We start from the raw sequence: 116,134 nt of genomic DNA, 5'->3' as shown, positions 1-116,134 counted from the left end.
GGTGTGTGGAGACTGTAGAAAGTGCACCGATAACCTGAATGGCATTGTTAAGTTTTCCATTTTAAAACAGTGAAATAAATAAAAGTTTTGTTCTTTCTATGTTTTATACAATTATAGAGATATCCATTATGTATATTGCTTTTTGCATAGTCAGCTTTTAATTTTTGTCTTGTTACAAAAGAGAAGTCTCAAAACAGTCACTAGGAGACCAATATGGAATCAATAGTACAGGCATAGGAAATTCATATGTGTGAGTGTTCACTACGCAAGATACACATATTACTTGAGATGGGAAAACGGAGAGGTCCAGCAGCTCGCCTATGGTAACAGAGCAGAAAGTGTTAGATTTGGAGTTTGAATCCATGTATGCTGGACTCCGAAGTTTGTCTCAAGGTAATACTAGAATGAATTTGCGTGGTTGAAACCTAAACTCGTCATTATGAGCACACGTTGGCATGAAAAATTTGTCAGGGTTGCAGTGTCCAGTGTGTCCCAATTTGGGGAACCGTCATCCTTTGAGGACCTCCCCCCCACCCCATTCCTCACTTTAGCAAGTTCTATCTTTCTTATTTTCAATGACTCCTTTCCGACTCACTCCTTCCAACTTTGGCCTCGTCTCTTCCTTTATCTCATCCGTAGTAGGGCAGGGGCTTCCTCAGAGCACAGAGCACAGCAGAGATGAGAAACCTGTTTGGGGAGGAGAGTCCACAAGTGGGCAGCAGTATGAGGGGCTCCTTCTGGGAAAGGCCAGTGGACATAGGACAGGGAAGCTTTGGGTCGGGAGGCATGAGGAGGCTCAGAGCAGACAACACTTCACAGTCAGGGGTGCCACCTAGAAATAGCAGAGACGTTGACAACGCTCACCACAGGATGCCAAGGGGCACTTTAGTGTTCAGGCCCCTTAAGGCTGAACAATTTCCATTAGTAGCAGGGTACCTACTAGCTGGATAATTCAGACCACAGAGGAGAAAGCCAAGAGAGGGACTGAGCCTTCCCCCTGCCCCCCGCAGTCACGAATGGATCCATTATTTAGATATACCACTTCCTTTCGGTAAATGAGATATCCACAAACTCACACTTATAAGACATAGGTTACGGGATGCTTAATCACACTACCGAAGTGTTCGTCCCAGAATTTCTGTAACTAGGCGGTTCCTCTTGCGTGGCTCAGTCATTGAGTTGTGTCTCGACTCTGTGGCACCATGGACTCAGCCTTCTTTATGGTCCAACTCTCACTTCCATACATAACTACTGGAAAAACCATAGCTTTGACTATACAGACCTTTGTTGGCAAAGTGATGTTTCTACTTTTTAATACACTGTCTAAGTTTGTTGTAGCTTTCCTACTAAGGAGCGAGAGTCTTTTAATTTCATGGATGCAATCACCATTCACAATGAAAACAGTAGAAGACTTTATTTTCTTGGGCTCCAAAATCACTGCAGATGGTGACTGCAGCCATGAAATTAAAAGATGCTTGCTCCTTGGAAGAAAAGCTATGACCACCCTAGACAGCATATTAAAAAGCAGAGACATTACTTTGCTGACAAAGGTCCATCTAATCCTAGCTATAATTTTTCCAGTAGTCATGCATGGAAGTGAGAGTTGGACCATAAAGAAGGCTGAGTGCCAAAGAATTGATGCTTTGGAACTGTGGTGTTGGAGAAGATTCTTGAGAGTCCCTTGGACAGCAAGGAGATCAAACCAGTCAATCCTAAAAGAAATTAATCCTGAATATTCATTAGAAGGACTGATGCTGAAACTGAAGCTCCAATACTTTGGCCACCTGATGCAAACAGCTAACTTATTGGAAAAGACCGTGATGCTGGGAAAGATTGAAACCAGTAGGAGAAGGGGATGACAGAGGGTGAGATGTTTGGATGGCATCACTGATTCAATGGACATGAGTTTGAGCCAACTCTGGGAGATGGTGAAGGACAGGGAAGCCTGGCGTGCTGCAGTCCAGGGGTTCGCAAAGAGTCGGACATGACTGAGCCACTGAATGACAACAATCACCATCCTCAATGATTTTGGAGCCCAAGAAAATAAATCTGTCACTAGTACTTTTTTTTTTTTTTAATTAGGACCTTCCTAACTGGTCCAATGGACAGAAATTCTATTAACACCCAATGTACTGCAGTAGGAGGGAGGTAACAGGGAATACACGAACAACCAGGGACCAGGAGCCAGGCAGCCCAGATCTCAGTCCTGTCTATTCTCTTGGGACCCATCTCTTACCTGTAAAGTGAGGACTAATTCTGGACTACCTCTAAATGCCTTGCCTTTTAAATCCTGGTCTACTTCCAGCCAGTCCTATAAAGCAAGATAGACCTGTGTATGAGAAGGCTCTGATCCTCTTGCTCTCCTGAACTCAGCCAGAGGACAGCAAAGCCCTCAGCTTCAGAAGCCTGCTGGGGCTCCGTGTGCCTGGATCTGTGCTCCACTTCTCCCCACTGCATCCTAATCTCCAGCCACATGCACTCCGGCAAACATAAGCTCCCTCTCCTCTGAATTTTCTAGGGCCTCATCTCCCTTGAATCTATAGAAATTGTTATGATCTATCTGATTGGCTTCCTTGCTCCATTAAGCTCAGATCCTCAACCATCTCCTGACTCCATCATGCTTCTTCTCCCACTTCCAGCCTTTTACCCAAGAAGTTTCATGATATTGCTCAAGGAAACCTTCCCAGATTGGTTGATCCCAAGGCTGCCACATACAGTTGCATGGTTTGTGGACTGCACAAAGGCACCTGCTGAGGGGGCAACCCGAGGACTGCCGTTCAGTTTGTCTTTTGTTGCACCATAGCTCAGAGCAGTGTTTACTGGAGGGACTCCCGTTTTTACTTTTTTAACCCCAAAGTACCACTTGCTACATGCCGTAAGGAGTACATCTGCCCAGAGAGGGTTCCTTTTTGCTATTTTGTACTAAGTTTCTTTATAGACCAGCCATGTGGCCCCAGCCGTGACCCTCCTGCCCTCAACATTTTCCAGTTCCAAACCCAATCTCCCATCATCACACCGTACTGACATATTTAATTGGTTCCTTGTAAAGGTGTTTTCTTTATCCTATAATACTGACAGCTGGGATCTTGCCTATGTTTCTGTCTCCTGGTATCTAAGAAAATGTTTTTTTCCCTCGCTCTGTTCCAGTTCGATGATAAACAAAGAGTTGAGGTTAGATACCAGGTAAAATCCAGGACCAGAAGGATCTGCAAAGCAGGGCAGGGGGTTGTGGGCTTCTTCTTTGTCAGCAAGGCTATGCTCAAGGCAGCCTAGACTGAGGCAGGGGGCTGGCTGATACAGCTTCCGGGGGGCCCTGTCAGCCCTGCCATCTCCCCCTCCAGGAAATGGGGCCAGTCCTATGCAAATACGTTCTTGCCCAGGAGTTTGGTTTCTTCTCCCCGGGCTCCTGGCACAGTGGCACCAACGTGAGTGGCTGCTTGGCAGGACAGAGAAGGGCGGGCTAGCAGTCCCGAGGCTCAGGTGACAGGGCTGGGCCCAGAAGACAGGGATGCTGACGGGGCTCTAGTTGCCCTCCTGATGCCAATCTCAGGCTGAAAACTCGATATTTCCACTTAGAACAAGAAACACAGGCAAGAAGGCTAGGAGAGGAGGGCAGTGTACCAGGAGTGCCCCCTGCAGGTCTCACTTGGTGGCACTAGAACAGGAGAAGGTGGCACTGGGTGGGCAGGGATTTCAGGAGATGCCTGGGCGGAGGATAATGAGAAGGAAGACCATAGCTAGCATCTCCAGGTGGCGCTAGTGGTAAAGAACCCGCCTGCCAATGCAGGAGACATAAAGGGCACAGGTTTTTCCCTGGGTCAGGAAGATTCCCTGGAGGAGGGCATGGCAACCAACTCCAGTATTCTTGCCTGGAGAATCCCACGGACAGAGGAGCCTGGTGGGCTACAGCCCATGGGGTGGCAAAGAGTCAGACACGACTGAGGCCACCTAGCACACACACATGCACACGTGCTTACAACACGCCAGTCCCTGCCTCATGTAATCCTCACGACAACATCCCCAAAGATGAACAACACAGGTGTTCTCAGTTCTTAGATGAAGAAACTGTTCACAGAGGTTAAGTAACTTGCTCAGAGTGACCCAGCTCCTAAGGGACAGCATTGGGACCTGAACCCAGGACTCTGCCTCCTGAAACTACATTACTCAGCGCTCCCTTTTCCACCTTGCCAAGCCATTTCAGGAACTTCTAACTGGCCAGTATCCATTTCTACATCTTCCCACTCCTTTAGCTCACTGTTCCAACTTTAACGCAGCTGGAGAATTGATCAACACATAGGCTATAATAATACTGATGTCGTCCACCACTCTGTGCTTTTAATTATTTCCCTGGGGAAAGTGAACATTCAAGTATTTCCATTCCTCCAATTGTTTTTCTTGATTTTTTTTTTTATCAGTGCTCCTAAAGCTATGTCTTTACAGTTATGATCAGTGAATAAGAATACTTTGGGGATTCCCTGGTGGTCCAGTGGTTAGGAGTCCACACTTCCATTGCCCAGGGCACTGATCTGATCCCTAGTTGGGCTTCCCTGGTGGTTCAGACGATAAACAATCTGCCTGCAATGCGGGAGACCTGGGTTCAATCCCTGGGTTGGGAAGATCTGGAGGAGGGCATGGCAACCCACTCCAGTATTCTTGCCTGGAGAATCCCCATGAACAGAGAAGCCTGGCGGGCTACAGTCCATGGGGTCGCAAACAGTCAGACACGACTGACCAGCTAAGCACAGCACAGGGCACTACGATCCTACAAGCTCAGTTGGTGGCCAAAAAAAAAAGAGAATACTTCCATGTTCTGGCTTTTATGTACCAGTGTGCCAACATGCGTGTTTGCATATACAAACATCATAACTGCTTATGCTGCTTTGCCATAGATGTTGCATTGCCAAGGGAGTGGGGCATTGGGATGTGAGTGGGCCCGCTTCTCTGCCAATACCCAACTCTGTGACATTCAGTAAGCCATTTAACCTTTCTCAGCTTTAGTTTTCTCATCCATAAATAGAGAAAATAGTACTTATCTCATAGGGTATCACCCAGGGTTTTTAAATGAGGTGTGTCTAGCTCAGAGCTGATACTCAAAGAATCCTTAATAGTAGCGTCAGTATTTGGAGAAGGCAATGGCACCCCACTCCAGTACTCTTGCCTGGAAAATCCCATGGATGGAGGAGCCTGGTGGGCTGCAGACCATGGGGTCGCTAAGAGTCGGACACGACTGAGCGACTTCCCTTTCACTTTTCTCTTTCCTGCATTGGAGAAGGAAATGGCAACCCACTCCAGTGCTCTTGCCTGGAGAATCCCAGGGATGGCGGAGCCTGGTAGGCTGCCGTCTATGGGGTCGCACAGACTTGGACATGACTGAAGCGACTCAGCAGCAGCAGCAGTGTCAGAATTCTGTGCTAATGTGTGTTTCTCCCGAGCAACCATGTGCTTCTGGTGGGCAGGGACTTATTTCTGTAACTGCTTCCACCCAGCACATTACCCGGCACTTGGGCTCCACGAGAGTTTGTTGAATGAAGAGTTATAAGCCCTAACCTAGCCTTTTCTGTTGGACATCTGGGCTGTTTCTAGACCTTTCACTGTTAACAAACTAGACTCCAAAGCCCTTCTATTCACATTGCTTCATTCAGTCTGCACACCCTGTGAAGTAGGTGGCAAGAGGCTATTTGCACATATCCACATCCTGGGAAAGATGGAGCAACTGTGGCTGACTGAAATGGGTCACCTCGCAAATCAGTGACAAAGGTTAGAACCCCTGACCCTACCTCCCTTCCTTGGGTGGATCTCTTTTCTCTCTGACTACCTTCTTCTGGATCAGAGTGGCCTCTCCAAAATGAAGACTGTGATGGCGGGCCTGACCAAGAGCCTGACTTGAACCCAGGAAACTGCCTCATGAGATCGTATTACTCAGCACCGCCTTTTCCATCTTGCCAGGCCATTCCAGGAACTTCAAACCTTCCAGCACCCAGAAGCCCGACTGGAGGTGAATCCCCGGGAAACCAAATGCCTAATTCCCAAACACATCAGGGCTTGTATTTTCTCAGAGCAAGGAGCTTCTTAGGAAAGAGCCAGCATGCCAGCTTTTCTTCTTTTTTTTTTTTTTTTCCTGAGGGGGTGAGGAGGCGAGCATTGAGTTGTCCAGGAGGAGGGACTTTGGCTAAAAATAGCCATGGCGTGTGGATCAGCCTCTAGTGGTACCCAGGACTGGGGAGGGGAGGGGGATGCTCTAGAGCTGTCGCCAGACCGGTTGCTGTGGAAACAAGAGAGGAGCAGGGGAGCCTGGGAAGTGGGGATGACACAGATAGCGAGTCCTAGTCAGAGCTGCCGCTACATTTAGGGGAAACAGCAGTGCTCGCGGCTCCCACCCTCCAGGGGTGCTTGGGGTGAGGGGGAGGCGGTGTCAGGGGCATGGACGCTACCCCCCAGGGGTCTCTGCTGCCGGCTACTCTCCTCTCCACACGCTGTGAGTTGAGTTGCGGGGGACTTGGGTTTGGGCCCCTATTTCCAAAGCAAGTGGGGATTTGGGAAGAGCTGGTTCCTGAGGGAGTTTTCATCAGATCGCCTTCCAACAAATAAGCCCGCTTGCAGGCCAGCACTCTCAAGTGGGAGAAAGGGAGATTCAGCAGAACGCAGCACTGGGGTCTTCTGAAAAGGGGCACAGCATGCACATGAAATAAGGAGGAACAGGCTGGAGGAACAGGACTCTTTGGAGGGAAGCTGCAGAAATTGAGTCTTTGCTCCTGGGATGGAGGCAACCATTTCACACCTTTCCTGCCCCACTGAGGAAAATGCAGCCCCCACTTAAGGAAGATGGGAGACAGAACACAGTCAAAGTGAGGCTCACCTAGATCCCCAGGGCAATGGAGGGTGAGAGAGTTCTGGGGACTCTGACTCTGGGGTTTCTTCCTCACACATGGCAGAGAAATCTGCCTAAGCCGACAGACTGGGGGTCAGATGACCTAAGACCTCGAGAGAACATCTGAAAGCCCACCTGAACGGAAGCTGGAATATGTGGGCTCAGGCACTTTTCTGCAGGACCTGTGATCTCTAAGCCGATCAGTGCTTGGAGATCACTTCTTAAGGATATCCTGGGCTGCGGGGAGAGAAAGGGATGCTCACCACTGGGGGAGGGGAAGACCTTAACCTGCCGTTGCACTGGGACTCGTGGACGTGTCCCCAGTTCCTCCTGAAAAATAAATATAGGGGTGCCCCCAAGCTCCAAGCCCTCTTGTTTTGGTTTTTCCTCCTGCCCTCTACCCCAGCAACACACACAAACCACACATACACCCACACCCACACCCATACAACCTCCAAAGATCTACAGAACACCTCACTCCAGAACTTAAATTCAAGAGTGCTGGGTTTGGAGTTACATATCCAGGCAGTGTCTCCCCAGGACCTGGTCAAATGTCCAGACCATCTGTGGTCCTTATGTCACATCTTCCCATCCACCACTCTACTACAACCAGTCCAGGATTCCTTGGAGTGGGAGAAGAGGATGATTCTCAGGAAGAAGGGAAGGTTGAAAAGCCTTGAATCTTTATTCTTAATGTTTCCTTGTATGGGCCATACCTCCTAGGGGTCCCTAGATGCCTACGGAAGGACTCTGGGTCTCTCTCTCTCAGGGCAGATTGCAGTCCAGAGAGCTGCTCACAGGGAAGAATTTAAAGCAAAATCGGGTAGGCTTCTCTTGGAATGTGAGATCTGGGACATATGGAGGGGGGGCTGTTGTGAGGATAGTCAAGGGAGGTGGGAGGCTGGGGCGGGGAGAGAGCTGAAGGGAGGAGAGAGGTAAATGCGGGTGCTTCGATCACTTATCTGAGTTAAAGGCTCATTAACTCAGGCTCCTACTCTGAGTTAAAGAGTAGGTTGCTAGAAGGTTACAAGCCTAATCCTGATGACCTTTGTGCTTCTTTTACCCTGGCTGTCCGTGTTGATCTCACATCCTCCGACCCTCCTGCCCATTTGCAGGCTGTCTCCACTGTGGAAATAACCCAGGGAAAATGGGGCTAACACTACAGCTGCAATGACCAGCGTCAGTCCTCAGGGAGAATTCTCAGTGGGAATTTCCTAAGGTGGGAATGTTCAACCTTTGCCCACTGGAGATTTTTCACTCACTTTCCACCACTTTCACTTCTCCTTTGTAAGCTTCTTGAGAGGAAGAAGGTGTGCGGGGAGGGGAGGTGGGGATAGAGTAAGCAAGGTCCAAAAAGGGAGAAATGGGAAAGACTTTCTGTGTCAGTCTCCTGGTGAATGGTAAAACAGCCTGGTTAGCCGGCAGGCTGAAGGCGGAGATCAGGGATAAGGGGACTGCCTGACTTTAGCCTGGGTGGGGTGGAAGCGGGAGACCTTTGGGCAGGGAGGGCTCTGCACTGGCGAGATAGATGAACCACCACCTGCTTTCAAGAAGCTCACAGTGCACAGATCTCAGGAAACTCCCTTCTTGCCCAGGGCCTTCTGCCTGGGGGTGGCCGTGAGGTGCTGCACAGCCCAGTTAGAGGCAGTGGGACCGAGATCTCTGTTACCACGCCCCGCCCTTTCCTTCTAAAATAATCAGTCGTGCAGAGTGCGATCCAGTTCATACACCCTATCCCACTGGATCCTCATGATTTTGTGAGCTGCGGGTGGGGCCAGCTAGGGCTGTGTGTATCGTTCCCATTCTACCGATGCGGCAAGCCGTGGCAGCAGGGGACTCGCACAGGGCCACCCGGCCCCTGCGCGCAGGCCCGGACGTCTCGGCCTCTCCAGCGGGTCGGCTAATACAGCCCACCTCTCAGCCCCTCCAGGCCCCGCGCCGCCGCCCGGGCAGTGACCTCGCCGCCCGCGGCCACGGCCATGGCCATGGCGCAGGAGAACGCCGCCTTCTCGCCCGGCCCGGAGGAGCCGCCGCGGCGCCGCGGCCGCCAGCGCTACGTGGAAAAGGACGGGCGCTGCAACGTGCAGCAGGGCAACGTGCGCGAGACGTACCGCTACCTGACCGACCTGTTCACCACGCTCGTGGACCTGCAGTGGCGCCTGAGCCTGCTCTTCTTCGTGCTGGCCTACGCGCTCACCTGGCTCTTCTTCGGCGCCATCTGGTGGCTGATCGCCTACGGCCGCGGCGACCTGGAGCACCTGGAGGACACGGCGTGGACCCCGTGCGTCAACAACCTCAACGGCTTCGTGGCCGCCTTCCTCTTCTCCATCGAGACGGAGACCACCATCGGCTACGGGCACCGCGTCATCACCGACCAGTGCCCCGAGGGCATCGTGCTGCTGCTGCTGCAGGCCATCCTGGGCTCCATGGTGAACGCCTTCATGGTGGGCTGCATGTTCGTCAAGATCTCGCAGCCCAACAAGCGCGCCGCCACGCTCGTCTTCTCCTCGCACGCCGTGGTGTCGCTGCGCGACGGGCGCCTCTGCCTCATGTTCCGGGTGGGCGACCTGCGATCTTCGCACATCGTCGAGGCCTCCATCCGCGCCAAGCTCATCCGCTCGCGCCAGACGCTGGAGGGCGAGTTCATCCCGCTGCACCAGACCGACCTCAGCGTGGGCTTCGACACGGGCGACGACCGCCTCTTCCTCGTCTCGCCCCTGGTCATCAGCCACGAGATCGACGCCGCCAGTCCCTTCTGGGAGGCGTCGCGCCGCGCCCTCGAGAGGGACGACTTCGAGATCGTGGTCATCCTCGAGGGCATGGTGGAAGCCACGGGTGCGGGCAGACCCGAGGAGGAGGAGCAGGGGAGGCGAGCGGGCGCGCGGGGAACCGGACCTAGAGGAGCCAGGGCGGGCGAAGCGGGGGGGGTGAGGCGGGATGGAGGGGCTGGCAGAGGATGAGAGAGGCTGAGGTGAGACTCGGGACCTGGGTTGGGAGAGGTGTGTGAACAGAGTGATTCCCCAGAGGGCCGAGAAAAAGCAGGAATCCTGCGAAGTAGCCTGGCCGGGTCCCTGGCTCAGAAGTGGAAATAGGGCAGAGTAAGGACAGTAGCCAACCCAGTGCTTACTCCGTGCCCTGCACGGTTCCAAAGCACTTTACCCCTCTGAGCTCATTTAATCCAGGCCCCATGAAGGACACCGCTGAGGTTATTTCTCATTTGGGGGCTCATTTTTCAGGGAGCAGAATGCCCCAGTGAGAAGTTAAGTTGTCCACAGTCATAGGCTAAATAAGCAGTGGACACAGGCCGTCTGGCTTCAGTGTTTAGGGTGCAGAGTAGGAGGAAAGGTTTAGGTTTACAGTCTTTCTCAGTACTGAGATGTCCAGGCTTCTGGAATTTGATGGTGAGGGTTTTTCCATGACCTGAATTATTCCTAGCCTGGACCTTAAGGAGAGGTTGATAGCTGCTCGCAGCTCTACCTAGGTTTCCCAATCCATCAAAAGGCTCAGTTTCCATTGACAAAGGAAACAGATGACCTGAACATTTCGAGCCCCTTTCCAGAAGGAATTGGCAATGTACCTGTAATGTCAGAACTTCCAACTCAGGCCCCCACAGTGAAAGGTTTGGGAGCAAGTAGGACAAGACCAGCGTAGCAGGACCAGCAAATGAGTCCTTTGATACTTGACATCCAGAAGAGGGAGAGAGTACTTCCCTGGCAGTTCAGCGGTTGAGACTCAGCTGCCAGTGCAGGAGGTGGGGCTGGATCCCTGGTCCAGGGACTAAGATCCTGTGTGCTTTGGCGGGGCCCAAAACATTTTTTTTTTTTTTAATGAGGATAGAAATGGGAGAAGATTGCAAGTGGATAACCAAAGGCCCACCAGGTGGCCCTGTGGCTCCTGCCTGTGTTGTCCCCTGCTGGCTTATCCTAGGTTGGTGCCAGCAAACACGCTTCACTCTGAGGCTGTACCACTGTCTGCCTCAGTGTTCCTCACTCCTTCCCCCACATCGTACCCCCCCCTCCCCGTTCCCTTCGCTTCCCCCACTCACCCTGTTTCCTTTCCTCTCATCTCACCAGCTGGCACTCTTCCTGGTACCTGGGAAATCGCTGCCCAATCCTCTTCTCATGTACCGCCAGCCCCTCACCCTCTTCCTCGAGCCCCCTCTCTCCAGGGTCACTTTTGCTTCCTCTGCCCCTCCTCTCATGGACATTCCCTCTGCCAGCCAAAGGAACAGAGAATGCCAACGTCCCCACACTGGCTCGAGGTGGGGCTTTCAGTGCTAAGAGCCGATCTCTGATCAGCTAGTGTTCCTGCTTCTGTTCCCCTTTGTTCAAAGGTAGATATGAGCTGAGGGGGATGTGAGAGACCCCAAGTAGAGGAGAAGCATTTGCCGCAGTGGCTGTGGCCACCCCACAGGGGAAACAGGACACACGGCCATGGCAAGGAGTACGGGGGAAGGGTAGGTGAAGGAGAGAGGGAGGGGAGCTTGTCGGATTTTTCTAGAGAGACAAAGTTGGAAAGCATGGTATTTTGGGTGAGAGAGTCAGTATCCAAAATGCTTCTGAAAAGCAAGTATAATGAGCCAAAAACCCAACAAGATGACATTTAAAAGGAATAAATATAAAGTTCTAGATTTAGGCTTTAAAAAAATCACTTATGTAAGCACAGCATGGAAGAGCTCTGGTGAAAAAAGAACTGGGGGTTTTAGTTGGCCACAGGCAATGTGATGCCGCTTCCCAAAATGTTTATATAATGTGATCTTGGGCCCTATTAGCTAAAGAATCATGGGCAGTAGGAGAGGCAGAGAGCCCTCTCTTATGCATGTATCAGGCCACGGTTGGAGTATTTATCACATCCAAAGTGCTTAAAGCATCCTTTGGCCATTCTGGTTTGCAGTCAAGAAAGTAAAATTTTTGGAAGCCAGGTCACAGGAATGGTGAAGGGAGACAGATATTCAGTCTGAAAGAGAGAAGACATGATGAAACCAGAGACTCCTGCTTCCAGTTACTTAAAGGGGTATCATAAAGCAGAGGAATGAGACTAAGGGAAGCAGATTTTGGCTCTGTATAAAGAACAACTCAAATAGTAGCGCTATTACACAAAAGAGGGGATTCCTTGTGAGGTGGTGAGTTCTTAATCCTAGGAGGTAATCAAGTGCACGCTAAATGCACATTATTGGGAATGCTCCAGTGGGGTACCCTGTATGGAGAGGCAAGTTGGACTAGATCCCCAAGGTCAGTCTCAAGGTTAAACTTGTCTGATTGGCATCTCCAATGGAGGGGAAGGGAGAATGTGGGCCAGAGAGGAAGAGTTGGGATAAATGGAGGAGAGGAGGGGTACAAAAATTGGGAAGGAAGAGAAACTGGACCAAAGGGGGTTGCGGGCCCTTGAGGAGGGCTACAGGCAAGAGTTTTAGGAATAGGGTTGTGGAATGACACAGGAGAGGTAAGGCTCTGCTGGGATCCCCTTGACCTATGCCCCTCCCCCCAGGAATGACATGCCAAGCTCGGAGCTCCTACCTGGTGGATGAGGTGCTATGGGGCCACCGCTTCACCTCAGTGCTGACCCTGGAGGATGGCTTCTATGAAGTAGACTATGCCAGCTTCCACGAGACCTTTGAGGTGCCCACACCTTCATGCAGCGCCCGGGAGCTGGCCGAGGCCGCGGCCCGACTGGACGCCCATCTCTACTGGTCCATCCCCAGCCGGCTGGACGAGAAGGTGGAGGAGGAGGGGGCTGGAGAGGGAGCTGGAGAGGAGGCGGGAGACGAGGCGGGAGAGGGGGCGGGCGAAGGGGCTGGGGTTGACAAAGAGCAGAATGGCTGCCTGCCACCCCCAGAGAGTGAGTCCAAGGTATGACCAGATTCCTCCAGACCCCTGTGGCAGGGCCAGACACCGGTACCTGGGCAGCTGAATGTCGTAGGTGGAGAAGGAGTCCGGCAAAGTCCCTATGAATGCACCAAAGCTGGAGAGCCCCCTCAGAATCTCGGGTCTGGGATCCAACTTGGACAGGAGAGATCGTGATTTCAGGAGAATGGAGGGTGGGGATGGGTGAACTTACCCAGCCTGTCTGTGTTTGACCTTCCTGTCTGTTCATGGGTGGATATGTGGACAGAAGGATGGGCCTGTGTGAGCCGGATGAGAAGATGGAAGCAGAGAGAGACAGCCAGTAGATAGATAAATGGGCTGACAAGCTGGTGGAGCGCTCAGGCTGCCGCTAACTCACAGAGAATCTTTGTGCAAATTCTAAAAAGGCACCCTTTTCCTCTAGACTGACACCACCCTAAACCAGGGTGCACGGCTTGGGGAGCAGATGTGGGCTGCATTTTAGTCTCCACTCTCCTCCTCAGCCAGCCTCCCCGAGTATGGCCCATCTGTCTCACTGGACGCAGCAGCCCGAGCTAGCCCAGGGCAGAGAAAGCTGGAAGGAGGCAGGCAAAGAGGGAGAGGCTGTCCTCCCACCTCCACCCCCACCACCGTGACAGGCTGGGGGCAGGCTGAGAGGCTGTGGGGGCAGCTCAGTAGGGTGTGAAGGACCTCGTCCATGATGCAGGGAAACCAGCTGTAGGGGAGATGCCAGAGCTGGGCCCTAGGGCCCTGGGGCTGGGCCTGGGCAAGGCAAGCTGAGGACGACCATCTTCTAACAGAGGAGAGAGACCTCAGAAGTGCCACTGCAGAGGCGGGAGGAGAGAGCAGGGTTGTGAAGAGAGGAACCAGGGGAGACACGGAGCTCGTGAGTTCACTAGAGCTGGGACACGGGGCCCTTGGGAAACAAGACTCAGTCTTGGGGTACAGTGAGAGGGAGTCATTCACGTGGCTCACTGGGTGCCAGCTGGGTCCGGAGCGCTGACCCGGGCATGTGTGCGGAAGATGGCCAGAGATCCGATTCCTATTCCAGGAATACAGCACACGCATGTGGGAAAGACAGGGACATATGCCTTTGGCAACTGTTTCAAACCAAGAACCTGGGCAATCTCTCTGAGTAGGGGTGGGAGTGCTCGGTGATCAGAAAGCCGAGGACTGAGTCAGACCTAGAGAGAGAGTGACTTGAGCCAGCAGTTGTGAACTGGGGTGGGCATCAGGGTCAACCTGGAGGGCTCGGGGACACAGATGGTTGAACAGCTCTCCCAGAGTTTTGGACACAGTAGGGCTGGGGCAGAGACCAAAACTCTGCATTTCTAACGCGTCAGGTCCTGATGCCAGAACAGGGACCACGCTTTGAGAAGCCCTCCCCGAAGCAGACTGGGGGTTCTGTCAGGAAATGGGCATCAAGCTGAGGAGGCGCTGAGGATCCTTGGGAAGGAGACTGAAATATAACGGGTGGAGAATTGTGGTGGGGGGAAAGGGGACCCTGAAACCCAGGCTGAACTCAGGGACTCACCTCTCAGTGAAAATAGGGTGGCGACAAGCTAGAGATGGGGTTTGGTGAAGATGAGTAGGCATAATAGATAGAGCAAAGCAGCTGGGAGGGCTTCGGTGGGGGTGGGGTCCTGGAGAAGCAATGGGAGCTGGAGGAGGAAGGGCATCAGTGACAGAGGATGGACTCCCACGTGGGACTTGATGTAGGCTCAAACGTGGGAGAAGGCTGAGAGAGAAGCGAGAGTCCAAATATCTGGATGTGGCTGTGCCCTGCCGTTTGCCCAGCTGGGACAGGAGCCCCTGGAGACATGTTCCCATGCCACGTGCATCCCCTTCCTGGCCTCATCCCAGTCACCAGCGAGGCCCTCCATCCCAGGATGATGAAGGGAGAGCACCAGCGAGTCAAGGAGGGGCAGAGACGGGGGAGCCTGGGGCTGGGAGAGACGTGTACACACGCACAAGCACACCGTCCCCAGCGGCGACCTCCAGCCCTTGGCCCTGGCCACATCCTACTCCCGAACTTTTAATAAAAGTCTGAACTCCTTGGGGGGGAGCACCCCACTGTGCTGCATTCCAGGCTGCGCAGCTGGGGTCCTATGAGACGCTGTAGCTCCTGGAAGCAGGAAGGAGCCATGCCAGCTCAGAGAGGACGTCTTTGCCTCAGATCAGGGTCATCTGGGCACCATCAGTCAAAGATGAGGTCCCTGCACCCTGGCATCAGTTGTTTGCAAAAAAAAAAAAAAATGTTTGGGGGTGGGATGGGGTGTGCTTTTGGTTCAATTTGCTGAGACGGCTGGAATTGGATAGACTCCTGTGGTAGTTCACCCACTGCAGAGAACTGAGGCTGGACGGGAGGCCTGAGACCCTGCCGCCCCTCTCCTCACGCTCAGCCACCTCTCAGGGCCCCGCTGTGTGCGGCGCAGGGAGTCTGGAGACCCGGGTTCGAGTCCTGACACTGCCACTACTTAGTTCTATGACTCTGGGCAAGTCGCGTCACTTCTCTGAGCCTCGGTTGCCCCATCTGTAAAAACAACACTTGGCAAACTGGTAATGCTCAATAAATGTTTAAATCACTGAGCTGAAAGAGATCAGAGAATCCTTAGGCAGAGACAAATTCCGGGAGCCCCAAGGGCACGGGAGGGGATGGGGGGCAGCCAGGAGGAGCAGGGGCTTTGTAGGGGCTCCTCTGAGTGCTGTCCGCCCGCCACCCGGGTGACTGTGTTCTGGGGCTTCCATTCTGCTGCTGTCAGACCGAATAATGAAGATCAGGAGGAAAAGGCTGAGGCCCCAGGGCCTGGGGGGAGGAGTCAGGTCCAAGATCAGCCTGATCAAGAGGCTGAGATTGTAGAGTAGCGCGGGAACTCAGAAAGGGGGCCGCTGGGCCCTGGAAGCCACTGCCCCGCAACCTGGGAGAAGTCTTGAGGCGAAGGCTTGCTCAGCTGGAACTCACCCCCCTTCCTCCCTTCCCGCCCCAAGCAAGAATCCCTACAGGAATCAGCTCTGCACTGACAGCTCGGACAGCAGATGGGACCCAGGTGTCCCTCCTGGGGTGGGTGGCATGGCCCACGGAGGCCAGATGGTGTTTGTAGGGGGAAGAGCGACCCAGGTTGTCCAGAAGAGGCCGTCAGCCCCCAGCAGCCTCCCTGCCACCTGTCCCAGCCCCCACGGCAGGGAAGACACAGCCAGCCCGGATTTTATAAAACAAGTTTATTCACATTTTAGAAAAACTGATTCTAGGACAGGGAACTGCCTCCCTTTGGGCTGGGTATGAGATCATGAACAGAAGGCCAGAGGGAGGAGCTTGGGAAGGAAGGCGTGGGGGATGGGGGGCCACGTCTCCCACTCTGGGTGGGAGTCGGTCAAATAAATTAAAGGAAGGGCAGGCAGAGGGAGAGGGTATTCAGACACCAGAGGCAGGCTTGCGGCTGGGCTGGAAGACAGTCACATCTGCAGGAACAGGAGAGCAGGCGGTGAGGGGGTTAGAGAGAGCGTGACTCCCTCCTGGCCCTTGCCAGGGTTCCGCAGAGCTGAGAGCGGCTGGGTAGGGCCAGGGAGGGAGCCGTTCATCTCGGGACTGGGGAAGACAGGGCTGGGGGTTCTCACCCCTCACCTGGGGTGCGAGGAATCACCGTTTCCGCAGCCTCTTCATGAAACAGCAGGTGATGGAGCCGAGGATGGTGGCTCCGATGACTAGCGCAACCCCCGCGCCCACCAGCAGGGGCACAAACAGAGTGTCCAGGGCTGGGCGAGAGAAGATGGCTCTGCTCAGCCTGGGGTGTCCCTGCTCTCCACCCACAGTCCCACCCGTCTGCCAGCACCTTCTGTCAAGCTGTCCACACCACTTCCCCCCCACACAGTCTTCTCCTGGCTCCCTGCCTTCTCTGCACTCAAGCCAGTACCCACCACCAGGACACTGGAGCAGCTGGGTGGCGAACGGCCGAAAGCTGGACTTTTGGAGGAGAAAGAGGGACCAGAGGGACAGCCAGTGGGAGGATCAGATGCAAAGAAGAGAACAAGAGCGGGGGATGGGGGGAGGCCTGAGCAAGGAGGAGAGGGTGGGCGTCACTCACCATGCGTGTATGGGTAGACTGTGACAGGCCCCGAGCGGGCACTGCCCGCCTGGTACCAGCTGTAGTCAGCGTGCTGCACCCAGGCGCTGGGGGCACAGTGGTACACGCCTTCGTCCTCAGGCCCCAAGCTGTGCAGTCTCAGCCGATGGCTTCGGGGCCCCACCAGCTCCACGCTGACGGGGCCTCCTCCAGGCCGGACCCCCAGCTCCGCCACACCGTCCTGGCCCACCCCGCCCACCAGTCGGGCAGGGGCAGAGCTCAGCTCCCCCTCCTCCGGCCGCTCCACCCACCAGCTGGCAGCGAGCCGCAGCCCAGGGGGGCCGCCCCGCACGGAGACGTTGCAGAGCAGGTTGGCAGTCTCCCCGCGGTACACTGCGCCTCCCGCCAGCCAGGCCACGGCCTCCAGCACCACACCTGCACAACGAAGGTCAGAGGTGAAAGGTCAGGGCACATGGGGTTAGGACCACTGTCCAAGCGAACCCCCAGAAATTCAGTGTTCCCACCACAATCTTAGAAGAGGAGTGTGAGGCTGAGACATGGAGGCAGCTGATGGAGAGGGAGAGGGGCCCAGAAATGGAAGGGAAAGGTTCTACAGACCCCGAAACCTGTCCAGGGTCCAGCCTGCCCCGCTCACCTTCTTCTCGGACGTGCACGGGGAGGGGCCGGGAGCGAGCACTGGCGGCTTCGCGAAGCCGGGCCCCAGACCCTCGGACGTAGGCCTTGGCTAGGCAGCGGTAGGTGCCCGCATCCCCAGGCCGGGCAGCCTCCAGCCGTAGCCGGTAAGTTCGGGAGGCCACCTTCTCCATGGCAATGTGCCGGCCCTCATAGCCAGGGCCCAGGCTGCCCACTCCCTCCGTGTCCAACTGGGCCACCAGGCGGCCGGGCCCAGGTGCCCCTGCGGGTGCCATCTCCCAGCCCACGGAGTACGCGGCATGACGGCCCGGCGGGGGCAAGGCCCCCGACACATTGCACAGCAGCTCCAAGGGCTCCCCTGGGCCGACCCGACGCTCACCAGGCCCTACTGTCACTGCCAGCTGGCTGGCTGAAACACAGGCAGGAAAGAGGTGTCAAGGAGCCAGGAGAGGGCACGGAGCACCTGTCCCCCCTTGACAAGAGGAAACTGCCCCCCATCTCTCCCACGCGGGGGCCCAACTCTCACCCTCAGCCACGGCCCTCCCATCTGCACACCCATATCTGAGCAGAGAAAACCCATCACGGGGACAGATGCTAACGGGAAGCAATGCTAACGAGACTGCTCACTCGAGGTCTCGGACCATGGTCCTCTAGTGTCCCTGAGATACTATGGCTCCCAGCTGGCACTGGGGGACCCCGGGCACTCACACAGTGTCTGAACATCCACGTGCGCCAGCACAGCCCTCTTCTCTGCTATCTGGGCCCAGCTGCCATCCGGATCCTGAATCCACTCAGTGGCAGTGCAGTGGTAGGTGCCTGCATCGTCCGCTTGGGCACCGCCCAGCACCATGCGGTACCGCTCGGACCCCTCCTTGCCCAGCCGCAGCTCCCCGGCTGCCAGTCGTGCGGCATAGGGAGCTCCAGCGTCCACTGCCAGGTCGGGCCGGAGCCCCACCACTTCCTGCAGAGTCGCTCGCCCCACAGGCACCTCGGGCACAGCCCGCCCAAAGGACACGGCCAGGTGTGTGTGCTTCTGCGTGCTCGTCCTCGCCAGGCAGCCCAGTGCCAGCTCCTGCCCCTCGTGCACTGTGAGGCGAGGGGGTGAAGTCGGGGCCTGGCGGCCTCGGGGCCCCGGGGGGCTAGCAGACACCTGCAGCGTGTCTGGAAGAACTAGAGAGAGCAGGTGGAGTGAGGGGGCGCTGTTGACCTGTGTGAGCTGTTTTCCACCTACAACTTATTTCCCTAAATAGACCGTGAGATCCTAGAAGGCAGAGACTTCGTGTTGTATCATTCCTTCTGTAACCCAGTGGTGCCAAGCACAGTGCTGGCACACAGCAGGCACTCGGTAAATACTTGCTGAGTTTCATAGAACCAGCTCATCGCCTACTCACCCTTGTTTGAGAGTGACCCCTGTTTGAAATACTCAGCTAAGTGGCTCTGTCTTCCTTCCCGGAAGACAAAGAACCTTAAGAGAGCAAGAATGTCACATGGTCTCCCTCTTCCTACCCTGCCTCTACTTTCCCCACTCCTCCCCCAGATCTGGATCCTGAAATCTCCAGGCATGGAGTCTGTTCACCCTAGGGGGCTCCCCTACCCTCCAGGGAATGGAAAGCTTCAGGACACTTCCCCGTCTCCCAGGAAGCCGCTTGATAGAGTAAGAGCTGTGCTGTGCTTAGTCATTCAGCTGTGTCTGACCCTGTGTGACCCCATGGACTGTAGCCTGCCAGGCTCCTCTGTCCATGAGGATTCTCCAGGCAAGAAGACTGGAGTCGGTTGCCATGCTCTCCTCAATAAGAGCTGTGGACTGGAATGAAGAGTTCTGGGTTAGAGTCCCAGGCCAGTCACTAATTTGCACAAAGTCAAATTAGGGGACCTCCTTGGACCTCAAGTCCCTCTTGAGTTGCAGCTGGCCCTGACTTCCTGCCTTTGGGAGAGAGTGGCCCCACCCGCTCAGGGCCCAGTACCTCTCAGTTCCACTTTGCCGCTGTAGCTGCCCAGGTAGCGGGCATCAGTGGAGGGTGTGTAGCATTCGTAAATGCCAGCATCCTGGGCCTGCAGGCGGGAGATCCTGAGCACCGCGGCATCGCCCTGCAGACGCTGCACCTGAACCTCGCCAGCTGCCACTCGGGGCCCAAAGATGGCGTAGGAGAACCGGGTGTCCCTGGTGCTGACAATGCCCAGGGCGGCCTCTGGGGCCTCGGGCCTGTACAGGAACCACTCGAAGTCCTGCTGGGCAGAGCCCTCGTAGCCACTGACATTGCAGGAGATGGAGATAGCAGTGCCAGCCACGCGGTACAGGGGCCCCTGAGGGACCAGCACTTCCCGGGCACAGCACCCAATTCCTACGGGGAAGGACGAAGTTAGGCACGCCTGGGTCCTCACTGCATTCCCCCGGCACCCGCATCATCCTTGCTGCCTGCTTGTGAAAGGAAAGGAAACCCGAGGGCACTCGGTGTACAGCTTGGGCCCCGTTCTGAGAACCAGGAAAGGATGCTGGGAGGCAAGACACCTGGGTCTCAAGGAGGTGGTGGGAGAGAGCCCGGTTAGCCTCGGAACGCAGAATCATCCCTGTTCCTGGCAGGCCAGAAGCAGAGCAGCTAAGTGCAGGAAGGGGTGTATCTGCTTTCTGATTTAACCATTCCTTGATTCCAGCTGCATCTCCCCTTGTTACCCCACTCTCCTGTCTGTGGACCAGGTGAGCCTTCTAGCTAAGGGATCCTGAGACCACATGTCCCCCTCCTTTATTTAAAAGGAGCTGGAAAAACTCTGATCAGAAGGGCTGGTTGGCCCAGCTGTGTCACCTGGGCCAGGGGACGCCAGACAATGGAGCCACTGGCCCGGGCAGGAGAGGGTACAGGCCCAGTCAGTTCTCACCACAGCATCCCTCCCCCCTCTCCAGCTGTGTCATGAGCTCACTGCTCCTCCGCCCCCTGGGGCTGCCGAGGCAGCTGAGGCTCATGGGGCAAGAACCAGCCTCTGCCCTGGGCTCTGGGGGCAGAGGCTCCCCTCCCCCACCAGTGCCTGCCAACCTTCCCCGAAGGCCCAGCTGACACACAATCCTCCCCCCACCCCCTAAACAAAAGCCTTAATTTGCATATAGTGTGCATTCATTTACATACCGCTCCCTTTCTGTAGGGAGGCTGTAACCACCACCACCCAGCCCCCTACCCGCCCTCACGGTTGTCCCCTCCCATCTTTCTCCCCTCAGAAAGGCCAAAACTCTTCTTCACCCCACCCTCACCCCTAGCCTGTCCTCAAAGGGTAGCCTTGTGGCCTTGGAGGGCTCAGCTTCTTCTTCTGTCTTTCCACAGCCCCAAATCACAGAATCTCAGGACGCAAGGAGGGCTGGGTCAACTCTCTACCTACATCTTACAGATGAGAAAGGTAAGGTATGAGAAGTAGAATGTCTTGGCCAAGTTCCTACTATCCTTGGCTGGCCTCCCCGTGCCCCGTAGAGGGACAAAGAGAGGCAATGGGAACACATAAGGGGAGGCCTGAGGGCAATGGCCTCACCAAGCAGAGCATCACTCCAGGAACAGACCCCAGCCTTTCTGCAGGGGCGGGAGGAAAACACCTAGTCTGTAGTCAGACTGTCCTCCAGAAGCCCTCCCCATAGCTCCGTCTTCTCCCTGCGGCTGAGTCATGGGGAGACCTCGTGGTTGCTCAGTTAGAGCACAGGCTAGGAGTCTGGAAGCCGAAGCTGAGTTCCAGCTCCATGCCCAACCCCAGCTGTACCGTGTGGACTAGCCCCATTCACACTACACTGGAGGAGAGCTAGGAGCTTCCACTTTGACAGGGAGACAGCCTGTGACTCAGAAGGGCCCTGCCTCAGGGCATTTCATAATCAGCGTGACGGAGCTGGCCTAGGGGCAGACTCTGCTCAGGAGGGCCCCCTCCCATCTTCCTGGCTCCACAACTGCTGATGCTTGGAGATCCCCATGGGAAAGTCACCCTCACCGCCTTGCGAAACCAGCTGCCAGGCAGCTCTCTCCAGTGCCCCTCCTGTGGGTTAGCAGAGAAGGAAAGGAGAGCAAAGAGACCTGCTTCGGGTCTCTGGTGTGGGTTCAAATCCAAGCCCCAACACTCACTCAGTGTGTTCTCTGGGGCAAGTTATTTCATTTTCCTCACCTTCAAAGTAACAGTAAGTGCCCACATCCAGGACACTCAGATCCCACAGACTCTCTTATCTCTCTGCGCCACACTTACCCTGGGCTCCTCTCTGCGCCACGCTGCCCACTGGGGAAAAGAGGCCCAGTGCTAGGTAACCAGGGCCCACAGCTCCCTGCTCTGTATGGCCCCGCCTAGGGCCCCAAGGAGAGGACTCATTCTAGTCCCACAGGGCCCCGGGACCTATGCAGTACAGGGAGGCCGCTTGGCTCTGAGATGGAGCGCTGGTCTAGAAACAGGCGGCTAGGGCTACGTCAGCCTCTGCCTTAACTATGGCAGCTCCGAATCCGGGCACCAAAGCCACCCCCTCGCCGCCCTCTGTTCTGATTTCAAGGGTTGCAGTCTCCTGAGTCTGTGTAGGCAGCCACCGTCCCATCCTCATCCCCAGGCCAGCCCTACAGGGAGCCCTCCAGTCCACACCCAGAACATTCCCACTGTCACTGCCCTCATGCAGCCTTGCAGCAATGGCTCAGACGGCCCACCGTGAACACCCACCACAACAGACACGGGGTGCTTGGGGATCTCAGCATCAGTCTCCAGGGAGCCTGGTTTCTCCTGAGGCAGGGAGGCAGGGACTAAGGGGGTGTGACAGCTGGTGGGAGGCTACAGAGACAAGTGCTATCTGAGAGACCCAACCCAGGATGAGGCTGACGCGTCAGATAATGAAGTTGGAGAGGGGGATGCAATTAGGGGAGACTTACTTCCAAAGATGTGGGCAGAACGGGCCCCTGGGCCTCCAGCCAACTCGGGCGATTATGAAGATGGCCAGGCACTGCCCACGCAGGGCAAGTACCTAAGGCCCGGCCTGAAGCTGAGTGTGAGGCAGACAGGAGTCGCAGCGCCCCCGGGACCTGAGTGTGTCAGCAGGGAAGCAGGACCCGGCCCCCGGAGGCCTGGCGGTCCCTGGGGATCGCACTTTGGTGGGTCCAAACTGTGTCCCAGCCTAGGGCCTAGAACTGGGGCGCCTCATCCCCCCCGCAAGACTGGCTAGGCCGGCGGCCACAGAGGGAAGCTGGACGCCAGGCCCGGGAAGGCTGGAGGCGCCGCTGAGGGAGAAGGGGCTACCAGGGGCTCCGAAATGCTGGGGAGACGACAGGGCTGAACGGATAGCAGGCACCTGCCGGGCGGGGCTGGGAGCCGGGGCGGGGGGCCGGGCTTACCCAGCATTAACAGCAGCAGCGGCGGCGGCGGCAACTTGGGACCGAGGGCGCCCATCCTGCACAGCCGGCTCTAGGAAGGCTCTGGGGGACGGCGCGGGCTCTGGGTGACCAGGGGTTCGGGGGGCGCATGCCCGGGTGGGGGTCACGAAGCGGAGCTGCGAGGCGTGGGTGCGCGGAGCGGAGCTGAGCTAAGCGGGAGCTGCCAAGTCCCCGCCCTCTTCCCTCCTCCCTCTTCCCTCCTCCTCGCCACCTCCTGCTGCTTTCCCTCCCGCCTAGGCTACTAGGAAGACCGTTCCCGCCCCGCGTTGCCCCGACGCCTCCCAGCCTTGCCCAGGCCCCGCCCCGGCCCTGGGCTGCTGGCCCCAGTCTGGCCCCGCCCCGGTCCCCAACTCCGCCCCAACCCCTTCCGACCCTGGCCCCGCTCAGGTCCCCGGGTTTGTCCCGACAGGGTCCTGGACCTCGGCCCCGGCTCTGCCTGCCCCAGTCTCCGCCCCGACCTCAGCCTAGGCCCAGCCCGGGTGCGGCTCGGGTACTCGGCTCCGCCCAGACCCCGGCCCAGGCCCGCCCCCCTCAGCCCTAGCTCCGCCCCGACCCCGGTCCGCGGGCTGGAGGCACAGGAGCTTGGCCAAGTCCCCACAAGCTCCGCAGAGTGCACAGGTGCCCTGCACAGTCTTGTTTTTCTCCGAGAGTTAGATGCTAGGGCCCTGGGATGGGCGAAGTGACTGTGCCTTCGCATTTAGAACCTGGCTATTTGCTCTGGACCTCTAGGCCTCGCCGCAAATCCTGCTGAAACGGGAAAGGGCGGATCTAGACGTTGCGGAACTAGGAGGATCTGAGCTGAAGGGCTTTACCCGGCTCCACAGGGTCACTGAAGACCTGTTTGCCACCCCCTCGGGGCAGAACAAGAGGAAGAGAGTTAGGAGGCTGGGCCGTCTGGGTGCCGTCGCTTCCTGGCTGGCAATCCTGGTCAAGTTGCTTAACATCCTTCCACTTTTCTTGTTGGCAAATTGAAATGAATGACATCCACCCCAGAGGATTTTTGTGACAATTGAGATAATGTACAGAACGTGTCTGGCACAGAATACACTGCATAGGAGCTGCTGCTGCTGCTGCTGCTAAGTCGCTTCAGTCGTGTCCGACTCTGCGACCCCATGGACGGCACCCCACCAGGCTTCCCCGTCCCTGTGATTTTGCAGGCAAGAACACTGGAGTGGGTTGCCATTTCCTTCTCCAATGGATGAAAGTGAAAAGTGAAAGTGAAGTCGCTCAGTCGTGTCCGACTCTTCGCAACCCCCGTGGACTGCAGCCTACCAGGCTCCTGTGTCCATGGGATTTTCCAGGCAAAAGTACTGGAGTGGGGTGCCATTGCCTTCTCCGAAACAGGAGATGGGGGAGGGGTAAATTATTACAAACGTCTGCTGAGATTTAGTTCAGACCTAAAGAGGGGGTGATCCTGGGATTTAGGTGAAGGAGTCTCTAGTTCCAGTGAGAGACCAGGGTGGGGCCAGACCAGGAAAAGGGACAACCAGGCCTGCTAAGCTAAGGCTGTCAGAGTGGCCGTCCATGGGGGGGGTGACCCCAAAGCTCATCTAGCGCCTTCATCCTCAGAATTTCATCTGTTCCCACTCATTGCCCCCAACCCTTCCTTTCACTCCTTACTCCCTTTTACAGAGGAGGAAATGGAGGCCCAGAAAGAGGAAGTGGCACAGGCCAGACAACCTTCCTTGATTCTGTCTTCTCAGAGTCTGGCATAGAGTCTAGATCAGAAGAGGTGCTCAGCTGAAGCCACATTAGGAACCCTAGAGAGACTGGAGAAATTCTGAGACAGAATCCTGGGGACCACTGCGGGAACCAGAGGTCCAGCCCTCCCTCTCAATACTTCCAGTTCTGCCCCAAGAATAGGGCAGCAGGGTGCCTTTTCCTTCACACTTTATCATATCTACAGCCTGAGGTCTCCAGACTCATTTTATCTAAATGCATCCACAGGCCAGGCTGAATTATGTGAAAACTGAAATGTGTCGGAAAGCTTTTGGAGAAAAGCCACACTCCCTTTATTAGGGAGTGGAATGGACATGACGCCTTTCTGATGCTTGAGAGATGAGAGATGTTGCCAAACATCATTATCATCACAGATGCAATTTATGGGACGTGTTGATCTTAAAGATAACAAGGTCTTAAGCTACAAAAATGAGTTTATCCAGGAATAGCAGAGGAATTACAATTCAAGAGACACAAACTATGCCGAACCATAGGCATGTTGGAGAAGACAAAGAGAAGCTCAGCTTTCATAAGGAAGAGCTTTCATCTTAAGGAGGAAACGAGAGGGCAGATTTCTTTTTCATTTTCTGCAAGCGGTGAACAGCTTGTCATTGCTGAGTCAGAAGGAAACCATTTCTCCTGTTTGGGTGGGATCTGTAAGCTATAGTTATGTGCGTAAGAGCCGTCTCTTCATGGCTTCCTGACTCCATTTGGACTTAGGTGTCCCTTGTTCATTTTCACATTTTCCCCTTTTGATCAAAATATTTCCCTGAAAGTGTCTCATTGAGTCAACATTCTATTTGGTGCTTTGTTTTCTGCAGAGGTTGGACAGGCAACAGTTGCAAAATTTTTAAATTATACAAAGCAGAATTGAAAGTGGCTTTGTTTGTATGATGCTTTTAAATCATGACCCTAAAGTAGTCAACTGACAAATAGCAAGTATACTTCTTCCCAGTCTTGTATAGTTGAGTTTCTCCTTCTCCGGAGGCATTTATCCATGGGCAACAGGTGGTGTCTGCTAATGCCACCTTGTTTGGAGTCAAGGCTATTGACTGTCTACAACTACTTTAGCCAGGAATTCAAGTGATCATTGTTAGGTTGCAGAATCAGCTAGCTCTCTTAACATTAGGGAGAGATTTATATTCATATGCTCAATGGCATTTTGACCCAAGAGGGATAGGCTCTTGCTAAGGAGGTGGGCCCAGAGTCATGTATGGGCCACGTAGCTTCCACTTGAGATGCTTATGAAAGTTTAATGGGGAAAATCAGTAGGAAGCTTCAGATTTATTATAGATATTAAGAGGGGTGATTAAATATCCCCATAAACTCTGGCCTCCCATTTGCCAGCTGTGCAAATATTCACAGACTCATTGAGAGTTTCATTTACCACAGACAAAGCTAAAGGCCGGTGGTGCACATAAACTTATTAATAGTGCCACTAACTGGAATCTGTCAATTGGTCTTTTAGAGCCAAGCGTCAGTGTGTTTGGGGGATATTTAGGGAGAAACCATTCTGTTCTGTAGATTTCATCACTAAAGGCTGCAAAAAAAAGGGGGTTTATTTTGTTACAGCAATCAGACTTAAGATAATACTAGAGGGTCACCACTGTCATGGACATATTGAGGTTTCTGGTACAAATCTGACAATTAGAAAGTTTTTCCTCTTTGGCAATGAATTGGGAAGTATGGGTAAGAGCGCTGTCTTTCCAAGAAAGAGAGGGCAAAGATAAGGCAAGAAGTAACAGTAGGGGAAAGATGTACAGGCTGGTCATATTGGGAAAGCTGTTTCCTTCATCTGTTCAGTTCAGTTCAGTTCAGTCGCTCAGTCGTGTCCGACTCTTTGCAACCCCATGAATCACAGCACACCAGGCCTCCCTGTCCATCACCAACTCCTGGAGTTCACTCAGACTCACGTCCATCGAGTCAGTGATGCCATTCAGCCATCTCATCCTCTGTTGTCCCCTTTCCTCCTGCCCCCAATCCCTCCCAGTAATTCTTGGAAACCTTTACCTTTAGGTCACCAGTTGGGGTGTAGGTCCAGTCGGGGTTTGGTGCTTTCTTTAGATGTGACACACGGATCCAAGTGCCTATTCCTTGGGAGTTTCATGGCACAAGGGTTGGTTAACAGTACTTGATAGTGGCCTTTCCAATGGAGTTGAAGAGAGTCTTTCTAGAGATGTCTTTTCCAGTAGACAAATTCTCCAGATTGTAAAGTGTGATGCTTAAGGTCTTCATGCCCGAGGAGCATGCCATGATTGTTTTAATATATGGTTAAATATAGTTTGTGGGTTCCAAAAGGAGTTCAGAAGAACCAAATGGCAATGCTTTTGGCCAGGGGTCTCTACACATTTTTTCCTTTTTTTAAAAAAATTTTAAATTTATTTATTTATTATTGGCTGTGCTAGGACTTACATCATGAGAAACACTGGGCTGTTGAAGAAGCACAAGCTGGAATCAAGATTGCTGGCAGAAATATCAATAACCTCAGATATGCAGATGACACCACACTTACGGCAGAAAGTGAAGAGGAACTCAAAACCCTCTTGATGAAAGTGAAAGTGGAGAGTGAAAAGTTGGCTTAAAGCTCAACATTCAGAAAACGAAGATCATGGCATTTGGTCCCATCATTTCATGGGAAATAGATGGGGAAACAACGGAAACAGTGTCAGACTTTTGGGGGGGGGCTCCAAAATCACTGCAGATGGTGACTGCAGCCATGAAATTAAAAGACGCTTACTCCTTGGAAGAAAAGTTATGACCAACCTAGATAGCATATTGAAAAGCAGAGATGTAACTTTGCCAACAAAGGTCTGTCTAGTCAAGGCTATGGTTTTTCCAGTGGTCACGTATGGATGTGAGAGCTGGACTGTGAAGAAAGCTGAGCACCGAAGAATTGATGCTTTTGAACTGTGGTGTTGGAGAAGATTCTTGAGAGTCCCTTGGACTGCAAGGAGATCCAACCAGTCCATTCTAAAGGAGATCAGCCCTGGGATTTCTTTGGAAGGAATGATGCTAAAGCTGAAACTCCAATACTTTGGCCATCTCATGCAAAGAGTTGGCTCACTGGCAAAGACTCTGATGCTGGGAGGGATTGGGGGCAGGAGGAGAAGGGGACAACAGAGGATGAGATGGCTGGATGGTATGACTGACTCGATGGAGGTGAGTCTGAGTGAACTCCGGGAGTTGGTGATGGACAGGGAGGCCTGGCGTGCTGCGATTCACGGGGTTGCAAAGAGTCGGACACGACTGAGCGACTGAACTGACTGAACTGTGCTGGGACGTCATTGCTGCATGGGCTTTCTCTGCTTGTGGCACACAGGGGCTACTCTCTAGCTGCTGTACACGGGCTTCTCCTTGCAGTGGCTTCTTGTTGCAGAGCAAGGGCTCTAGGGTGTTCGGGCTCAGTAGTTGCTGTGGGTGGGCTCAGTAGTTGTGGCTCCCGGGCTCCAGAGCACAGGCTCAGTAGTTGTGGTGCACAGGCTCAGCTGCTTTGCAGAATGTGGGATCCTCCCAGGCCAGGGATCACACCCATGCCTCCTGCACTGGCAGGAGGGGAGCCAGCAGGGAAGCCCTCCTATTGGTTGGTTTTTGGCTGTGCTGGGTCTTCATTGCTGTGTGGGCTTCTCTCTAGTTCAGGGGCTACTCTAGTTGCGACGTGTGGGCTTCTCATTGCGATGTTTCTCTAGTTGCAGAGCGCTGGGGCGAGAGGGCTTCAATAGTTGTGGTGCGTGGGCTTAGTTGCTCCTCAGTATGTGGGATCTTCCCGGACCAGGGATCAAACCTGTGTCTCCTGCATTGGCAGGCAGTTTCTTTACCACTGAGCCACCAGGGAAGCCCTTCCTATTGGGTTTTGATGATGCCGTTGGTGCATTTGACTAGTCCTGAAGACTGGGGATGATAAGAGCAGTGAAAATGCTGCAGAACTGGTCTAACAGCACAGACTTCTTGTTGCACTTGACCAGTAAAGTGAGTTCCTCAGTACTATGAAGTTTGGGAGTGGTTCCCTCAGGTAGGAATGATCTTTTCCAACAGGATCTTAGCCACTGAGGAGTCAGAAGTTTATCTACATGGAAAAGCTTCAGTCCAGTAAGAAGACATGCAAACCATTGCCAAGACCTGTGAGCTTAGGGTAGCTGTGTATAATCCATTTGCCAAATCTCAGATGGTCCATCAGGCAATTTAAAGTGCCTAGAAGTAAAATAAATAAATAAATAAAATAAAAACAAATTAAAAAATAAAGTGCCTAGAAGCAGTGAGGACATATTTTTCCTGGATTGTATTTTAGGAATAAACATCAGCCCGGAATCCAACATCTTCCTATGCATTGCTGCATAATATTGCTCTGATATCATCTGCTAAGAATTCATTACTTGGGAAAGCAACATTAAAGCCTGCCTACTGGTGTTAAAATTCATAATATGTAACACTTTAAACAGCGTGTCGACCTGCTCCTTCAGTTTGTCATCAGTAGGCTGTTTAAGCATTTTTGATTCAATTTTTTCTTGACTTGTTAAAGTTTATTAGAGTACCCTACTACTTGAAATGGTTTAGCGTTCTGAAGCAGGGGCTGTTTAATAGTAGCTCCAGCAGAAATTCATTTCCAGTCTGGAGAAGGGTTGGGGAAAGCCCCTGTGATTTCTTAAGTCCCGTCACTGGAATATAGGAAGACACTGGAAAGATTGGTTGGGTGACTGAAGACTCCTGAAGTGTTTCGTTTATAGCAGTCTTTTTTTCAATGTCCTGGCTTCTTACAATAATGACAGGCCAAGAGGATTTTTACTTGAAGGCCTCCATCTGTTGAAGCTGGAGATTAAGGATTTTAATGGTCTTTTTCTTAATATAATCATCTAGGGTGCAGGCTAATCAGTTTGCCAATTTACGTCTGGAATAGACATGGTTTCCTGTTCTGTTCTGGTTCACTTCCCCAAGAGAGAAAGGTCCTGGTTTAGCCTATTGATGAACACAAAGTTGAAGGCTACCCAGATGGATTCAACATCCAGAGGTAGGTCAAAAATCTCAAAAACATTTGGTGTTGACTCTAAAGAGGGGCTTCCCTGGTAGCTCAGATGATAAAGAATCCTGCAATGCAGGAGACCTGACTTCGATCTCTGGGCAGGGAAGATCCCCTGGAGAAGGCAGTGGCAATCCACACTAGTATTCTTGCCTGGGAAATCCCATGGACAGAGGAGCTTGGTCTACTGTCGCTTGGAGCTACAATCCGTGGGATCGCAAAGAGCTGGACATGACTTAGCGACCAACACTTTCACAAAGATGTGCATAGATTCATTGGTTTCTGAGTGTCAGCCTGAGTCTTATTCCAATTAACAAGTTTGGGGGGGTGGTGCCAGGTGAAGTCGTCTAGCAACTGGTGAGTGTGATTCTATGAGGCAGGGGGTAGGTCTCTCGCTTGCAGTTCTAGAGCTTTTTCGGGGTTATTCCAATTAGCTGTGTTCATTTAGTGTTGGGCTTGGCCTTTGCCAACAAGCATGTGAACTAACTGGCATAAATCTGAGGAACCTGATTGGTAAGTCCGGATAACTGTATTAAATACCTCTGCAAAGTCTATAAGGATCTTCAGTAGCTCTAAGAAAATCCTTGACTATGGCTGTAGTTGGGCCTTAGTCTAGAAGACACGAGAAATTAGGGGCTTAGCATTGGGACCCTCAGAGGGACTGATTTTAAAACAGCAGGTTCTAAGAGGTTCCGATGAGGAGAAAGTAAGAAAGAGTGAGGCTTGGAGTAAAAGGGAAATTCAGTGAGAGGGTTGGAATGAGGATGTGGTGGGTACAAAGGAAGTGGGGTACATGCAGAAGAGGAAAAGGACGGAGTCTTCCAGGGCCTTTTAATCTTCCGGTAATGGTTTATTCACCTCAGTCAGTTTAGAAAGGTTATTTTGTAAAGCTTCAAGATGTCAGCTGAGGACTTTCCTGGTGATCCAGTGGTTAAGAATCCACCTGTCAATGCTGGGGACACAAGTTTGATCCCTGGTTGGGGAAGATCCCACATACTTTGGGGCAGCTAAGCCCATGCACCACAGCTACTGAGCCTGCGTGCCCTAGAGTCTGTGCTCTGCAACAAGCCAAACCACCGGAATGAGAAGCCTGTGCACCTGAACTAGAAAGGAGCCCCTGCTGGCCGCAGCTAGCCCCATGAGCTGCGACGAAGACCCAGTGCAGCCTAAATAAATAAATAAGGTGTCAACTGAGACAAGCATGCCCTTCCGTTTGCTGTATTTTGGAGCCACAATCCTCAAGTTTCGTCCTGAGAGAAACAAACTGGGGAGACTGAAGCTTCGCCATCATGGCTGTTGATTCTAAATTATCTTTGGTGAGGTCAGTCCATTAGATTAAAAATGCATACGCGGGGGGACCATAGTTTTTAAACACAGAAGGGGCCAGGGTCCCAAAGGAAGGGCCACCCTCAGAGTGTTTAGAGGACTGGGATCCCATAATCCTAATTTAAACGTTCAGGGGAAAAAAAGAGAGAAAAAGTACTCACCAAAAGGACAAAAAAACAGATCCTGAATGAAGTCAGAGAATTCAACCGTAAAGAGGGAGCTTAAATCTGAGAAGAAACTCGTGAACCACAAGGAATAAGGCAGCTCATAGGAGCAGAGAGCACGCTGTTCTAGGGGGCTCATCTCCTTTGGGTCCCTTAATGGTCACTGTGAAATGTTGACCTTAAAAATGAAACATCAAAAGTGTGTTAGTTGCTCAGCCGTATCAGACTCTTTGCAACCCTGTGGACTGTAGCCTGTCAGGCTCCTGTGTCCATGGAATTCTCCAGGCAAGAATACTGGAGTGGGTTGCCATTTCCTTCCCCACGAAACAACAAGGTCTTAAGCTAATCAAATTAACTTTATCCATGAATAGCACAGGAATTGCAGTTCAGGTCATGCAAACTATGATGAACCGCAGGCAAACCCAAAAAGACAAAGGGAAACTTAAGTTTTACTAGGTTTTAGGAAGAAATGGAGGGCTTTGCAGGTGGCTCAGTGGATAAAGAATCCAGCCACAGTGCAGGAGATGCGTGAGACTTAAGTTCGATCCCTGGGTCTGGGTCGGGAAGATCCCCTGGAGGAGGATGTAGCAACCCACTCCAGTATTCTTGCTTGGAGAATCCCATGGACAGAGGAGTCTGGCAAGTTATGGTCCATAGGCTTGCAAAGAGCTGGACATGGACGCGACTGAGCATGCACACACACAGGAAGAAATCAAAGGGGAGGAAGAGGCTGTGGGCAGGGAATTTTTATTGGCTCCAAGCAGTGGACAGCTTGTTGCTGAGTCAAAAGGAAGACTTCCTTCTTGGTTCTGGAATCTGTAAGCTGTGGTGAGCAATGAATGCGTGAGAGCTTTCCCTTCATGGCATCCCAGTTCCATTCTGATTCAGGTTTCCTTTGCTCATTTTCACAGATGCCTGCACACTAAGGCCCTTTTGGATATTACCTACAGCCTTTATAGTATGTTGTGGCAGATGGTATCATTTAACAGATGAGAAACCTGAGGTCCAGAGGGCTTAAGCATTTTGCCCTAGGCCACACAACTTTTAAGTGGCTAAGGTGTAACAATTTGATTTCAGGTTCCTCTGCCTTTTCTAAAACCAGCTTGAACATCAGGGAGTTCACGGTTCACGTATTGCTGAAGCCTGGCTTGGAGAATCTTGAGCATTACTTTACTAGCATGTGAGATGAGTGCAATTGTGCAGTAGTTTGAGCATTCTTTGGCATTGCCTTTCTTTGGAATTGGAATGAAAACTGACCTTTTCCAGTCCTGTGGCCTCTGCTGAGTTTTCCAAATTTGCTGGCATATTGAGTGCAGCACTTTCACACCATCATCCTTCAGGATTTGAAACAGCTCAACTGGAATTCCATCACCTCCACTAGCTTTGTTCGTAGTGATGCTTTCTAAGGCCCACTTGACTTCACATTCCAAGATGTCTGGCTCTAGATTAGTGATCACATCATCATGATTATCTGGGTCGTGAAGATCTTTTTTGTACAGTTCTTCTGTGTATTCTTGCCACCTCTTCTTAATATCTTCTGCTTCTGTTAGGTCCATACCATTTCTGTCCTTTATCGAGCCCATCTTTGCATGAAATGTTCCCTTGGTATCTCTAATTTTCTTGAAGAGATCTCTAGTCTTTCCCATTCTGTTGTTTTCCTCTATTTCTTTGCATTGATCGCTGAAGAAGGCTTTCTTATCTCTTCTTGCTATTCTTTGGAACTCTGCATTCAGATGCTTATATCTTTCCTTTTCTCCTTTGCTTTTTGCCTCTCTTCTTTTCACAGCTATTTATAAGGCCTCCCCAGACAGCCATTTTGCTTTTTTGCATTTCTTTTCCATGGGGATGGTCTTGATCCCTGGATCATGGAAAAAGCAAGAGAGTTCCAGAAAAACATCTGCTTTATTGACTATGCCAAAGCGTTTGACTGTGTGGATCACAATAAACTGTGGAAAATTCTGAAAAAGATGGGAATACCAGACCACCTAACCTGCCTCTTGAGAAATCTGTATGCAGGTCAGGAAGCAACAGTTAGAACTGGACATGGCACAACAGACTGGTTCCAAATAGGAAAAGGAGTACGTCAAGGCTGTATATTGTCACCCTGCTTATTTAACTTATATGCAGAGTACATCATGAGAAACGCTGGACTGGAAGAAACACAAGCTGGAATCAAGATTGCCGGTAGAAATATCAATAACCTCAGATATGCAGATGACACCACCCTTATGGCAGAAAGTGAAGAGGAGCTAAAAAGCCTCTTGATGAAAGTGAAAGAGGAGAGTGAAAAAGTTGGCTTAAAGTTCAACATTCAGAAAACGAAGATCATGGCATCCGGTCTCATCATTTCATAGGAAATAGATGGGGAAACAGTGGAAACAGTGTCAGACTTTATTTTTTTGGGCTCCAAAATCACTGCAGATGGTGACTGCAGCCATGAAATTAAAAGACACTTACTCCTTGGAAGAAAAGTTATGACCAACCTAGACAGTATATTCAAAAGCAGAGACATTACTTTGCCAACAAAGGTCCATCTAGTCAAGGCTATGGTTTTTCCTGTGGTCATGTATGGATGTGAGAGTTGGACTGTGAAGAAAGCTGAGCGCCGAAGAATTGATGCTTTTGAACTGTGGTGTTGGAGAAGACTCTTGAGAGTCCCTTGGACTGCAAGGAGATCCAACCAGTCCATTCTAAAGGAGATCAGCCCTGGGATTTCTTTGGAAGGAATGACGCTAAAGCTGAAACTCCAGTACTTTGGCCACCTCATGGGAAGAGTTGACTCATTGGAAAAGACTCTGATGCTGGGAGGGATTGGGGGCAGGAGGAGAAGGGGACGACAGAGGATGAGATGGCCGGATGGCATCACGGACTCGATGGACGTGAGTCTGAGTGAACTCTGGGAGATGGTGATGAACAGGGAGGCCTGACATGCTGCGATTCATAGAGTCGCAAAGAGTCGGACACGACTGAGCAACTGAACTGAACTGAACTGAAGGTGTAACAAGTTCGGGCCTATCTGTCCAAAAGCCCCCAGGCAGTGACCACGATGGCTGCTGCTGCTGCTTTTCCCACTGCTCTAGGAGTGGTCATTTTTAATGAAGTCTACTGAAAGTCAGAGGAATTTACTACTCCCTAAGTGGAAGAATCACAGAGGTATAGAATGGAACAGGTTAAAAATTAAGCTTAAGCAACAGAGATATCAACAGCACCAAACTTTCATCTTATCTGAAACCTGTACATCCTTAGGAATTTGGACCTTTTTAAAGTCTCCTAAGTATCTTAAAAGGAATAAACATTGACTTTTTAAAAGCTTAAAAAAAAAATCTTCCCATACCCCACTGTCTTCCCAAGCCTCTCCACCCTATAAACTTTTTATTGAACAAATACCGATTGGAAATAGATAACTGTGAAGGACCTACTGTATAGCGCAGGGAACTGTACTTAATACTCTGTAATGACCTATATGGGGGAAGAATCTAAACTAGAGTGGGTATATGTATACTTACTCACTTGGACTGATTCACTTTGCTATATAGCAGAAACTAACACAACATTGTAAATCAACTGTACTCTAATTAAATTTTTTGAATGGGCATGCTGTGGAAGCATGCACGCACACACAAATACCAGCTGGGCGATACTTCTTGCTGGGAGAGCAGTGATAAACAGGTGGACGTGTTTCCTTTGCAGAACATACAGCCAAGCCACAGAGATGTACCATAGCAAGTGATAACCAACCCCCTAGTATGACTGTCATGAGAGGGACACTCAGAAGTAGAGAGCACCCCAGGGCTTGGGGCTGGGAAGAAGCTAAGGGCAGGGCGGGCCTCCCTGTGGAAGGAGGCCCTGGGAGACCCGCTCTTCCTGAAGCCACTCCCCAAGCTGCGAGTTCCAGAGGCTACCAGTAGGGGGAGCCCATTGCCCAGGCCTGAGTAGCCCCCTCAGTTGCTTATGTAACCTGGAAACCTGGAGGAGGAGAGCAAACCGCAGGCAGAGGCGCGTCACACATACAGACATTACGCGTGTACCCACAATAACACAGAGACGCTTCTTACAGAATGACGTCACGTCGCCAATAGAGCGATGCACAGACGCAGCACGCGCGCGTGCGGCAGAGGAGGGATATATCTTGGGGAGTGGAGAGCTTCCCATCTGGTCCATAAAAAATCCACCCAGGCTGACCCAGCACTGAGGCTGATGGCTGCGGTGGGCTGAGCAGAGAAAGGGGGAATGTGGCCTCTCTAGGAGTCTCAGGCCAGCCTGAGCCTTTAAAGGAGGGAGCCAGGGGCTTCCCTGGTGGCTCAGACAGTAAAGAATGCGCCTACAAGGCGGGAGATCTGGGTTCAATCCCTGGGTTGGGAAGATACCCTGGAGAAGGGAATGGCAACCTGCTCCAGTATTCTGGCCTGGAGAATTCCGTGGACAATGGAGCCTGGCAGACTATAGTCCATGGGGTCGCAAAGAACTTGCACTTTACTGAGGTTGCAGAAACGTGAGTGAGCCGGGACATAGTGATCAGTAGTCATGGGGGGCTGTCCTCACTATGCCATCTCCAGCCCGCCAGCCCTCCTCGTACCACCAGGCGTGGGCATACTTCAGATACCAGGCCCATGTTTCCCAGGCTTATTTTATTCATTTCCCCTAAGATGAAATATGCACAGGGCACTGAGGCGCCACTGAGATGTCCCGAGTCCTTGAAATAATTAAGACTCATGCTGTGTCCTGAAAGAGTGTAAGTATAACCTTGCTCAGATGTCACACTTTACAGTCACAACTGTGGAGACAGGGTTCTCAGAGAGGCACATTCACGGACGGGGCTGCTGATATATTTTGACCTCCATCAGGTGTGATCTCATCTAATCGTCCCAGCACCCTGTGAGCTTAGTGCTGTTATTATCCCCATGAGGAGACCGAGGCCTACAGGAGTTTAGGAACATGTCCACAGTTAATGGATTAGTTACTGTCCAAACTCAGGTTTGATCCCTGGATTGTCTGGTGTGAGGAGTTGGTAACTCTTGTTACATGGCTTCTTTTATTTATTCATTTGGCCACACCACGTGGCAAGTGGATCTTAGTTCTCCAACCAGGGATTGAGCCTGAGTCCCCTGCAGTGGAAGCACAAAGTCCCAGCGACTGGACTGCCAGGGAAGTCCTTGTTACATGGCTTCTTAAAGGCAAACGTGAGGGAGGGAGGTTCAAGAGGGAGGGGACGTGTGTATGTCTATGGCTGATTCATGTTGATGTATGGCAGAAGGCAACACCACACTGTAAAGCAATCATCCTTCAATCTAAAATAGATAAATTATAAAAAAAGGCAGACATGGAGCAGCATGTATGTGAAACACGTACTCTACTCTGGACCCAGACAGCAGCTTGGGGACAGGGTGACAACCACACCCAAGCAAAGAGCACACACACACCCAGACACTGACGTGGAGAAGCGCCGCCAGCACACAGCCCTCAGCTCCGCTTCTCTTAAGCGTGTATAAATCCCAGTTTGGTGGGGGCTAAGAATCACACACAAGAATGTCCTGTGATTTGTGTGTGTTTACGAAAGCCTTGACCCATACTGCCCCGATGAGCCATGTTTTCCCACCCTCCCAGAAGGGAACGTTCTCTCTGCCCACTTGCTGAGAGGCTCAACTCAAAGAGACAAGACAGAGATGCTGCCTAAAACCTACCTTTACCCAGACGCCCAACTCGTGCAGAGATGAACCAAGACAGATATGCCAATCCAGGGACCTGGGTGCCCCAACACATAAGCACACAGACATCATGCATGCCCAGACCCACTCACTCCACCACAAAGCTGTCTCCCACGACCACGCACGCTCACCCCGGACCCGCCTTCCTCCCTAGCCAGGCATCTGCACCCTCATGGGAAACTGCGTGTGTATCTCCTCCCTGCACCCTCCTCTAGCCCTGGCTGGGCCCACACTCCTTCTCAAGTTCTTAAACCCTATGCCAAGTGGGTGGCACATCTGTTCAAGAACGGAGAAGCCACAGCACCACTGCCAGCCTGGCCCTGACTCCTGAGGAGACCCTGCCGTCTCACCCAGATTAGGGCCAGCTGCCACCCACTCTGGAATGCCGTGGATGGATCCCTCTCTGCTGGAATCCCCTTATCCTCCCCGACCCCCCACCGACAGTCCCTTGTTCCCTAGTCCCATAGGGCTGGGTGCCCAGGCCCCACCCCAGAGGCTCCCCCATCCCTCTACTCCATCCCCAGCCAGCTAAGAGGGAGCTGGTGCTGCAGACATATGTCTGGAGGGTGGCACGGGGCTGAGGCAACCCCCGCTGTGTGAGATCACTTCTTCCCCACCCGAACAGCTGGCGTGGGGGAGTGGGGGCTGAGTAAGGGCAGAAGATGGCAGTGGTCTGGCTAGACAGATCTGTGCGCTGCGTGTTGTGGCTGAGCCTCTGGGGGCGGGGCAGGAGGTGGTTAACTCGCCTCTGAGTCAGTGAGTGGGGGTCAGATTTGGAGAACAGGTTGTTCCCAAGTCTGTCCACACCCAGCTCCGAGCAAGGTGAGGAGGAGGCACCAGGAACTGCTGATAGTGAACACCTGCTGTGTGCCCGGCACTGCTCTGCAGACGCTGCACATGCGCGCCCACTCCCTTGGCCCTCGCAACAACCCGGAGGGCTGAGTCCTATTGTTAGCTATTTACAGATGGGAGCAGGAGGCCTGGGGAGGATACATCACTTCCCCAAGGTCACCGGGCTAGCAAATGGTAGCACCTGGATGCCAAAGCCAGCTGTATAACTCCCCAGCTTAAGCTCGTAACATTCCTCTTGCTCCTGCTCCCCTAACGCTTCCTCCTCCCACACTTATTCATGCACGCACATGTGCGCGTGTGCACTCAACCACACACTCTCTCCTGGCGTCTATGCAACCTTTTGAAATAATAGTCTTTTCCCGCCAGTGTATTTCCAGCCCCTGACACACAGTGGGTGTTCAATAAATATCTGTTGGATGAATGGAGGCGGTGCTGAGACTCAGAAAAAGAGGAATCAACAAGAGGCAGGTGTGTATGTGTGCGGGGTCGGGGTGGGGAAAGAAGAAAGGGGTGAGAAGAATTTCATGAGTGCGCTTACACAGCCCTCTAGAACTGCTGGTAGTATGGAAGGCTCGCTTCTACCCCTGAGGCGCGGCATTTCCAAGCACCCTGGATGGGGAAAGGGGATTGAAAGTGGGGTTCACAGGGTTCCCTGAGTGAACGGGGGCCTTAACTCTTCCCCTCCAATCAGGACAGAGTTTGTGGGGGGGTGAGGTAAGGTCTGGGAGGAGGGTTAGGAGCACACAGCCACTTGGGCCATTGCATCCCCTGCTTGTCACTATTCCCCGCCCCTGTGCTTCAAGCATTCCCCAGGCCCTCCCCCCAAATGCCCTGGCCTCCCGCCATCCACACCTGGACTCTCCAGGAACCTGGCACCCCTTAGCTCTCCTGGCCGAAGAGTGGACGAGTCCCCTTTTCCCTAGTCCAACTGAAACAAGGGTGGAATTTTTCCAAAGGCTCTCTGTTGGGAAAGGAAAGGGAAAACAAAGCCAGAAATAAAGATTATAAAAACAAAGAAACAGATGGGTGCAGGAGCTCACCACGGGAGGGAGTGGGCCTGGGGCCCTGACCCCCCGCTTTCCCAGCACCTGTTCTCAGCCCTTGGATGGTGCTCTCCACTCTGCATTGTCATCCCAGCCTCGGTTTATACCTGCCTCTCCATCCTGGCTGTGAGCTGCTCAAGGCCACTGTTGGCTCTTCTTGGCTCTGCCCCCAGGCCTAGTACAGTGCCTTGCAAACAGCAGAAGTGCCACAGACACGTGCCAAGCAACCGAGGAAGCGAAGGAGCAAGGGGGTGACCGAGAGAGAAGGAAGCTGGGTTCTTTCTCTCTGGTGACCAGATCGCCTCCATGGTGGGCACTGCTGACCCCTCTGGAGCTTGTCTCACACCGGACACTTCCATCCACAGCTGACAGAAAGCTTCTCCTCCTATTTCAGAGCCCAAACCTGCCATCCCTCAGCAGCAACCCAGCCTGGCTTCCCGGGCAGCCTGGGACGGGCCCAGCTCTGTCCTCTGGGGAGGGACGGGTCCTGCAGATCACATTCAGCTGAGGAGCAAACGGCAGGCCTGAGACCAGGACATGGAAAAACAAGGGCAGGAAATCGTAGCGAACCTGCACTGAATATTTGAATTCGCCAAACAACCCTCTGAATTAGAGCTGATGAGGAAACGAAAGCTCAGAAAAGTTAAACTTTTGGCCAGTGAGTGGTAGATCTAGAGTTTCTTTTCTTTTTTTGGTTATTTGGTTTTATTGAGCATGGATTTGGTGGGGCTTCCCTGGTAACTCAGCTGGCAAAAATCTGCCTGCAATGCAGGAGACCCCAGTTCGATTCCTGGGTTGGGAAGTTCCCCTGGTGAAGGGATAGACGACCCACTCCAGTATTCTTGGGCTTTCCTGGTGGCTCAGACAGTAAAGAATCTGCCTGCAATGCAGGAGACCTGGGTTCGATCCCTGGATTGGGAAGATCTCCTGGAGGAGGGCATGGCAACCCACTCTGGTATTCTTGCCTGGAGAATACCCCTGGACAGAGGAGCCTGGGGGGCTACAGTTCATGGGGTCGGAAAGAGTCGGACACGACTGAAATGGCTAAGCACAGCACAGCACTGTGCCCCGAGGCATGTGTGATCTTATTTCCTGTGATCAGGCATTGAACCGGCACCCTCTGCAGTGGGAGCGTGCATGGGTGCTAAGTTGCTTCACCGTGTCCTACTCTTTGCGACTCCATGAACTGTAGCCACCAGGCTCCTCTGTCCATGGGATTCTCCAGGAAAGAATACTGACGTGGGTTGCCATGCCCTTCTCCAGGAAATCTTCCCAACCCAGGGATCAAACCTGCATCTTGTACGACCCCTGCATTCCCAGGCAGGCAGCTTCCTTACCACTAGCACCACCTCGGAAGCCTCTGCAGTGGGAGCATGAAGTCTTAACCACTGGACCAGCAGGGAGATCCCGGATCTAGGGTTTCTTATCCAGGCATTCTGACTGCACAGCAGTTCCTGACCGTGTTGCCAACCAGCCTCTGCATGGGACAAACCACCACACTGAGAAGAAGCTGACATCTATGGGAATGACAAGCGAGCAGGTCCAGCCGGCTAGCAGGACAGGGTGATAGGAGTCCAGATGTACAGGACTGCCTGCTCCAGGGGGTAACAAATCGCCGAGCACTGGCGCTCAGGATGCCAGCTCCTGAACCGGATATCCCTGGGGGAAGGCAACTCGACGGAACACACCCCCAAAGAGGGGGATCAAGCCAGTTACCTTCAGGAGTTCAGAAATATGAAACAGAACTTCTGTATTCTGAACATAGTCAAAAATGTCAGGGCTGAGATTCCAGAATCAGACAACACAGGCCTGGATGCACCTGGATCTCCCGGCTGTGTGGCCTCCATCCCATCTCTGAGTTTCTCTAGTCTTGATTTCACTGTGTGGAATAGGAGAATTAGTGTGGTCTTGACCTCTTGCTTTTTGAGATTGTTGTGAAAATAAATGAGAATGTAGGAACCACGGTGCCTGGCTACGATCAAAGCTAGGGCTCCTGCGGCTTCTGCGGCAGATCGAGGCGGGAGATTCTTCTCGGTGAACCGTGTCCTTCCCTGGCTCCCACCTACTCTGTTCTGTGTTCCCTGCTATCTTTTCCCTTCCACTTCCTGGACTCCTCTTGAAGAGGGTATCCTCCACCCCTGCTTCAGTTTCCTCACCATGCACTCCTTAACCCTTCACAATTTTATTTGCAAACTCTACCCTCCTGGCTCAGACAGTAGAGAATCTGCCTGCAATGCGGGAGACCTGGGTTTGATCCCTAGGTCAGGAAGATCCCCTGGAGAAGGAAATAGCAACCCACTCCAATATTCTTGCCTGGAGAATTCCATCGACAGAGGAGCCTGGCAGGCAAACAGTCCATGGAATTGCAAAGAGTCGGACATGACCGAGCAACTGACACACACACATACCCTCTATGGAAATGGTTTTCTGAAGGTTACACCAGTAACTTCCACGTTTCCCCAGTGTGGCCATCTTTCACTTCCCCTTGGCCTTCTGTAGCATCTGAAGCTGCTAGTTTCTTGCCCTTGAAACTTTTTCCTCTGTCGGTTTCCAGGCCTCCTCCTGGGTCTCGCTCTCCGTCTCGCTGGCTTGTCTATTCTCCGTCTTTGGATCCTCCTCTGTGCTGGGTGTGACCCACGCATCTGTCCACGACCGCCGGCACTCTCCTCCGCTCCCCTGGTTCAGCGCTCACCTCTGTGCAGGTGACTTCCGTGGCCTGTCCTCTCTCCCAAGCGCCAATCCCCATTTCACCACCCACTGGGCACCTTCACCTGGAAAGCCTGCCAGCAGCATCTCACGCTGAACACTCTCCAGGGCAAACACGCACGTTCTCTGCCACACAGCCTCCTTTCAGCCATCCTCTGCCTTCCTTTTCGGTTGTACTGGGGTCTTTGTTGCAGCACGTGGGCTTCTCAAGTTGTGGCACCAGTTTCTAGAGTGTGGGCTCAGTAGCCGCAGTGCACAGGCTTAGCTGCCCCGTGGCACGTGGGATCTTAGTTCCCTGAGCGGGAAGGGAACCTTGTCCCCTGCGTTGAAAGGGTGGATTCTTTACCGCTGGACCACCAGGGAAGTCCCCATACCCTTATAGTAGTTAATTCTGCACTAGCATCCACTTCCATCTCCAGCTCCTTCCTCCCATACAATCAATTGCCAAATCCTGAAATTCTACCTCCCAAAGTCCTTCTCTCATCATTGTCATTGCAACTCTCTTGATCCAGACCTTCACACCCCTTGGCTAAATTTTTGCCGTAACCTCCTTTCCGTCTCTCCCAGCCCAACACCCCAGTTCGTGTGCACACACCGCCTGCAATCATTGAACCATCTGAGAACATCCCTCCTCCCTGCTCAAACCTTTGAAGTGGCTCCATGTCGCTACAACAATATTTTTCAAACTTGCTTGGTGGTAAAAATACTGAATCCCACTCCTCACCCCTGCCCTTTTAGATCAGGATTTCTAAGAGATGTGACTGCTTTCCTGTATTTGTAACAAGCACTCCAAGCGTTTATTATCATCAGAGCCTTTAGAATGGCGTTGAGAGTGGCACCTAGCTGGTCTTCAAGGCCCCGCACGAAATGACCCCCACCTCCATTCCCAGTATCGGCTCCCGTGTTTCTTTTCTTTTTTAAGAAAAAGATATTTGCGAGCTAAGTCGCTTCAATCATGTCTGACTCTGCGATCCTATGGACAGTAGCCCACCAGGCCCTTTTGTCCATAGGATTCTTCAGGCAACAATACTGGAATGGACTGCCATTTCTCCTCCAGGGGATCTTCCGGACCAGGATCCAGCCTGTGTCTCTTTTATCTCCTGCACTGGCAGGCGGGGTTTTTTTTTTTCTTCTTACCACTAACGCCATTATTTATTCGGCTGCTCTGCTCTGGGTTTTAGTTGTGGCATGCAAGATCTTTAGTTGCGGCCTATGAACTCTTAGTTGCGGCATGTGGAATCCAGTTCTCTGACCCTGAACCCAGGCCCTCTGCATTGGGATCGTGGAGTCTTAGCCATCGGGCCACCATGGAAATCCCTTGGCTCCCATGTTTCTTGGCGCACTGGGAGTTCCAGGCTTCTGTGCCTGTGACCATGGTGTTTCCTCTACTTGGAGCGTGCTCTCTCTGGGTCTCTAAGCTAGACCCTACCTGTCTGTTGAGGCCCTACTAGAATGCCAGCTCCCTGCTGCAAGCCTCCTAATTCTTCCAGCTGAGAACCATCTCTTCCTTCACCAAGCTTCCCTCCCCCTCTAAACTGAACAGTGTGCAGCCAGCTGTACTGTTCCTCTCCTGTGTCTCCTGGGGGCACTCTTCACTCTTACCACTGCAACCTAGAGGTTTCTGCACATGTGCTCGTGGGGATGAGAACCCAGAGCAGATCCTCCTCTGCATCGCTATACCATGGAAATGACACATTCGGGTTCTAGAAACAAACTGCCTGGGTTTGAATCCTAACTGCCCTGCTTGGGTTAGCATCTTGGGATCTTGGGGTTTCAGTTTTCCCATCAATAAAAGATGTGTTTGTAATTTAAAAGTTATTAAACTGAGGAACTCATGGAAAGTACACAAGTGCTTAGCGAGGTGCCTCATTAAACTGTTAACTCTAATGAGCTAGAGTTCTTAGACACAATTGGTTCCAACTCTGCCTGCACATTGAATCATCTGGGAGCTTTTAAAAGACACTAATGGCTGGGCCCCATCTCAGACCAGCTAAAACATGATCCTTGGGGTAAGGCCCAGGCATAGAACCTTAATATAGAGCTAGGACTGAGAACCTCTTCGCAGTCCACCCCCTCACTCTATTGATGGGAGGCAAAGGACTTATTCAGGTCCACACTGCTAGCTCATGGTGGAGTGAGTCCTATTCCGCAAGCCTCTGCCCTCCCTCTGGTCTAGCCTCAGTGATGTCTAGAGCTCCGTGGCCTAGCATCTTTGGGATAGGGGAATTGCCCAGGTGGGAAGCAGAGCCTAGGTCCACCCAATCTCATTCAGCAGAAATGGAGGTGAAGAAGTATGAGGAGCTAGAGGAAATGAGGTGTCCCCAAGGGCTCAGAGCTGCCCTGGGAGCTCAGGTCAAGGGATGCAGTGGAGGGTGGAGGGATTTGGAGTCTGAAAGGCCATGAGATTCTGACAAAAGGACCATGACATGGCGACCTTGCTCGCCTTGATTGCAACAGTCTCTCTAGCACCTGTGTGCAGGGAGCCTGGCACACAGTCAGTGCTCCAGAAATGCTGGGAGAGTCTGAAGGGGGCGGTGGCTTGACTGGGAACTCGCCCCACTGGCTGAGTCGTCTATGGGGGCATTCACATTCCCCAAGGGGGAGGGCTGAGAACATCAAGAGAGAGCACAAGGGTGAATGCGTCAGGACTTACAGAAAAACTGAGGCCCAGGAGAGGCCGAGCTCCCTGAGGTTCCAAGGAGAGCTCATTGTGCAGAACGAGGCTGCTGCCCTGCGTCTCAGGTGTTTTCAGGGCCTCCTGGCCCATCTGGGGGTCCAGAATACCTAAGAGGGCAGGAAGACAAACAGAGCCGTGTCCTGGGCCAAGTGGAGGGGGCCTGGTTAGGGAAGGAGGAGGCTGCGGGGGGGGGGGAACCAGGCTGCCTCTTGATAGGGGGAACAGAGAGGCGGGGAGCTCTGGGTCAGATCTCTAGCCAAACCAAACCTGCCCCAGGGGGCTGGGGGCCGCTCCCTCCCTACCCAGATGGAATCAAAGGCAAACAGGAACCCTAGCGGGCCCAGCTGTGACCCCTGCCCCCCACACTCAGCAGGGCCCATTAACCACATCCTTCCCATTACCCCTCACAGACTTTGCCCAGCCCAAAGAAGCTCTGGAAACAGACTCATCTGGGTTTTGTGGGTCAAATGCCAGCCAAGAAATGTCCGGTTTCTCCAACCTCACCCTCAACCTGGCTCTTCTCCCCCAAAGATAGCCAGACCCTTTCCCTTCTCACGCAGGTACTCTGTAAGAAAGCAGGGTAGTCTTTGCTCAGACCCTGAGCCCTTCCTTCCCTCTGTGCCAAGAGCTGAAGGGATCAGACCCATTTCTGAGAGTCATACTAATGAACAAAATAGGAGTGCCTGCCCCTTGGATCTCCTTCTGAACCCTGGTCTCCAACTGATTGTTGGAGATACAAACACAGGTAATTTTTCCTGTTTACCTGGGTGGAGCCAAGTGCTAAGAAGGAAGTAGCCTGGAATTTGGGGATCATCAGAGCTGTAAAGAAACCTCAGAAATTTTCTAGCTCTGCTCATTATTCAGATGAAGGATGCCTCTTCCCTAAGGTCCCTTGAGTGGTTCCACTGGCACCAGCCTCGCTGGCCTGACTTGCAGACGTGTCCCCTTTGCATTGGACCATGGTCGGGGCTGCAGGTAGGACTGTGGGAAGACAGGCCCAGAGCAGCTCTGGGCCATCATGCTTAGCGGGGAGGTTGACAAGCATCTCCCAGGCCACACTCTGATCCTTTCCTGCCCCTCCATATGCCTTCCACTGCATTTCCAGGACACAAACATGGAGCCATCCCAACCCAGAGAGCAGCAAAGAGAGCCAAAAGAGGTGGGCAGGGAGCAGAGGCGGAGAGATTGAGGAAAATTCCTCCAGGCGCTCATACTTGTTGTCCATTTTCTGAATTCTGTATAATGTGGTTTCACCAACATATATAATCCAGAGGAAAAATTTAAAATGACAGAAGCGAAGAGAAACAGAGGAAGAGGTTTCTAAGATGCATTCTGAGTGGTTTGAAAAGACAAGAAAGAGCACAGAGACACAGATGTAAACACAGAAAGAGAGAGAGAGAAAAATCCAACACAGCCCTTGGGGTCCAGTGGGGGAACTGAGGCAGCAGCAGGACCTGGACAGGCTCTTTGCAGCTCCGAGCCCAACCTGCGCACAAGATCACTGCAACCTGTGGGACCTGCGAGGAGAGAGGGCTGGGGAGGAGGGAAAAGAGGCAGATTTCTGGGACAGCCCAGGCCTGCCCTGCTCCCGATCATCCTGTCACCCTAGCCAGCCTCCCAGAGTGAGGAGAGCTTGTTCACTCACTCCCCCAGAAGGCCCCAGAAGCCTGGCAGTGGTGACAAGACCCTGAAGAGCAATGGCGGGGAGGGGGAGCAGCGGGGAGGGAAGGGAATGACGGAAGCGAGAGGAGAGACTGCCTGGAGCGGGCTGACAAAGGGAGGCGAGGAAGAGCAAGCAGGACTGGGGAGCCAGGCCCAGATCGGGAGGGACTGGGGCAGAGAAGTGGGGTGAGGGGTGGGCGCAGGGCCAGGGGCGGCAGTGATAGCACCTCCCAGTGCTTCCTGCCTCCCACTCACCCTCCCTCGCGCTCTTTCATGATCTTGAAACAACCTTCAAGTCTGGGCTGGAGGCCCCAGGAGGCCAGTCACTTAGGAAACAAAACTGTTTCTTGGAGACCTTGAAAGCCCATCTGCAGCTGAGCGGCGTCCCCACCCCCTCCCCGTGCACACACACATTCTCCCATGGACTCTCACGTACACCCGCCTGACTCCACACGTGCTCCGCACCAGCCACACACTCACACCAGGAACCCAGGAACGCAGAGGACGGGGTGTTACCACACTGACGACACCCTCTCCTCAGGAGTTTACTCAGCTCCTTCCCACAGGCTCTTCCCTACACACAGCAGCCCTCCGTCACTGACTGGCACACGTCTGCACACACACAAGAATATACCCTCCTCTGCCTGTCTCCTGTCTCGCTCTCACGCACACACCTCCTTCCCAGATCCTCCCATACCAAGAGAACACTTGGTTCAGGACCACACAGCCTCTCCTTCGTGGACCTGCTTTCTGATCTAAGACTTTCTCTCAGATCCAGCCCCCAGCCCACTCCCCCCGGACTTCCCACCTCCAACTTTCAAGTCTTTCTTGCTCTGCTTCCCTCTTCTTACCCCAAGGGCACTGGTCCAAGCTGGCACCACTGGCTGTGTTCAAAGGAAGCAGGAGCCCAACCAGGCACCCCAAATCAAAAGACCAGGTGGCGTCTACTCTGGTTGATGTCCTGGAGTTGGAGGTCTGCAGAGGAGGAGGAGGAAGGGGTGACCTCCCAGAGCCTCCACACTGTCCTGGGCAGGGAGGGAGGCCAGGGACACCCTACACAGGTGAGGGATGGGCCCTGGGTCCTGTGCTCCTTTGCTTTGTCTGAGTCCCAGATATGCACGTAGCAGCGCCCTTAGGACTGCGTGTATGTGTGTGCGTGCTAAGTAGCTTCAGTCGTGTCTGACTCTGTGCGACCCCACGGACTGTAGCCCGCAAGGCTCCTCTGTCCATGGATTCTCCAGGCAAGAACACCGGAGTGGGTGGCCATGCCGTCCTCCAGGGGACCTTCCCCACCCAGGGATCCAAACCACGTCTCTTAGGTTTCCTGCATTCTTTACCACTAGCGGCTAGATTCACCCAACTGCAGGGCTAGGCAGGGACCCTCCCCCCTTCACCAGGTTTCTGTGGGCAGAGGAAGGGCACAGCCCCTTCTGGTGTTGGGCCTGGCTACAAGGACCAGAGCCAGGACCTTGGAAGGACTGGGCAGTACTGGGAGGTGCCAGCAGGGATGAGGATGGGGTGTGAAAACCCTGAGAACCCAGTGCTGGAAGCTGGCCTGCCCTATCTCACCTTGTGTCCTGCAGAGGGCAGGGCAGAAGATAACCCAGGCACTCTGACCCAGGAACCGATGAGCAGCTGGTTCCTAAATCCCAAGTCATCTCTGGTCCACCCAGGGCAAGGCTGCCCCCCACCTGTGGGTCTTTCTTTCACTGACTTCTTCAGGTGGTCCCTCCTGTTGTCTAACCATGAGCCTTCTTGCTGCATCTCCAATTACTTCTCTCACTCTGTCTACACACTGAGGCTTGAACTGGGATCTATTTTCTCCTTGTTATTTCCTCCCACTACCTGATCTCCCCAGGTCCAAAGTCAAGGTTGGTGGAGGGGCCGGCGCAGAGAAGGGAGTTGCCCCCTTCCACTCACCCTTCCTGCTGTAATCCAGGAAGAGAAGGAGGCCAGATGCTGGGCATGACCTACCGGATCCCTGTAATGGAAAATCCCAACCGCTGGCCCGGAGGGGGCCAGTTATTTGGGGAATTCAAACATGAACCCTGTGCCCTGAGAGTGGACTTGCTGGAGGAGAGGTCGATAATCCCTCTGTGGGGCATTCCCTCTGGGGCCAGCAAGGACCAGTCCTGCCAGCAGACACCTCAGGCATCCGGCTGGAGGGCCCCACTCCCGCCCTCCTCTCCTAACTTCCTTTGACGCTTACTCGCCAGGGCTCAGACCTGACCCCAGCCCACTGGCTTCCCTCCACCAGGAGAACCTTGTCCTCTGACAGCCTCCACGAGAAGGCAGGACTTGTTTTCTCTCTCTGCCCCTTCTGATTTCCCTTTCTTCCTTTGGCCCCCGGTTCTTTGGCTTTTTTGACAGATGAGCAGCGACACCACGGGGTCCTGTCTTGGTCACCTCCTCTACCCCTGTTTCTGGCTGGTGTCAGCTACCAGAGCCTTCCCGCCTCCCCAGGCACTGCCTCAGATTCTCCCAGGCTTCCCTGCAGAGAGGTCCCTGTGTATCTCCCCGCCATCCTGCCTGCTGCAGACTCGCCTTCCTTTCCCTTCCACCCCGCCCCCCACTAAGGAAGCAGCTGCCCTCCTTTCTAGTTCACAAGTCTGGTACTTGTTAGCATGGTGACCTCCACATCCCTCTTTGAATCTCCCCATTTGCCTCTTTATGGGTTTCTCCTCAGGTACCCAACAACCCCAGGCATAGCTTCAGCCCAGAGCTCTCAGTTAGCGACTAAGCGAGTAATGTGTCCCATCTGTAACCAGGGTGAAGGAAACCCAGAGAGAGATCTTCTCTGGAAGGCCTACTGGTCTGTCCAGGAGGCCCAGCCTGCCCTTCCACCAGCCACCTCCCAGATCCTGCGAGTTTCGATGCTCGAACTTTGGAAAGGTGCACCTGGAGGGCTTGGGGAGACCCTCTGGCCTCTGTCTGCAAGCAGACTCCGTGCTGCTCCTGAAACTGTCTCTGACTCTCGTATCTAAGGGCCGGCCTGGGGCTCCAACGCTACCTTCCCCTGGCTTCGGCCATCCCACCGCCGAACAGTGCAGGAAACAGTCTCCGTTTCTTTCTCTGGGAGGTTAGATACAGACTCGGGAGACCTGGGTTCTGATCCTGTTTCATAAGCTCAAACCGTTCAGTCTCCCTGGGCCTCAGTTTCCCCATCAGGAAGAGAGGGAGATGTCGCACCTCATGGTCTCCGGTCCCTACAAGGCCGAGAGGACTGGTCCCCCCGCGCCCGACCCGAGGGGCGCGTTCCCCACCGGGCGCAGCCTCCCCGCCGCTGCTCTCGGCGGTGGTGCCAGGCCTCGGAGGGTGAGGGGAGCCCAGGGGGAGCACCCAGCGGGACAAATGGACCTTCCACGGGCCAGTTGCTTAAGGGGCGGGAGGGGAGGAGTCCTCAGAGATCCTGTTTCAACAAACGTTTCTTTCCCGAGAAGGGGAAGGCGGGGGAGGGGGAGAGGGGCCTATTTAAAGCTACCCTGTTGCTCGCTGTCTCGGTCTGTCTGCCGGGGCCTCTGGCCACTGCCCCAGACTGGTGATCTGGGCTTGGGTTCCTCCTGGCGACCTCTCCCGTCTAGGTCCCTCAGCCACTCTGCCCCAAGATGGGCCGCGGGGTGAGTATCTCCAAAGAGCAGGGGTCACGCTGGAGGGAGCCGTAGGGCTCTCTGGATGTGAGGGAGGCTGGAGGGAAAGGATGAGGTCAGGATGGGATGTGGAGGGAGGAGCAGAGGGCTGGTTTGAACTTGAAAGGAAGAGTCTTCCAGCTACGGCTGTATGTACAGACCCGCAGCGTTCACCACCGGAGCACTGCGCTCTCCTCCTCCTCCGCGGCAGCAGCCCCCAGCCCAGCCCCGCATCTCCTCCAGCGCTCCCTCCTCCCAGCCCTCGTCTCTGTCCCTGCGCCTCCCCACCACCATCACATCCCCACCATCCCTCCTCTCTCGCAGCGCCCCCGGGCCTCCCAGGGATCTGGGGTACTGTCAATCCTCCCCACCTTCACCCCGCCCCCCCCCCCCCCCCCCCCCGCGCCCCGCTGGAGGTATCTGTTCCTCTGGGAGTCTCAGCCTGGGGGATGGGGGTCCAAGGTGAGGTGGGAGAGAGGGACAGGGGCCGTCCACTCCTGAGTCACCAAGCAGTTGTGCACACCAGCTCCAGGGGCCCTGAGCTCCCAGGACAGCTGGGAGGAGTGTGTGGAGGAAAGCAAATGTGCCCTGAGCCCACCCTGTCCAGCACCCCTGGGCGTCCCAGGCAGCATTGTCCTCCAGCTCCAAGCCACGTACTTCGCACTTCGAGGACTTTCCCAGAGGCCGGTGAGAGCTGCCGGCACCCCCCTCAGTCCACCCCAGCCTGTGGCATTCTGTGCCAAGGGGAAGATTAACAACCACCAAGGCAGAGGGGGGCAGGGCCAGGGCTTTGAATTCTTGGAAATGAAATTTCCATATGGAGAAAAGGGACCCAGTCCCTTTACGTCCTGCGCCTGGTGGCTTTCCTTTTGTGGAATGCTGGCCAAAGACAGCAGGGAGGAAGAGGGTCTGGGGAACGACAGGGATGGGAGGGTGCTGAGGAAAGACGGTGCCAGCGGAAACTGTGGGGGCATCTCTGGGGCTGGGAGGGTCAGGCAAGGACGTTGTATCACACTAAGTTTAGCAGCTGGGAAAACTCTGAGCTTGGACACCAGGGTTCCTGAGCTGGGGTGGGAGCTATAAATAGAACTGGGGTGTGTGTGTGTGTGTGTGTGTGTGTGTGTGTGTGTGTTGGTGACTCATGCGTTCTCCATAGACTGCGGCTGATACAGATATTCCTGGGTGAGCACCTGCGTTTGTGTCCCAGGAGACAATTTTGCAAACGTGCAGGCCTTCGGACGTGAATAGGCATAGATGTCACCGTGTGAAGGCACGTGAGGGTCTGTGAAGAGCTGTCTCTGACGTGTGGGCTTCACAGAGGAAGAGCTCATAGCTGTGGGAAGATGCACTGTCTGGGGACTTTCAGCTGCACCTTGACGTCTTTGGTTCCCTCAGGAAGCGGGAGTCCCCAGCTGAGGCGCAGGACCTCTGACCTCTCCCCTCCTCTGCCTTAGCACAGGGTGGACCCAGCTCAAGAAGTCCTGCTTGAGAAGCGATTTGGCCTTGACTTCTTCAGGGGCCCGCGCTTCTCCCCCAGCACCCACGAATTCTCTCCCATCCACCCCCAGTAGCAAGCCAGGGAGTAGGTCTGGTTCTGTTCAGACTGAGGCTGGGGCCCGTTAGGGCTTGGAGCTTGGAGTTCAACCAGCCTTGAGACCCCCGAAGAGGGAAGGCACCCCCATCCACATCCCCCTTCTCCCTGCAGAGCAAGAGCTCACTGTTACCACCTCCCCCTGTGGCCTCGAAGGGCAGCGTGGGAGTTGGGGGAAGGGACAGCCGAGTGGGGAGGGAGCCTGCTCCAGCTGCCACCGAAGGGCAGCGGTGGGGGGAGCGATGGCTGATTTCCAGCTGCCCCCACTGTGTCCCGGCCCTGGGCTCTCTCAAAAAGAACTCTCTGTTCTCCTTCAGCATTCAAGGTCCAGAGACGGGGACTTGTGGACTTGTGGATGGGGGAGGGAGAAAGGGGGGGTGGTCCTCGCTTCCTCTCTTTCTTTCTTGCCTGAGCAGTCCTCTGGCCCCAGATCTCCACAGGCTCCTGGCTGCAGAGACTGAGATCTCTGCCAGGATGGGAGAGGGGACAAGGCAGTGTGTCCCCAGCCCTGCGACTGCCTGCAAGAGAGCAGGGTGCGCGCTTAGGGGTTGCTGTCCAGCCACCATCTGTACATGCCAGACATGCATGTGTGGGCTGGCAAATTTTTAAAGCCATACCTTTGATTCCAATTTTCACACAACTTTATTTCATATCTAAGTATGCAGAAATTCTCTGGGCTCTGCTCCTTGGCCCCCAGTCGTAGCCTGATCCTCTGTGCATGCTCAGGCCTTATCCTACTCTAGGAGCTGCGGAGGGTCACAGAGCCTCGTCTCTTGCCTCTTGGCTCTTCAGTGCTTTTCAATCATGCTCAGCCCTGTCCCACCAAGGACAGGATCCAAAGAATTAGATTGGTGAATCCAGGACTTTTCAAAACATTCAAGTAAATGAGTCCCCCTAAGTCACTGGGGAAAGGAGAGGTATCACTCACAACCCTTCCCCACTCCTTCTGTTGAGTTGCTTCAGTCTCCCCAGGAAGACAACCTTCAGGACGCCAAAAATAGCCCTGATTCATAGATGCTTCACATGAAAACAAATGCAAGATTTACTGGTCATCTTTGCTGAGAAGAGCATTCTGAGCAACACAGCCTAGGAGAGCTCAGTTCAGTTCAGTTCAGTTCAGTCTCTCACTCGTGTCCAACTCTTTGTGACCCCATGAATCGCAGCACGCCAGGCCTCCCTGTCCATCACCAACTCCCGGAGTTCACTCAGACTCACCTCCATCGAGTCAGTGATGCCATCCAGCCATCTCATCCTCTGTCGTCCCCTTTTCCTCCTGCCCCCAATCCCTCCCAGCATCAGAGTCTTTTCCAATGAGTCAACTCTTCGCATGAGGTGGCCAAAGTACTGGAGTTTCAGCTTTAGCATCATTCCTTCCAAAGAAATCCCAGGGCTGATCTCCTTCAGAATGGACTGGTTGGATCTCCTTGCAGTCCAAGGGACTCTCAAGAGTCTTCTCCAACACCACAGCTCAAAAGCATCAATTCTTCGGCGTTCAGCTTTCTTCACAGTCCAGCTCTCACATCCATACATGACCACAGGGAAAACCATAGCCTTGACTAGACGGACCTTCTAAATAGATCATTATGCGTTATCTGGGCGATAACGGTGTCCACCTCTCACTGCACTGCCCCCATTCCAGCTCCTGATGTCACTGGTCAGACTTCTGTCTCTTCTAGTGCTGGAATCGAGGTGCTAGATGCATGATCTTTTGTGATCAGGGCAGCTGTCACATTCCTTGGATTGCTCCTCTTTGATGGGAAAAAAATTGTATTACCCTTGAGCACAATGGATTTCTAGGGCAGTAAAACTACTCTATATACTATAATAGTGGATATATGTCATTATTGTGAACGTGTTAGTTGCTCAATTGTGTCCAACTCTTTGTGACCCTATAGACTGTAGCCCACCAGGCTCCTCTGTCCATAGAATTCTCCAGGCAAAAATACTGGAGTGGGTAGCCTTTCCCTTCTCCAGGGGATCTTCCCAACCCAAGGATCAATGCCAGGTTCAATGGTAAAGAATTGCAGGCGGATTCTTTGCCTTCTGAGCCACCAGGGAACCCCATATGTCACTGCACATTCATCCAAACCCACAGAATGAACCCTAATGTAAACTATGGACTTCGAGTGATAGTGATATATCCATGTAGGTTCATCCATTGTAACAACGTACCACCGGTGCCAGGTGTTGATGGTAGGGGAGGCCATGCATGTGGGGGCAGGAGATATATGGGAACCTGTAATTTCTGCTCAGCTTTGCTGTCAACCTAAAACTGCTCTAAAAGAAAAGGTCTTTTTTTTTTCTTAAAGCATTATCTTGGAAAAAAAAGCGGGGTGGGGGTGGGGGGACAAAGCCCTTGATGTAAATCCCACCCAGGTATCCTTTCTTTATGGGAAAGAGAGGAGTGTTTCTGTAGAAACACTAATCCCTGAAGCCTTGGCCTGGCACTTGGGATTCAGGGGAAGTAGAGGCGCAGGACAACACCTGAGCAGCGCCTCGGCAACAAGGATGCCACAGCCTGAAGGAGTTGGGGAAGGAGCCTAGGGAAGAGGGAATGAGCAGGCACTGGCTACGCCACCCCAGCCCTCCTCAGCCCCTCCTGTTCTATCGCCCAAGACCCCTTGGAAGGAGAGCTTCCTCACCCTCTCCCCACAAAGTCCCCTCTGAGACCCTGGAAGCCTGGGGGCAGTGAGGAGCCCACCCACCCGTAAGAGGAGGGGGAAGTGGTGACCTCGGGAAACTCCAGTTAGAATGTCCACCTGACTTCACCAGAGGACCCAGGAATGTCTGGACCTAGGAGTCCCACGCATCTTCAGTTTCAGATTTATCCTCAGAGACGATCTCTTATCTATTTAGACAAATAGGGCCCGGTCCCCTCCTCACCAAGTTGTGCACTGAGGCTTCGTGTCCTGTGAACCGCCTTTTACCCCGTCACAGGCAGGCCTGCCCAACAGGACCCTCTGAGTGCCCATTTCCTGGAGGCACTGACCCTCCAGCTACTGATTTCTCAGTCTGTGAGCCCTGCCCATCATTTCCACACTCCACCACCAGGCCCTAGGGCTCCCTTCCTCCTCTAGACACTTCCCTGCCCTGATCCCTGACTCCCCAAAGACTCCTACCCCCCAGATTCCTAACTCTCTCTTCTCCCCTCTGAGTCAAGCAGTCACATGTTGAGACAAAGACATTCCCACAGGGTGCTTCTACCCCCTCGATGAACCCCCGCCAGCCAGTCCCTTCCAGAACTCCAAATAGTGTAGGATGGTGGTTTTTAAGCTTTTTGTTTATTTTACTTTAAGAGCAAGGTTCTTTAGACAAACAAAATCTGAGCAGAAGCCCAGCTACTAAACAACTAAGGGTGGGCTCCTGAGTCCTGAGCCCCTCGGCCTTTCCTTAAGTTCAAACATAGAGCCCCAGGACTCTGCCAACAGTTTGCACACAGAGGGCCTGGGGTCCCTGCCACCCTGCACCCTCCTCCTCCCCTGGGATGACACTGACTTGGAACCCACTGGCCTCCACTTGCAGTGCCTGGGCTCCCAGTCCTTCAGTGGGAATGGAAGCTCCAGCCTCCCTGACTCCCCAGGTCCTCCCTTCCTCCTGCAGGCCGGCCGCGAGTACTCGCCTGCGGCCACCACTGCGGAAAATGGGGGCGGCAAGAAGAAACAGAAAGAGAAGGAGCTGGATGAGCTGAAGAAGGAGGTGGCCATGGTGAGCCCCAGCCTACCCTGCCAGGCCATGGCTGGGAGAGCTGCCCCTGCAGCCCGTGCACTCCTGGATGCCTGCACCCAGCCTCACATGCTCCTTGCTCCCCTGCTGTGCTCCGAGTGCCCTCAGATGCATTCTAGACACGCTCAGCCTTCTTCCCCAAAGCAACTTGCTTTCCCTTCCCCAGGATGACCACAAGCTGTCCTTGGATGAGCTGGGCCGCAAGTACCAAGTGGATCTGTCCAAGGTCAGTGAAGGGGTGTCTGGGGAAGCACCGAAGAGGTGAGAGAACCTTTTCCCTGAGAGAGCCTCAGGGAAAACGGAGCTTTAAAATTCAAATCCAACCCTCCAAGGCTAAGGAAACTGAAGCCCAGAGATGAGGGACTAGTCGGCGGCAGAGCCACAACTAGGAAGCGACCCTCTGCTTCTTAGTCTGTAGCTCCTTCCCTGGCTGCCTGGAAGCCAGGGCTCCGTACACCCCACGGCCCCGGAGGCCTCTGGGCAGCAGCTCAGCGACACCTCCTCTCGTGGAACCGACAGAGCTGTAGCAGGGAGGGAACCCAGGACTGCTATCACAGTAGAGCACCGGGCGCCCACTATGCGCGTAGCACTGGGGTAGGATTACCTGCTTTCCTGATTCTTACAACAAGCCAGGTGTGGAGCCCTGTTTAGTAAAGCAAGGACACTCGGGGAGAGTAACTTCCCACGATTACGCCAATAGTTGATGGCACAGTCACATTACCAAGCCCATCATTTTGAAAAGTAGTAAGTCATTCATCAAAAATGTAGGCCTCCCCTGACTGCCTTTTTGAAAATTCTATGCCCCCTTCCTTTACCTTACCTTATTTTTTAGAATAACATTTTTCACTATCGGGCAGTATCATCAGCTTCACAGGGCAGGGACTTGTGGGTCTTGTCCATCCCTGGAGCCCCAGCTCTGACTCTATTGCCTGACATGTAGGCGCTCAGTACATACTTATTGAATAAGAAAGAGGACAGATAGAAAAATAGTCAAGAAGTGGCTTCTGCCTTCAAGGAGCTCAAAGTCTAGCATCCAGTGCCTTGTGGTGAGTGCAGCCCCAGAATCATGCCTGGGATACAAGGGGACCAGAGAGGGGTGTCTGGGCCAGCCTCGGGCTCAGGGTACAGGGCCAGGTGAAGCTTTCTGGGGAAAGTGGTGAGTGGTGACCGAGGCTCTGTGACATTGACGGTCAACAGTGTAGGACCTGCTTGAATCCTTGGTGAAGGGGGGAATCAGAAGGAAGAGAGAGATGAGGCAGGGTGGGGGGCGGGGGGGTGGCAAGTGAGATGTCTTTCCAGAGAGCCTTATCCAGGCTGCCTCCAGAGGAGATTACTGGGGCCCTGATCAAAATATGTCTCAACTCAAGGTTAACCAGAGTTGGTGGAGCCACAGCCCATATCCTCAGCCTTCAAAACCTCCAACACCCATTGCAAATGCCACCTCCTCCATGTGGCCTCTCCTGATGCCCCCCCACCCCTTCCAACCAGGTGGGAGTTTTCCCTCCACCTGGACATTATGCCCCTGTGAGGTTCCTGGCGGGAAATGGTGAAGGGCCAGGTTGGTTCTGGATGTGAGCACACTCAGCTTCCTCACCTCTCCTCACCTCCCCCAGGGCCTCACCAACCAGCGGGCCCAGGACATTCTGGCTCGGGATGGACCCAATGCCCTCACCCCACCCCCGACCACCCCTGAGTGGGTCAAGTTCTGTCGTCAGCTTTTCGGGGGCTTCTCCATCCTGCTGTGGATTGGGGCCATCCTCTGCTTCCTGGCCTTCGGCATCCAGGCTGCCATGGAGGATGAGCCGTCCAACGACAATGTACGCCAGCACACCTGAGCCCTGAACCAGCCTATGACTCTGCCCTCTAGCCCTAAATCTTCAGTACCGTGGGTCGGGGGGAGGCAGGGAGCAAGACCTCTTGTACAATCCCACAGCCCTTCAGCTCTTTGGACTGCAAAGGGGTAAGGCTTCTGAAAGTGGAAGTGTTAATTGCTCAGTCATGTCTGACTCTGTGATCCTATGGACTGTAGCCTGCCAGACTCCTCTGTCCATGGGATTCTCCAGGAAAAACTACTGGAGTGGGTTGCTGGGACCTCCTCCCGGGGATCTTCCTGACCCAGAGATCAAACCTAGGTCTCCTGACCTCCAGGTGGATTCTTGACCGTTTCAGCGACCAGGAAGCCTTCTATACACATCTAGAAACAGCCCCTCCAATGCACGCACCCATGGTGGAGACAGCCCCTCCCTGTTCTTCACACTTTAGTGGACTTGTCTGCACCCCCAGGTCTTTCCTCTCTTGAGAAGTCCTCGTCCTGGGAACTCCCTACAATTTCCCCATCCCCTCTAGTCTTAGGTGGCTGGGGATTAGCAGGTGGAGGGGGGATGGGAGAGAAGGACTTTCTTCCCCCAGTCTCACTTCCAGACACGAACAAAAGCGGCCCTGAACTCTCACCCTGAGTGGCAGCTGGCCCTCCAGGGCTGGGCAAAGTCAGGTCCCTCAAAGCCTTTCTCCTCACCAGCTGTACCTGGGCGTGGTGCTGGCAGCTGTGGTCATCGTCACTGGCTGCTTCTCCTACTACCAGGAGGCCAAGAGCTCCAAGATTATGGATTCCTTCAAGAACATGGTGCCTCAGGTAGATGGCTGGGGCCTGGGCTGTGGGCTGGGGCGTAAGGTTTCTGGGAGAGTCTGGCTTAGCTCTTCTCAACTCCTCGTGCTCAGAGAAGGAGGCTTGGGCAGAAAAGACCCTCCAGTTCTCCACACTGGGGCCTATCTTGTTGCTAAGGGTGCCAGGTGTGTCCTTCTCCTTGGTGGGGTTGGAGGTGCGGGGGGAGACCGGCGCAAGAGGAAGGTCGGGGTAGAGATGTGCACAGCTTCCCCGCAGCAAGCCCTGGTGGTGCGAGAAGGAGAGAAGATGCAGATCAACGCGGAGGAGGTGGTGGTGGGAGACCTGGTGGAGGTGAAGGGTGGAGACCGCGTACCTGCGGACCTCCGGATCGTCTCTTCTCACGGCTGCAAGGTGAGGGCGCCGCGTCACAGCCACTGACTGAGCCTAAACAGCAAGCTGTCTAAGGCTGCGAGGGGCCAACTCAGGGCTTCAAGTCTGGGAGACTCAGGTCCAGCTGTCAACACCTGCCCCACGCTGCCCAGCCCCACCTTTTCTTATACTAGAGCTGTGTGCCTTGAATGCTCTGCACCCTGGGTGTTTCTCTGAGTTTCTTTGATATTCACTTCATAGCAACAATTTATTGAGTATTATTATGTGTCAGATGCTTTATAGACATTCACACAGGCTATCTAATTTAACTGCCAGAATGGTGTAATCACCCAGGGAGGTTGCGCATGGTCACACAAGTCATGCCCCACACAACCCTAGACTGTGCCGTTTTCACAGACTACAGTTAGTGGCGCCCCCTGTAGTTGTGCAGCACAGACATTCTGCTTCCATGCCCCACTTAAAGAAGAGTAAATCAGAAGCACTGTTGGTTAAGTAACCAGCCCAAGGTCACAGAAGAAGTCAGTGAGCTCAGATTCCAAACCAGAGCAGGGACAATAGCTGAGTAACACTATAAGTATGTGATGAGGGCAAGTGTGATTCTGTCTCCAGTGTCAGGGCGCCTGAGTGTGGCTGGAGTCAGGACGCAGCTGTGTGGGCACGAGCGTGTCTGCCCATCTGATGACCCCACACTGCCTTCCTCCTCAGGTGGACAACTCCTCCCTGACAGGCGAGTCAGAACCCCAGACCCGCTCCCCCGAGTTCACCCACGAGAATCCCCTGGAGACCCGCAATATCTGTTTCTTCTCTACCAACTGTGTGGAAGGTGAGAGATCAGCCTGGTGGGGAGCTCCTGCTTCCAGCAGCAGCTGTGGGAGGAGCCTGAATCCTGGGTCCCCAGGCAGGACTGGGGGCTGTGGCCATGCTTGCTTGTCAGGAGCCTGGCTATGGAGAACGGAATCAAAGGGGCTGGAACCCTGAGTGTTACAGGGATAATCTCTCCAGAGGGCAGCAAATCAGCTGGGGCAGTGTGACCCCATGGAATAGTTACCTCCCACAGTAAGAGCTCTGTTCTGTCCACCCCAGGACAGAGCGGGTTCCCAAGCCTTCAGATATGAGTCAAGACCACTATGCGCGTGTGCGTGCACACACACACACACACACACACACACACACACACACACATCCCCCAAACCAGCCTCAACTCCTAGAAGTCTTTGGTTTGACTGATGGCCCCCTTCACTCCTGGTTCCAGGACCAGTTGCTTCATCTCCTGACCCTTGCTTGACCAGCACCCAGACTGGGGAAGGGGTAAGAAAGCACCCGGCCCAGGTGAACACTCGGGCCTTTCCTAAGGCTGCCTCCAGGCCTGGGCTTCACCAAAGGAACTGTTGGCCATGCACAGGCTGCCCGGTGGGCCCTCAGCTCTGGCTTCTAGAGATGACCAAAGGCCAGGAAGAGGCCCCAGAGCTGTCACTGCTGAGTGGCTGGAGTACAGGCCCACCCGAAACCCTACCCTCTGTGGTTGTGAGCAGTGTCGGGGGCTGACTTGAGCTGGTGGGAGGAAGTGTCTGACTAGACGATGAGCCTCAGAAAGTGGGTCAAACAGGCCTTGTATCCCCCTCCCCCACCCCACACACACCTCTCCCTTCTTGTATCTCATTTGCCTTCAGTGTGTTCTGTTTCTCTGGGCTTTTCCCTTCCTTCAGCATTTGGATTCACAGCAAAAAATATCACCACACATTGTTTCTTGAAGTTTTAATGTCCTGAGATTCTGAAAGTTGCTCTGCATTTCCCACAATTGATAAAAATGGCTCGTAAAACATGCCACTGATTACCCTGAACTGACTTTGGAGAGAGAAGAGGAAATGAATGGAACTAATGTTTTTGGAGTGCCTACTGTGTGCCAGATGCTGCTTTAGGTGTATCACAGCACTGTCTCATTTCATTATTAAAATGAGTAGGAAGGAATTCACACAAGGATGCAAACCCGGGTTTGGCTGGTTCCGATGCATGCTCTTTCCGCAACAGTGCACTTCCTCCCCTGAGTACCCCTGGAATGTCTACCTAAGAGCCAGTGGTTGCCTAGCTTCTTCTAGAGAGATTTGTACCTAGTGTTGAGAAACAAACACTTATGCCTACAGGGAAAATCCATAAGTGCTTCACTTATGAAGTTACTTATGAACACAATATATGTGTTCAAAAATATTGTTATGTTTTTAAATGATAACAAGTGTGAGATTAGGGCTTCCCAGGTGGCAGTGGTAAAGAACCTACCTGCCAATGCAAGAGACGCAAGAGATGTGGGTTTGATCCTTGGGTCAGGAAGATCCCCTAGAGAACTCACTCCAGTATTCTTTCCCGGGAAATCCCATGGACAGAGAAGCCTGGCGGGCGACAGTCCATGGGGTCACAGAGTCAGATACGACTAAGCACACACAAGATCTTAGAGATGAGGTTGATTTTACTGAAATAGCCACAGGCAATACTTTTCTTTCATTTACTGAATCTCCTCAATGTGAACTTTTGAGTTTATTTGCAAGGATTCGCCCCCTACTTCTGCCCCAGGTCCAAGTAAGTATAAGAGAGACTAGCGTGCTGTTGCACTGAGTTCTGGGATTGGCCATCTGTCCTGGGACAGGAAGCCAAGGGAGGTAGTCTCCTGGAGGCACCCTCCAGGATGGGAGTCCTTGGCTCATGCACGCTGTGCTGGTTTTCCTTTCCCAGGAAGCAGGAAGGGACTTCAGTTCCTAGGACCCCCAGGGTACCCGACCTGGTGTCCCTTCCTGTGTTGCAGGCACTGCCAGGGGCATCGTGATCGCCACGGGTGACCGGACGGTGATGGGCCGTATAGCCACTCTGGCCTCGGGCCTGGAGGTCGGGCGGACGCCCATAGCCATGGAGATTGAACACTTCATCCAGCTGATCACAGGGGTGGCCGTGTTCCTGGGGGTCTCCTTCTTCGTGCTCTCCCTCATCCTGGGCTACAGCTGGCTGGAGGCGGTCATCTTCCTTATCGGCATCATTGTGGCCAACGTGCCCGAGGGCCTGCTGGCCACTGTCACCGTGAGTGGGTCAGGTTGAGGGGCTACCCGGGGAGGGCTCTGCTCCCGTGCCTCGAAAGCAAGAGAGGCTTATAGCTTTTCTGCAGTTTTTTCACTTCCAGCCCCTACAATCACACATTCGATTTCTCATTACTACATGGCTTGGAATGTGGGTCTGAAAAAGTCCACTTTAGTACCTGGCTCAGGGTTTGAGTAGGAAAAGTCTCAGGTTGGGCTGTGTCTTAGCGCTCAGTTTCTCTCCCGGAGCTCTTGCTAGTCACCTTTCCTCACAACCCTCATAGTAGTCATCTCTCCACTGCATCTGGAGCTCGTCCTGGCCAACCCGCCTGTCAAGCCTCTCTCAAAGGTCACCAGTCACTGACTAGCAAATCCAGTGACCTTTCCTCAGCTCCCATCCTTCACTCTGCCGCTGAAATGGATACTGCTGCCCACCTGCCTAGCATTCTCTCCTTCGCGGATGGCTGCGACAGGTTACCGCCCTGGTTCTCCTCACCCCTGTTCCCTGCAGCGTCTCCTCCTCCCCGCGCCCCACTGGTCGTCAGACCTCAGTGCTCTGTTCATCTCCTAATGCACGCGAGTGAGCTCTTCTCCTCCCAGTTCCTGGTGCCTGTTCCATGCTGATGCCACGCGCACACCTACACCCTGCTCTGACCACATATCTGCGACTCCTTACTGGACATTTCACCTAAATATACACTCACGATCTCAGCTCAGCACGTCTAAAGTGGAACACAGTCACGACTTACACCTAGGTCCCTCTCCATGTTCATGCAGTAGGACCAAGAGAGGAGGGACAGAGCCATGGTCTGGGGTAAGAACAAGGTCATCTCCAGCTCCAGGTGGAGCCCTTTTTACTGCCCACTCTCCCTACCAGGTGTGCCTGACCCTGACAGCCAAGCGCATGGCTCGGAAGAACTGCCTGGTGAAGAACCTGGAGGCGGTGGAGACCCTGGGCTCCACCTCCACCATCTGCTCCGACAAGACCGGTACCCTCACCCAGAACCGCATGACCGTCGCCCACATGTGGTTCGACAATCAGATCCATGAGGCCGACACCACGGAAGATCAGTCTGGTGACTGGGCGCTCTACCCAAAGCGGGGGGGAATGTTCGGAGCACCGGGGTTGGCAGGGCGGGTGGGATGAGATAAGGGCTCTAAAGGGGAGCCAACCTCCTCCTTCTCCCTCTTTTCCTCCCAGGGGCCACTTTTGACAAACGATCCCCGACGTGGACTGCCCTATCCCGGATTGCTGGTCTCTGCAACCGTGCTGTGTTCAAGGCAGGGCAGGAAAACATCTCTGTGTCTAAGGTAAGGTGGGGGTCCCCACAGTCTACCCCCTTTCCTGACACAAAGCCTCCCCTTTCACACCCTGCGGCTGCCCAGAGGATGGCGTGCTCCGTCCTCCACCGTGATGCTGAGTTCTGCTTGTTGGCAGCGGGACACAGCAGGTGATGCCTCCGAGTCAGCTCTCCTCAAGTGCATTGAGCTGTCCTGCGGCTCCGTGAGGAAGATGAGGGACAGAAACCCTAAGGTGGCCGAGATCCCTTTCAACTCAACCAATAAGTACCAGGTGGGGTTTGGATGCCGGGTCGGGGGCGAGGAAGGGATGGGAGTGAGGGGCACACAAAGTCAAGGGGGAATCCACAGGCAGAGAGAGGCCCTCCGAGCGTCACCTCCTCACACCCCTGCCTCATCCCCCGGCAGCATGGATGACCAGACGTCTGGTTGCAACCACCTCCTGTCCCCAGCTCCCAAACCTTCGTTTTTTTACTATAAGCTGCTACCCTCTCAACTCTTCACATCCTCTGGCTCCAGTCGCCCAACCCTTCCATTCCATTGAGTTGAATCATACTTTGGAAATATCTTTAGGGTATCCCCCAGCCTGCCCCTCTCTGTTAAATGCCAGGACAGCAGCCTCAGAACCATAGGGGTGGGGCTTCCTTGGTGGTACGGTGGTTAAAAATCTGCCTGCTAATTCAGGGGACACGGGTTCAATCCCTGGTCCGGGAAGATCCCACTTGCCTCAAGGCAACTAAGCCCGGGCACCATAACTACTGAGCCCACCCTCTAAAGCCCAAGAGCTGCAAACTACTGAAGCCCGTGTGCTTTAGAGCTCATGCTCCACACGAGAAGCCATGGCAATGAGAATCCGACACACCGCAACTAGAGAATAGACCCTGCTCACCGCAACCAGAGAAAGAGCTTGTGCAGCAACGAAGACCCAGCGCAGCCAATAAAGAAATAAATACAGTTTAAAAAGCCATATGGCTAAAGCCCCCTGAACCCAGTATGGTGATGGGGCATGGTGACGACACCCGTGATGATAGAGCCACCTCGCCCCTAGCCCAGGGCCTGTCCTAAGTGATCAGAGTAACTATCTGCCGAGTGGATAAATGTCCTATGGGAAAGTGACCCGCAGGTCGCAGGGTTATGGCTATGAGGTCCAGACAGCCGTGCACACACAGAGCCTCTCCCTACGGTGACAGTGGTCAGTGGCTCAGGGGGTATTTTATTTAGGGAATTTTACCATCCTCTGCTCTTTCCCAGGCCCCGTGCTGGGCGCTGGAGCTTCTGAGACAAGTCTGGCCCCCTCTGTAACTGCCTGTCCTCTCTCCAGCTGTCCATCCACGAGCGAGAAGACAGCCCCCAGAGCCACGTGCTGGTGATGAAGGGGGCCCCTGAGCGCATCCTGGACCGCTGCTCCTCCATCCTGGTGCAGGGCAAGGAGATCCCGCTGGACAAGGAGATGCAAGATGCCTTCCAGAACGCCTACCTGGAGCTGGGAGGGCTCGGGGAGCGCGTCCTGGGTGAGGGGACAGCAGCAGGGAGCAGGGCTCAGGAAGGCCTCCCTGGGGTGAGAGGCGCGGGGGACACCCAGGTGACCACCAGCCTGCTCTCGCTCTTCCCATCTGCCCTCTTCAGGCTTCTGTCAACTGAATCTGCCCTCTGGAAAGTTTCCTCGGGGTTTCAAATTCGACACGGATGAGCTGAACTTTCCCACGGAGAAGCTCTGCTTCGTGGGGCTCATGTCCATGATTGACCCTCCACGGGCTGCCGTGCCCGACGCTGTGGGCAAGTGCCGGAGTGCAGGCATCAAGGTACCGGCCTCGCTTCGCCCCTCCTCCCAAACACCAAAGGTCCAGGGGACGTGGGGGCTGCTGCCCTGGGGAGCCCCGACCACTGGTGGCCTCCTTCCCACTGACCAAGAGGAGAAGTTGTCCATCTGCAAGGAAAGTTTCAGTCCTGCCTTTAGACTCTCACTCTGGCCCTTCTGCTCAGAATAACCAGTCTCCCATGCCCATCCTCTCTCTCTCCGGGGCACAGCTCCTTCCACTCTGATTTCAAGCTGGTCAGGCACCCCTGTTTTGGAGATCTGGTTGTTTTCCCCTTCCCAGGCGCTGCCCACTCCCTCTCTCTAGCTGTTTGGGATGAGATTAGGCCTTCTCAACAACCACTCCCTCTTCTGTGCGACGTGTGTGCTTCATTCAACAAATATTCATTGTTTACCAAGTATGTACCGGGCACTGTTGAAGGTGCTGGTGTTCAACAAACAAACAAAAGCCCCTTCCCTTTTGGTTACTTTCTTGTTTCCAAGATACAGCTCTTTACCACTCTTAGCCTGTCCGGTTGCCAGTTCTGAGGCCATCGTTTGCTCTTCCTTTTTCAACATCTCACCTACTCCCAAATCAGTTCAACTTAAGTCTGTCTGTTGAGGGCTGAACGGGGGCACTGGGGTTACAAAAACAAACAAGGTACAGTGCCTGGCCTCCAGAGCTCATGATCCCTCTGGGGGAAAGATGCCTTGAAATTAATCACAGAACAATTTCAACAGCTAGGGTCTTTGCGCAGCTGCTAAGGGGCAGATACTCTAATAATAAAAAGAGCCCATTGTTTTGTGAGGCTTTATATTGGCGCCAGTGGTAAAGAATCTGCCTGCCAATGCAGGTGACTCAAGAGACGTGGGTTTGACCCTTAGGTCGGGAAGATCCCTGGAGTAGGAAATGGCAAGCCGCTCCAGTATTCTTGCCTGGAGAAACCCATGGACAGAAGAGCCTGGCGGGCTATAGTCCATGGGGTCACAAAGAGTTGAACACAGCTGAGCAACTAAACAGCAACCACCACCAGAATATGCATCAGGCACTATTCCAAGCACCAGATCTGTATGATCTCATTTGATCTTCACTACAACCCTATAAGTAGGCACTACTATTTTCCCTTTTTTTACAGAAGGGAAACTGAGGCTTAAAGTAACATGCCCAAGGCCTCAGAGTTAGTAAGTGGTAGAGCTGGGATTTGAACCAAGGCATCTGCTATTTTTTAACCATCACACTCAAGCGCTTGTGTGCATATATGTACATATATGTGATTTCTGAACCCTGCCACCACTTTTTGTCTGTAGGCATCACTACTCCCATTTAAAACTAAAACAAGCTGAGACTCAGAGCGGTAGGTAGCTTTCCCAAAATAAAATTGCTATTAAGAGGGAGATTGGCTAGAGGAAGCCTGGCCAGCTCATCCGGAAAGCCCATGCTCCCCTTGTCACCAGGCAGCCAGTTGCCATGATCAGAACTGTCGCCAGGCCTGGGAAGGCACGTCCGGGAAACTCAGAGCAGCAGCGAGCAGTTAAGTCCACCTTGGAGAACTGGACAATTTTACAGAGGGCATGATATTCGATCTGGTCTTCAAAGGGTGAAGAGCATTTGGAAAGGAGGGAGGGAGCGGAAGGCAGGAGCAGGGAACAGCATGTACCCTGCCGTGGTTGGGCTGTTCAGGGCACGTGGGGGTGGCCGAGGAGCGGCTGGGATGGAGACTGGAGCCGGGGCCGGGGCCAGCTGGAAGGACTTTGCTTAAATGCCAGTCTTGGGCTTTATCCCATGAGCCACTGCGAGTCACAGGTATCACAGGACAGAGCTAGCTCCTAGGAGGCTAGACCTAGATGGAGGAGGGGCCGCACTTGGAGAAGAGTGACCTCGAGTCAGGGATACAGTGTGAGAAGGTAACACAGTGCACAGGCAAGGAAACGGCCCAAACGAGGGCAGCAACAAAGCGGGTGGAGGAGTTAACACTTGAGAGAGGTTTTGAGAACTTGGTGAGCAAACTCAAATCGAGAGGCAAGGAAGATCCAGAAGACAGAGGGACTGGATGGACAGAGGGATAGAATCTGAGGTGCGGAGCAGAGGGGCAGGCTCAGTGAGGGTGGTGGGAATAGATAACTAGTTCTATTTGCCCTGACATTGGAAGGGTCTGTAAGATGCCCAGGGGAGATGTTTCTGGGAAAGCAGGAATATGCCTACCAAGGGAGGACAGGGCTTCAAGGAGAGGGTGGTGGACAGTGCCAAACCCCTCAAGGGGTGAAGAAGATGAGGACTGCAAAGATGCTTCTGTCTTTCAGTTGGGAGGCCCGTATGGCCTTTGGGGATGGAAGAGAAGGCAGTGGGGCCCGAGAAGCTTCTTTCTCAGATCTGTGGGTTTCACCCCCAAAACCCCCACATGCAAATGCTGTCCTAAGCCAGCTCTGATGTCCTGATGCTTATAAAAGCCTCTTATCCAGCCTCTCAGATATTAACCACCCATTCCATCCAACTGCATCCATTCTGCAACAGCAGCAATGAACGTCGTCGCTGTTGAGGCAGGGAACCCCCGGTGAAGGGATGGCAGAGGCAGAGGAGCATGAGATGGAAGGTACAGGGAGGGACAGAGGAGGTCCCCTCCCATCCCTGCCCAGTCCAGTCGGGATGCCAGCAGCTGCCACATTGAGCAGTAAGAAAGCCACGTCCGTCCTGGCTCCTGGAACTTGCAGCAATGAAGGGGCTGCAACTGAAGGGGCTAAAACAAACGGCCGAAGCCTGTAGTTCCTCATCAGTGAAATGAAGGAGCTGTCAAGAGTCTTTCCAACTCTGACAACCTCGAATCCCATGAAATCCAAACTCCTAAACAACCTTAGAGGCTTCTCTTCCAGGGGACCCTCATTAACTCGTTACTCTATCAGAGAGGCTTTCCTGCATTTAGGCAAACGTTCTCTGTATCTCCTGAACATAACCTGCCATCTCTCCCTCTCACCCTCCCTCCCAAACACACATAGTTCAGTCATTTTGGCTGGGCCCACTTCCAGCCCCACTATCTAGTTGGAAGACTTTGGGGAAGGAATGAAAGGAGAAAAAAACGTAATGCTGCTTTCCTTTTCTCTTTTCTTCTTCCTGCCAGGTGATCATGGTGACCGGTGACCACCCCATCACAGCCAAGGCCATTGCCAAAGGCGTGGGCATCATCTCAGAAGGCAACGAGACAGTGGAGGACATTGCCGCCCGGCTCAACATTCCTGTTAGCCAAGTCAACCCCAGGTGAGGTTCTGCAGGACCCCTCACCATCAACTCAGCCTCTCCCACAGGACGCTCGAGCATCCCGGGCTCTCTGGTCCTAACCTGTGGTTCCCTGGTCCTGAGCGGGTGGCCAGGCTGTGCTGTGTAACCTTGAAGACATCACTTTCCCTTCCTGAGCCTCCATTTTCTCAGCTACAAGATGAGGGTGGTCTCTGCGCTGCCAGGTTGCTATGGGAGCGAGATGCGTGTCACCAGCACCTGGCCTAGCACACTGTGCAGATGACCACGATGATGCCACACGGGGAAGACTGAGCACCATCCCCTCTAAGAGAGAAGTGGGAAAGGCAGGGCCCTGAGCTGTAGAAGCAGAGGAGGACTGACGCTGTGGGGGAGTCCCTGCAGCGACGAGGAGGGACAGGGGGTGCTCTCAGGCGCCAGGCAATCAGTGGGCTCTGCCCCTGCCTCCAGAGAAGCCAAGGCGTGTGTGGTGCATGGCTCTGACCTGAAAGATATGACGTCAGAGCAGCTGGACGAGATTCTCAAGAACCACACGGAGATCGTCTTTGCCCGGACGTCTCCTCAGCAGAAGCTCATCATCGTGGAGGGCTGCCAGAGGCAGGTGGGTGTTGGGGAAGGGGCCGGGGCCAGGCGCATGCAGGGGCTGCACCCCCAGCTCTGGCTGTACCCTCTCCCCAGGGAGCCATTGTGGCGGTGACGGGGGATGGGGTGAACGACTCCCCGGCGCTGAAGAAGGCGGACATCGGCATCGCCATGGGCATCGCTGGCTCCGACGTGTCTAAGCAGGCCGCCGACATGATCCTGCTGGATGACAACTTTGCCTCCATCGTCACCGGCGTGGAGGAGGGTGAGGGACTGCACAGGCTGGGGTGGCACCCCGGATATCCGAGCTGGCACAGCTGCTTCCCTGCCTTTTACCTCAATTACAGACTCAACTAGGATTTCAGGCATCCACCTTCTGGTTTAGCTCCAATACAAAATCTCCCCCTACTGGGAAGACGGGCAGCCTTGCTTGCAGGAGCCAGGGATGGGCAGGGTGCCTCTGGCCTCCCTGAAGCCCTCAGGACCTCCCCACAGGCCGCCTGATTTTTGACAACCTGAAGAAATCCATCGCCTACACCCTGACCAGTAACATCCCCGAGATCACCCCATTCCTGCTGTTCATCATTGCCAACATCCCCCTGCCTCTGGGCACTGTGACCATCCTCTGCATTGACCTGGGCACTGACATGGTGAGGCCAGGGGTTGAAGGAGGTCATGGAGCAAGGCAGTCATGGGGATGCAGTGGGTAGGGATGAGCAGCAGAGGGAAGAGGAGGTGCAGCAGGGGCACCCGAGCAGGCTGGGAGGGTTGCCGAGAAGAGAAGCACAGGCCTGGAGGATGAGAGGGTTTGGGGAACTTACTAAGTGAATTGTGTCAAAGATTCTTCACTGCTGGTCATCCTCTGCTCCCACCCTCCCCCTTCAAACTCCCTCCCCCACCCACGGCCTCCTTGCACAGGTCCCTGCCATCTCCTTGGCCTACGAGGCAGCTGAGAGTGATATTATGAAGCGGCAGCCGCGAAATCCGCAGACGGACAAGCTGGTGAACGAGAGGCTCATCAGCATGGCCTATGGACAGATCGGTGCGGCCAGACCCCGGGTTCAGGAGGGAACCCCAAGAGGATGCCTTTCCTGGCTTTTAAAGGGATGATCCCCCTGCAAAATTCCAGAACAGGGGCCACCTCCCCAAGGCTCAGGGACGTCCATCTCTGGCCCAGAGGGGCTGGCTCCACCCTGCTACCTGCTCTGACCCAGGCCCTGCCCTTTGTCCTTTGCCCACCCACAGGGATGATCCAGGCTCTGGGTGGCTTCTTCACCTACTTTGTGATCCTGGCAGAGAATGGTTTTCTGCCTTCACGGCTTCTGGGAATCCGCCTGGACTGGGATGACCGGTCCATGAATGACTTGGAGGACAGCTACGGACAGGAGTGGGTGAGTGGGCCGCATCAGTGTGGATGCATGTGCATAGGGTGGGGCTGAAGGCCTGGCAGGAGTGGTCAGTCGCGGCCAGTGGGATTGGAGGCTAACGGTGGTGTAGGTGCCCAGGGTTTAACGTCTGCCCCGGAGCACAATGAACGCTGGTCCTCCCCTTTCCTCTCACTCTCTCACCTCTCTCTGCCCGCCCTCCCCCAGACCTATGAACAGCGGAAGGTGGTGGAGTTCACGTGCCACACGGCCTTCTTTGCCAGCATTGTGGTCGTGCAATGGGCTGACCTCATCATCTGCAAGACCCGCCGCAACTCAGTCTTCCAGCAGGGCATGAAGTGAGCACCGCCCACCACCCGTCGGCCCCGCCCACCAGCCCCGCCCACCGGTCCCAGCACGCTCTGGGTGCACTCACTCACCCACACAGGCCCAGATCTGTTGGGGTGTCAGACTGCAGTTGCCCAGCTGTATATCCGTAGCATTGTTGGAAATAGATGAGAGAAGAGGAAGGAGGGCTATGACCGTTTCTGATGAGTTTCAATTTGCTTCTAAAGTCTTCACTATGGTCTTCCATCTTCCTTTTCATCTTCTTCCCATACCTCTTCTCTCCCTTCCTCCATTCCTTCCATCTTATACTCTAATCCTCACCCATCCTCACCCTTGGGCCAGCCCTAAATACAAGATCTTCTGTGCTCCCCTCCACTTGGCAGGTGGCTCCAGTTTGTAGCACTTGCCTTGTGATGGTGGTGTTATTCTTGCAGGGCAGAGAGTTACTCGGAGTCAAGTTCAGGGCCTTGAGTTACAGGTGCCAGTCACTGTGCTAAGTGATTCACATACATCCTCTGACATGCCTGAGGTCACCCAGCTGGGAACGCCTGAGCCCGCAGCTGTTACACTGGGTGGCTCACCCATCCCAGAGCCTGGAATCCGGGGGGTACTCAGTGATTTCCTCTGCAATTCCAGCCTAGATGGTGATCAGTGCTGAAGGTATCACCCTCATTTTCTTTCTTTTCTACTACTGCAAGCAATGGGCACAATCCCCGTGAGTTTTGTCACAATTTCTTACTTTAAGAAGAAGAAGAAGAAAATAGATGCCAAAACTCTGGTGAACTTAATAGCATTAAGATCCTAGGGAGAAGAAGGGGACGTGTCTGTTAGATAAAGAAAGGTAGCCCAAGAGAAAGAGATTGCACTGAGCTAAAATCACTCATGGGGACGAGGCAGGGAGGAGAGGACAAGGAGCAGAGAGTCCTTACTGTGCAGGGCACGGCAAGCAGGGAACATAACCATTCTTTATTGAATATCTACGACCAGCAGCTACCAGGGGCTGCAGAAGACACTGAGACGGTATAAGACATCCATGGGTCCTGAACTGAAGGGGAGATGACACTTTCAAAGGCCACGTGTCTGGAGCACTAATAAGATTATAAGATGCCTGAGGGCAGGCCCCCATTCTCTAGAAGGAAGCTTCTCCAGCACAGGACTGTGTAGGCTGTGCATCACCCAACACATAGGAAGCATTTCATCAATGAAAGAACCTATGTGTTATAGACAACAATCAGTGGTGAACAGCAAGAAGAAAAAGTAAAGACAATCTTTTTTTGGTTACATTTATCATCAGAAGAGGAGAAGGCAATGGCACCCCACTCCAGTACTCTTGCTTGGGAAATCCCATGGATGGAGGAGCCTGGTGGGCTGCAGTCCATGGGGTCGCTGAGAGTTGGACACGACTGAGTGACTTCACTTTCGCTTTTCACTTTCATGCACTGGAGCATGAAATGGCAACCCACTCCAGTGTTCTTGCCTGGAGAATCCCAGGGACGGCGGAGCCTGGTGGGCTGCCGTCTATGGGGTCGCACAGAGTCGGACACGACTAAAGCGACTTAGCAGCAGCAGCAGCAGCAACAGCAGCAGAAGAGGGCGTTTGATGAAGGCATGGGAAGACATCGTTGGTAGTCTTTCCTCGGCATTTCTTCCCGCCTCTCTCCCTTCCACCACCAGGGGTCACCCTAGATCCCCGCCCCCACTTCTCGCCCTCCCCTCAAACCCTATTTACCCTCCTTTCTTTGCCTTTCAGGAACAAGATTCTGATTTTTGGGCTCCTGGAGGAGACAGCACTGGCCGCCTTTCTGTCTTACTGCCCGGGCATGGGTGTGGCTCTCCGAATGTACCCGCTCAAGTGAGTGTCCTCTCGGAAGGGCCCCCTGCTAAGGAGCCAAGTTCTGGACCCTCGGAAGCAACTTCTGATGCTCCTGACACTCCTGTTTCCTTCAGGGTCACCTGGTGGTTCTGCGCCTTCCCCTACAGTCTCCTTATCTTCATCTACGATGAGGTCCGGAAGCTGATCCTGCGGCGATATCCCGGTGGTAAGCACCCCCGTGCCTCACCCCGACCCCCCAAAGTGCAGCCCCGCACTCCGGCTACCTACCCCGCCAGGGCTCTGAACGCGGACTCCATCCCCATTACGGATCGTTGCGCCTTTCCCTCCGGGCCCTCCATCCTGGGCTCCCTGGGCCTTGGAGCCCGGACTCCGCGGAACCTCTTCCTCTCAGATTCCGGTCCCACCTAACTGGTCTCTGAGGCCCTCCACCTTCCACCTGGAATCACAGTACATCGGAACTAGAAGGGCCCTCCGAGGCCATCTAGTCCCACCTCCACGTTTTACAGACAAAGAGAGGGGCAGAGGTGAATTGATTCGTTCAGGGTCAAAAAGGGAGGAACGCAGAACTGCCCCTACGGCCCAGGCCTCCCAAGTCCCAGGCATCATCCAAGTGTTTTCTTTCCCCCCCAACAAGCATTTTTGATCACTTAGTGGAGGTCGAAAATGGATGGCCTACAAGCCAAATACGGTCCGTGGATATTGTTTGGTTTGGCTGCCCTGTATGGGCGGGTGTTTTTTGTTTGTTTGTTTTTCAATTGGCCTACTATCTAAAACTTAGAGGCCTTCACATAAAACCTGAATTTCTGACTTCTCCTGAAAAATCACAGGTGCTGTTGACCCCGGGCCCCATTTCTGCACAGCAGCCGTGGACAGCTGCCCTTCAGGAACTCATTTATTACTTGAACAGTCCCTGTTGGCGTTTCTGTTTTCACCCCCATCCCAGTCTGGGCCCACCGGCCCCTGTGCTGAGAGCAGGTCTCTCCTTCCCCCTAACCCACGGCCCCACTCCCTGGAGTCTCCTTCTCCCCTTCCACCTTCCACAGCTGTTTTTCCCCTCCCCAGGCTTCTGTCCCACCTGGCCTCGGCCACCCAAGCCCCTAGGATGTGTATCTCTTGCCTCTTTGTAAGCTCGTGCTGCAACCCCACCCCTCATCTCTCTAACAGGCTGGGTGGAGAAGGAGACCTACTACTGAGCCGGTCGGAAGGGAGGAGCAGGCACAGAGAAGATGGGGCCCTGGCGGTGTCACCGGGATGGCACTGGGTAGGGGTGGAAAACACTGGGGTGTGTTTGGCGGGGAGGCCGAGAGAATGAGGCAACTCAGCAGGCCAAGTTGGGGGAGAGGGTAACTTAGCTTGGGGTGATTGTCCCAGAGGCCTAAGTAGGAGCAGTCAGCTTAGACACTACATGTCATGATCCCTCCCCAGATCCTGCTCCATTCCACGGGCTGCCTTTCTTATCCAAGGAACTGAGGGGTACCCCAGCCCTCCGCAGTCCCCGCCCCTTCACCCCCACCTCCCACTAGGACAGATCGACACTGAAAGGCAGGGGTCTGTCTAAAGCGGGGGAGGGGAGCTGTCTCCGATCACCAAGGTCCCTTTATCTCCCCAGCCTCATCCCACTTCCCACCTTTACCCCTCATTTGCTTCCTGCTCAACTCTGACCCCTGCTTCCCCTTCAGACCTGGAATCCACCTGGTGAGTGCTAGGACCTGAGGCCAGAAAGGGAACAGGTTGGAGAAGCTGGCCTGCCTGCCAGCCTAGGCTGTTCAGGAAACGCTAGAGGAGAGCTGCTCGGACAGATGGGAGGATCGGGTATGGTGGAGGAGATGGGCAGGAAGGGAGAGGGGTCAATGACAGGACCTCTGACATAGACGTCCGGGCCCCAGCTCTGAGTCCTGCCCTTTAAAGTACCCCGCCAGCAGACCAGATTCCAGGGCCACAGAGGCAGAGGCAGGACCAGGAAGCAATCTGGGAAACTTCACTGAGGCTGCACGCTCAAAGTGCCTGTGGCGTTCCCCACAGACACTTGGTTTGTGGTCTGTTGGTCCCCAAGGCCCAGGTGTCACAGAAACTCCAGCTCTCCCTGTCAGCATCCTTGGTAATACCCTGGCCTTTTGAATGCCAAGTCCCCAGAAGTTCTGCGTGGTGCTGAGAGGGGGAGCTGCCATTCCCCATCATGCCCACCCTGGATGAACCTGCACCACTCCCAGGCACTGCCAAGCCAGCCCTGGAAAGGAAGGTCCCAGGCCATGAGCTGGAATTGAGGTGGAGAAGTTTCCAGAAACGTCCTGTCTTCCAGGGACACACAGAATGAGCTTAGGTCATGGATGTGGTTAGAACCTCTGGACAACAAGAAAGAAAGCATGAGGAGGCCTGCCTTGGTCTCTCAAGGGCTGTTCCGCCCAAACACCCTTCACACTATGGTCATTGTGCCCAGTTTCCCTTGAGACAGGGAGGTGGTTTCAGGTCCCTACAGGAAGATGCTTTTCCTCCTCAACCTCCTCCCCACCTGCACTCTGCTCTGTTGGCAGCACTGCCCGTTCTCTTAAGCCTGGCTTAGATTAGAAGGCATTGGGAATATCCTGTAGAGAGACACCTAGGTGAACCAAGAGTGTGAGAGAGACATCTAAGGAAAATGGAAGACCTAAGGCAGAAAGAAAGGAAGCACAACAGATAAACATCAGGCCTGCAAGCAACCTCCCAAGCGCTATTACTTCAATACACTGGAAGGTACTTTATCCAAAGTACCTTGAAATAACGAGTCATTGTCTGGGGCTTAGAAAACCAAATGGGAAACCATATGAATTTGGGCCTGATGAATCTGAGATTTATTGACCATGGACAAAGGTTTACCTTGCTCAATGAATAAAATGGCATTTGTTTAGCAAATTAAGAGCATAAATGATATTGCTAGGGGTGGCACATGTAGTCTCCTAAAACAATACTTCTTGGACACTTTAGGAATATCCATTTAGAAATAGTGAATGCATGGGCTAATTATCATCTGCTGTGTTTGTTAAAGAAACATCTGCAAGACCTTTACTTGGTGACCTTTTGTAAGACATTAGTTTGAGGCAGTTTGTACGTACTTGAAAACAATAAAGTTGCATTTCTTTATGAAAGAAGTCCCTTCCACAAGTCTGATTTTTATGCTTACCACTTGCCTCCCTCCCAAACTGTGGTGTTGAAGTGTGTGCTGTGGCAAGATTTGGCTTGTAGAGGAGGCAGTAGGGAGGGCAGGAGGTAAGGATCAGAGGGAAGCAACTGGGAACAGATGATGTCAGTGGAGCAAGAGAAACACGAAGAAGTTAGGTTGCAGGACAATGCGGAAGCGAGTAGAGTGCGGCCGTCCTTCCTGATGGCTGAACCCACCCCAAGAACCATCAAGGCTTTTTGAGGACAAGAAAGAGTCCATGCATCTACAGGCCCGAACCCTGAGGGCCACGCCTGCTTTTTCCATGCCAGACCACAAGCAGGCCACTCTTAATATGAGCAGCAGGGTCGGGATGGGGGGGAGGAGATGGTGGGCTGAAGGACTCTGCTTGTCAACACCAGTCAACAGTCTGTACCGTTCTAGTTGCTGTCTTTGGAGGGGGAAGAATGGAGGGAGAAGCAGATGCAATCTTTGGAATTCATCTAAGTAGCGGACATTGGAGGCTTCCCAGGTGGCTCAGTGGTAAAGAATCTGCCTGCTGGTGCAGGAGACACAGGTCAGGAAAATCCTCTGGAGGAGGGTATGGCAACCCACTCCAGTATTTATGCCTGGAGAATCCCACGTACAGAGGAGTCGAGTGGGCTATAGTCCATGGGGTCACAAATAGTCAGACACAACTGAGTGACTGTGCCGCAGCAGTAGACATCAGAAATCTTCTCGGACAGGGTGTGATGGGCAGTAAGGAGGGATGCTTCTGTGCTGGGGGTGGAGGGGCGGATGGGAGGGTGTGCGTTTCCCCATGAGTCCCTAACAACAGGAGAGAGGAAGACACCAAACTCATAGCCCTGTGCCAGGATCTTGGGATGGCAGTCGGGAGTCAGCTCTTGGCCCCTTTATTACCACGTTAGCAGTGGTGGTGATGGTGATTATTGTGATAGAACTTGTAGGAGAATTAACTGCAGCTTTCTCGGTGCTGTAAGTATGTCACACTTTTAGTTGTATAGTCTCATTTAATCCTGCCTCGGGGCCTTTACTTTTGATGGTCCCTCTGCCAGGAATTGATTTTTCTAGTTCTGCACATGACTGGCTGCCTCACTTTCTACAGATTGCCCCTTAAACATTACCTCTTCACAAGGTCCTCACAGACCACAGCAAATAAATTAACACTTTTGGCACCTCTTTCCCCATTCTCTCTGTTTTCATTCATGAACACTACCTCAAATTTACACAGATAGGTGGATATAGGTAGTGTATAAAAATATATAAATATAATTTACACACACATATATAGTTTTTTGCCTATACAAAAGCAAAAATGTTTGCCTGACTCCTCCAGAATTATTTCCATGTACACAGAAGTATTTCCCTCTTCACCGCCTTTATTTATCACCTATAAAAATGATGCCTGACATGTACTGGGCAATTAATAAATATTGGTTGGGTGATGAAAAAAATCCTCTTAATCCAGCGAAATGGAGACTATTGTTTAATTTTCAGATGGGAAAATTAGGGCTTGAAAAGGCAAAATTATGTACTCCATCTCAAAGATGGTAAGCATCTGAATCAGGATTCAAACCCGAGACCAGCTCCCTTAACCAGCATGCCGTACTCATTGGCAATGGTGTGAACAGAAAACCCGTGGGCGTGGAGGCAGCCTAATGAGTGCAATGGTTTAACAAACTGGGGAAGCTACAAAGGGAGCCAGGAATGTGTGGACAGTGAACGTTTGACCAGTAGAGGCTGGGCAGATCCAAGTGATTTGAGCCCGAGGAGGGGAGAGGGCATGACCTTAATGATGGGTAGGGGATTAAGAGTCAACCATCTTAGGGGCTGTTACTGAGAAGATGAAAGACTCTTACTATGGGATGTAGTGTAAAAATCAAGGCCAACGTCTGACCCAGGCAGACAGGTTTTTCATGCCTTTTCCTTTTCCCCTACAGAACAGTAAATATCAAGATTCATCAGAGACAGAAAACAAGCTAAATACTCATAATGCTAAGAATGCAACATGACGTAGGGCAAATGATTAGATCATTTGGTGCTGGTTTCATGGGATATCCTTTCTAGATTTTGAACGCAGCCCTTCCCCCACACCTCTAGGGCACTTCATTAGGTGAAGCCGTGGGTCAACTGTGTCTCTGATCCCTGATCCCACATTTATTTTAGGGATTAAAGAATGGGGGAAGTAGGAAATAAGGGACACTCAAAACATTTTCCTAGCTCTTTGGCCCCGGGTAGCATTAAAAACAACCAAATGCTGTACTGTCCATGGGGCCTATGTCTATAAGCTTTCAACCATCAGCCTGCTCAGAGCACTGAGGAGCAGATAAAACTGCCAACAATTAGAACTCAAAGAACACCCTTATATTATTTCAACTGTACTAGAAGACAGAAAAAACTTTTATATTGCTCAGCCTATTTTATGAAACAAATAGTTTTGATAGAATTCAATAAAATAAACAAATATATATATATATATTTGTTAATGTATCATCAAATAGTAGAATTCAAGGACAGTATATTATACAGAAACTAAACATTAACATTCACTAGAAAAATGATTAAGTAATTATTTCAAAAGATGTTAGAAGGTTATCAGTAAAATTTAACTGATTAAGATGTTTGAGGAAAAAGCATTAAAGAAAATATAATTATGTTCAGAGACGTGGGGAAGGATGTATAAGTCTAGAGAACTATAATAATAACAACTATAACGAAAGCAATAGCAGCAACATTTGAAATCTTGGATAAGAAGTTTGTATTTATATGGTCTAAATAAAGGGACAAGCTGGAAGAAATAAAAACATATTTTTTTGGTAGTGAATATGGTTAAATACCTAAAAGTATCCAAGTAAGCCAACCAAAAGAAAGCTACAGGAACAACAAAAAAGTCCTATAAGCAATGATTTCAAAATTACAGGCCCAAGACCTCGGTTTTTTAAAAATAAAATTTATCTCTAAGTATTAGAAAATACAGTAAAAGAGCTTCTATTTACAACAGAACCAAAACACATTATACTCAAGATTTAGTGTTTGTGACATAAGGTACTTACTCAAGAAAACTTAAAAACACAATGAGAATAATAAAAAAAAATGCATGTAAGGCTAAACTTGACTGCTGTTTGGGAAGACAGATTATATAAAGATAAAAATAAGTTGCTATAAAGAGCCAATATAATACCAATTAAGAGCCTCACTGTGTTTTTATAAAACATGACATATTGGTTGTGACATTCAGCTGCAAGAGTGATCAGGTAAGAATATCAGAGGGTTTTTTTAAAATAAGTGATTATGAAGCAAATGAGTAGACAACTGTAATTCTAGCGTATCAACCCTGACAGGTTTTAAAACATACCAGACCAAAATGATGGGTATGAAACCTGATAATATTAGGATAAAACCTGAACATTCATTGTCATCAACTTATTTTTAGGAACTGTCTGGGGATGAACCACTCTGTGCTATTCTAGGGCCTGGGTATAGAGCCCAAATAAGCCCAGAAAGGTCCTCACTGTCATGGAGAAACAGAAAACTTAACAAGTCAATGGATAAGTGGCAGGATAATTTCAGAGGTCAAGAAGTGCAGTGAAGCCCACAAGTGATGAACTGAAGACTGCTTGTGAGAGCTGCTATTTTGGATTTGGCAATTAGAAAAGGCCTCTCAGAAGAGGTACACTTTTGAACTAAGATCTGTGGGACAGAATGGGGTTTTCGAAAATAAATTCACTTGATTTTATTGTCAATAAAGTTGCCTTGAAGGACCTCCTATGTGCAAAGCTGGGCTAAGTGCTATTGTCACATGGATGATGCATAGATTAACTTAACAGGTTTACCTTTAATTCTAACCTTGCTCTTTGGGATTTTATGATCTACATTAAACACAGAGACCGGGAGAAAATATTTGTAATGTATATGATAAGAGGTTGGAACCCTTTGGAACACATCAATAAGGAAAAGAACAATGGAAAGTTGGGCAAATAATGACAATTCAGAAAAAGGAAAATGAAGCCCAGAAAGCCAATAAATATGAGAAAAAGCACTACCTAGAAAATAAAGAAATGGACATTAAAACTGTAAGATTATCAAAGTCTGCCAGTTATGATAGAAAAAATGAAAATGGTCAGGATCATCCGGTGTGGGAAGTGGACATTTCTATATCTTGGTGGTGGAATATGGGTAAGACAAGCCCTTTTGAAGAGCAATCTGGTAGAAATTTTTTAAGATTTTAAACAAGAGTCTTATGATTCAGAACAGGAATCAGTTCTATGTAAACTGAAGCTCAAAGGCCTAAAAGTACTATATATAAGGATGTTGCTGCAGCAATGTTTTTAATAGTTAAAAAATTAAAAGGGAAATATCCTATAAATCAATTAGTAGTGGGAATGAGTGAAAGTGTCTGTAAAAAGTGAGAATCCACTTCCTTATAGATACTATTAGTATAAATGTAGAAAAAAGACTGGAGGGATGCACAGCACACTGCCAACAGCAGTAACATCAGCGGTGGGGAGTCTAAGTTTAGGGAGAGGGAAAGGGGACTTTCAGTTTCCATTTTGTATGCTTTTAGAAGAGAAGGAAAATTTCAGCCAATCTATTAAAGAAACAAACTATTACTTGTCCCAGCTGGGAAGGGAAATTTTCTATTTCTGAATACTAAAGGAATGTTACATCAGCCCCTAGGTGGATGTTTCCCGATCCAGTTATATTTTTGAAAAGCATGCCAAACCAAAACACAAAAATGTATGTGACATGAATAACTGAAAAAACGTACAAATAATATAAACGTATAGCCACTTCAGATGGTTTTTTGGAAGGAGGCACAACATAATTTTCCATATAATATATACATAAAGTTAATACAACCAAACAGCATACTGAGATGTCAATGAAGGTGAATAAAAGAGATAAATATGTCATGAGGAAATACAGGGTATTCACATGGAAAGGGTATTTTCAGTCTCACTGAGAAGAGCTGTACATTAAGTGACAGATAAGACTCATAACATTTAATTCAAGCTATATGTTGAGCACAGGGCTTCCCTGGTGGCTCAGCGGGTACAAAATCTGCCTGCAATGCAGAAGACCAGGGTTTGATCCCTGGGTTGGGAAGATCCCCTGAAGAAGGAAATAGCAACCCACTCCAGTATTCTTACCTGGAGAATCTCTTGGACAGAGGAGCCTGGCAGGCTACAGTCCATGAGGTCGCAAAGAGTCAGACATGAGTAGTGACTTTCACTTCATTTCATATGTTGAGCACATACTATGTATATCAGATATGCTTTACATGAAGCACGCCACTTTAATCCTTACTCTTGCCAGCTTACAATGTAGATAGTATCCCCCTCTAGCGATGAGGAAAGAGAGGCTCAAAGGGGTTAGGTAACTTAAACAAAGCCACACTCCTCTGGTAAGCAGAGGAGAAAGGATTCAAAGCCAGGACTGATTCAAAAGTCCAAAGTCTGACCTAACCTGCTATCTGATCTCCTATAACCAAAAGCTCAAAATCAAAGTCGGTGGGAAGTGCGCTTCTGGAAAAGCACCCTCATATACAGACGCCTACTCTATTTTTTGAGTCAGCTATCTGGGGTACCTCTGGGTCCCAGCAGCTGGCAGGACCAGGCTGGGACCTTGCGCTAGTCTTGCTTTCAGACTACAATTGTCTCTGCGGCAGAACCTGCTCCAATTGTTGCCAAACCCAGGGACTAAGACTTGTGTATTCTGGGTTAGAACTTTGCAGAGGCCTTTGTGACCACAGGTTTGGGCGTTGCCTTGGAGCCAGGGGGGCTGGGGCTGGGGGGCTTCCAGCATACCCTGAAGCCCACTGCACTTCCTACCTGCTCAGGGTCCTGTAGCATCTTCAGCACTGAGGCACATAACACCCTCCACGCTTCATTTCCTCGGCTCCCTCTCCTTACCCCTTCTCCTTCCTGTAACTTAGGCCACAGGCTCCTCTCGCCCCTCCACGCCTCCCCTGACCCCATCCAGGGCTTCCGCGCCGCTGCCCTCCCTGCCTGCCTCCCTTGGCCCCCCTTCCATGAGCCGCTCTCCCCAGTCTCCTCCTTCCTCTGTCCCCCCACACTCCTCACTCTCTTTGCTTTCTTCCCACCAGTTGATCTGGGGCAGCCATATCCAGGGAAAACCATGGGCCTTGGAGGGAAAAAAGGGACCGTGACACCTCATGAGCGGAATCCAATCCCAGGACCCACAAACAGTCCTAAGATGAGTAAAAAAAAAATGAAGAGGAAAAAAAAGAAGAAAGATATGGAGGAGCTGAAGAAGGAAGTAGTCATGGTGAGAACAGCTGAAGAGGGTGCTGGCAAACTGCCCTCCAAAGTCTCTGCCAGCCCTCAGCCTTCTCACATCTCACCCTGAGAATTCATCACACAGGCCAGCGCCTCCCCTCTTCCCCAGAAACGTCTCCCCTGGAAATGACGTGTCACCACCCGTCCCTCAGTGGCTCTACTATCTCCTCAGGATGACCACAAGTTAACCTTGGATGAGCTGAGCGCCAAGTACTCTGTGGACCTGACCAGGGTGAGTGGAGGAGTTCCCTAAGGGAGGCAGAGGCTCTCCATCCCCGACCCTGAGGCTCCCAGGACAAAGGCAGAGCTGGAAATCTAGCCCCTGACTTGAAGATCAATGTTCTGACCCTTAACCTGCACCTCGCCAAGGACACACATTCCAAAAAAGATGATAATGGTAACTACTCCAAAGAGAGCTCAGGATTAGAGCAAAGAATAGGATGGACTAGGGCAGCACGTCTCAAACCTGTGTCCCGGGGACCCATTCACGCTCTTACAGATTGTCAAGGACTCCAAGGAGCTTTGGCTCACGTGGGTTACATCTAGCAGGCTTCCCCGGCGGCTCAGCCGTAAAGAATACACCTGCAGTGCAGGTATCACAGGAGACGCGGGTTGGATCCCTGGGTCAAGAAGATCCCCTGAAGGAGGGCATCAGTTCAGTTCAGTTCAGTCGCTCAGTCGTGTCTGACTCTTTGCGACCCCATGAATCGCAGCACGCCAGGTCTCCCTGTCCATCACCAACTCCCAGAGTTCACTCAGACTCACGTCCATCGAGTCAGTGATGCCATCCAGCCATCTCATCCTCTGTTGTCCCCTTCTCCTCCTGCCCCCAATCCCTCCCAGCATCAGGGTCTTTTCCAATGAGTCAACTCTTCGCATGAAGTGGCCAAAGTACTGGAGTTTCAGCTTTAGCATCATTCCTTCAAAAGAGCAACCCAGTATTCTTTCCAGGAGAATCCCATGAACAGAGGAGCCTGGTAGGCTGCGGTCCGTGGGGTCGCAAAGAGTTGGACACGACTGAGCAACTAAGCACAGCACACATCTATCATGTATATTTATCATACTAGAAACTAAAATTAAGAAAATTTAAAAGTATTTCCTAATTCATTTGTAAGAGTAAAGCTATTATCTATTATTACAAATATTTTTATGTCAACTGCTTTTCAAAGCAAAAAAAATTAGTGGTATTTTACATTTTTGCAAATCTAACATCTAGCTTTTTAGCAGAAGACTGCTGGATTCTCACATAGTTTCAGCATTAACTCTGTTGTGGTATCACGTGCCCTGTAGCCTTAGGAAAATTGTACTATATACTCAAGAGAATGAGAGTGAAAAGCAAACAACAATTTAGTGTTATTATGAAAATTGTTTGAGAATTCCTTCATGGTCCAGTGGTTAAGGCTCTACTTGTGGCCAAAAGGAAAAGAAAAAAATTGTTTGGCTTTGTGGATCCCCTCTGCCCAGAAAGCATCTCAGGACCCTGTAGGTCCCCAGGCCACACTTTGAGAACTGCTGGTTTAATAGCAAAACCGTATATTACCTCTGCTGTCACTTCACTGCTGCTGCTTCTACTCTGACCACTAATACAATGATCCCAAATAAACAAAAGCCCTGGAAATGTGAGTTCCTCTGAGCTCTAGAATCTCTTCATTGGAGGGTCTTAGGGTGACCCTCTGGTAAGCAGAGATGAGCATAGGAGGCGGGTCCTATTTTTATTTAAATTGTATTTTTCCAGGGCAGGTTGGGGAGTGGCTGATGGGTATTTAAGAGAGCTACTTTCTTCTTCTCCTTCTTTTTATTACAATCCTCTAGCAGGTTTCGGTCTCACTGTCACTCAGAGGAAAAAGCACCCAAGCTTATGCACCAGGCTGGAGCGAGGAGCTACACTTTCCTGTATCTAGCTGCTTGTTTGTTTTCTTCTGTTTCCAAGTTAAAGCATCAGAGTGTGGATGTCTGTATGTTATAAGCATATGCTTTGTATCTCCTCATTCCATTAGCCTGGCACACTGTCTTATAAATCGTTTACATGCATCTCCTCACTGGAGGTGGAGTTCCATTAGGCCCGGCATCCGTCTCACTCACTTTAGTACTCTACCATTGTACCCGTCCCGACAGGTGCTCAAAAGATTTGTGAATCAACCCATAAACTGAAAATCCTTCCTGTGTAAGGAGGCTAAATAATACCCTTCTGTAATGCAAGTTTTAGAATCCCACTTATGTAGGAAGAACTTCCAGGCTGACCTTCGGAGAACTTCACTGGTCTCTAGACTTATCCTGGGGCTATAAATGGCAGGTCTGAGTTCTGAAGCCAGGTTCTCCTTTGTGTCAGCTGCTTTCTTCTAATGGTTCTCCCTTCCTCCCTGTGTCTTCTCCACACAGGGCCACAGCCCTGAAAAGGCGCAGGAAATCCTGGCTCGAGACGGACCCAATGCACTGACCCCTCCCACTACCACTCCAGAATGGGTCAAATTCTGCAAGCAGCTGTTTGGCGGCTTCTCGCTCCTCCTGTGGACTGGTGCCATTCTTTGCTTCGTGGCCTTCAGCATCCAGCTGTATTTCAGTGAGGACGCCACCAAAGACAACGTGAGTCCGTTCAACCACCGCTGCCTGGTCTCTGCTCAGCCCCTGCCGCTCTCCTACTCAGCAGCCTAGCACTCCTGACGTCCTCAGGTCCAAATCAATATACTCCCAGGGGCTGCTAAGAGAGCTTTGGTCCCTCCTGGTTTCCCTTTTATCTAGAAAGCTTCTTTAAAAAAAAAAAAAAATCTTGGAAATGCCCTGGCAGTCCAGTGGTTAGGATTCCGCTGCACTGCAAAGCTTCCACCACGGGGGGCACGAGTTTGATCCCTGGTCAAGAAACTAAGATCCTGCCAGCCATGTGGTGTGGCCAAAAAAAGAAAAAGAAAGCTTCTGACTCAGCTCCCTGAGATACAGAGCTCTCTCTAGAAACTTGTTCTCCTTTGATTATCTTCCCGACTGATCATCAAAGCACTATGTTGTCCATCCTCTTTCGCAGAATTTTAATCTCTCTCCTTCCTGTCCATCTCCCTCACAAGCCCCCTCTCCCTGTGAGTAGTCTTTCTGGAGAGGAAAAGATGATGCTTCTCGGATCTGGAGTCTTGCTGGCTCCAAACTGTAGCTCGGGGTTCCTTCAGCAGGAAGCTGAAAGAGCCAGGCTGTCTCAGACTCTGCTCAACCCCTGTGCTCTCCCGCCAAGTCCCATGGTTTCCTCCACCTAGAGAAATGGCTATTACCTTTGCAAACTGACTTTCTGAGGACGAAGAGGGAGGAAAGACCCTATTGATGAGCCCTTGGTTTCCCTACCCGCAGCTGTACCTGGGCATTGTACTAACTGTCGTCGTTGTCATCACTGGCTGCTTCTCCTATTATCAGGAGGCCAAGAGCTCCAAGATCATGGAATCTTTTAAGAACATGGTACCTCAGGTAGGATTCATATGGAAGGATCTAGTGAGAGAATGTGTTAGAATGCAGCCAAATATATGACTTTTATGTCCCTTGAAGAATTGTACTCTACCATGAGTGGACTGTGTGAGGCTGATAATGAGAGTGAATTCGTTTAAGTTTTGTCCTGTCTGGCCTTAAAAGTACCCTGAGAAAAACACATCACCTTTGAAGCTATCTGGTCTGAAATGCATAATCTGAATCTAACGAGCATAATGAAAGTGAGAGTGTTAGTCGCTCAGTGATTTCTGACTCTGCGAACCCACAGGCTGCAGCCGGCCAGCTCCCCTGTCCATGGAATTCTCCAGGCCAGAATACTGGAGTGGGTTGCCATTCCCTTCTCCAGGAAATCTTCCCCACCCAGGGATCTAACCCAGGTCTCCCGCATTGCAGGCGAATTCTTTACCGTCTGAGCCACCAGGGAAGTCCAATGAGCATAATATGAAACCTCAGATCTATCGGGTTCTATCCCCCCAAAAGTAAGCTGGAGGCACAGGGGGGTGGGGAAGGCAGATTCTTCAAATGTTGATGGTCTTAAAGACAAAGAACAGCTATGGAAGTGATGCAGATTAAAGGGGCTAAATGGACACGAGAGCTGAATGCAGTGTCTAACCCTAGACCAAATACTATGCTGGAGCAGAAAATAATGCCATAAAGGATATGTTGATAAAACTGGAACGCAGACAGCAGATGAAAGTATTGTGTCTATGTGAAATTTACTGAGTTTGATAACCATTTGATGGTTATTTAACACCGTAATTCTTATGCTTGCATGCTTAGTCACTAAGTCATGTCTGACTCTTTGCAACCCCATGGACTACTGTACCCCACAAGGCTCCTCTATCCATGGAATTTTCCAGGCAAGAATACTGGAGTGGATTTCCATTTCCTTCGCCTAATTCCTGGGAAATGCTCACTGAAGTATGTATGATAAAAGATCATGACTTATGTGGGGACTTCCCTGGCAGCCAGTGGTTAAGACTTCACCTTCCAATGTAGGGGGTGTGGTTCGATCCCTGGTCAGTGAACTAACATTCCACATGCATTACAATCAAAACAAAAAAACACAAAAGGTAAAACAGAAGCAATATTGTAACAAATTCAATAAAGACTTTAAAAATGGTCCACATCAAAAAAGGTAATATTTTTTTAAAAAGATCATGATGTATGTAACTTGCCCTCAAATAGTTTGGGGGAAAAAAGAATTCACATACACACATCCAGAGACAGAGAAGAAATGACAAAGCGGATAGGGTAAAATGTTAACAGGTGAATCTGGGTAAAGGTTATATAGGTGTTCTTGATACAATTTTTATTCTTACAACTCTTCTGAAAGTTTAGATTGTTTTCAAATAAAACCTTTCTAAAGAGCCTGGAAAACGTGATGGCAGAAGGATATTCCTAGGCACAGGGCTGGAAACTTGAAGAGGGACAGGCTCCAGATTTTCCCAATGACATGGTCGTGTTCTAGCCTTTTAGCCCAGGATCTTCTCCCTTTGATGTCAACAGGACTTAATTCCTTCCTTGGGTAAGAGTCCAGGGGAAAATGTTTTGGTAGAATGAAGTAGGAATTTGGAGCCTATCAGGGTCTGCTGCCTAGCAAGCCACCCTAAAAGCATAGTGGCTCAAAACAACAAATATCGTACTTCTCACTGTGGCTGGGCGGTTCTGATCCGGGCTGAGTTCAGCTGGTGCTGGCTGGTCTTAGGTGACCTCATTCACGTGTCTGGGGCCTCAGATGAGATGTCATGGACATCTGGGCCTTTCTCTTTATAATCTCTCTTCCTCCAGGAGGCTAGCTTGAGCCTTCATATGGTGACAGAGGGCAAGCCCCAGTGTGCAAGCATTTTTTAGGCATCTGCTTGCATTACATTTGCTAATGTCCTATGGGCCAAAGCAAGCCAAATGGTCGAACCTAAGTGTAGAAATGAAAAGATAAACCCCATTCCTACATGGGGTGTAAGTGGGAGGAGCATCAAAGGGCCCTGCAGAGAGTGATGGTAAGAATTTGCAATCTACCAAAGTGACCTGCACAAATGATGTGGTGAGTAACCGTGGGAATCAGAGGACAGGAGACCAGGAACTGGATGGGAAAGAGAAAAGAGCTTTGGAAATGAACCCTACACTGTCTTCCCACAGCAAGCGCTGGTCATTCGAGGTGGAGAGAAGTTTCAGATCCCTGTACGCGAAGTGGTGGTAGGCGACCTGGTAGAAGTGAAGGGTGGGGACCGGATCCCCGCTGACATCCGGCTCATCTCTTCACACGGATGTAAGGTGAGGGGGTGTGAAACGCTGCGGAAGGAGGCCGAGTGTGGTCTCCGAGCACGGCGGTGACCTGGGCTCAGTTAACGAAGTTACCGTCTTCCTTGGAACCGTGAGAAGTCACAAGAGCAGATTTGAGGCTCCAGTGGTGTGCAGGTGTATGTTCCTGTCTGCATGTCGATAGCGATGATGCTGGTGGCAGAAAGAGATGTGCTATCTGTGTAAGTCTTTTTTTCCATCCTCGCTCTATGACCCTCCTCTCTCCCATCCCAGGTGGACAACTCATCCTTGACAGGAGAGTCAGAACCCCAGTCCCGCTCCACTGAGTTCACCAATGAGAACCCTCTGGAGACCCAAAATATCTGCTTCTTCTCCACCAACTGTGTGGAAGGTGAATGTCGAATCATAAGCAGCCTAGATTCAAAAGCAAAGATTAATGGTGGTCACCTAAGGTGGTCCAGTGGTTAGGATTCCGACAGTCCGCGGGCGGAGGCGCAGGTTTGATCTCTAGCTGGGGAGTTAAGATTTCACATGCCAATAAAAAAGAAAAGGAGCCAAGGTTGCAACAAAGATTTCTAGAACTCTCTATCAACTAAAGGTAGTAAGGAATGTAATAGCCAGTAAATAGTCTACCTTCTTTGTCACTCGTGAGCTGTATGATCTTAAATAAAAGGTCAAAGCCATCATTTCCACATTTGAACAATGATGATACTGAAAGTCACTGGTCCATAAATTTTTATGTGGGTTAAAGAAGATAATACCTATAAAATGCTTAGCACAAGGCCTAACACATTTTAAGTGCCCTGTAATTGTAGCTATTTTTATTCTGTGTAGTGAATGGACTGTGCTCTATGAACTGAAAACAGCATAGAAGGGAAGAAAATTATTCAGCCCTGCTAATTCATTCTTCTCCTGAAGTAAGCCCTAATTTCTCCTCAGCATCCCAAGAGAGGGTACTGACTTTAGAAATTTGAACTTGGCCCAGAGCAAATAGTTAGTATGTTGAAAAGTTGAAGTTTCAGGCATGAGTCTTTCTGATTAAAAAATAAGAGCTATCTCTATAATATGTTGCTTTTCTGGGTGGTTCTGACTGTAACTTTAATGGTAGGAGTTTCAGTCATTATGGTAAGGCAGGAAGAATTATTGTAAGCGAAGAACTTTGTGGGGCCCTTCATTTCAAGCCGCATACCCGAGTGTTCCACATCCTGTGTGTGAAGTTCGCCTCCTGACTGAGGGCCCAGAAGCCCCACTGTTATGGCCTGTGCCAGCCAGCAGGGGTCAGACTGGCTCCAGCCAGCAAAGTAGGGAGGGGGCTGCAGGCAGAGTGCTTCTGACAACTGGGCAGTGGTTCTTGCTGGTAGGGAAAGGAGGGCTGTCCTCTGAGTGCCAGGATATCTGGCAGCACCCTGCTCTCTGCCCATTAGGTGCCAGTAGTAACCCTCCCATCTTGTCTCAACTCCAGATGCTGCCAGATGAGTCCTGGGGGCAAATTGAGAAGCCCTGGGTGAGAGGATGGGGGGTTTTGGAATGTTGGATTCCAGCAGAAGGGTAACCACTATTCCTGGGGCTCAAGAAACTCTTCAGCTGCCGAGGACAAAATGAGAAGCATGCAGGCAATAGGAGATATTTAGATTAAGTGCAACAAAGACGAATACCTTGATGATGAAGGCAATTAGGCAATAAAATTGACTATCTCTGGAGAACTGTGGAATCTGAGATTTTTCAGACCAGGAGCCCCTTACTTGTACAAATGAAACATAAAGAGAGCAGAACATAATGACCTCTCAGAGACCCTTGTTTTTGACCAGTGACAGTTTTTTCTATGTAGGAACCAAATCCAACAGCCTTCCTGATTCAGACTTCCCCCTTCATCCACAGGCTCAGCCCAAGGTATTGTGATCGCCACAGGAGACTCCACCGTGATGGGCCGTATAGCCTCACTGACCTCCAGTCTGGTGGTGGGCAAGACCCCCATTGCTATTGAGATCGAACACTTCATCCATCTGATCACAGCGGTGGCCGTCTTCCTGGGGGTCACTTTCTTTGGGCTCTCGCTTATCTTGGGCTATACCTGGCTGGAGGCTGTCATCTTTCTTATCGGCATCATTGTGGCCAACGTGCCTGAGGGGCTGCTGGCCACCGTCACAGTGAGTAACCAGAGTGGAGGGTGGCTCCAAGGCAGACAAACTGCCCCCAGGGAAATGAAATCACTACTATGTTCTTTTGTGGCTGAGTCTCTCAAGTGCAGAGTACTCCAATGCACATACAGATGCCAAATTATTTAGTTCCCAAATTACACTGACTTCTTCCACCCGTATTTTCTGGTGCCTTCTCTCTTTAATGAGAAAAGAAGTGAGTTATGATGCAGAAAGCATTAGATTATAAATCACCCAGAGGGAGTTCCAGTCCTGGGTGTACTGGCTGGTGAACCTGGCCAACTCGCTGCACTCCAGGGCCTCAATTTATTAGAATTATAGAATCTTACTGGTAAGATGTCAGAATTCACAGAAATTCAACCTTACAACTAATGCCAAATATCCTGTATAAAATCTGTAGGAGATGATGATTTCTAGCAATGGGAACCCTACCCCCCTTTTATCTGACTTCATTTCATTGCTGGATTGCTCTAGTTAGATTTCATTATGTTGAATAGACATATGATTCTCTGTTTGGTCCTAGTTTTCTCATCTGAAGGAACACAAAATAAGTCAATTCTCTGTCTTCTACAAACCTACCCTTTTTTTGCAGTAGCCATTATGTCCCCTCAAACTCTGCAGGTGGGGAGGTCAAAGAATCCCTTTTCCCTTAGCCCTTCTATCTGTGACATGATCGTCAGATACCTGTTTGGGGCCTGCGCTCCTTTATCAATATCCTTCTTAAAATGGAAATGAGAACAATATCCAGGGTGTGGCTGGACTAGCACAAAAACATCAGGACTCATGATGTTATGTAAATAAAAATTCCACAGTTCAAATTCTGTACATATCCACAGCCTAAGAATTTATTCGCTTTTAAAATAACCTTGCCACATGCCTGGTTTTCACTTGAATTATGGTTAACAAAAATCTTCTGGTTTAAGTGATTACTCAAGTCCTTTTCAGCGCTGCAACAGTCCTCAGTTTTGTCATTCTCTCCTCTTCATTCTTTCTTTAAACTATTGGTGCAACCCTCCTCCACCCACAGCATCTTATACCACAGTCAAAGGTTAGCCTTCAACGTGGTCCTTAAAAAGACTGGACTTGAGAAAGAGGTGTAGCCTGAACTTGATTGGAGAAGAGGCTGTGGAAGAGAAAAGATGAAAGGATAAGGCGGGGGGGGGGGGGGGGGGGGAGAGGAATAGCCTAGAAGGAATAGGAGATCATTGTCTATAATACCCTGGTAAAGGAATGCACTCTTTTTTTGAAACTCTGCCATAAAGTACAAACCAAACCAGAATCACTTTCCTAATTTCCTTTACTGTGGCCACAGATGGGATTTCTAAAGGCTAGGTGACAACGAAAGGGAAATAAGTACCAAAAATTAAAAGAGCAGTAAAAACGATCAGGTTTCCCAAACCACATAGTGCTGTGGGTGGCAGAGCTCTCCTCTTCATTTAACGCCGCTCCCCTCCTGGCCTCAGGTGTGCCTGACCCTGACGGCCAAGCGCATGGCCCGGAAGAACTGCCTGGTGAAGAACCTGGAGGCGGTGGAGACCCTGGGCTCCACCTCCACCATCTGCTCCGACAAGACGGGCACCCTGACCCAGAACCGCATGACCGTCGCCCACCTGTGGTTCGACAAGACCATCTACGAGGCCGACACCAGTGAAGAACAGACTGGTTGGTGACTGGTGGCATTGGTGGTCAGAGAGTGGAAGGATGTGGGAGATGTGATGGGTAGCTGAGAGGGCGTGCTGAGTCCACACAGTGAGGAAAGAGCTGGTGAGTGAGAGGAGAGCCAGGAGGCCTGGAGAAGAGGAGATGTCTCTGAGGAGGGTCTGGATGCTGAACGGGAGGTGAATAACCCCCTGCTTTAAACTCTCCCATTCCCTGCCCTGCTCACAGTTCTGTTCTCTTCTCAGGGAATACATTTGCCAAGGGCTCTGACACCTGGTTTATCCTAGCCCGAATCGCTGGCCTCTGCAACCGGGCTGATTTTAAGGCGAATGAGGAGAGCCTTCCCATAGCTAAGGTGTCAGGCCCAAGCGGGTAGAGGGGATTTCAGTGTCCAGCATATAAGCCTAAATCTCTCTTTCCTGGCCCTGGGTGATGCCCCCAGCAGCCCTCCCCATTCTGTCCCTTTCCTTGCTACCACTGGCAAACCCAGGTGCCACGCCTCCCAGGCTTATTATACCAACCCCATCCTGGCAGCGGACAACAACAGGAGATGCTTCAGAGTCAGCGCTCCTCAAGTTCATCGAGCAGTCCTACAGCTCCGTGAAGGAGATGAGAGAGAAGAGCCCCAAGGTGGCAGAGATTCCCTTCAATTCCACCAACAAGTACCAGGTACAGAACCGACCAATGTAGGAAATAGCAGTGGGGGATGGGCTCGTCCTCCGGAGGAAGGGGGAGCTTTACCTTTGCCTTTATGTCTGAACTATAGAACAAGATACAGTGTGTAACTGGCACCCCAGTTAGGAGGCAGGCTCACCTCAAGGGAAAGTGCGTGCATGTTAGTGAGCAAGTTGCTTCAGTCCTGTCCGACTCTTTCCACCCCTGTGGACTGTAGCCCGCCAGGCTCCTCTGTGCATGGGATTCTCCAGGCAAGAATCCTGGAGTGGGTTGCCAGGCCTCTTCCAAGAGATCTTCTCAACCTGGGGATTGAACCTGAGTTTCCTGCGGTTCCTGCATTGCAGGTAGATTCTTTACCACTGAGCCACCAGGGAAGCCCAAGGGAAAGTGGTAAACAGACAAAGGCAGACGTAGATGATAAAGGAAGAGGAGTTCAGCCCTAAGCAGTCTTGAGGCTACATCAGTGTGCAGAGAGCTAGTCATGAAGTCCTCTCTGAAATGTCCACAGGCAGCAAGGGCTGGCTGCGCATCTCGGTGGCAACTGGGAGACTTGCTGCTGAAGAATATGTTAGACTTGTCAGTCACTTCCTTGAGCACCTTATCTCACAAGTCATCAAATATTTCTTTTCATTCCATGCTTGCAGTTCTAGCAGCTGCCATCATCAGGTAGGCGGTCAGGGCTCTCCTGACTGTTTTTGAAGCTGCTTTTCTAGGGTCATTGTGTCTGTGATCCAGGGAGATGTGACAAGAGAAGGGGAAATGCTGGGGGAGGGACAGTGGTGGCCCTCCCAGTAAACTTCATGAAAGGGACAGGGAACCCAGGACTTCCCTCCTATGTGGGAACACTGGCACACTTTTAGGAGGGCTTCTGGCGGAAAGGAGGGAACAGCGGCATCGCCGTTGGGGTGGGAGCTCTAGCAGCTAAGGGTTGATTTGCTTAGGACAGTGCAATTCTCTAAATTCATGCAATACTGTAAAGGTCATTCAGGTGTGGATAACAGAAAAGAAATGAGACTCCCAAAAGTCAGTTTAGGTTTTGAGTCCTAAAAACACGTAACAGGGCTCACTTCGCCGCACATGTACTAAGACTAGAATAATACAGAGATTAGTATGGCCCCCAGATGACAGGCAAATTCGTGAAGTGGTCCATACTTTTATATTTGAAAGTTGCTTAAAGGACTAGATCTTAAAAGTTTTTGTCACAAGAGAAACATTTTTGTAACTAAAAATAACAACAACATAATAAAAAGCTATATAGATCTTTTTAAAACAAATTACCTGCACTTTCACATTGAATGCTGAACAAGTAAAAGCTTAAGAACCAGACCTGTAGGTTTTTTGTCTCAACTGGCTTTTCATCAGTGAAATAAGATAGGTCCCCTCGGCCCAGACTGCAAACCTATTTCTATTTTTTCCTGATGTTTAGTGGCCTCACTAACCAGACAGGAATTTTGTGCTTGGCAAGGCCCAATTAAAGCCTTCAACTGGAAAGAATTAGGTACCTCTCTTTCCACAAGATTCAAAATAAAAGCAAAACATAGTTATGACATTTGTTGGGATGTCCAACAAAATAGCAATCTTTCCCCTAGATGACTATTAGACGTCTTTTCTGAGCTAATAAGTATCAAGTTCAAACAGCAAAATCCTCCTCTATACCAAGTGTGCTCGGCCAGTCTGCAAGCCGCCAACTCTGGTGGGGCTTGCCTGGGGCCCCAAGAAAACCCCTCTGACTCCTTTCTCTCCCTACCCATAAACAAGCCGCTTTATCGGCTTGCTCTGCTCTCGGGGCAGTCAGAGGCCCTGATATGCAAGGGACATCTTAGCCTGTTGGTCGTTTGCAAGGCCTGGTCTCTCTCCCTCTCTGAGACTGAAATGAAAGGAAGAAGCTTCTCAGTTCTGACATTTCCAGTTTCTCCCATCTTTTTCATCTGTAATTTTCTATTAAGTTGCGATTTGTGTGTGTGTGACTAAATTACCAGCTTAAGCAGATCTTGCTGTCATCTCCAGTAATCTCCTATTGGAGATAGTCAGCAAAGGGGGCTTTTTAAGTGCTCAGAAAATTAAGCTTTTAAATTGTTTTTTTACAGCTTTCTGCTTACGTGAGTTAAGGTTTTCCCCCTTTAACTGCTTAAGCATATTTTGAATAAAATAGTTTTTTGGAAAGTTTCCCGAGGAGCTGTTGTAACTACATCTTACACCCAGGTTTCCCATCTGGCTTCTCCCTGGGCCAGTGCGGTCTGGCTCCCTCAGCACTGCAGGCTCAGTTCCTCCCAATGTGCTGATTTTGTTACCCGACAGGTTACGTAGCAGGAATTTCCTGTCGATCATTACAGGAACATCAGAAATAGCTCCTTTGCTCAGATCAGATCACAGGAAAACGAAAACTGAAACTGATCTCTGTCCTTCAGGCTCCCTTCATGACTATGCCCTCTGCTCCACGACTGAGCCACAGGGACCCCTCGTCATGTTTCCAGGAGACTGGCCAGGGGCCTAGAATGGCTAACCGTTGTACTTCACAGTTTTCAATATATTCTTTTTTTTCGGTTTGGAGATGTGTTCTGTTTATTGGTTAAAAAAAAAATCATAAACACAAAATAATAGTATATTTAACATATAAATAAAATTACCAAAGGTGCGATTATACAAATTTTACTGGCAACATGTGGAAAATAGTTTATTTATCATTCCCAAAAGTGAACATAAAAATATTCGAAGCCACCACACCTCACTAGGTCTGACTCAGATTCACGCCTTCTTATGGCTGAGTAATATTCCATTGGAGGTATGTACACAGCTTCTTTATCCATTCATCTGTCGAGGGACATCTAGGTTGCTTCCACGTCCTGACTGTTGTGAACAGTGCTTCAGTGAACACTGTGGTACATGTGTCTTTTAGAATGGTTTCTCAGGATACATGCCCAGTAGTGGGGTTGTTGGGTCACATGGTAGGTTTATTCCTAGTTTTTAAGGAAATCACCATATTGTTTCGGAGAAGGTAATGGCAACCCACTCCAGTACTCTTGCCTGGAAAATCCCATGGACAGAGGAGCCTGGTAGGCTGCAGTCCATGGGGTCGCGAAGAGTCAGACACGACTGAGCGACTTCACTTTCACTTTTCACTTTCATGCACTGGAGAAAGAAACGGCAACTCACTCCAGTGTGATTGCCTGGAGAATCCTAGGGACAGGCTGCCGTCTATGGGGTCGCACAGAGTCGGACACGACTGAAGCGACTTCAGTTCAGTTCAGTTCAGTCACTCAGTCATGTCAGAGTCTTTGTGACCCCATGAATTGCAGCACACCAGGCTTCTCTGTCCATCACCAACTCCCGGAGTTCACTCAGACTCACCTCCATCGAGTCAGTCATGCTATCCAGCGATCTTGTCCTCTGTCATCCCCTTCTCCTCCTGCCCCCAATCCCTCCCAGCATCAGAGTCTTTTCCAGTGAGTCAACACTTGGCATGAGGTGGCCAAAGTACTGGAGTTTCAGCCTTAGCATCATTCCTTCCAAAGAAATCCCAGGGCTAATCTCCTTCAGAATGGACTGGTTGGATTTCCCTGCAGTCCAAGGGACTCTCAAGAGTCTTCTCCAACACCACAGTTCAAAAGCATCAATTTTTCGGTGCTCAGCCTTCTTCACAGTCCAGCTCTCACATCCATACATGACCACAGGAAAAACCATAGCCTTGACTAGACGCACCTTAGTCGGCAAAGTAATGTCTCTGCTTTTGAATATGCTATCTAGGTTGGTCATAACTTTTCTTCCAAGGAGTAAGCGTCTTTTAATTTCATGGCTGCAATCACCATCTGCAGTGATTTTGGAGCCCCCCAAAATAAAGTCTGACACTGTTTCCACTGTTTCCCCATCTATTTCCCATGAAGTGATGGGACGGGATGCCATGATCTTCGTTTTCTGAATGTTGAGCTTTAAGCAGCAAACAAATCAGAATGCTTGAAGAGTTTGGTAACTCAAAGTGAATAGATACCCTTACTCTTTTAGGAAAAAAATAAAGACAGTATTAATAAAGATGAAGCAACAATCATAAATATTAAGTAGACAGTCACCAAATACGCGATGACAGAGTTAACAAAGAATTTAGAACATAGGCTGGTTAAGAGAGCATGTTCTAAAGTCAGTCTATTTGGATTCTTCCCTTGATTGCTTCTACCTTCTAGCTATGTGATTCTGGACACAGCTTAAGCTTAGTTTTGTCATCTATAAAACAAAGAACTTTATAGTGCCTACCTCACAGGGAAGTGACTGGAGGGTTAAAATGACGATTTACGTAAAGCACTTGGAACAATGCCTGGCACATAGTAAGTGCTCAATAAATGCTACTATTATTATTCATCCTAATCCCATCCTTCAGGCTCAACCAATCATGGTAAAGAACTGTCAATGTTTTTCAATATATTCTTCATTAATACTCTCTCTCTTTTATAAAAGCCAAATGAAGTGGGCATCGCAGATCTTTCACATTTTCTCAAAGGAGCTAAGGTTTGCAGAGGTTAAATAGACAGACCTGAGGCCAGAAAGCTAAGAAAGCCTTCCTGTTGGTCCTAGAACATAGGTGTTCGGCTCTAAGCTCTCTTTCCTGTTTACTCTGCTGTCTCTGCTAACCAGCCACTCAGGCAGAGAGGAAGCCAGGGAAACAGAGTGCCTGGCTGCCCTTAGCTCCAAGTATGGCTAAGAAGATAACAGAGATTTGTGTGCAAATAATACCAGGCTGTGGGGTCCTACAAAGGAGGAAGGGGCTCGACCAAAGAGCAGATATGACTGCAGGGAGGAGGGCTGTGTTGGGTCACAGATATGACTGCAGGGAGGAGGGCTGTGTTGGGTCAGGGAACAAAGGAAATGGAGGTATGACACAGCTTAACTTTGCTTCTCTGACCCAACCCTCGTGCTCTCCTCCCATCGAAGCTTCCTCTCCTCTCCCTAGGTGTCCATCCACCTGCGGGAAGACAGCTCCCAGGCCCACGTCCTGATGATGAAGGGGGCGCCCGAGAGGATCTTAGAGTTTTGCTCTACTTACCTTCTGAAAGGGCAGGAGTACCCCATAGATGATGAAATGAAGGACGCCTTCCAAAACGCCTACTTGGATCTGGGAGGTCTGGGGGAACGTGTGCTAGGTGAGGTGGCTGTGGGAAAAGCCTCTGCAGAGTGATGTCAAAACTGTCATTATTTGTGGGGTGAAGAATCTAGGAGGTTGGGGCAAGTGGGTAGAGACACAGCAGAATGACTACTGGTCCCCTCTTCTGTCCCTCTCCAGGGTTCTGCTTCTTGAATCTGCCTAACACTTACTCCAAGGGATTCAAGTTTAACACCAATGAAATCAACTTTCCCATAAATAACCTTTGTTTTGTGGGGCTCATCTCCATGATTGACCCTCCCCGAGCTGCTGTGCCTGATGCTGTGGGCAAGTGCCGGAGTGCTGGGATTAAGGTAAGTGCCGGAGCAATCCAGACACCCCTCACCTATCCTAACCTGGATCAACTGTAGGAAATCTTGGACAGAGTAGGTTCTTCATTTAATTGAGCTGATTTCTGCTTCCTTGAGCTTATAAGTTTTAGTCTTAAGAGAGAACTTTACAGTGTGCCCTCTGTAGTTAGAATCTTGTCCTAAATTAGAATCACCAGGGGATGAACACAACATTGTAAATCAACTATACTTCAATAAAATTAAAAAATAAAACAGGATCCCCAGGGGAGCTTTAAAACTCTGATGCCTTGGCCACACTCCAGACCCCTTCACGTTTCTGATTGGGAGCCAGGTATCTGTATTTTTCAAAAGTCTCCTAGAGATTACAGTGTGCAGACAGGTTTGAGAACCTAAGCCCTAGGAGAGTGCTTCTCAAACTGATGTGCATTGAATAGCCTGGGGCTTTTATTGGAATGCAAATCCTTTTTTTTTTTTGTAAGTCCAGAAGACCCCAAGATGCTGTAGTTTTGACAAGCTCCTAGGTGGTGCCATTGCTGCTGGTTGCAAGCCACACTGGAGACAGCAAAGTGCTAGAAGATGTCATAAAAATGTACGGCTGAGTGGGTTGTCAAAAGGGTGAAGCCAGGTGGGCTGGGGTCCTGGAGCAGACACTTGTGAGAATGGGAGACAGAGCTGGGGCCCTCGATGGATCTGACTCAGGGTGAGCAGCTGCCGTAACAGGTATATGTCCAGGAGCAAAAGCTAGAAGCTTAAAATGAAGTGGTCCAAGAGCAAACCCAGCGGAGAGCAAACCCAGAGATGGGAACGTCCCTTCAGTCAGAAGAGGACTTTGGACTTCATGGAATAGCAGCAGCAACATTCTTCTAATTCTGAGATGATCTGTATTCCACTTTCCCAGGTCAAATTCTACCACTTGTTGCTGCTTGTTTGCTTGGTTTTGTATTTTGGCTGGTATGCGGGATGGTTCCCCGACCAGGGATCGAACCCAGGGCACTGCAGTGAAAGTACCAAATCCTAATCACTAGGCCACCAGGGAACTCCCTCCAAGGTCAAATTCTAAGACTTCTACACATCTTTATAGATTAGGTATTGTCACCTCTCTGCTCACACTGATATTCTGGAATATTTAGGAGAGCAGGTTGGAGTTGGGGTGGGGCTGGAAGTATTTAAGGAGAACTGGATGCTCTGTGTCAGAGTTGACTTCCTCTTGACCTTTAACCATTGGCAGTTCGTCTCTGAGCAGTCTGGGTCACGCTAAGTACAGTGATTGGTCACTACAGTGGGAACCGAGGAATGGATAGCAGAAACTACTCTGAGTGAATTCCCTGAGTACTACAGGATGCTTTGGGGTGGAACAGTACTTCATTATAACACAGCTGGCCAGGGTAACCATACATCTTGATAGTCCTCCACAGAGCTACAGCATCATGCTATGGTAGCTAAACGGAGAAGGGGTTCATTGCATTTTCTCAGCCTCCAGGTGGGCTGCTGGGATGAGAAGTATAGATCTTATGCAGGTGGTCGAAAGTTTACTTCATCGGGGAGTTTATGGATCTCTAGCAAGAAGCAGAACTATAATAGTGTCCATTGGTGGGGAGGCCCACCCCGGAGACAAGAAGTGACCTGAGTCAGGGTGCCTGCGGGCGCAGGGCCCGCTCACGGCCTGCGAGGCTGAGCGATCCTCAGGTAACGGTCCGCAGGGGATTCAGGCGGGTCTGGAGCTGGCACCTGAAGCACAAAGGCTGGTGCTTCCTGGGCCCGTTCTTGTTCTGGGCACAGGTTTACACTTTAATTTCTTACCTCTTCTGGACCTGAAGCTGACAGAAGCTTGGCTGGCTTGGCGAGGAATTCTGCATCACTCCCTTTTCTCCCTATAGGGGAGTATAAGATGTACACAGGAGGCCATCCTTCAAGGAGGATGAAGTGTAGTGGCTAAACAGGGGGTTGGGTTTCCCAGGCGACTCGCTGGTAAAGGACCTGACTGCCAGTGGAGGAGACACAGGAGACTCAGGTTTGACCCCTGGGTCGAGAAGCTCCTCGAGAGAAGGAAAGTGCAACCCAATCCAGTATTCTTGCCTGGAAAATCCCATAGACAGAGGAGCCTGACGGGCTACAGTCCAGGGGTCACAGGGGGTGGGACACGACTAAGCATACAATATAGAGTGTTGTCCCAGCGGTGAGAACCTTCCAAGGTTAACTCCAAAGTGGTGTTGACGCAGAGCTGATGGATGTGATGAAGCTGTTGAAAGAGGCTAGATAACAGCTGCGTGGCAGCAAAATTTTTTTTTACAATTGACGGTGGGACTGGTGTTTCTCAGATAGTCATGTGTTCAGGCCTTAGGAATGAATGATTTTAAAAAACTAAAATAAGGGACTTCCTTGATGGTCCAGTAGTTAAGATTCCACACTTCCCATGCAGGGGGTGTGGGTTTGATTCCTTGGGGAACTAAGATCCCACATGCTGTGTGTGCATGGCCAAAAAAAGAAAAGAAAACTGAAATAAAATTATCCCATTATGGAAGGGGAGTCAGCAGGGAAGGGATACATGTATATATATGGCTGAGTCTCTTTGCTGTCCATCTGAAACTGTCACAGCATTATTAATTGGCTATGTTGTTGTTATCTCTCAGTCCTGTCCAACTCTTTTGCAAGCCCATGGCCTGTGGCCTGCCAGGATCCTTTGTCTATGGAATTCTCCAGGCAAGAATACTGGAGTGGGTTACCATGTCCTTCTCCAGGAGATCTTCCTGACACAGGGATCGAACCCATGTCTCTTATGTCTCCTGCATTGGCAGGCAGGTTCTTTACCACTGAGCTACCTGGGAAGCCAATTGGCTCTACTCCAATATAAAATGAAAAGTTTTTTTTTTTTTAATGAAGAATACCAAATCATTAAAAAAAAAAAAATTATCCCATCGTATTTGCCACTACCTGAGGCCCTTAACAGTATGAGGCCATTTGGCCCTGGCTATGAATTCAGCCTCCTCTAAGAACTGCAGCTGAGCAGCAAGCACCTGAAGTTAAGGTCACCAGCGCTGGAAGCTCTCTCTCAATGGGTCTGATCTGGGGGAAGAGGGCCCAAGGGAACAAGGAAGGCAGCTTGCAAGAGTATGTGGGAACTCCAGAGGTACAGACAGCATCAAGAAGTGAGACATGAAATTCCTTTAGTACTTGACGAATTCCAGAAACTACTAGATGCCTTTTATTTTGAAGCGAGCCATTCTCTTCTATTATGTGAATGCATCTCCATGTTCTGTGAAATTGGGTCCTAGGAACTCACTCTTGGGGTGACTGACTTTGTTTTTATTTCTCCGGGCTGGCAGAGAGGTGGTACTTCCAGAAACTGCTGTAGAACAGTAGTTCTGGTGAGGCAAGCCTAGGTACGACAACTGTCCTACACGTCATTATTAACGAGCTACTGGGAAATGTTCAGGGCACGGTAAGCCTAAAAACCCATCACTGAGGGCTCAGTCTGAGCCACACCTGGAATTTTTGGTTGCGGGTTCCTCCTACATCCTCCCTGCACCCCACAGGACGAGCTTTGTGAGGCCCCAGTGCCCCACAACCGAGCCAGGGCATTGGAAAGCAATGAGGGGGGAACTGCTCATAGCGCACCTTGCCTGAGTCCCTGGTAATCCCAGCTTAGTTAGCACTTCATCCAGCAAGCCAGCAGTGCCAGTATGGAATGAGGACGGCTCATGGGAAAACCCCTTCAAGGCTTATTTCCACGCTCTGGGAGTGAATAGACTGACCTTTCCAGGACCTCTGTTCTTAGTTCAGCCACAGTCAGATAGTTCCCTTCTCCCTCCCACCAAAGCCTGAGAATTATGTGCTTAGAGGGCACTTGGGAACCATGGGCAGCGGTTCCCAGGAAGCGATCCTTCCTTCGTTCTATAATTGCTTGTTGATGGATTACTCTGCGCTAGAAATTATGCTAAGCTGGAAGCTTAACATGAATCATAGGCATGGCCCCACACTCTCAGTCCAGCAGAGGAGAGAGACAGACAAGCCGTCATGCACAGACAACGTGAGGAGGGTTAGGAGAACAGAAGGCTAGAAGGCCACACACATGGGCACCTGATCTTTGGGGAGGAAAGGGATAGGACTAGGGCTGGGCCCAGGTACCTGCAAAAGCGCCAGAACCCAGGGACGCAAGGAGGCAGTGGGAAGAAGAGGGGTAGGGTGAGGATCAGAATGCGCTGGGTCTGGATGAAATTTTGCTAGGGAGATGGATTCTTCCAGACGTCCCTTTACTGCAGTTGTTCAAATGGTAGGTGCTTCTGTCTTTGAGCTTAAAAAGGAAGTATAGCACTATGGAGAATAGTATGGAGATTCCTTTAAAAACTAGGAATAAAACTACCACATGACCCAGCAATCCTACTACTGGGTATATACCCTGAGAAAACCATAATTCAAAAAGACGCAGGTACGCCAATGTTCGTTGTGGCACCGTTTACAACAGGCAGGACATAGAGGCAACAGAGATGTCCATCAGCAAATGAATGGATAAAGAAGTTGTGGTCCATACATACAATGGAATATTATTACTCACTCATTAAAAGGAGCAAATTTAAGTCAGTGCTAGTGAGGTGGCACCCCACTCCAGTGTTCTTGCCTGGAGAATCCCAGGGACAGGGGAGCCTGGTGGGCTGCCGTCTCTGAGGTTGCACAGAGTCGGACACGACTGAAGCGACTTAGCAGCAGCAGCAGCAGTGAGGTGGGTGAATCTAGAGTCTGTAATACCGAGGGAAGTATGTCAGGAAGAGAAAACTATTGTATATTAACACATATATCTGGAACCTAGAAAAATGATACTGATGAACCTGTTTGCAGAACAAGAATAGAGATGCAGACGCCGAGAAGCGCTTAGAGAAACAACAGGGGAAGGAAAGGGTGGGGCAAATTGAGAGAGTAGCACTGAAGCAGCTACATTACCATATATAAAACTAGTGGGAAGCTGCTGTGTAACACAGGAAGCTCAACCTGATGCTTGGTGACAACCTGGAGGAGGGGGATGGGGTGGGAGGTGGGATGGAGATTCAAGAGGGCGGGAGTATATGTACACTTATGGCTGATTTGGGTTGTCGTATGGCAGAAACCAACAAAACATTGTAAAGCACGTATCCTCCAACTAAAAAGATAAAATAATTTTTTAAAAAAGAGGCAGAATAGCTTCTGGAGCGCTAGATGAAATTCTGAATATAGTGTGCTTGTGCGTGCTGAGTCACGTCAGGCTCTTTGCAACCTCGTGGACTGTAGCCTGCCAGGCTCCTCTGTCCACTGGCTTTTTCAGGCAGGAATACAAGAGTGGGTTTCCATTTCCTTCTCCATCTGAGTATAGTAAAGACACTCAAATTCCTGATTTATTCATGGGCAACCGGAGAAGGCAATGGCACCCCAATCCAGTACTCTTGCCTGGAAAATCCCATGGATGGAGGAGCCTGGTAGGCTGCAGTCCATGGGGTCTCGAAGAGTCGGACACAACTGAGCGACTTCCCTTTCACTTTTCACTTTCATGCACTGGAGAAGGAAATGGCAACCCACTCCAGTGTTCTTGCCTGGAGAATCCCAGGATGGGGGAGCCTGGTGGGCTGCCATCTATGGGGTCGCACAGAGTCGGACACGACTGAAGTGACTTAGCAGCAGCAGCAGCAGAGTCCAATTTGTCCTATGTTTTATGGTCTGACGGCTTTGACCCCCTCCCAAGGGTTGAAGCTAGCATAGCAAGATTTTTGACTGACAGCCCAAGTTCTCGGGAATGAGCTACTTAAACCCCTGTGGAATAACAGCAGTGGTCTGTTAGCTCTTGGAGACAGAGGTGAAGGACTGGGGACCTCTCTGAAGATGACTCTGCTCTCTTTCCCTCCCCTCCCAACCCAGGTGATTATGGTAACAGGAGACCATCCCATCACAGCCAAGGCCATTGCCAAGGGTGTGGGCATCATCTCAGAGAGCTCTGAGACAGCAGAGGACATTGCTGCCCGGCTCAAGATCCCTGTCAGCAAGGTCAATCCTAGGTGAGACCCCCTAAAGAACTCAGATATACCATTTTTCCCCCTCCATCCTTAGCTTGCTCCACCAACTAAAGCTTTCGGAGGTTCTTTCTGTAGGTAGGTAAAACATAATAGGAAAATGACCAAGCGACTGTGTCAGTAGGTTTTCAGATGAAGGTGGGCCAAAGAAGAAGGCAGAGCAGAGGGACGGAGAGGTGGGGGGCAGGGATACAGTGTGCCAGTCTCACGGCTGGGGACAAGTTGAGGGGATGGGGCTGAAAGGAGAAACATGCAGGGTACAGCAAAGATGAGTGTGAGGGTACCAGGATGCCTGGTGAATTCTCAACACCTGGAGCTAACCTTTAGAAATCCCTCTTCCTCAGGGACGCCCAAGCCATTGTGGTGCATGGCTCAGAACTAAAGGATATGAACTCTGAGCAGCTTGATGAGATCCTCCAAAACCACACTGAGATCGTGTTCGCTCGGACCTCGCCCCAGCAGAAGCTCATCATTGTAGAGGGATGTCAGAGGCTGGTAAGGGAGACCAAGGAGGCTTGGGAAGTCACCCAGCCCCAGACCAAGCAGAGCAACATGTGGGCTGGGCTGGAGGAGGAGCCAGAGAGCATCCGATTGTGAACCCCTGAGACAGGCATCTATCTGGGGGCTCCCTGACAGTTTTGCTGTCTCAGGAGGTGCAGGAGAAGGAAGGGCCAAGAAGCCATATCAAGAAACAAGGGATATGGAATCAAGCTGACCTTTGGGACGGGGCCTGAACCTGATACAGTGCTACTTCACTCCCTCTGTGCTTCCTCCAGGGAGCCATTGTGGCGGTGACGGGGGATGGGGTGAACGACTCCCCGGCGCTGAAGAAGGCAGACATCGGCATCGCCATGGGCATCGCCGGCTCCGACGTGTCTAAGCAGGCCGCCGACATGATCCTACTGGATGACAACTTTGCTTCCATTGTCACGGGTGTGGAGGAGGGTGAGGAAGCTGGGTGCCCAGGGTAGGGACTTACTTGGCCCTCAGACTCAGGTGAGAGTTGATGCACATTATTCTCATTTCCTTTGCCCATCTTCCAACCTCCTGTACACACTGGGAAAAATCACTGTAAGTCACAGTTTTGCAAATTGGACTCAGCTGATTCTTAGACCACCACTATGTGGAACCTTTATGTGATTGGAGGAAAGTCCAGATTGTCCAGGCAGCTCCAGTGCAGCGTAGTTTGTTTGTTTCTCTCATGGAGAGTCAGGAGACCCTACCTGAATCTGCTGTAGGTTTCTACTGTAGGATTCTACTGTAGGTTTCAGGGTGTAGCCATATCCATAAGACTACTCTGTACTTCACAATTTCAGGAGGACTTTGAGGCAACCTGTTGTCTGAATGATGTTGACATATCAGGGTCATTTGGAGCCTGACTGAATGAGCCAAATCAAGTCCCCTCTTTCACAGAGACAATTCCCATTGGTGAAGCCCAGATTTCTGCTTCCTGGGCTCCCTGATTTTTGTCTGGAGCTATGAATTAAAACCTATTACAATCCACATAATAATAATGATTAACATTATATTGAAACCATGAATGATCCTCAGTATTGAGACCTTGTATAATCCTCAGTATTGTATGTCCACTCAATTCAATAAACGTTTGCGCATCAACTATGTATCAGGCACTATTCTAGATGCTGGGGATTCAACAATGGGGAGTAAAAAGACACCTCCTTGCTCTCAGGTAACTTAATTTCTAGTTGAATTAAGATAGATAGAAAATCAACTGAACAATATAATAAAAGAAGACAAGTGCAATGGGAAAAAAGTAAGTAAAGCAGGGAGTGGAAGGAGGGGTGATGCTCTTTTAAAAGGTTGTCAGGGAAGGATTCAAGCCATCTTGCAATGCAGAAGGAATGAAGCTCAGAGAGGTGAGGGGTGCCCAAGATCACAAGTTAGTTATGGCAGAAAAAGCAACTGGAACCCATGCCCAGGGTCTTTCCATTTCAGCCTTAATTTTTTTTAATTGAAGTATAATGGACTTACCACATTGTGTTAGTCTCTGGTGAACAGTGGAGTGACTCAGTTCTACATATACGTAATTCTTCCCTTTGATAATCCTAAGTCTAGTTTTCCACGTCTGTGAGTCTGTCTGCTTTGTAAATTCATTCGTGTCATATTCTAGATTTTACATGTAGGTGATGTCATATGGTATTTGTCTTTGTCTGACTTACTTCACTTAGTATGATAATCTCTAGTTCCATCCATGTTGCTGCAAATCCAGCCTTAATCTTCTTAGGGCTTTTATACTGGCATTCTCAGACATCTCAAAGTATTCACCAGGCCCCAGCCTGCTTGATTTTCAGAGATCAGATGATAGTAGCCATGTTGAATCCAAGAACGCAGAGTATACAAATTTGACATGCTTAAATCATGGCTTTAACTAACAGTCACACAATTTAGAAACAAAACTCAGGCTGCCACAGCCCAAGACCCTTTCATGGACTGTGTGACACTGCTTTGTAGTGGCCTCTCTGCCCAGGAGCTGGTTTGTGGGAGGTGTGATGTCTCTGTGCTGCTCACAGAAGGTTGACCATCCTTCCCAGGCCGCCTGATCTTTGACAACCTGAAGAAATCCATCGCCTACACCCTGACCAGCAACATCCCCGAGATCACCCCCTTCCTGATGTTCATCCTCCTCGGCATCCCCCTGCCTCTGGGCACCATAACCATCCTCTGCATTGACCTGGGCACTGACATGGTAAGGACCAAGCTGGGACCCAGCTCGTGGAACTCCTATGAAATGGACTGAGTTGGGACAATCTATGTCAGGCAGAGGGGCAGAGCTTGAGTGACTTCTCTGAGTTTCCTTCTGAACTGTGTGTTCCCTGTTGCTTCCACCCTCCATCCTCCAGGTCCCTGCTATCTCCTTGGCTTATGAGTCAGCTGAGAGTGACATCATGAAGAGGGCTCCAAGGAACGCAAAGACTGATAAGCTGGTGAATCACCGTCTCATTGGCATGGCCTACGGACAGATTGGTGCGGCTGCAGGAATGAGGGGTGGAAGGGAGTGGGGAGAGGCTACCCCAGAAGGGTCATGAGGCCAGTCTTGGTTTGGAAGTTCAGGGAGCTATCTTCTTAATTATGAACTGTGCTAGGCCTTAGCACAAAAAACCACTATCTCTGATCTGCTCTTGACTTAACGATCCAGTCGGAAAGGCGCAAACACACATGAAAGAACGGCAGGTTGTTTTCCGAGTGCCACATACTGAGTACAGATAGGACACACTACAGGAATACGAGGCAGAAGGACTCACCAATCTTGCGGACAGAGAGGCCTTGCGGAGGAGCCAGGACTTAGACTTGGGGCCGGAAGATAGGGCTCAGCTAATGAATGGACGGTCAGACGGGGACCAGGCGATACCTGGTTGCTGAAGAGTGAATAAATCAAGTTGGTGGAGTGCTTATTCCTGATAAAGAAGTAGTGGGAAACGAGGCTGTGGACACAGATAGTATTTATAGTGGGTCCAAGTCTCGAAAGACACTTCTTTGTTCTTGAGTAGCCAGGCACAATGCGGATAAAGGCAAGAGATACGGACAGAGGAGACAATATCAGTATTTAGAGATGGAAACATATAGAAAAGGGACAGATTTAGGAGCCATATCTATGTTTGAATCTCAGTATCACAACTTACTACCTGTACCACTCCGGATAATGACTGAATCTTTTTCGTGCTTCAGTTTTCCCACTGATGAAACGTAAATGACAATTCAGAATTGCTGTGAGAATCACTGTGCAGGTATCTGCAGTGACAGCTCTGTGGTCAGTAGGCAAACATTAGCATCAGCCGGCTATGGTTTCCAGGTGTGGGGACGGAGGTTTTGACCAACAGAGAGGCATGGAGCAGATGCGAGAAATGCGAGGGGAAGAGAGGACTTGATGAGTGTCCTGGTGTCAGAGAAAGTGGGCAGGAGTCCAGCATTCACTCGGTGGAGAGAGAGAGAATGAACCCCCTCTCAGGTCCTTTCCAGTTTTACGGTTATATAACGCTGGGTTACAGCTTAGAAACCAGTGTCAGACTTTGGAGGCAAGTCCAACAGAGATGGCAGGGTCAGATCACTGATGGCATGAATCTTCAACATTACAGCTCAGACACACATCAACCCTGCTATAGAAGCAAGTCCCAGGCGCCACCTCTTCCATGGTCTGCCTTTTGAGATCCTCCTCTGAGCGAGGTTCCCCTGACCTCTAACTATCACTGACAGGGATGATCCAGGCTCTGGCAGGATTCTTCACCTACTTTGTGATCTTGGCTGAGAATGGTTTTAAGCCTCCTGATCTGCTGGGCATCCGCGTCACCTGGGAAAATCGATACATCAATGACCTGGAGGACAGCTATGGACAGCAGTGGGTGAGTGAAAGGCAAGGTAGTAAATGCTGGCCAATAAGAGTGAAGAAGTAACCAGGAGAAATGGGTTTAGCAGAAGACACCAGGCAGACAGAGATGATCCTCATCTCCAGTTCTACAGGAGCTTCCTAACATTTGACCTCAACCTCAGATCACATCAGCAAACATTCTTCTCTTTGTTTACAGTGACTTCATTTCTGTTAATTACGACTGTCTGTTGCCTGTTCATATCTTCCTGGGTCTTTCTGGCTTCCTTGGACCTGGAAATCTTCTTTGTCAATCAACATTTGGGAGGCTGATTTCCAGGTTCTAATCATCACTGCCCCAGAAATGAGTGCTGGATCCTCTTTCTCCGGTTATTCCCCTTTTCCATGGGAGTTCAAAGAATAGGATTTTAAATCTGAAAACTTATTTTCTTTGTATATTCTCTTCCTTGTCATTCTAAACTGTTTAAACTTAGAGGATGCCTCTCTGTATTAGTCATTCCTACCAACCAAGATAAATGAGGTCTAAACTGAAGCCCCCTATCCAAAAATATGTATTTAAGAATTTTAGTAAGTATGTGTTTGTGAACACTTCCATCCCAATTTCCGAGACAGTGGGAGATGTGACACCATTTTTTGCTAGAATCATAGGACCAGAGACTTCATATACAGTCCGTGGAGGACAAGATGGCCTATTCTTCATCCTACAAATGAGGAATCTGAGTCTGGAAATGTTTAGTGACTTGCTCAAAGCCCCACAGTGAATCCCTACAAGAGCTGGACTAGAATTCTGGATTGATTCCTGCCCAGCACTTTCCCATGTCACCATGATGCCTCCAAACCAAGCTAACTACAGGGTTCTCAAAAGTACGTTAAAATCAAGAACACTGTTGGAAAGCTGGCTCGCACAAACAGTTCAGTTCAGTTCAGTCACTCAGTCATGTCTGACTCTTTGCGACCCCATGGACTGCAGCAAGCCAGGCCTCCCTGTCCATCACCAACTCCCGGAGTTGCTCAAACTCACGTCCATTGAGTTTGTGATGCCATCCAACCATCTCATCCTCTGTCGTCCCCTTCTCCTCCTGCCTTCAATCCTCCCCAGCACGAACAAGTCAGTTCTTTGCATCAGGTGGCCAAAGTATTGGAGTTTCAGCTTCAGCATCAGTCCTTCCAATGAATATTCAGGCCTGATTTCCTTTAGGATGGACTGATTTGATCTCTTTGCAGTCCAAGGGACTCTCAAGAGTCTTCTCCAACAGATTTCCACTATCTGAGCCTCTCAAGGCCGACAGATGTCAATATCCCCACTAGCAAGGTCCAAAGATGCCCAGAGTCCTCCCTGCTGTGTACCTTGTCAACATCTCCTTAATCCTCGGATCAAGCCCCTTGTTAGTTTTATACCTTGAAACCATCTCCCTGCTACCAAGATGAAGCTTGTCATATGTTTATTTGCAATCAACTAATGATAATTAAAATTAATTTGAATTAACATCAAATTATGTCAGCAACGTCTTAAGATATTGCAAAACGGATTGAGAACAACTGCCCTGCCAAACAAATGCCATAAAGGCGAGGTCTATGCCTCTTCCACTGCTGCAATCTTCAGATTATCAAGTATAGAGCTTCCTCCCTAGGAGGTACCCTACATACTGCTAATACCTCTGGCAGTAATTCAGTTGGTCACCGTTCATTCATTTAGCAAATATTTGTTGAGCATCTTCTATGCACTGGAGACTGTTTTGTCCCTGGGATATGGTAGTGAACAAAAATAGCCAAGAGACTGCTCTTGTGGAGCTTATATTCTAGTTAGGGGCACAGGGTGGGAAGGGAGAAAGATAATAGCCAAATAGATAACATACCGGGTTAACAGATTGTAAGCCCAAGAGGAGTCCAAAGAAGTGTTGGAATGGGGATACTAAAGTAGGTGAGATTGAAAGATGAAGATGGTGAACAGAGAGAAAAGAGGTGCTTGAGAGTGAAATCACAGAAAAAATGTGGCTATTGAAAAAGACATCTGGAGTTTAATCATGGGAGCAAGCAATCAGGTGGGGAAGGGAGTATACCATTGGAGTAGAAGATGAAGACACTGTGAGACCACGGTATGGGAAGGATCATCAACATGGATATTTAAATCTCCAAAGATGAGGACAGGCACTGTTAGAATGACAGTGAGTCAGAAACTAAAATTTTTGTGATGATGGGAGTGGTTTGGTTTCGGTAGCTGGCTGCAGAGGCAGGGGTGGCATGATCTGATGCACATAAATGTGCTGACTGGTCTCATTCCAAGTTCAGCGCTTGGCTCATCAATTTCCAGCTTTTGTTTTCTATTGTTTTGGACTCTATGGTGGTGGTGATAGTTTAGTATCTAGGTCGAGTCCAACATTTGCAACCCCATGCACTATAGCCCTCTAGGTTCCGCGGTCCATGGGATTTCCAGGCAAGAATATTGGAGCAGGGTGCCATTCCCTTCTCCAGGGGATCTTCCCACCCAGGGATTGATCCTGCGTCTCTTGCCCTGTAGGCAGATTCTTTACCACTGAACCACCAGGGAAGCCCTTAGAGCTCTGTATTTCCCTCCAAGTACAACTCTGACCACATCCCATGAAGTTCTATCTGTAGTATCTCATTATTGTTCGGTCCTACACATTTTCCAATTTTTTATTCGAGCTACAAGTTATTTATAAACATGCTATTTTTAAAAAAGACTTTGTTTGATGTTGACCACTTTTTAAAGTCTTTATTGAGTTTGTTACAATATTGCTTCTCTTGTTTTTTTGTTTTGTTTTTTTTGGCCGTGAGGCACGTGGGATCTTAGCTCCCCAACCAGAGGTTGAACCCACACCCCCATGCATTGGAAGGTGAAGTCTTAACCAGTCAAGGAAGTCCCACAAACATGTTGTTGTTGTTTTTTTTAATGAGCTTTTTCTCCAATCTAATTTAAATGCACCTCTCCTGTGCTTGCACAGCCCTCTGTGATGTCCCTCTTATAACCAGCCTACTGTGCTGACATCGCATATTTATCTTCCCCACTGGACTCTTAACTTCCTTCTGTGCAAAATGTGAATGAAAGAATGAATGAATGGATGAGTGAATGCTTCCCATCTGGGCCCACTCTTCGGGTGTCCCTTCCCCTCTGCATGCAGATTCCCTACAGTCCCATCTTCCTTACCTGTTTCCTCAGACCCTGCTTTCCTTTTGAGTCCACCTTCTTTTACACCTCTCTTCTGATTAACTTAGTAAATATTTATGAGCCATCCTCCCTACCACTCACTGAACAAAGCATGGGGAGGGAGGACCCAGATAAAAATGAAGAGGTGCTAGCCCTTGAGGGGCTCTCAATCAGATAAGGAAAACATAAACACACAACACAAAGTGAAAAGTGCTATGACAGAGATATGTGAGAAGGGCTGTGGGAATCTAAAGAGGTCCCCTAATTCAGCCTTGGGGTGTGAGAAGGCAGAAGAAAGAAGCACCCTCTGAGGCATAGCTGAATCCCTCCTGACGCTGATGGCTCCCCTCTGCCCGTCCTTCCCCAGACCTATGAGCAGCGGAAGGTGCTGGAGTTCACGTGCCAAACGGCCTTCTTTGTCAGCATCGTGATCGTGCAGTGGGCTGACCTCCTCATCTGTAAGACCCGCCGCAACTCAATCTTCCAGCAGGGCATGAAGTGAGAGCCGCCCCCCAGCCCCAGCCCCGCCCCAAACTGCACCCCCTATCTCTCCCTGATCACCTCCCTCACCCCATAAACATCTCCTCTCAGAAACAAGATCCTCATATTTGGGATCCTGGAGGAGACAATCCTGGCCGCTTTTCTGTCCTACACTCCAGGCATGGACGTGGCTCTGCGAATGTACCCACTCAAGTGAGTAAGGGGAGGGGGGCAAGGCAAGGCTTCTCTGGGCACAGGGGAAGCATATGGGAGGAAGTGCGGTTGAGTGGGAAGTCGAGTGGGGCAGGCGGCACTCAGTGATGTAGAGAGGACCGCCTGTGCTCCCAGAAACGCATCTTATTTGAGGAGGGATTAGGGATGAGTGATTGCACTCACCAGACATGCAAATTTAGTGGATTCACCAGTGCTTAACAGAGTGGTTTCTTTTCTATAATAATGCATGGTATAGTTGTCCTAGGCCACGTATTGCTCGGAACTGATGCAATCATAAAATAGTCTAATCTATGCAAGGCTAATTTTGCTGTACTTCTGCAAATATGTTTTCATATGTATGTATGTATGTGAGTGGGCACACTGAAATTCTTACTGTCTGGTACCTTGTTTGGTTCAAGTCCTATGTTTTCATTTTTTATATTAGTATATGCTTATGAAATTTTTTCATTTAACAGTTTTGTAGAGAAAGAACCAAAACTCCCATTTCACTCCCCCTTCCCCCAACTCTGAATTGGCAGCCTCTATTAATGATTTAGTGTGTATTCTCCCAACTGATTTTCTACGTGTTTATTCATTTTGCTCACCTTTCTGTTCCTTGCAGTGTTTTACACAATGTTTTGCATTGTGTAGCTGCTAAATTAATGTTTACTAAGACACTGGCACTGCCCTTAGATGCTGATAATTCCAAGTTTGAATTTCAACTGTACTGTATATTATCCTATGATCTTGGACAAGTTGGTAACTTCTCTGAGCCTCAGCTTCACGGCAAAGTCTCGATAACACACATCTGGCAGACTGTCCGAGAATTACATGTAGAGATGCATATAACACATGGAGCATGGCACCTGGGGGGCACTTTGCTAATAGTAGCTCAGCTGATGTTGCTAATCATGTCAACATACAAATGCTAGTAAGTGTGGTTGGGCATTAACCATGCTCCCAAACATGGTGTATAAACCTTGACCACTGAACTCATCACCTAACACTGTGATTACTTATTCTGTGTGTTTCTCTCTTTTCTCCAATCACTTGAGCTTCTTGAGATCAAAGACCATCATGTCTTCAGTTTCATTTCCGCAGGATCTAGCACACAGAGTAGACATATGGTACCAGCTGTTGAATGGCTGCGTGACTGTATGTATGTAACTGCTTCTATCGGTTGAAGGGCATGTGTGTGCACACATAGTGAGCCATGGCCTAGGCCTGCTCTGTCCAACAGGGTAGCCACCATCCTTATGCAACTACTGAGCTCTTGAAATGTGGCTAGTGAGACTGAGAAATTGAATTTATAATTTTAGTTACCGAAAGTTAAAAACTAAGGCACTGTCAAGTATTTTTCTATTAAACACAACTTTATTGTTTTGGTTGGACTACATTTTCCACCAAAAATTCAGTGTCTTACTTGAGACACACTGTCAGTGTAAAATACTCACTGGATTTCAAGGGCTGGGGATAAAAAAGGGAGGTAAAATAACTAATTAAACATGTTTATATTGATTATGTGTTGAAACAATAATCTTTTGGATATTTGGGGCTAAACAAAATATTAAAATAACTTTACTTGTTTCATTTTCATGTGGCTCCTAGAAAATATAAATTTCACATGTGGCTTACAGTATATTTCTATCAGACAGTGCTGGTCTAGGCCATCTCTCTATCACTCAAGGGACAAATGTGGTCCTCACCCTACCCCTCTCTGGAGTCAGCTCCTTGGTCTATTGAAGAGGTTCAGGAAGAAAAAGATTTCCCCATCCGTGCAATATGGAGGAGGATATATGTTCCCTGGCAAGATATCCCCCACATCTAGTCTCAGATGGACCATCCTGCTTGTGGGTGCAAGAGCTAGGGGACCCGGAAAGCAAAGGGGGCTCTCCCTCAGTGACTCCATGGAAACCAGTATATAATCTCCATGAGCACAGAATATGCCTCTTGGATGGCATTTATCCCACTCTGTCCTCATTGGCTTTTTAATATTCCTGTCCTGGGCCCTCCACCCTCACTCTCCAGGCTCTGGCCTCCTCAAAAGGTAGGAATCAACTTTCCACACCGAAGCAAAGTTACGTGGCTCAAAATAGCCTGGAGTTAAAATTCTCGGATCCTCCCCACCATTCTATGCAAAACAAAGAACTCTCTCACCCGAAGGAAAAAATGGACATTAAGGTTGGTTACCCCAGCTCCCGGCTGGTCCAGCCTCTGGCCGATCTCCAGAATTCCTTGCCCCAGCCATTTAAGAGATAACTACTCCAAACAACCTTGGAGAAGAACAGGCCCCCTTAAGACAGTAGACTTCCACATGTATGCCTATATATACTTACTCTTCTTTTGGGTTAGTGCAGCAGCTCACTAATCTGACTGCTGCCCCTTCTCGCCTCATTAAAGGCAATCTGTTCCTGTAAAGTGCCGGTCTCATTCTTTTTCCGAGCCTCCGAACCTCGACTTCTCTAACTCCCTTACCCCACATACACAATAAACAAAACACTCGATTCCCAGCCACGCTCTCTGCGCCTGCCTTTCTCAGGCGCCTCTCTCCTCCTCTGCTGACCAGCTTTTGCTCTCTTCAGGATAACCTGGTGGCTCTGTGCCACCCCCTACAGCCTCCTCATCTTTGTGTATGATGAAATAAGAAGACTCATCATTCGTCGTTATCCCGGCGGTGAGGCTCCCCCACACCTTGGCCTGGGAGGTTGCTAGGCTCCTGACTGGCTGTCCCATTGCAGATGGTTCCTGCAGCCCCATGGCCCCTCTCCCCAGGTCACTGCCTGGCCTGTGCAGTGCCTGGACCCTGCCCTCTAGTCCTTGACCCCACCACGCTGCGCCTTCCACTTGGGGCCCTGCCTTCCCCGCTCAGGCCTCCCACCCTGTCCTGGCTCATCTTTCTGTTTTTCTCCCCTTGATGCCTTCGCCGGTTCACTCTGGTCTCTTCTCTTCCACAGGCTGGGTGGAGAAGGAGACCTACTACTAACCCCAAAAGAGGAGGCGCTCACACGACATCGGGATGTTCTGAGGGCCAGGTGGGGGAGGTTTAGAGGCAATGAGCTTGGGAAAACATCCGAGAGAGCGTATTAGTTGGGGCAGAGAGATGCCGAGAGGAAGAACCTTGGATAAGAGAGACAGGCGATCCTAGGGCTGGGTTGATGGCACCATGGGTAGGAGATGAGGTGGGGGTGAGGGGAGCCCAGCGAGGGGCTCAGTAACCAGTCAGGAGAGTAAACATTTGCATTGGCCCTCAGCTCCTGGATGTGTCGCATCTGGTTTTCGGGGATGCTCTCTCCCTAGATCTTCATTCAGGGTGGCCAGGCAGGGGGAGTCTTTCAGGGGCCCGGCTGGGAAGGGGTCAGAATCAAGCATCCCTGCCCGCTGAGGGTATCCCCTCAAAGTTACTCTCCATTTCAACTGATAGCAAGGACAAGACAAGTCAAGCTGGGATCAGAGAAACGGAGGGGATGAGAAAGGAGCAGGATGCCACACCTTATAGCTGGGTCGCAGCACCCACTCAGGTCCTCATATAACGTACAGACTCGTAGAATCTTCATGCTAGAAGACACCTCATTTCATCAGGAAGGACAGGAGGTCCAGAGAGGTTAAACAATTTGGAAGGGGCTGTGTGGTGCGAGGTGACTGTGGAGGCTACCACTCCACCTCTGAGGATGATCTGGTGTCCCTGCCCTCAGCCCTAGGCATCAGGGCATCTCGACCCCATCCCATCCCTTGGCCATTTTTGCTGGCGTAGCCTTGCAGCAGAGACTGAAACGATGCTGTCTGGATGCCTGTAGCCTTTGCTTCAGGCATAGCACCCGCCCCTCATGCTCCAGCTCAATACAGGTGACGGCCACTCCCCAAAGCTTGGCCTCTGAGCCTGAGCCTGGCACTTGCTGCATCTCAGGTCACTGTGGAGTCCCCAGGAGCTTTCTCTCCTGCCCACCCTCGGCGGCAGCTCTTCCTTCCTCTTCACCCACTCACTGGCTTTTGCTTTGTGAGCTGGTCTACTCTGCCCTGTGGTTCGGTTCACTCTCAGGCTTTTTTTAGAGGAGGGAGTTGGCTATGCCAAAAAGCAGAGAGAGAGAGAAATGCTGAGAAAAGCTGGGGGAAATCGTAGACTGTCACCAAAAACAAAGCACATGTGTTAAGTGACTGCACATTATGTCTGGCAGTGGACAAAGGCCTTAGTCACATCATCCATTAATCCGTACAACAAACACATTCTTACCACCCGACCCGGTTTTTTAGATGATTCTGATTCCAGAACTTGTGCCCTTAACCACTTTTCAGGCTAGTCTTACAATGAAGGCTGGGCCAAAAATCTACAAATGCCTCATGAAAAAGGAGTCTGGCGGATGAGAGGCTGTGGGCTAGCAAAGAGAAGGCCCATCTGTAAGGGACACCAGCCACTTTCCCCCTACACCGGGCACACCCTCCTCGGAGGTCTCTCTCCCTCCTGCTCCCCTCCTCCTTCAACACAAGGTCTCCTGGGGACAGGGCTGTATCAGTCTGGGGTCCTTCCCCGCTGCTGACAGGGCTGAACCAGACCCTGGGAGACAGGGGGGCCAGGTTGTGTGTGTGTGTGTGTGTGTGTGTGTGTGTGTGTGTGTGTGTGAGGTAGGGAGAGGGGAGTGTGAAACCAGCTCCTCAGGTTTCAGTAGCAGGAGCTTTGGGTGTCTGGTGGGTTAAAAATACAGAGGCCCCAACTTAGGGTCATTTGATACCAGTGGCTGAGCCTGAAGGCAGGGGCCTAGAGGGAAAGGACCAAGTAGAAAGTAGAGAGGAAAGCATCAGAAAGGAGGACAGGGAGGAGAGGAGGGCTGCAGCTGCTGGAAAGGCTCCGGGTGTCTCTGCAGAGCCAGGGGAGAGGAGAGGGAGCAGGACAGGATGAAGCAGCCTGGTAACTGCAGGAGAGGAGGGGAGAATGGAGCGGGCCTGGGCCTTCATCCCATCTCACACCTGGGGGTATGAAAGGTCAGATTCAGGATGAACTGAGTCTAATGTCCCAGTGTCTGTCTCAATGTCCCCCCACCCTCACCCCCAGAGTGTGCACGGCAGGAGGAGTTGGGGCTGGACGTCATCTGGTCGTGGACTTCTGGGTGGGTCTGCCCTTCTCTCCTGTAGTCTTTGCGCGGTGGTAGAGCGCGTTGTTTGGCCTCCCTGACTCCAGGAGATGGGTTCTGGGGTCTCTCCAGCTCCGACATGCCCTGCTTAGCGACATCTGGCCTCTGCTGCTCAACGACAGCTGCCTCTCTTGGATGCACTCCTGCCACATTCCTGAGATATTTTCCTGGCCTTCCTTGCTTAGCTGTGTAAGGTCTGCCCCACGGGAGAGGGGAAAAATTCCTCCCCTAACATAATTTCACGGTGCAAAACACATGCTTGCCCCTCCACCATCAGAGATACCTCCGGGCAGGAATGGGGCTTCTGACTTCGATCTGGCTAGCCTCTCTCTGGCCTCTCTTGTGCCTCAGTTTACCTGTGCATGAGCCCTGGGTGGTGATGGGGCCATGAAAAGGGTCCCTCCTTCAAGGTACCCAGAGTTGAACTCATCCACTCTGCCCTCACCCCCAAGCTGGGATCCAGGAAGCGAGAGGCCCATCCTCCCAGCTCTGCTTTGACGCTTAGTGCACGGGATTAATCAACATCCTTGGTTCAGGGCCCCACCTCCTCAC

At 51.1% G+C, this 116,134-nt stretch overlaps 4 protein-coding genes and 1 pseudogene across 4 annotated transcripts; 4 read left to right on the top strand and 1 right to left on the bottom strand.

The window, feature by feature from the left end:
- The first annotated feature begins 8,847 nt into the window (after positions 1 to 8,847).
- KCNJ9 (potassium inwardly rectifying channel subfamily J member 9) lies at positions 8,848 to 12,723 on the top strand. Its single transcript, XM_052637746.1, has 2 exons — positions 8,848 to 9,703; positions 12,356 to 12,723. Exons 1-2 carry the CDS (start codon positions 8,848 to 8,850, stop codon positions 12,721 to 12,723), a joined length of 1,224 nt encoding a protein of 407 aa, XP_052493706.1.
- Positions 12,724 to 15,968: 3,245 nt separating this feature from the next.
- IGSF8 (immunoglobulin superfamily member 8) lies at positions 15,969 to 22,887 on the bottom strand. Its single transcript, XM_052637628.1, has 7 exons — positions 22,754 to 22,887; positions 19,391 to 19,768; positions 18,135 to 18,596; positions 17,428 to 17,835; positions 16,794 to 17,207; positions 16,334 to 16,464; positions 15,969 to 16,170 (listed from the first exon to the last, which is right to left on the bottom strand). Exons 1-6 carry the CDS (start codon positions 22,806 to 22,808, stop codon positions 16,349 to 16,351), a joined length of 1,833 nt encoding a protein of 610 aa, XP_052493588.1. The 5' UTR covers positions 22,809 to 22,887; the 3' UTR covers positions 15,969 to 16,170; positions 16,334 to 16,348.
- A 26,269-nt stretch (positions 22,888 to 49,156) lies between these two features.
- Positions 49,157 to 74,245, top strand: LOC128044333 (sodium/potassium-transporting ATPase subunit alpha-2). Its single transcript, XM_052636487.1, has 23 exons — positions 49,157 to 49,274; positions 54,475 to 54,579; positions 54,764 to 54,823; positions 56,211 to 56,414; positions 57,116 to 57,229; positions 57,479 to 57,613; positions 58,298 to 58,415; positions 60,387 to 60,655; positions 61,529 to 61,727; positions 61,853 to 61,962; positions 62,090 to 62,224; positions 63,272 to 63,461; positions 63,577 to 63,752; positions 66,859 to 66,995; positions 67,443 to 67,593; positions 67,671 to 67,839; positions 68,070 to 68,224; positions 68,493 to 68,616; positions 68,820 to 68,965; positions 69,167 to 69,297; positions 71,037 to 71,138; positions 71,234 to 71,325; positions 72,285 to 74,245. Exons 1-23 carry the CDS (start codon positions 49,263 to 49,265, stop codon positions 72,311 to 72,313), a joined length of 3,063 nt encoding a protein of 1,020 aa, XP_052492447.1. The 5' UTR covers positions 49,157 to 49,262; the 3' UTR covers positions 72,314 to 74,245.
- Positions 74,246 to 80,412: 6,167 nt separating this feature from the next.
- On the top strand, positions 80,413 to 113,586 carry LOC128044334 (sodium/potassium-transporting ATPase subunit alpha-4). The gene is made up of 22 exons (XM_052636488.1): positions 80,413 to 80,562; positions 80,746 to 80,805; positions 82,953 to 83,156; positions 83,904 to 84,017; positions 86,175 to 86,309; positions 86,571 to 86,688; positions 88,176 to 88,444; positions 89,917 to 90,115; positions 90,358 to 90,467; positions 90,647 to 90,781; positions 95,727 to 95,916; positions 96,057 to 96,229; positions 102,107 to 102,243; positions 102,603 to 102,753; positions 103,035 to 103,203; positions 104,811 to 104,965; positions 105,120 to 105,243; positions 106,471 to 106,616; positions 110,134 to 110,264; positions 110,358 to 110,459; positions 113,042 to 113,133; positions 113,414 to 113,586. Exons 1-22 carry the CDS (start codon positions 80,413 to 80,415, stop codon positions 113,440 to 113,442), a joined length of 3,093 nt encoding a protein of 1,030 aa, XP_052492448.1. The 3' UTR covers positions 113,443 to 113,586.
- Positions 91,849 to 91,943, top strand: LOC128045861 (uncharacterized; annotated as a pseudogene).
- Positions 113,587 to 116,134: the final 2,548 nt, after the last annotated feature.

The sequence above is a fragment of the Budorcas taxicolor genome, chromosome 3 (assembly GCF_023091745.1).
Source record: "Budorcas taxicolor isolate Tak-1 chromosome 3, Takin1.1, whole genome shotgun sequence".
Classification (NCBI taxonomy): Eukaryota; Metazoa; Chordata; class Mammalia; order Artiodactyla; family Bovidae; genus Budorcas; species Budorcas taxicolor.
This window is presented reverse-complemented; position numbering and strand designations above follow the sequence as displayed.

What these genes read in the sequence shown, in the direction of transcription:
- IGSF8 (XM_052637628.1), bottom strand. Translation starts at nt 22,808, where the DNA reads ATGGGCGCCCTCGGTCCCAAGTTGCCGCCGCCGCCGCTGCTGCTGTTA. An exon ending in GCTGCTGCTGTTAATGCTGG is followed by an intron (nt 19,769 to 22,753) that starts GTAAGCCCGGCC and finishes CCTTCCCCGTAG; the next exon opens with GAATTGGGTGCTGTGCCCGG. An exon ending in CGGCAAAGTGGAACTGAGAG is followed by an intron (nt 18,597 to 19,390) that starts GTACTGGGCCCT and finishes TGCTCTCTCTAG; the next exon opens with TTCTTCCAGACACGCTGCAG.
- KCNJ9 (XM_052637746.1), top strand. Translation starts at nt 8,848, where the DNA reads ATGGCCATGGCGCAGGAGAACGCCGCCTTCTCGCCCGGCCCGGAGGAG. An exon ending in GGGCATGGTGGAAGCCACGG is followed by an intron (nt 9,704 to 12,355) that starts GTGCGGGCAGAC and finishes CCCTCCCCCCAG; the next exon opens with GAATGACATGCCAAGCTCGG.
- LOC128044333 (XM_052636487.1), top strand. An exon ending in AAAACATCTCTGTGTCTAAG is followed by an intron (nt 61,963 to 62,089) that starts GTAAGGTGGGGG and finishes GCTTGTTGGCAG; the next exon opens with CGGGACACAGCAGGTGATGC. An exon ending in CGTCACCGGCGTGGAGGAGG is followed by an intron (nt 67,840 to 68,069) that starts GTGAGGGACTGC and finishes ACCTCCCCACAG; the next exon opens with GCCGCCTGATTTTTGACAAC.
- LOC128044334 (XM_052636488.1), top strand. Translation starts at nt 80,413, where the DNA reads ATGGGCCTTGGAGGGAAAAAAGGGACCGTGACACCTCATGAGCGGAAT. An exon ending in ACTCTGTGGACCTGACCAGG is followed by an intron (nt 80,806 to 82,952) that starts GTGAGTGGAGGA and finishes TTCTCCACACAG; the next exon opens with GGCCACAGCCCTGAAAAGGC. An exon ending in TCTGGGGGAACGTGTGCTAG is followed by an intron (nt 95,917 to 96,056) that starts GTGAGGTGGCTG and finishes GTCCCTCTCCAG; the next exon opens with GGTTCTGCTTCTTGAATCTG.